Source organism: Salvia splendens, chromosome 1, assembly GCF_004379255.2.
Source record: "Salvia splendens isolate huo1 chromosome 1, SspV2, whole genome shotgun sequence".
In the NCBI taxonomy this organism is placed as follows: domain Eukaryota; kingdom Viridiplantae; phylum Streptophyta; class Magnoliopsida; order Lamiales; family Lamiaceae; genus Salvia; species Salvia splendens.
This window is the reverse complement of record NC_056032.1, coordinates 14,102,276-14,246,454: the sequence shown is the minus strand read 5'-3', so window position 1 is coordinate 14,246,454 and position 144,179 is coordinate 14,102,276. Positions and strand designations below refer to the sequence as shown.

At 37.5% G+C, this 144,179-nt stretch overlaps 6 protein-coding genes and 3 pseudogenes across 8 annotated transcripts; 3 read left to right on the top strand and 6 right to left on the bottom strand.

The window, feature by feature from the left end:
- Positions 1–13,818: 13,818 nt before the first annotated feature.
- LOC121796363 (chaperone protein dnaJ 20, chloroplastic-like) lies at positions 13,819–14,747 on the top strand. Its single transcript, XM_042195222.1, has 2 exons — positions 13,819–14,326; positions 14,534–14,747. Exons 1-2 carry the CDS (start codon positions 13,871–13,873, stop codon positions 14,633–14,635), a joined length of 558 nt encoding a protein of 185 aa, XP_042051156.1. The 5' UTR covers positions 13,819–13,870; the 3' UTR covers positions 14,636–14,747.
- Positions 14,748–23,917: 9,170 nt separating this feature from the next.
- LOC121796370 (chaperone protein dnaJ 20, chloroplastic-like) lies at positions 23,918–24,852 on the top strand. Its single transcript, XM_042195234.1, has 2 exons — positions 23,918–24,517; positions 24,601–24,852. The coding sequence occupies exons 1-2, from the start codon at positions 24,197–24,199 to the stop codon at positions 24,724–24,726; spliced, it is 447 nt and encodes a 148-aa protein (XP_042051168.1). The 5' UTR covers positions 23,918–24,196; the 3' UTR covers positions 24,727–24,852.
- Positions 24,853–36,460: 11,608 nt separating this feature from the next.
- On the bottom strand, positions 36,461–38,189 carry LOC121800995 (annotated as a pseudogene).
- A 5,153-nt stretch (positions 38,190–43,342) lies between these two features.
- Positions 43,343–45,947, top strand: LOC121743441 (GTP cyclohydrolase 1-like). The gene is made up of 2 exons (XM_042136756.1): positions 43,343–43,930; positions 44,620–45,947. The coding sequence occupies exons 1-2, from the start codon at positions 43,753–43,755 to the stop codon at positions 45,777–45,779; spliced, it is 1,338 nt and encodes a 445-aa protein (XP_041992690.1). The 5' UTR covers positions 43,343–43,752; the 3' UTR covers positions 45,780–45,947.
- Positions 45,948–47,162: 1,215 nt separating this feature from the next.
- LOC121743433 lies at positions 47,163–51,101 on the bottom strand. The gene is made up of 4 exons (XM_042136749.1): positions 50,915–51,101; positions 50,059–50,273; positions 48,595–49,384; positions 47,163–48,422 (listed from the first exon to the last, which is right to left on the bottom strand). Exons 2-4 carry the CDS (start codon positions 50,233–50,235, stop codon positions 47,644–47,646), a joined length of 1,746 nt encoding a protein of 581 aa, XP_041992683.1. The 5' UTR covers positions 50,236–50,273; positions 50,915–51,101; the 3' UTR covers positions 47,163–47,643.
- Positions 51,102–53,894: 2,793 nt separating this feature from the next.
- Positions 53,895–55,388, bottom strand: LOC121796814 (quinone-oxidoreductase QR1, chloroplastic-like). Its single transcript, XM_042195596.1, has 4 exons — positions 55,172–55,388; positions 54,937–55,087; positions 54,758–54,849; positions 53,895–54,685 (listed from the first exon to the last, which is right to left on the bottom strand). Exons 1-4 carry the CDS (start codon positions 55,235–55,237, stop codon positions 53,981–53,983), a joined length of 1,014 nt encoding a protein of 337 aa, XP_042051530.1. The 5' UTR covers positions 55,238–55,388; the 3' UTR covers positions 53,895–53,980.
- Positions 55,389–62,657: 7,269 nt separating this feature from the next.
- LOC121800924 lies at positions 62,658–65,610 on the bottom strand (annotated as a pseudogene).
- Positions 65,611–71,311: 5,701 nt separating this feature from the next.
- LOC121743424 lies at positions 71,312–75,221 on the bottom strand (annotated as a pseudogene).
- Positions 75,222–98,973: 23,752 nt separating this feature from the next.
- LOC121796341 (transcription factor bHLH62-like) lies at positions 98,974–101,340 on the bottom strand. 3 transcript variants are annotated; one of them, XM_042195209.1, is made up of 8 exons: positions 100,596–101,340; positions 100,339–100,512; positions 100,205–100,270; positions 100,057–100,077; positions 99,855–99,926; positions 99,575–99,766; positions 99,416–99,482; positions 98,974–99,319 (listed from the first exon to the last, which is right to left on the bottom strand). In XM_042195209.1, the coding sequence occupies exons 1-8, from the start codon at positions 101,100–101,102 to the stop codon at positions 99,282–99,284; spliced, it is 1,137 nt and encodes a 378-aa protein (XP_042051143.1). In that variant the 5' UTR covers positions 101,103–101,340; the 3' UTR covers positions 98,974–99,281. The 3 variants fall into 3 exon arrangements, with proteins under 3 accessions (XP_042051143.1, XP_042051127.1, XP_042051136.1); XM_042195193.1 differs by having other exon boundaries at positions 100,057–100,125; positions 100,596–101,339; XM_042195202.1 differs by having other exon boundaries at positions 99,416–99,479; positions 100,057–100,125; positions 100,596–101,337.
- Between the last annotated feature and the right edge of the window lie 42,839 nt (positions 101,341–144,179).

The following is a 144,179-nucleotide window of genomic DNA, read 5'->3' as shown; positions in this document are numbered from 1 at the left end:
GAACATTTTAGCATTAAAATTTCCAGGCAAAGGTTTCCACCTTTCAAAATGGAATTGTCTTGTCTCTAGTCGAGTGTCGTTTGACGCTTAATGAGAACAAGAATTATGAGACTAGTTCTACAGATAGATGTCTCATGTATGCTATGATGTGTATTAAGTTTGATATTAGTTGTGCTTTAGCATAGCAAGTATATATCATATTAACCATGACAAAGGACTTTGATTGAGGTAATGAATATACCATAGTACTTGAGAAAGACTAATCGCTATATTCTAGTTTACCAGTCATTCATGTAATGTCCTTAGGGTTACACTGACTAAGCCTTATGACTAATCAGTGATCGAGTAAGTCATCCTCAGTTTATGTGTTTACATTAGGAGTATACTCCTAGTAGCTTTGATCGTAAGTTTGAGTATGCCAATGAGTATTTTTACGCTAGCACAGGCTAACTCAAGAGGAACACGAGATCATAAGCTAAGCAATCACATAGAGAGATGAAATTAATTAAAGATCAAGAACGCAGCAAAGACATAGTGACACAAAAGATATTATCAGAGAAAAACCAAGCAGATTTTTCACAGAAAAATGCCATTGTGGCAACATGTTTCAAACATGATGTGAAATGAATGGTAGTTCGATATATCTAGCTCCAAGACCTGCTTTGTGTATAAGTGGGAGAGTTTATGGCAATGGGTATACTCGAAAGCATGTTTTGAGTATAAGTGGGAGATTGTTAGGGTTAGTATACTGAAAAGCATGTTTCGAGCAAATTCGCACGAATAGGAATTTTGCTTGTATACGAAAAAACTCTACAATCCACTTTTAACCCGATTCAGTATTATTCGAGCAGTTTGCACGAATAGAATCAGTATATTATTACATTGTGTTTACTTTTGCGTTTATAAGATGTTTTATAAACATTTAAATGCATAAGAAGTAAACAAAGCCTAAGTCTTTTGCTTAGTAGACTAGTTGTGGGCGTCGTCCACTTTAAGGTAACTACAGTCGGTTCTTTGCAATGCTTTGCAAAATAAAAAGTAGAATTTCACAACCTAGATAGGCTTTGGCTACCTATCGTGAAAGGTTGCAGTGTCAGTCCGATTATTTCCAAGCCTTATTGAAATAAGATGACGTTGGTGTGGTATAGCACTGAATGGATCTAACAGCAAGACGCGTCTTTATGCTATCTACTGAAAGACGGTGTCTTGATAAATATTTAGTTCTTAATCAATGTACGTTAGCATTGAGCATACGATATTGAGTATCTACTACTTTGACTTACCAAAGGTGCGGGTTTTTCGTCACCCAACGATCCAGGTATATTGGGTAGTGGTGATCATTATCTAGCGGTGCTAGGATTGCTATTATGTTGAATCGCGCACGAGGTGAGTCTCGTTTGATAATGTCCTCAAGAGGAGCTTGAACAAGGTTTTATTATTCGGAAACTGGCCAGTTGGAGTTTTATTACTCTATGAATAATAAATAAGTGTTTCTTGCTAAGTCTACTCTTGGAATTAATAAGATGTTAATTAATTAAGTCCATAGCAGACTTTAATTAATTAATGGACATTTCTATCTTAAGCGCGGGAAATAAATAATAAATAAAGTGGAAACCCGGATTACTTGTAATTTCGGATTTGGAGGGGGAGTTCAATATTACGTCTGTAGTGGCTGCTCGTAATATTCCAATATAAGCTTGTATTAAATTGTGGGTTCAATTTAATTAGGAAAAAGCTAATTGGGTGAGCCCATATCCAAAGCCTTCCATAGATCCCTGACTGGGCCCAATATGAACTATTATAAATATGAGAATAAATGAGACAGAAATAATTATTAATTTCATTATGAAATTTCGTCCACCCTCATATTTTGAGGGAGGAAAGATTTTCTTGAAGAATTCTCCTCCGTGAGTTCTTCAGCTCCTCCTCCGTGAGAAAGTTCTGTCTTCTTTATTCGAGTCCTAGTGTTTCGATAAGATCAGCCCACACTGATTTCGGAATACAGTTCGGGGCACCAGTCAGAAGATCCGTGTCTAGTATTGAAGATCATCGTGGAGAAGGCGCAAGCAATCGACGATTCTTTGGAGAATCAACGAGGTAAATTGGCTAACTTCGTAGTATGCATGTTTTAGGATTTATTTGTTCTAAAGCATGTATGTAATTCAAGTTATGAGCATGATACATGTGATAATTACCCGAATAGATTTTGTCTAAATAATCTGCTAAATAGATCCGTATTATGTGATCCGTCAGAACTCACGCTTCCGCTGCCAGCCCCTACAGAGCTAACATAGATAAGGAACCCTAGGCTAAAACTGATCAGAGGATAGTTCGGGGTGGATCTTGTGTGTTGATCGTTCTTAGAAGCCAATCCCGAGCTTATTATGCGACTGTAGAAGTGAGGGGTTGGTGAGTAGAGCCTAGGAGACGTGATCAGCTTATCCTAGGTGTAAAATTCTATGATTAGTGATCAGCTGCGTGAAAGTGTAAAATCAACACGATGCCGATAAATAATGGAAAGTAATTAGACTTTAGGATTCATGTGAACAAGCAACCCGAAACAAACTAGGAGTAGTCTTCCATCTTTATCGTGATTCCCTTGCATTTTTCCTTCTTGTTTCGTCCTTCACTCACCTCTTGATCAAAAACCCAAAATTAAACTATTTTACTGCTTTTTAGTTAGGTTTACTAGTTTTAGCAATTAATCTCCTCTCTGTGGGTTCGACACCTTTTATACTGCACTGCACGTCTATATACTTGCAGAAGTAGTATTTTTAGAGAATTATTACTTGTTTTGTGTACTTAAATTGCACCCTAAAAATCACATCATGTTTCGTAACTGATATCCACATTCAAATAGTATAAATTTACATGCGGTTACATTATTATTATTTTTTTGGCTATGGTTGAATTTGTTTAGTCATGTGCGTGATATTTTATAAAATGTCATATTAAATAATTTTTTTATAAAAATAACTAAAATAGTTGCATACAAAATCATGTAACTGCCGATTATTTATTCCCTCCTTCACATAAAAATATGAGCAATTGATAAGACACGGGAATTAAGATAAAATTGATAAAATAGGATAAAGGAGGAAAATGAGAGTTAAAACAGTGTTAATGGATAGTAGAACTCACATTATTAGTAGGGTTTAATGGTGGTATAAGTTGTAAATAAGTCGATGTATAGAGATAGTAAATTGGGATATGTTTCCAAAAATAGAATGCACATATTTTTGTGAGACAGATGAAAATAGAAAGTGCACATATTTTTATGGGACGGAGGGAATATTACTATTCAATATTGGAATTTAAAGATATTCAAATTCATATAAAAACTTATAAATTATTAAAATTAAGGTCAAAACTCGCCTTTTATAAAGTTATAGATATCCATTTATTTGCTACTGAGTTGTAAAGCTTGAGTAAAAGACCAAAAAACTTCGTAAAACTGAATCTAAGTTCATTTATATGATTGAATCTTTGAAATATACATTTTGAAGGATTCACAGATTGAAGTAATGTAAAAACAATGATGCATGTTTTAGGCCATCCACAATGGGGCGGACGACGGACGATGCGCCGTCCGCACCCGACGCTTAGTCCGCGGACGAAGCGCGAACGATAGGGCATCGTCCGGGTCATCGTCCGCCCACTGTGGGCGACGCGGACGATGGCGCGGACGATGCAACGCGTTTTAGTTTTTTTTTTGTTTTAAATTCGAAAATTTTGTTATATATATACCCCAGCTTCACTTTTCATTTGTAACTTTTCGATTAACTTTTAAACTCTAAAACTCCCAAGCCGAGCGCCTCCAGAGGTTGAGCGATGAGTTGAGTCGGAAGTTGGGGCTTTTGTAGGATAGTCATTTTTTTATTTCTAACTCGTGTAACTTTTTTTTAAATCAATGAATTTTTTACCGTTCTTTTAGTTAATCGTTGTGTTTTTTTAATAAGTTTGCATTTATATATTTGAAAACATTTAAATTAAATAACAAAACAATAGTAAAATGCTTAGGACGCCCCACTACAGGTGGAAGGGTAGGAGGATAAAATGCTGACGTGGCGGTGCATAGGGTGGGCTTTGGGCGCGCCTTAGGGCGCCCCATTGTGGATGGCCTTATATGCAAAATATGAAATAAAAACTAATAAATTATAGTACTCCTGGTTAGAGTATACTACAATTATTTTACATGTTTAAGAGTATTTTTTTTCTCAAGAAAAGAAATGCATTCTTATTATTTTAATATACAAAATATATGTGTGCACGGTTATATCATGTAAAATATATTTAGAATACTCATAAATACTTGAAGACTGTATAAAATATTCGCGTTGCTCCAGTAGCATGAAAATTGAAGAGAAAGAAGTGAGGAGAGAGGTGAGAGAGAAAAAAAAGTGAGTTGAGATAAATGAATTTGACATTTGTGCCATTTTAAGGCTAAAAAAGAAAAATGACCTCAAATGATATTTTACTTTTTCCAGAGACTTTCACTCTTTTCAGTAATACTATTAAGACTAATTTTAATCGACGGACGTAATAGAAAAATGAGATTAATTTTTGTGAATGAAGAGAGCATATAATTGTGAGATTGGATGAAATTAATAAATTACCAAAGAGGACTGGTTAAGATGGAAAAATATTGAGAATGTGAAATAAGGAAAAATATTTTAAAATGAGTACAGTAATAAAAATGACTAGTTAAATGATTTGCTTGATCAAAAATAAACAGTCATAAAAATGTTAAATCACCCGTCAGCCCAATCAAAATGATAAGCCCACACATAATAATACTCCTACATTTTTCTCTAGGCCCACACAAAATGTCTCGATTTATTTTTTCATATATTTATAGTCTCAAATCCTAAATTTCTTGGTCCGTCTGTGAAGTTGGATATTCATAGAACTTAATGTGTATTTTTAAACAATTTACTTAGAACTATTGATCATAAATTTCAATATCTCATTAAATCACATGATAAATATCAATATATGGGTTTGGGGAGATAAATAAAACCGAGTAATTACTAAAGACAATTTTTAGACAATTTCAAAAAATTAACAATATGAAAAAAGGAAAAATAAATAGTTTAGTAAGGGTTTAAGCTTCTTTTGCCTGCCATTTGTGACGGTCTAGGTTAGTTTTTTTTTAAAATAGAATCAATAATAGTTCTCAACCTCTACTTACATAGTATTAATTTAAATTCATAATCTATTAAATGTGGTGACACGCTTTATCAATCGCTCGGTACCAGAATCAGAATTGAATTGAATTGAATTGAAATTAGAAATCTATGAAAATAAATTAGAAAGAATTGAATTCTAATTCAATTTCAAATCTTTTGTTTGGTATAATTAAAGAATTGGTATTGAATTGTATTATAATTCCAAATCCTTTGCTTCGCAACTCGAAATGATATTGATAAATATCAATATATGGGTTTGGGGAGATAAGTAAAACCGAGTAATTACTAAAGACAATTTTTAGACAATTTCAAAAAATTAACAATATGAAAAAAGGAAAAATAAATAGTTTAGTAAGGGTTTAAGCTTCTTTTGCCTGCCATTTGTGACGGTCTAGGTTAGTTTTTTTAAAAAATAGAATCAATAATAGTTCTCAACCTCTACTTACATAGTATTAATTTAAATTCATAATCTATTAAATGTGGTGACACGCTTTATCAATCGCTCGGTACCAGAATCAGAATTGAATTGAATTGAATTGAAATTAGAAATCTATGAAAATAAATTAGAAAGAATTGAATTCTAATTCAATTTCAAATCTTTTGTTTGGTATAATTAAAGAATTGGTATTGAATTGTATTATAATTCCAAATCCTTTGCTTCGCAACTCGAAATGAACTTAGAATTGAATTAGAATTCAAATCAAAATTCAAAAATTTTAAAATAATTACTTCTCCCGTCCCAGTTTAAGAGTCATATTTTGTCATTTTCGTCCGTCCCAATTTAAGAGTCCCATTTAAATTTACCATATTTGAACATAAAATTTAACCTCATTGTTGATGAAATTTACACTCAAATGCCATTACTTTCAAAAAAATAAAACAAAACAAAATCCTAAACATACAAAAAGTCAAAAGGTTTCACTTTCCACTACCTAACTTCAATCATTACATACTTCAACAACCACTATCACACTTAAATTATTACACACTCCAACAATTTCTTAAAACTCATGCCCTAACTAAATTTCACTCCTAAACTGGGACGGAGGGAGTATTTTTAAAAATAATTACTCCCTCTGTCCCACAAAGTTTGTCCTAGTTTGACCCGTCGGGTTTTAAGAAATTGTTTGATTTTGTATTAAATGAAGGTGTGTAGTGGAATAATGATCACACATTGAGGAGATTGAGGGGTGTACTTAATGTCTATTTTTGGAAAGATTCCAATTGGGACAAACTTTGTGGGACGGACGAAAATGGTAAAATGGGACAAACTTTATGGGATGGATGAAGTATTTTTTTAAATAAATACTCCTTCCGTCTCATAGAAATAGGCAATTGAGGTTGACACAGATTTTAATTTGTATTTAGTAAAGTAAGATAGAATGAGAAAAAGTAGTTGAAATTATTTAGATTGTGGGGTCCATAAAATATAAAGTAAAAGAGATTGATAAAAAGATTGCCATAAATTGATATAAAATATTTCCATGGAACGGATGAAAAAGGAAATATAGTCAATTTCTATAAGGACGGAGGGAGTTTTACATTTTTGCTTTTTTTCTTATCCATTTTGCTTTTTTTCATGTTCTCTAAATTCAAAAAAACAAAAAGAAAAGGTAGGTTAAGAACACAGAACGCCAAAAACTAATTTTGAGGTTGAGGACTTTTGATCAAAGAGAAAGGGCGGGTTAAGAAGATTCAAATCCTTTGGCAATTCACATATATAATCGTAAAGAATGTTGAATGAACTATTTTCATTCAAATAAACCCTCTTCGGCTACAGAATACAGACACAACAAATTAATCCGAATTAAAACAAGAATTGAAAGATAAGCAAACGAAAACTTATAGCGGTAACACAACAGAGCGGATTGATAGTAAAAAGTTTGGATCATACATGATTATCCATCAGTTAATCGTAGAGATGAAGCGCAACAACACATTTGCAGAGAGAAGAGCTAGGGCGTGCAAAGAGAGAGAAGGGGAAGAGGGAAAACGCAAACATATTTTATTTATTATATGACCCGTTAGAGCACGTCCGTGCCAGCGAGCAGGCGACGTGGCGGCACGCGATTGGGCAACGGCATAGCCGTTGCCTTTGAAAAAAAAATTATTAAAAATTTGGTATTTAATTTTTAAAAATGATAAAAAATAAAAAAAATTATTTTCCAAATTCCAAAAATATGGTCGTTTCTTGCCCGTTTTTCTAAATTTTTTTGATTTTTTTATTTTTTCCCCCCAAAATCATCTATAAATACACACATCCATCATCCATTTATCACTTCACATCATCTCTCATTCGTAATTCTCATACAAACTATCTACACATTCATTTCTCACTCAAAACCGAGAGGTCTCCCCCACGCCGAGGTGTGCATACGACGGTGGGCCAGATGATCGAAACAAGGCACACAATGCGCGATACCCGAACCCACATTGAGCTACAAGAAGACATAATCAAACATATGTGGGCGAAATTCGGCAACGCGTAGTGGTTTTTTTAATTTTAGGATTTTAATTATGTAATTTTTAATTTTTAGGATTTTAATTATGTAATTTTAAATTTTTAGGCTTTTAATTATGTCTTTTTAAATTTATTTGTAATGTTATTTCGGTTTTTTAATGAATTTTCATATTATGGAAATGTTTTTGTTTAATTGAATTTTAAATTGAATTGTGCTCGTCCTTGCGGAAGAGCACAAATGTGGGTGTTGTGCTCTTGCCAGAGAGCAGGCAGAAAAAGTGGGGTCGGGCCCAAAACCATGCCGCTGGCAAGAGCACGGTTGTGGATGCTCTTAGCTTTTGACCTGGAAAAGATGCGCTTTTTTTAAAAAATTTGACTCGTTTTCATATGGAATTGATTTCGGATTCTTTTCTAAAACTATGGAATTGAAATTGTTGGAATTATAATTCAGTTCTAAATCAACAAATCTTTGCGGTACCGAACAACGGAATTGGAATTAGAATTGGAGGCCAATTCCAATTCCCTCCAATTCTAAAGTCCGAATTAGTTAATACTCCTTCCGTCTGTGAATAGGAGTCTCGTTTTTCCATTTAAGTCCGTCCGCGAATAAGAGTCTCGGTTCATTTTTACTATAATTGCTAATAGAGGTTTCATATTCCACTAACTCATTCCACTCGCATTTCATTTAAAATTAATATATACAAGTAAAACCATATTCCACTAATTTTTTTCCACCCACTTTTTCTTAACATTTCTTAAAACTCGTGTCACCGAGAAATAAGACTTCTACGCAGACGGATGGAGTAAGTACTATGTCTATGCTCTATTTCTCTTGGCAGTGCATATGCGTACCACTCATCGCAGCACCGTTCTTAGCAGTTAAACACACAGAGCTGTGCATGTTGTTAATCCCACCGCTTTAGTGCACCGCTGTGCATGCTGTTAATCCCACCGCATCAAAGCATCCGCAACGCATCTCTTAACCGTCTTGGTCTCGTCTCGGAGAGATGAGATTCCGAGACGAGACGGATAAGAGACGGCGTTGCAGCCTTCCGTCCCGGTCTCGTCTCGTCGAGCGTGTCCCGGAGGGACAGCTCGTTCGACAGCGCCACGTGGCGAGCGTGAAGGGGTTAGTAGCGGAAGCGTGCGTTCTAACGGATCACATAATACGGATGTATCATGCTCATAACTTGAATTTCATACATGCTTTAGCACAAAAATCCCTAAAACATGCTTGCTACGGAGTTAGCCAATTTACCTCGTTGATTCTCCAAAGAATCGTCGAGTGCTTGCGCCTTCTCCACGATGATCTTCAATACTAGACCACGGATCTTCTGACTGGTGTCCCGAACTGTATTTCGAAATCAGGGTGGGCTGATCTTATCGAAACACTAGGACTCGAATAAAGAAGACAGAACTTTTTCACGGAGGAGAAAAGAAGAAGAAAAATTCGTTCCTCTTCAAATTAGAGAGAGGGACGAAAATTCTGTAATGAAATTCATCAATCTTTCTTTCTCTTTTATTCTCCTATTTATAATAGTTCATATTGGGCCCAGTCAGGGATCTATGGAAGGCTTTGGATATGGGCTCCCCCAATTAGCTTTTTACTAATTAAATTGAACCCACAATTTAATACAAGCTTATATTGAAATATTACGAGCAGCCGCTACAGACGTAATATTGAACTCCCTCTCCAAATCTGAAATTACAAGTAATCTGAGTTTCCACTTTGTTTATTATTTATTTATTGCGCTTAAGATAGAAATGTCCATAAATTAATTAAAGTCTGCTATGGACTTAATTAATTTACATCTTATTTATTTCAAGAGTGGACTTAGCAAGAAACACTTATTTATTATTCATGGAATAATTAAATTCCAACTGGCCAGTTTCCGAATAATAAAACATTGTTCAAGCTCCTCTTGAGGACATTATCAAACGAGACTCACCTCGCGCACGATTCAACATAATAGCAATCCTAGCACCGCTAGATAATGATCACCACTACCCAATATACCTGGATCGTTGGGTGACGAAAAACCCGCACCTTTGGTAAGTCAAAGTAGTAGATACTCAATATCGTATGCTCAATGCTAACGTACATTGATTAAGAAATAAATATTTATCAAGACCTCATCTTTCAGTAGATAGCATAAAGACACGTCTTGCTGTTAGATCCATTCAGTGCTATACCACACCATCGTCATCTTATTTCAATAAGGCTTAGAAATAATCGGACTGACATTGCAACCTTTCACGATAGGTAGCCAAAGCCTATCTAGGTTGTGAAATTCTTCTTTTTCTTTTGCAAAGCATTGCATAGAACCGACTGTAGTTACCTTAAAGTGGACGACGCCCACAACCAGTCCACTAAGCAAAAGACTTAGGCTTTGTTTACTTCTTATGCATTTAAATGTTTATAAAACATCTTATAAACGCAAAAGTAAACACAATGTAATAATATACTGATTCTATTCGTGCAAACTGCTCGAATAATACTGAATCGGGTTAAAAGTGGATTGTAGAGTTTTTCCGTATACAAGCAAGATTCCTATTCGTGCGAATTTGCTCGAAACATGTCTTTCAGTATACTAAACCCTAACAGAGCGCTGGCGCTAGGCGTGACGCCCACTCGCCGGTCTATGTGTGGGCGTCGTCACGCTGACGCAATAAATCATTTTTTTTAAAAATTCGATTTTAATAAAAAAAATTTTAAAAAAATAAAAAACGGTAATATTACCGTTGAAATTTTAATTTTAATTTTTTATTCTATAAATACTCCTCTTTCATTCTCATTTATATACACAAACACACATCTATTCTTCTCAAATCATTTCTCTTTCCTCTCTAATTTTCACCTCAAAACATTATTCTTCTCCTAAATTTAATCCATTCATGGATCCGTTTGAGAAAATGCGTCGAATAATGGAAGAATCGCTAGAAGAAGATCGACGTAGGGAGGAGGAGGAGGAAGCCGCGGCGCCTCAACGTCGATCCCGGACTTACATCCATCGTAATCGGGAGGAAGCCGCCGCAAGGTTGTCTATTCGGGCAAGGACACGTGATTCTACCGCCCACACCACACCCAACTCCAGGAGGATCTAATGGAGCACATTTGGGTAAAATTTGGCAACCAGTAGACGCACATGATCGCCATTAGACAACTATTTTTTATTTTTTTATAGATTTTATTAATGTGGTTTTTTATTTTTTTAGAATTTTAAGTTGTAATTTTATTTTATTTAATGAAGTGTGTTTTTATGAATTGAATTTGTTGGAAATAAAAATAAAAAATGAAATTGGATGAATAGTTAAGGGATGAGACGGTTAAGAGATGGAGGGTTGCAGGTGTCGTCTTTTAGTTAAGAGATGAGATGAAAAGTACAGTGGATCACATGAATAATAAAGAGATGAGATAGTTAAGATACAGATAAGAGACAGCGTTACGGATGACCTCAGAATTGAACACTGCTGGTCATACTATCTATAGCAAAAATGATAAATGTCAATTCCTATACGGTTGTGATTTGAATATTGTATACCTCAATTAATGTAGAATTAATGCATAAATGTCAATTCATGTGCAGTTGTGATTTGAATACATGTAGATCTCAATTAACGTTTAATACAAAAAGACATTGAACAAACACTTAATGGGTATCAGTGTAAAAAAATCGATACACACACACAATACTACTATTTTAACTCTATGAATTTGTATTTGAGCGAACTACATTTTGTCTTCGAATTATTCTATAATACTAGTTGTGACTCTTATTCTCTAAAAATGTTGTCACATATCTCTAATTTTGATGCAAGTGTTGGAATGACTTGCATTTTTTGGAATTTCATTTGGACCAAAATTATCATTCAGTCCTTAGGGAACTTTTATTTGTCAATTTTTTTTTACTTTTTTTTATCTTTTGTTCCTTTCTTTTCTTTACTTTTCGATTTAATTTTAGGCAAAACACATCTCTGAGTCATTAGGTTCTTTTATAACTTTTTTGTTTCATTAGATCTTTAAACTAATTCATTTTATTTCAGTAGGTTCTTTTATAATTTTTTGTTTCACTAAATCCTGATACTAATGGATTATTATTTAAGATGTTCATTGATTGAATAATTTATTAATAGACTTCATAATTTAATTAATTTTCTTGTGTTAGTTAAATTTATTTACTTTTATTTTTTTTCTTATTTATTTTAAAATTAATTCAGTTGCAATATTGACTTAAGAATAATTGAAAAAAAATATAAATATATAAATTGATAACTGACAATATCAATAAATTTTAATTATCTCAATGATTTTAAAATTTAAGGAATCAAATTACATTACCAGATAGAATCTGATTAAAACTTGTGACATTTTAAATGTTTCTAATTTTCAAAGGAGGGAGTATTACTAATAATTGATAAAAAAATATATCTTAAGGGCTTAAGAGTTTTTGGTCTCAAAAAAGTGCAAAAACTTATTTTTAGCTAATATTAATCAAAGTTAAAAAATGTGATGATATTTTTAAAGAATAGTAGTCACAAATGATAGTATACAAAATTCAAGGTCTAAAAATGAAATTGAAGGCTGCATTTACAGAGTTGCAAGGTGGCATTCATATTACAAATTTATATACAAAGTTAACCTGGTTAAAAAGACAAACGGTGTTTAAATACTAAAGTTGTGTGAAGTGTGATTGATGAAGACATGAATTTTTAATAATTATTTTGAGAATGACCAATAACTAACATTATCTGATAGGTGGATAAAGTTTAAAAATCTGCTGGATGGGTAATTTCTTAGAAGCGGCCGAATGATTAGGTAAAATTAATATAATAATTATTTAACCTTATGTCATATTTAAGTTAAATCGATGTAAAACTTACAAATAATTTGTCAAAATGTAAGATAAGATCTACAAGTTTAATTCAATTAAATTTAAAATTTAGGATATAAATTTATCATTTGACTTAGTTACTTGAATTTGTTGTACTATTATTATTTGATTTGTTTTAACAGCTCAAACTACTTTCTAACCCTTTTTTACCCATAAAAAACAGGGGAACCTTCAAATCAAATTATGTGTCTTTTATTACATTATTAATTATAGGAGATTAGAAAAAAATAGTTTCCCCGATTAAAATAGGCACCAATAATAAAATATTAATCAGACAACTAAAATTGTCAATAGAAAAATCATAAAATAAAACCAACTTAATTGATGTGTGCCTACAAGAAAGCAACCAAAAAAAAGTAAAAAAAAAACTTACTCACATGATTTAATAACAAATAAAATGGGATGGATAACTATAGATAACCTAATCGATAGAATGTGAATGTCAACCAAATTACTATATTCAACTATAGCCTTTAAGATTATTTATTTTGAAGAGTAATTACAGATTGCGATGTCTCATATGAAAAAGTACCACTGTTAGTATATCACTAAGATTGAATTATCATCGCACAACGAAATTACTGTTAAGTATGAATAACAAACTAGGCTTTTATATTAACAATGCAAATTTGAATAATTCATAACATATTCTTTCTATATAGTAATCAAGTTTTATTTTCTTTAAGTTTAACAACTTATGAGATTATTAACTGACGATGAATATTAAATAACTATAAAACTATGAGACATTTTTAATGCAATATAAGTAATCCATTTAATCACAATATTCAAAATAGATACAACACTAAATTTGATGTGTCGACTCAATCAATTTTAAAAAATACCTGTATATTCACCAAACAAATGAACACTATCACATGCTTCCAGTCTTGTTTCCCAACGGTCTACACTAATTTTGATAAATAAATAAATATCAAAAATTAAATGTTAGTTTTCATTAATAAAAGTTAAACTCGATTTGCCTGCATTCAATTAGCTTGAAATCTGAATAAGACTTTATCAGAAATTCAATGGGCTGTAACGTGTGACCCATGCTATGTCTAAAATCTGGAGTAACGTGTATTGTCAGATGAGATAAATAAACATGGTCCATACTTGAATTAATAGAGATAATAATGAAAATATAACAATAGGAGGGGGGATAGAATTAGAAATTTCTAAACATCATAAATGCAGGCCCGGCCCGGCCCTGCCCGGGCTGGGCCGGGCTGCGATTACTCTTACTCCTATAAATACTTCCCAAAATCAATGAATATTAGTACTATAAAAATATCAAAACACTTGATAACAAAAAAAAAGAGAGAAAAATGAGTTCGACAATTATTATCTCAAACACCAATCCAACGGTCTGCATTCACTCAAAACCCAAACACTCCCCCGGTCCCGGAATACGATTCCCCCAAAAGATCTCCTTCAGCTCGCAGCGAATCCGAACCCGAAACCGATTCGGGGGCCCGAGGCCCTGCTCCACGGCCCAAATATCTGCGTTGTACGCTCCCGCCCAAACCAAGGAAACAATGTACGAACTGCTGGGAATTGCAGAGAACGTGAGCAACTTTTCCGACATTAAAAAAGCTTACAAACAAATGGCAAGAAAGTACCATCCCGACGTTTCCCCACCGGGAAGAGTGGAGGAGTACACGAGGAGATTTATCATGGTACACGAGGCCTACGAAACGCTGTCTAATCCGCAGACTAGAGCTCGTTACGACACAGAATTAGCCTTCGGCGGTGGTTTTTCTTCTCCTCCAAGGAAACATCAGGTACCCCTCCCTTAATTCCTACTACTACATTCTTTTATGAGTTAGAGAATAAAGAAAGAAAAGTAAAAGAAGAACAAAGTTGAGATATTGATCCGAACTTGCGTTTTTAATATACTGGCAAATTAATTCTCAGACCACATTGATTTGTTTTCAGATATTTCTTCCATGTAATCAGCAAATATACTAATGTTTTTTAAATTTTTTTAGGAAAAGGAGTGGAGAAGTGGATGGCGGTCACAATTGGACGAATTGCAGCGACGTGACTGTAGGGAGAGGTCGACGTGGGGTTCTCGAGTGTGCAAATGCTAACTATTTTCCCAAATAGATATGCGTATTGTAAAACCTAGACGTTAAAATAGATTTTCAACTTTGTGAGAATAGATGGAAAAATTAAGAGTAAAGTTTAGTATTTTTTACCTTATTTTACTATTTTGATACTACAGAGTACTACTCCTATATTTGATAGTTTTTGGCGAAATAGATACAAAAGTATTTTTGGCAAAGTATGCGATGATAGAAAAAAAACACTCTCTTTCATTCAAGTAGATGAACACATTTTATTCAAAAATTTATTTTATACTCTCTTCATATTTAATTATGTGTTTCAGTTTTTCATATTGGTTTGTACCTTATTAATTGTCTCACTTTATTTTTACTAATTTTGATAATGGACACCACATTCCACGGTCTCAATTTCAATATTATATAAAAGTAGGACCCACATAACACTAACTTTTTCGACACACTTTCCTAGTATTTCTTAAATCCCGTATCAGGTCAAAGTGGGATACATATTGAGGGACGGAGGGAGTAAAAGATGTTATACTTATTTTCATTCTAAAAAAAAGTATTCTCTCACATTAATATAAATATAATATTATTTTCTCTCTCCAATTAACACACAAAACAATATATTGTGGAAGATAGATGAGATCAATTAGAGGAGGGAATAATCAATCACCTAAATTAGGGGATTGTGAAAATATTTTATAATGAATTCTTTACTTGCTTACCAAGATAGAAACGTTCCATATACATGATTCACTCACCCTATTTAAAGGGCATCATATCAGTAATAATATTATCAACGCATTACACCAACAATCCCTTTTCTAGTCATTTAACATGGCATCAGAGCAGACGATTCTGAGAGCTCAGAATCAGAATCAGAATCATCATCGCTTGTAAACCCTTCCTCAAACCCCTTGGCCAAAACCTGAAAGAAAACCATGTCAGATAACGAAAGAGAAATCACCGGGGGCCATAACACATCCGAAGCCGATGAATTTGCACGCCTCTTTTCAAACTTTATGCGTAATAGTTTTGCGCATAATTAGCCACCAAACAACCAAATCACTGAAACCAAGCCAGAAAAAACCTCATACAAAATTGATTCTCAACCCTTGACGATAGGGTTCAAGCTCAACGAAGATAATTATCCGTTGTGGTCCATTCTTATGCACAATGCAATCAGCGGACGAGGGATGATATCTCACATCACCGGAGTCCCAATCCCACCGCAGAGAACAAATCCATTGTTTTCATAGTGGCAGGAAGCCGACCACTGCATGTTTACATGGCTAGTCCTAAACATTGAAACCAAGATGGTAAGTCGGGTTGCTCAACAACCCGCCACGAAACACATATGGGATAGCCTGGTGGTAACTTATGCGAGCGGCAGAGATACATTACAAGTGTACGATCTCCATCGTAGGGCGAGCACATTGAAGCACGGGAGCAGCACGCTAAAGGAGATATGGACAGATCTCAATGAAATCTGGATGGCCATAGATCAGAAGAGGCCAAATCAGATGAAGTATCCTGAAGACATCCAAATATACAATGAGGAAACACAACAAACAGACTCTATCAATTCCTTACTGCACTAGAAAGAGGTGTTAAAGATAGAGCCACTCCCCTCAACTGAGCAGACATACAACATAGTGAAACGGGAGGATATTTGATCAGGAATCCTGCTCACTACAGACGGAAAATCCCTAGGAGATGGGATCGGAGCAGGGCTATTCACGGCCAGAGACAGGGGGCGGCCAAATCACTCTAACGCTTCGCGCGGCGGCGGCGGCGGAAACGGAGGATGGAACCAGCGAAGCTCCAATGACCGGAGGTCGGAGGAAGATTGGTCCAAACTAGTATGCACACATTGTGGGAAGCGAAAGCACACAAAATCAGAGTGCTTTGAATTGGTGGGGTATCCGGACTGGTGGGAGTCCAAACACAAATTGGCGTCTAATCGCCCGCCGTGGAGCAAAGGTCACGCTGCCGCAGTCGTCGGAACCGATGGAGGAGCAACAACTATCGTCACCACTGAGGACAACCGCAAGGTGGCTGTATACGCTCGGGGCATCGATCAGCCAGCCGGCGCTCCTCCCAAAGCGCCCGGAGTAGCACAATTCGCCGTTGGCGCCATCTGAAATGAGGAAGGAGAACTGAAGGAAGAAGCGCGGGAGGTAAATGGGGCTAGGGTTAGTATTAAGTCCTTTTATACCTAGCCCTCCAAGTTCTGTCATATTACATTCTGAGCCCCATTTTGATAATATCAAAAAAAGCCCCACAACTTTCAAAAAAATTTAGGAAGACCCGGAAATTTTTGGAAAATTAAAAAAATTCCCCGATTGAGTGCAAAAATCGTTTTCAAGTCCTAGAAAATTTTGGAACAACATGTGTCATATCTGGGGAGTCAGAAAAAAATAATCGGTGAATTTTTTATTATGGGGCTATTGATACCATGACATACGATGAGTTAGACATACGATGAGTTAGACATCACTAAGCCCCATAAACCTCATTTGTCGCATATTCAAACTGCTAGTGGAGAATTTGCACTCTTTAAGGGGGCAAGGACTGTGAAAATTTCTCATAGTTTGGAATTATTAAACAATTTGCATGTTCCCTCACTTTCTCACAAACTATTGTCGATTAGTCATGTGACCCGGGAATTGAACTGTACGTTATTAATGCAGCCCATTTTTTGCCTATTACAGGATATCAGGACCAGAGAGATTATTGGCGTGGCACTGAAAACAACGGGGTTGCATTACGTGGATGAGATAGCTCAAAAGGGGGCTGCCATCCTGACTCGCGGGACTGCCGACAGGGAAACTTGGCTTTGGCACCGATGCTTAGGACATCCATCCCTGGGTTATTTACATATGTTATTTCCTAATATTAATCTCAAATCTAGCATGTACTGTGAGACTTGCGTTTTTGCCAAGAGCCATCGAAATATTTATCATTTGAGTAATTCTCGTATTGGAACTTTATTTGCCTTAGTACATTCTGATGTGTGGGGGTCCGCACCAGTTACTGAGGGGCAAGGTTTTAAATACTTCCTTATTTTCGTTGATGATTGTACTCATATGACTTGGGTGTATTTTATGAAACATAAATCTGAGTTTTCGATCACTTTATCCACTTTTATAGCATTGTCCAAACCTTATTTCAGAAACCAATTCGAATCCTTCGTTCTGATAATGGGGATGAATTTATTAACTCCAAAATGAAGCAATTTGTCCTAGAGAAAGGGATGATACACCTAACGACTTGTGCTCATACCCCTGAACAGAACGGAGTAGCCGAAAGAAAAAATCGAATCCTGCTAGAAATGACCCGAGCCATTCTTATTGAGTCACAAGTAGCCGGAAAAAAATTCTTTCCCGAAGCCCTAATTACTTCCGCTTATCTTCTAAACAGACTACCTACTCACATACTCAAATTTCAAACACATCTCGATGCCCTAGCCTTGCATACCAATATCCCATAACACTTATCTTTGGAACCCCGTGTCTTTGGGTGCTCTGTCTTTGTTCATATACCAAAACATGAAAGAACAAAATTATCTCCTTGTGCCATCAAATGTGTTATTGTAGGCTATGGGCTGAATCAGAAAGGGTATAGATGTTTCGATCCTAAGTCTAATCGTATGTATACCACGATGAATTGTGACTTCCTTGAGTCTGAGTATTACTACGCCCAACTTAGCGGTCAGGGGAAGAGTGAGGATGATTTTAGGGGTAATATTGGTAGTGACCCACTAAGTTGGGTGTCAATGCCAAGTGTCCCCGAAGCGATCTACCAGAGGAAGCAGTACGCAGTTTCACTGAGCAAGTCTCTAATATAGTACAGACCGAAGCTCCAAGTGACACATCTTCCAATACTTCTCCGCTTCTGATATCTGATTTAAGTCATTCTTCCCATGTGAATATCAATTCGGTCCCTAACAATGAGGATGGAGGTCAGGAAATATGTGGTGGTGAACACTCTGATGAAGCAGGGTGTGAAACGACAGTTGAGGTAGAAGGGATCGATCCCAACACTGGAAGGTATATATTACCTCCAAGGTCGAACATAGGAGTTCCGCCCAAGAAGTACACTCCGAAAAAAATCAACCGGAAAGTCTGATATTTCGTTGCAAATTTGGTGATAGGTCATCTGACCGAAATGGCTCAAGCATTTGAGGAAGCTTTGTATGATGAAGAAGAAATCCCACATACGACAGATGAGGCCATGAAACACCAACATTGGAGGGAAGCTATGAAAAAGGAGATTGATGCGCTGCTCCAAAACCAAATATGGGAAAAATGTGTGCTAGCCGAAGGGAAGAAGCCAATTGGGTACAGATGGGTCTTACTATCAAATGGAGACCCGATGGATCAATTGAGCAGTATAAAGCTCGACTCGTGGCAAAAGGATATACACAAACGTATGGGGTTGACTACTCAGAGACATTCTCCCCAGTAGCCAAGATGGATACTGTTCGAGTACTTCTATCGATTGCGGCCAAACGAGACTAGTCATTATATCAGTTCGACGTCACAAATGCATTTCTTCATAGTGAACTAAAGAAGGAAATATACATGGAGGCACCTCCTGGTTTCTCAGGCGACTTCAAGACTGGCGAAGGATGTAGGTTGAAAAAAACTCTGTACGGACTGAAGCAATCTCCGAGAGTCTCGTTCGGAAGATTTTCCGATGCAATGAAAAGTTATGGGTACAGGCAGAGTAATTCAGATCACACCTTGTTTTTGAAGAAAATTGGAGAGAAAACTACATGCCTGATAGCGTACGTCGATGGCATGATTATTACAGGAGATGATGAAGAGGAAATCAAGAGGTTGAAGGAGAATCTCTTCAAAGAATTTGAAATGAAGGACTTGGGTGATTTTAAATACTTTCTGGGAATAAAAGTTTTCGATCTCCACGAGGGATATTTCTGAGGCAAAAGAAGTATATTTTGGACATCCTAGCAGAGACAGGACTACTCGAGTATAAGCCGACTGATACACTAATCATGTTGAATCATGGGTTGCAAATATGAGATTGAGCCGAGCCGGCAGACCGTGGGCAATACCAATGTCTAGCTGGGAAGCTTATCTACCTCTCCCATACTAGACCTGATATTGCCTATGCCATAGGAATCGTAAGTCAATTCATGCATCAACCTCAGGCTGAACATGTGGAAGTTGCGCTGCGAATAGTCCGATATTTGAAGGGGATAGTTGGACATGGAATAGTGTTCAAGAAGAATGGAAATCTAGAAGTTCAAGGATACAATGATGCTGACTGAGCAGGTAATCCAGTGGACTGAAGATCCACCTCGGGTAATTTCACATTCCTTGGGGGAAATATGGTGACATGGAAAACAAGAAGCAGAAAGTGGTTGCATTGTCAAGTGCAGAAGCAGAATTAAGAGGGATTAAAAGTGGTCTCACTGAGATTCTGTGGTTGAAAAAATTGTTGACAGAGATTGATTTCCCTCTCGGAAAATATCAACTATATTGTGATAACAAGGCGACAATAAGTATCTCAGAGAATCCAGTACATCATGACAGAACAAAGCATGTGGAGGTAGATAGACACTTCATCAAGGAGAAGATTGAGACTGGCATTGTCGAGTGGCCATTTGTACGGTCTGAAGATCAGTTGGCTGATATATTGACAAAAGCTGTTAACTCAAGGAGTTTTGAAGATGTTCTCAGTAAATTGAGTATTGGCGATCCCACTACTCAATTTGAGGGGGAGTGTTGAAGATAGAGTAGATCAATTAGAGGAGGAAATAATCAATCACCTAAATTAGGGGATTATGAAAATATTCTGTAATGAATTCTTTACTTGCTTACCAAGATAGAAACATTCCATGTACATGATTTACTCACCCTATTTAAAGGGCACCATATCAGTAATAATATTATCAACGCATTACACCAACAATCCCTTTCCTAGCCATTTAACACATATCCTAAACTCTTGTGTCATTATCCAAATGTGATACTCACTTGGTCCCACCGAAAATGACCCACTTTCCTTTTCGGTTTACATCATTTAAGATAACCCATTATTAAATATAGAAACTCATTTATCTCTATCTCTCTTACTTTATTCTCTTCACCTAACACATAAAATAAAGCTGTACAAAATCCTGTGCCTTCCAAGGAAGGGGTACTATTATTAGTGAAAACTTAACTCCTTCCCTTAAGACGGAAGGAGTACTATTATTAGTGAAAAATGAAACTCATTTCATTTAAAAAAACCTTATGACAAATAAAAGAGAAATAAAAATATTAGTAAATATATTTATTAGAAATGAGTTACTTATATTCTTAAAAGATGGAGTATTATAAAGAGGGTTATCCAAGTGCAGAAGAAAATAAATTTAGTGGGGGATGTTATTTTAAACTTTTTACTCAAAAATATATTTTTTGATAGATTTAGATTATTGGTAAGGACTTTCGCATAACAATAAACATTAAATTTAGATTTTGGGTATATAATAAAGACTCAGAAAATGTTCTGTCCAATATAAATTTGCAACGGCGTTGGTAATTTTAAGCAATTTTTTGTTCCTTCCAAAAATAAAAAACAAAAATGTATACCACTAGTTATAGGCGTGGTCTTTGCCTTTTCTCCAATTTTAACTACTTTTTTTTTTATCTTATTGTGCACCTTTAATAATTTAATGGGTGACCTGTGACCGGCGCATCTGTCAATGGAAAACAAGTTGGGTGGTTGAGTGTAAAACACACTAGTTTTGGCAGCCGGGGCCCAGGGTAATAATTTTCAAACTAATCAAGTGGATGCATCATGCATGCACCATGAAGTTGGATTATGGAGTAGTAAAAAAGGGTTAATATTTTTCTATGAACAATCATTTTTTTCAATTAAATGCTAATATGGTTTCATGCTTGAAATACTTCTAATATTTATTACGCCCTCGTCCAAGTTTAAAAGTATCATTTGAGTTCGACACGAATTTTAATAAAAAAATGGAATGCAAGTCATACTTTTATATATTAATTTTATAATAAAATGTGAGTGGAAAAAAGTTCGTGGAATGAGGAGTCTATTAGGAATATCATTTATGAAATATTTCAACCTAAACTCCTAAAGTGGAATACCCAAAAATGGTAAATTGTGACTCCTAAAGTGGGCTGGAGGGAGTAATTGGTTGAATGATAGTCTATGTATTGAACCATTTGCAATACTTTTAAGAAATACTACTACTCAATATTAACTTATTTATGAAATTATTCGAGAATGAATTATTTCAAGCTTAATTTTATAATTGTGGTTAGGGCAAAATTTATAAAGTAAGACAAATCAGATGTGACGTTGTCCCGGATTTAAGTAACGGATTCTATGAAGCTCGATCTCAAGTACAACTTGTCTTCCTAGTATAATTATAGTATGATAATTCGATTCAGTATGCAAAAAAGAAAAAAAAAACTTTTAAAATTACTTGTATATCCTACACCCATTCTATGAAGCTCGACTAAAACCTTTTCAGACCTGAGGGAGATCGACTAAAACCTTTTAAAATATTTTAAAAAAACTTTTAAAATTACTAGTACTAATTAGTAATGCAGAAGTTTTAGTCGCTCAGTTTCGTATGTTGTAATTAGAGGTAAACTTACCCACTTTTTGTAATTAGAGATAAATTCACCCGCCTGTTTATGTTTATGTTTATGTTTATATTGTTCATAGAATAATAGTTTTGTGTTAATTGTTGGTAAATAGAATACGACATAAAATGCAAAGAAATTGAATTACGGATGCCTAGAATTCATATTTATCATTACAGAGCTTGTCGGCGAGTTTCTCAAATTATATCGAACGCGTTATTTTTCATTTTCAATTCCAATTCCAATTCCAATTAATTCCAATTAGTGGAGACCATATTTTTGTAAGCTGTCGCAAATAAGATTGAACAAAACGAGTTACTTCCAATCTAAATACTTAATCTGATAAGAGTGTGAATGATCTTTGTTAATAATTATCTATTCAAAGATAGTACAAAGGAAAAGTCATTTGTTATACAATAAGTGATTCAAATCTAATGATTCAATGAAGAATACACATTTAACCTACTTTTGGTGTTGGTGTTTGGCACTTGTGCTTGCTAACAGCATCCGCAGCGGCGGGCGTCGAACTAGCGTGCCGGACGTCCGCTATTAGGCATGCGATCGGCGGACGCAGACGTCGCAGCGGACACCGGAGTTTCGCGGCTTTCCAACGACGTCCGTCATGACGTCCGCCATTGCGGTGCCACGACGGACGTCCAGATTTTTAAATATATTTTTTTAAAAAACTCTATATATACGGCTCGTTGAGCTTCATTTTATTCGTACAACTTGTTTTAACGAGTTTCTCTCTCTAGGTTTCTTTTAGTATATCCAAAATGGCTAGTGGTAGTGGTAGTGGTGTGGGTGGTAGGTGTGGGCCGTTACGTCCAGGGAGATAAATTGCCGTATATTGTTTAATTTGGTGAATTTGTGAATTTTTATTATTGTGGATGTCCTTGGGGATGTCCGTAATTGTGCAGTGAGATGTCTTTATAACGTGGCAGTGCAGTGAGAGGTCCTTATGACGTGGCATGATGTGTTTTTGGGAAGTTCGTCGGGATATCCGCTGGGACATCCGCACCACTATGATGCTCTAAAAGCCCAACTTTTTTGTAGTTTCATATCGTAGGTTCGACTCTTAATAACGTAAGATTTTAAAGATTAATTCCTAATTATGTATTAGCGCACCTAAATCATTGACAATTGTTGTTTGCTAAAAACAGCGCGTGATAATTTTCCGTGATTGAACCTAGGGACGGTGCTGCCCACCGCTACCATTGATTTATTATATGTTTAATTTCAATATGTACTTTATTATATCAATTTGAAATATTTAATATTTTAAGAAAGGAAAAAAGGTAGGTGTAACAATTTATGTACTCTAATCAAGATAGCTGATTGTAGTAGTATTAGATTACAAACTTTGAATTGTACTTTAAAATTATAAAGAAAGCAGGTTTAGATTTTGGGTGTATAATAAACTTTTGTTTTGTGTAAAATTTACCAACCCTACATGTAAATCTATAAATAACTGCACTTATAAAAAATACTAACCAAAGTAATTTTATTTTTGTAGTATTATAGTATAAAATAATAAGAATAATTTTTTTTGTAACCCAGCAACAACTGTCAAGTGATTGTGCCTTGTATATAATTAGAGCTCCGGACCATTGAAATGCAGATAGAGTATAAATGAAATACAGTACAATTATTTTATGCCATAGTTTGTGTGCATGCAAAAAGGCGTAAAAGAACGATATACATTTAACTAGTAACGCTTATCTATATAATTTAATAGGAAGAGAAAATTCTGAAGAAACTTATCCATGGAAATTAGAAACTGACACGCCAACCAAACCACATTCAGCTATAGCCTTTGAGATTAGTAGAGCAATTAAGGATTGCAAATTTATTGGACTTAAAATCAAGGATTACAACTACTCGCTTGGAAAATGTTGACCGTGTAATTCATCAACGTATTGAATATTCATCAACCAGCATTCCATTTCCAGCCATGTCAAAAGTCAACCAATCTCCCAAAACACAAAAAATGTCCCGGGTGAGGATCCGAAGGCCGAGGGCCCAAACGAAGGAGACACTGTACCAACTGCTGGGAATTGCAGAGGACGTGAAGAGCTTATCCGACATTAAAAAAGCGTACAAACAGATGGCCAGAAAGTACCATCCCGACGTATCTCCACCGGAGCAACTGGACGAGTACACCAGGAGGTTTATTATGGTACATGAGGCCTACGAAACGCTCTCTCATCCCCAAACCAGAGCTCTCTACGACACACACTTGGCTTTCGGCGCTGCCTTTTCTTCTTCTCCCCAGGTAATTATTATCTCAAATATACATTTTTTCTTGCTTAATTTACTACTATAATTCAAAATGATTGTGTGTTTTGTTTGGTTTAGGGAATGGAGGAAAAAGAGGAGTGGAGGAGCAGCTGGGAGTCACAATTGGGCCAACTGCAGCAGCGACGCCGCAATTGTAGGGAGAGATCGTCGTGGGGGGCTCGAATGCGAAACTCTACTAATTAGTGGACTACAAATTAATTTCTGTAGATTGAAATAATTGTAGATGAATCTAACTATCAAGTATAGTATGAATGTATATGCAAATTGCAACGTCGCGAATTATATGAGCTGTTTTTTGTTGCTTTTTGGAAAAAAGTTCCCTCAATTAATTTCCTTTATTTATTTTCACTTCGACAGATGACTTTTGTATTCACATGGTTAGCTAAACTATAACAGAGGAGTTTTTGTTAGATTAATTGATTGACATATTGTGACATTAAATAATATTATGCATTTTTCTAAAAATAATAGTAATAGGTACTAAATGGAATTAGCTGAAAACCTGAAACTCCTTAAAGTTAAAAGTAAAATCTTAAATTCAATTAGTACTAACTAGAGGATATGACTTTGCGTACCAAAGCATTATGCAGATTATAAGATTATTTAATTTATTTCTCTCTTTTTTTTTGTAGGCAGGATAGTAATTTTTCTGAGTATACAAATTCTAATTTACATCCTAGCATATATATAGTTGTACACCTGTCAAAGACTTATGATGACTTAAATCCTATTAATAGTGTAAGAATTAGGCAAGCAAATCCACATCGCAATACTGTTTAACGTCATTTTCATCCTTATCAATTTACCAATGATTTCGCCCATATGTTTGAGCCTTTTTTGTTGTTATATGAATCGCACCGTTCAACTTATCTATCTATAGATCGTTACCCCATCCAATATTTGTGATGATTATGGATTTCCCATAGTAATATACATAAAATCCACATACATGACACTGTTAAATTTTTAATTGGACAGAATTGGTTTTATTTAAACAAATTTATTATTAATTATACTATCAATTACTCCTACTTACTAAAATTAACCTTATTATATATGAAACACATTAAATAACAAATCTTCAAGTCTGCGGATCTAATGAATTAAAACATTGTCCATATTTCTGAATCAAATCTTCAAGTATTCTGCAATGGATTGTAGGTTTGTTTGTTTTTCTATTTTATACTCCATTCGTTCCGTGGTAGTTGAATCATTTCATTTTTTGCACTCGTTTTAGAAAAATGATAATAATAAATAGTTAAAATAAAGATAAAGTAAAGTAAGTGACAAAATAAGGTAAATAAGAGTATTAACTACGTTATTCACTTTCTTACTTTACTTTTTATCTACTTTAACTATTTATTATCATTTTTCTAAAATGAGTGTAGAAAATAAAATAACTCAACTACCGCGAAACGGAGGGAGGAGTAATTTTTTTGGTAGTGTCTGAATTTTTTTCAGTACTTGGCTACTTTTTGGTGTCCAGCAAAACCTTATCGCTATGAGATTTTAATATTTTTTTTATTTTGAACATTCATTAGATATTGATATAACTATAACTAGGAGTATATGTATATTATTCGATGATTATTGTTGATCTCTGTTTAATAGCAAAAATTATATTTTTCATCTTGAATGACAACAAAGAGCACATTCTGGTGCATCGATTACTAGTTTCTTAAAGTTTTGAGTCTGTTCACCGTTGGAAAATTTGCCAAAAACGAATAGATTTGAAGAATTTGTGATAATGATAAAATCCACACATAGATTTTGTTTTAATTTAAATATTTTAATCTTCTCTTAAAATATTGTAGAATTTATTTTCTAAAAAACATTGATATTTCCGCGTGAAGACAACTACGAACTATTGATCTCTGTCCCGTCTCAAGAAAACGAAAGTCTTCTAAATATATTTTCCATATTTTTGTTACAAATCCGATGACGTGGTCAAGTATAATCAAATACTTTGCCTCTGCCCAAACTCTTGTGAAGTTCATTACTTATGTCCTTTTTACAAAACTGCAAAAATGATATTCGAATAATATATTGAAATTTGAATGAACAGTTGGATATGCACAAACTGAACCGAACAGGCAGTTAACCGCCTGTTGGTAACCCGGAACTGGAACCGGAACCGGTGCGGCAGTTCGAACCGCCGGACAGTTTGACGGTTCGGACGGTTCGGTTCACGTTCAAGAATTTAGGGTTTAGGGTTCAAGTAGGTTTTCCAGCTAGGTCCTAGGCTTTTCAGGTGTAGTGTTGCAGAAAAGTGGTCAGAAAGCGCCGGTTTTCCGTCAAAAACCGTGGACAGAACCGCCGGTTCAGCCGGTTTAAATTTTTTTTAAATTTTGATTTTTTCCAATTTTTTTCCTATAAATACCCTATTTCCAATCATTTCTACTCACCTCTCACCCCATTCTTGTGCTGACAAGGATTTTCTCAGTCACTATTTCTACTCTCATTTTCATACTTCAATTTCATGTCTTTTTCTTGTGATGAGGATATGCATCCCCCTCCTCTACCCGTACCACAAAGCAGTAAAAAGTCTAAGTTATCATCAACTATGTCTATATTTGTTAAACACTACAAGAAGGTCCAAATAGTGTCTAGTAGTGCTGATCCACTATCTCAAGAGATGACATTGAGATTAATGCATGTTGTAACTACTGCAATAAAGTCTACAAATTTAATGATGGTGGAGGATATCGTACTCTCATCCGTCATGAAGACAAGTCATCCGACCGAATATAGGCATGCCCCTATTGCCAACTAGGTAAGTCAGGTAAAAGAACTGCATGGCTTTGGTTCCCAATGCAATTGAGCATTGATGTTATGTTGACATCTCAACTTAAAATTTAAGTTGAGCTCAAGTCATTTTTCCTTTATTTCTTTTTTTCATTTGTTTCAACTTTAAAAATATGCAAATACAATTAAATAGTTTTAGTTGTATATACTCTAGTCGGTGAAGGAGACTTCTCTATGAGACTAAATCCGGGAAATTTTTTACAGTTCTACCATGATTGTTGATTGTTAGACTAAACTCAAAATTTAAGGTTGAATTGTTAAAGGTATTATCAACTTAGTTATGTAGAAATATCTCCTTAGCCGACTAAGAGTATATACTTATAAATTTATTGTTCAAATTTTCAAGTCTTTTTTGTAATTTGTATATAGCTTCGTTGTAGCCTCGTTGAAATTTACAAGTATATTTAAAATTATTGTTTAAGACTTCAAGTCCTTTGTAAATTATAATTGTTGTAACTTGTAGTCTCGTTTAAATTTTTATCAATAAAATCGCAATTTTCATCGTTATTGTTAGAATTTTATTTACGCACAATTCATGGATAAATAAAGACTACAATGCAAAAATAAAAAATAAAAAAAATTCCAACCGCCGCCGCAACCGGCGGTTTTTTGAACCGGAACCGCCTAAACCCTTGCCGGGCCGATTCAGGTTCAATGATTTTCTGAACCGTGAACGTTTGGAAGCGGAGGTTTTTGAACCGTGTGCATACGACACCCCTTGTTTTCGATTGCATGTGACACCGGTCTCATCTCAAACAGTTTCATGCGCCACTGGTCTCATAAAATACTACTATTCTCAAAAAATTTGAAGGGAAACTACCCCTTGTTTCTAATTGAATGCGCCATTGGTCTCATATCTCACGAAACTGTGTGACAGGTTTGTTGCTTTGTTTTGCTAGAGAATAAAATTAAACGCTGTTTTCTAAAAGACGATTGGAAAACAAGCCTGCCTGTCACACCACTAATTTACACCCATAGAATTGAAGAAACTTCCATATCGAAACAAATTAAAATTAAGTATCCTATAAATTTTTGAGCCCAATAAATTATAAAAGCCCCCGCAAAGACAATCCATACTACCGAAAAGAATTCGAAGAAAATGAAATGCAAAATCTTAGCATCAGGCCCGAATTCAGCCATTTACACACTCCCAAAGCCCAATCAATCGACCAAAGCCCGCATTTCCTTCTTCTCACAGGTATCGGGTTCCAGAGTGGCCATCCAGAGCTCGTTTGGACTGAACGGGGCCGAATTCAGGCCCGCATGGAGGCGTCCAGCGCAGTAACCGCAGAGTCAGCATGGTGATTCCCTAAATGCCAGTGAACCTTGTTTGTGTTCTTTGAGACTGAGGGGGGATTGCCTTATAGGCTGTGATGAGTTTCACTTTAGCCTATAGCACAGGCTGGTTTCTCAGAATGAAGTCCAAGGTGGAGTATGTTGAATAATTGGTGGACTCTCATGTTGGGCTGATTGTTTTGTAATGGCCCATGTGAAGTTGGATTGGGCTTGGCCCAAAAACTTATGCCTCTTACTCCAGATGCAGCCACGTGTACTCTCACTCGGATCAAGGTTCTTAGCTGTCGGATTGTGATGTGTGTTTGTTATGTGAGAGGTTAGTCTTTTGGCTTTCATTATTCCTAACTCTACACTCTCTCTCTCACTCTCTCGATGCTCTCAGAAACTCTCTTCTTCTCTCTTTCTGCTTCCTTCTCCGACGGTTTCTTTGTGACTTCTCACAGTTGGAAGTGTAGTAGACCTTGCAACAGTAGCAGAGAAGGCAACCACTTCGGTTGCTGAAGTATTGGTGAAACTAGGGTTTTGGTGTTTGAATGTTTCTGTGTGAGTTCGTTCTCAGAGGTGATAGATCTGGTTTTGTGGAGTCTGTTGACGCTGGAATCTGGAGTGTGAGGTTAATCACTAGTAGATTCAGTTGTGCTCCTTTGGATTTGAGCTCTTGAGAATAGGCCTGTGCTATCGGCGGGTGTCTGAGCCGAAGCATTAGTTTCTTCTGTGTTCTTTGCATATTTCGTGTGTTTACTCGTGTTAGTGTGTTAGATCCGAGAGGATCTGTTCCTTGTGATACTGATACGGTTGTTGAGTGTGCAGGTGAAAGAAGCTCAAACTAGAAGAGGATCTTGATCTTGTGTAATAGATTGAACTCTATTATGTATTCAAGTTTTTGTAAACATTGAATGTAAATCAGTCGCATGGTTAGAGTTTGACTGAGCTCTTTGATGAAGAATAAAGAGGTCTTGGTAATTTGTGAATCCGATCTACGTCTGATCCCTACAGTGGTATCAGAGCCACGGGGGGACTAGATCGGCACACCAAGTCGCATAAGGAGCTGGGCAAGTGGAATCCTCCTTTGAGAGGGGATTCACTATGGTAAATTGGCTGAAACCTGCTGGTATTTTCTTTTCTGTTGTAGTGCCAATCATAGGCTTGGGATTTTTTTGCTGGTAGTTGGTTCTTGGCAAGAACTTAGGACTTATCTGCTTTCTTGTGTTCTGTTGTTGCTTCTGCTGTAATTTGGTGGTGCTCTGTGTATCTGACCTCACTTCACTTTGCCACCAAGCACTGATACTGCCAAAGTGACCCCCTGCGCCCTCCAAGAGAGAGTGATTGCGAACTGGGATAGCCTTTGCCAGTGTGCTCGTGACAGTCAGGGAATTGAGGCTGGTTATCTGTGAGAAAGTGTGTTCTAAGTGTTTGTTGTATGTCTCTGTGCTGTAAGGTGTGTAAGGTTCTCTGTGTTTGTCTTGCTTCCTGTGCTCTTGTGAAAATCTTTGCAAAAATGACTCAACTTGTTGGCCTGATCCCTTTTAATGGAAAAAATGACTTTATGATCTGGAAACAGAAAATGAAATGTGTTTTGATTCAACAAAAGGTGTTTAAGGTTGTTGATGGCTCCTTACCTGAAGGTACTGACCAGGATAAAATTGATGAGATGAATGAGTTGGCTAGAGCCACTATTGTGTTAAATCTGTCTGATTCTGTGATTAGGAAGGTTGATCATGTAGAATCTGCTTCTGAAATGTGGAAAAGTCTTGACTCTCTGTATACTGAAACTTCTATGTCTTCTAGAATGTATCTGCTTGAAAAATTGTTCAAATTTAAGCTTGGCTTATCTAAAGACATTGATGATAATATTGATAGATTTCAGAAGCTTGTGCAAGATGAATACACAAGTATAGCTCTAATGAATGCCATACCTGATTCCTATAGTGATGTTAAAGCTGCCATTAAGTATGGCAGGGATTCTGCCCCTCTTGATTTAATTGTGAGCTCCTTAAAATCTAAAGAATTGGAATTAAGGGAAATGGCTGCAGATAAGAGTACCTTTAATAAGGCCCTAAATGTTAGAGTTAGATCTCAAACTAGAGGGGGTAAAGACTTTAATAATGGATCAGGCTCTCACTCAAAGTCTAGAAAAAAGTATAGATCCAGGTCCAATAGCAGGGATTCTAAATCTTTTAGGAAGTGTTTCAATTGTGGGGAAGTAGGACACTATAAAAAGAAGTGCACTAAGCCTAAAAGGAAGAAAAACCCCAATAATGACACTCAAATTGAAAATCTTGCTAATGTGGCTAAGTATGATGCTGATAATGAATGTGTTTTCATGGTGCATGATTTAATGTTTATTAATGCCTCTCCTGATGGCCCCTTTACCTCAAATGCTCTGTGACTCTGGGTGTACTTATCATGTTAGTCCTTACAAGGAGGTCTTCTCTGAGCTAAAATGTTACTAATACTTATGTGTCTATGGCTGATGATAAGAAATGTGAAATTCATGGTATTGGCACTGTGTGTTTAAAGTTTGACAATGGTTTTGTGCTCTGTCTGAAAAATGTGAGATATGTCCCTGATCTTTGCTACAATTTGATGTCTTGCACTGCTCTTGAAGCTGCTGGGATGGGGGGAAAATGGGGGGATGGTGGCATGAAAATTTACAGAGGATCTATGTGTCTCTTTAAGGCCAGCAAGAAATGTGGTTTATATGTCTGCAATGCAGTGCTTCTTTCATGTGAAAATGCCTATGCTAATGTGGTTAAAAGTAATAAAACAATGTTATGGCATGATAGACTAGGGCATATGAGTGAAAAAGGTTTGAACATCTTGAAGAAACATGCCATTTTATCTGAGTCTGATGTGGATAGTAGCTTACCTTTCTGTGATACATGTGTGCTGGGTAAACAGCACAGGGTCTCTTTTCCTTCTCCTGTGCATACTAATGTGAACAAGTGTGTTCTGGAATATTTGCACATGGATGTTTGGGGCCCTGCCTCAGTGTCTTCTCACTCTGGTTCTGTGTATTTTCTGTCTATTATTGATGATTTCTCTAGGAAAGTGTGATGTTTTCTCATGAAACATAAGTATGATGTCTTTGAGAAACTGAAAAACTGGAAAATCTTGATAGAAACTCAGACTAGTAAGAAGATTAAAGCTATCAGAACTGATAATGGCCTGGAATTCCGTAATAAACAGATTGATGACTTATGTGCTGCATATGGTATTAAAAGACATAGAACTGTTCCTTATACACCCCAACAAAATGGGGTGGCTGAAAGAATGAATAGGACCTTGCTTGAAAAAGTGAGATGTATGCTTAGTAAATCTAGTCTATCAAAGAAATTTTGGGGTGAAGCTTTGTTGACTGCTGCTTATTTTATCAATAGGTCTCCCTCTGTGCCTCTTAAGGGACAATGTCCTGAGTCTGTGTTTACTGGAAATACTATATCTCTTTCTCACCTAAGGGTATTTGGCTGTGCTGCTTTTGTGCATAACAAGACTGACAAACTTGAGCCTAGGTCTAGGAAAGGTGTTTTCCTTGGATATCCTGAGGGTGTTAAGGGTTATAGGGTCTGGATAAGGGATGAATCTGGGTTTAAGGTCATAATTAGCAGGGATGTGGTCTTCAATGAAGCTGAATTCCCTTGCTTAAAGTTGACTGCTGACCCAACTCCACAATATGTGGACAATGAACCTCTCAAGGAGGTGGAGTCCACAGAACCACTCACTGAAGTGGAGAATCAGGATGATACTCCAAGTGAGGTGGAGCTGCCTTTATGGAATACTTATCCAGTCTTTACACCTGATGAGACACCCAATGAGGGAAATCTCAATGATTTTGTTCCTCAAAATGTGGATATTGATGTGGATAACAATGATATGCATGCTAGTCCTTTAAGGAACAATTCTCCTGTCCAGAATATTATACAAAGTCCCTCTGGTGTGCAAAATGCTATTGATGATACTGATTTGAGCAATTATGTGTTAGCTAGAGATAGAGCTAGAAGACAGAATGTGTCAAAAGCTACTAGATTTGTTGGCTTGATTGATTGCTCTTATTAATTTGGCTTTTAATGTATATGAGTCTGATGAGGATAAACCCCAATCCTATAAGCAAGCAACTAAATCTAAGTTTTGGAATCAGTGGCATAAAGCTATGTTAGAGGAGATACACTCTCTTAAGATTAACCTTACCTGGATACTTGTTCCTTTGCCTCCTGGAGCATCTGTGGTGGATTGCAGGTGGTTATACAAACTGAAAAATGAGGTGGAGGGTCTTAGGTACAAGGCCAGACTAGTTGCAAAAGGGTTTACTCAACAAGAGGGGGTAGATTACACTGAAATCTTTGCTCCTGTTGTTAAATTCACTACAGTCAGATTAATGCTTGCCTTGTGTGCTCATTTTAATTGGGAATTAAAACGGATGAATGTCAAAACTGTTTTTTTGCATGGTGATTTAGATAAACCTATCTACATGAAACAGCCTGAAGACTTTGTTGATCCCAAATGTCTCAATCATGTGTGTTTACTAAAAAAGGCTTTGTATGGTTTGAAACAATCTCCTAGACAATGGAATATTAAGTTTAACAGTTGTATGCATAAGTTGGGTTTTGTGAGAAACACTTTTGATGCATGCTTGTATGTTAAGGACCTTAACTCTTCTGTGCATGTGTTCCTGTTGTTGTATGTTGATGACATGCTTATAATGGGACCTTGTTTGAAAACCATAAAGTCTGTCCACTCTGCTTTGAGTGAGAATTTTGAAATGAAGGATTTAGGTGATGCTCAGAAGATCTTAGGGATAAATATTTTCAGAGATAGAAAAGTTTCTACCCTTGTGTTGCATCAGGAACCTTATGTGTGCAAAATTCTTTAAAAATTTAACATGTTGGATTCAAAGCCTGTCTCTGTTCCTTTGGCTTCTCATTTTGTGTTGAGTAAAGATCAGTGTCCTCAAACCAAGTCTGATATTGATGCTATGAAAAGGGTTCCTTATGCTAATGCAATTGGTTCTGTGATGTATTTGATGGTAAGTACTAGGCCTGATATTGCCTATGCAGTTTCATGTCTTAGCAGATATATGTCAAATCCTGGATCTGTGCATTGGGAAGCTCTGAAATGGCTTCTGAGATATCTCAAACATACTGCAACATATGGATTGTGTTATTCTAAGTGTGAAAATGGTGTTTCCTTAACTGGTTTTGTGGATTCTAATTATGCAAATGACAGGGATAAGAGGAAGTCAACTACCTCCTATGTGTTTACTGTTTGCAGTTCTTGTATCAGTTGGAAGTCCCAATTGCAGCATATAGTGGCACTATCCACTACTGAGTCAGAGTACATTGCTATCACAGAAGCAATGAAAGAAGCAGTTTGGTTAAAGGGAGTTCTCTCTGAACTTAAATTTCTGAAGCTATCTCCATCTGTGTTTTCTGATTCTCAGTCTGCAATACAGTTATGCAAAAACCCTGTTTTTCATGATAGAACTAAACATATTGATGTAAGGTTCCATTACATTAGGGACATAGTAGAAAAAGGTGAAGTTTTTCTGCATAAGGTGCATACAGATAAAAACCCTGCTGATATGGGTACAAAACCTTTGCCTACTGAAAAACTTATTTTCTGCATTAAATTCTTGCATTTTGATCTAGGATAGTTGCATGTCCCGGGGATTAAAGACCTCAGTCTTGGTAAAGCTGGTATGTGAACTGAGGCAAGAAGTCCTCCTAGACTAACAGGTTTAAACCCTCTGGTGTCTGGAGGCAGCATGGTGATTCCCTAAATGCCAGTGAACCTTGTTTGTGTTCTTTGAGACTGAGGGGGGATTGCCTTATAGGCTGTGATGAGTTTCACTTTAGCCTATAGCACAGGCTGGTTTCTCAGAATGAAGTCCAAGGTGGAGTATGTTGAATAATTGGTGGACTCTCATGTTGGGCTGATTGTTTTGTAATGGCCCATGTGAAGTTGGATTGGGCTTGGCCCAAAAACTTATGCCTCTTACTCCAGATGCAGCCACGTGTACTCTCACCCGGATCAAGGTTCTTAGCCGTCGGATTGTGATGTGTGTTTGTTATGTGAGAGGTTAGTCTTTTGGCTTTCACTATTCCTAACTCTACACTCTCTCTCACTCTCTCGATGCTCTCAGAAACTCTCTTCTTCTCTCTTTCTGCTTCCTTCTCCGACGGTTTCTTTGTGACTTCTCACAGTTGGAAGTGTAGTAGACCTTGCAACAGTAGCAGAGAAGGCAACCACTTCGGTTGCTGAAGTATTGGTGAAACTAGGGTTTTGGTGTTTGAATGTTTCTGTGTGAGTTCGTTCTCAGAGGTGATAGATCTGGTTTTGTGGAGTCTGTTGACGCTGGAATCTGGAGTGTGAGGTTAATCACTAGTAGATTCAGTTGTGCTCCTTTGGATCTGAGCTCTTGAGAATAGGCCTGTGCTATCGGTGGGTGTCTGAGCCGAAGCATCGGTTTCTTCTGTGTTCTTTGCATATTTCTTGTGTTTGCTCGTGTTAGTGTGTTAGATCCGAGAGGATCTGTTCCTTGTGATACTGATACGGTTGTTGAGTGTGCAGGAAAAAGAAGCTCGAACTAGAAGAGGATCTTGATCTTGTGTAATAGATAGAACTCTATTCTGTATTCAAGTTTTTGTAAACATTGAATGTAAATCAGTCGCATGGTCAGAGTTTGACTGAGCTCTTTGATGAAGAACAAAGAGGTCTTGGTAATTTGTGAATTCGATCTATGTCTGATCCCTACAAATCTCGACGTCGGCCATGCCCAGGTACTTTTTTAAATTTAATTGCTGTTAAATTGACGATATATTTTGTGATTGTGCTTTTAATTGTGATCTCATTTGATTCTTATTTTCGGATTTCTTTTAACAGGAGATTGAAGAACACGAGGAGTGGAAAATGAGGTGGCAGTCTCAGCTTGATGAATTGAAGACCAATAATATTTCAAGAGAGAAACTGTCTTGGGGTGCAAGAATGCGTAGTCAAGTTTGATTTTTTTTTTCTTTTTTAGATGGATTGAATTATTATACTCTATTCAATTCATCCGTCATTAAATATGTTATTTCATTTTTATTCTTCTTGCCATCACATTCCTAACTCATTCTACTGACATTTTATTATAAAACTAATAATCTATCCATTTTCTAAAATAAAAAACTTTTGAAATAAAAAGAGTTTTACTGTAAAATTAATAAAATTAAAAAAAAGAAAAAAAATATGTTAAAAATGAGTCACATTAAAAAAAGTACTAATTCAGTGTTGAATGTCTTGGTTAATGCATTCTATCAACCAAAAATACTTCTCTTTTTTAATGTTTTATGGTGACTTGATAGTTCCAGTCTTAAATCATGTTTGCATTAATTTATAAATAATGAATCATATAGCTCAAAATATGTAGTACCAAATCCATGGTGAGGCATTTTCCTCTCCACAAACGGAATGCACAAAAATACAATCATAAACAAATTGGCTTAACTCCGTGACTCTCAGGCATAATGTTTAGGTTGAGTTGTAAGCCCAAATCCAAATGGGAAAAGAGGATCATAATGTGCATCTCCAACATTCATAGGCAATTGATCCACAGATTTGAACCAATTCCTTGCCAGTTTCCCACTGAATCCATAGTCACCAAACAACACATCAGCCACCCCTTGCCCTTCACTGCCCGGCAGCCACCAAAGCATCTATTTGGTTAACGTAGGGATCCATCGCAACAGGCCGTCCCGAGTCAACCACCACCACACATTTCATCGATCCACACACGTTCTTAATGGTGCTTGGACCAGGCTCTGCTATGGTTAGGTCTGTGCTATCCCCATGCATCTCCGCATAGGACAAGTGATTTTCTTACAGTTTCCCTTGCAAGCTCTCTATGTTCCTGGCTTCCAAGATGTTTTGCTAGGGAGGGATCAGCTAGGGGATCCTCAAACAGGCCCATGACGAACTTCACACTTAGTATTCTCCGGATAGCATCATCGATCCTAGTCATGGGGATCACGTTACTTTTCACAAGCGAAGTCAGATTGTTGATGAACTCAAGGAATTTATCAGGTATCATAAACTGCAAAAGATCAAGAAAAGTGTAAGCTGTGGTAGACTGTGTTTCAAATGGAGGTCTTCTTAGTTTCATTGTTTGGATGTAAAACTAACCATGTCGATTCCAGCAAGAACACCGGCTTGAACAGAATAAGTGTAGTTCTGGCGGGGTGGACTTGTGAGCATATCAATGCCCTCATAATCCGATATAACAAAGCCCTGCAATGAGCAATCAGAGTAGGTGATTAGAAATTGTTTCATCATGATTTTGGAGAAGTTGATTAAAGTTTGATATTTACCTCAAATTTTAGTATGTCCTTGAGGAAGCCAGTGATGAGATCGCGGTTAGCATGCATCTTTGTTCCATTCCAGCTCGAGAAAGAGATCATAATTGTGGCAACGCCTTTACTGATAGAATCATAGTAGGCAGGTATGTGGATACTAAACTGTTCTTTAGCGTCATCGACAGTGTTGCTTTGGTCTATTCCCCTCGTCGTTCCTCCATCTCCCACGAAATGCTTTGCACAAGCTGCAACTTTTTCCCTATGAAATGATCAAAGTTGGTCAGCTAATTTGCAAGATAAATAGTGAGAAGAAGGAAAGGAAACATACTTTCCAGCAACAAATGGAATGCCCCTTTTAGAGTCAGCTGGGAGGTCGCCTTGCAAACCGGGGATGATCTCGGTCATGCTCTGAACAATCGTGTGATCCTCGCTGTAGCTCTCGTATCCCGACAGACCTATTCTATTACAAAAGACCACACATCAAGAAACACGAAGAAACTGAATAGAAGCAGTGGAGAAGAGAGGGGGTTACAGCTATGCAGGGTGAGAAGGCATATTGAATTCCAGTGGCCCTCACTTCAAGTGCAGTAGCAGCTCCAATCCTCTTTATAAGCTGTGGATCCCTATTTATAGTTACCAATAATTAGTGATGTAATAAAGACTAAAATGATAATTATATAGATACAATCTTACACACAAATGCAAAGCCTTTTGAACTATCTATGTATATATATATGTATACCTGGTGGCACCAAGGCCAACATTGCGAGGAAAAATGGTAGCTTTATAGGCAGTGTTGTTGCCATGAACAGCATCAATTCCATAAATCATGAGGTATCCCAAGCCGCGTTGAAAGAGACGCCTTTTGAATATTATTCACCATTTCCATCCAATCCGCAGCAGAAGCGTTGGGCTTAGACACTTCCTCCACCACTCAACACACTCCCTGCACACCAAAATTCCTTTCAATGTTGCAATAAATGAGCCAAACAAAGATGGGAACTTGACAAAAAAAAAATGCACCATTATATTTATACCTATGAAATATTGCTTCATTACGTCGGGGGAGGCTACATTCCTTTCAAGTTGTATCATTTGTCCAATCTCCTCTTCAAGAGTCATTCTTTGCATCAAATCTTCGATTCTTACATTTAAAGGTTGTTTGGGGTCTTTGTATTTAAGGCATTCTGCTTCTGAAAACGTACTCATTTTGTTCATCCCCATAGCTGTTGTTGTATCCATTGAAACAAACAAGGGATCGAAACATTAGCATATAAAGTATAAACAGTACCTTAACGAAAATTGCTAGAAAAGAGCTGCACTTACAACATACAAGAATACAGTAGTTTACAGTGTGTGTGAGAGCTAAACTATCTTTCCAATGGAAGAAGCTATGCTTATATTTATAGTCTGGAAAGAAGAGCTGAAATACTACTAAAACTTTTATGGAGTATTTACAATATATTACACGTGACGACTATTACATAATTTATAATATATTACACGTGAGTAAATTTAAGTAATAGGAGCTAATTCTAGTAATAAATAAAAATAACCAAAATATCTTCAAATCTTATTAGAGTAATACAATTCAAAACGCTTACACGTAGTACATATTTCTATCCAATTCTTTTATGGATGATTTAGAATATAGGTTAAATTGCTGTAAAGTTATGAATTTTTAAAATAGTTTGATTTTTTTCGTAAATTTTAAAAGTTGTATGAAAAGTCATGAGCTTTATTGGACTGTGTAAATTTTTCATCCGACCCGATTTAATAGATTTTCGACACAAACTTATCCTACGTGGCGTGCCAGAGGCGTGACTTGGCAAATGACAAATTTATGGTTCAATTCGAATTGTGGAATTAACGCTACTTTTATGCTGAATTCGATTTGTATGTTTATGTTGATTTGTATGCGGAATTCGATTTGTCGATTCGATTTGTATGTTTTCATTTATGATACTTGTATGTTTGTGATAAGTCCGGAGTCAGAGATTGCAAAGATAGAAGAGAAACAATCAGATTTAGTGAAGTTGCCAAGTCATGCCTACGAGGCGTCACATAAGATAAGTTTGTGTCGGAAATCTATCGGGTCGGGTCGGATGAGAAATTTACACATTCCGGTAAAGTTCATGACTTTTCATGCAACATTTAAAATTCACGGAAAAAATCAAACTATTTTAAAAGTTCATGACTTTACAGGCAATTTACCATTTAATATATTAATTTACCCTTGAATATATTAAGTACATGTTACTATTAAAAATATATTGACTCCCTTCATTTCCTAAATATTGAAACTTTTGAAACGAGATTTTAATAGTTCATAAATATCCATTACAATATTACATTTGGCCATTACAGAGAAAGTTGACTCCAAGGTTAACGATGGTTCACTATGCATGCATAATAGTTCATTCCATCGCTATATGCACTGGCCGACACAATAAGCTCCTCTCAAATTTTGCTTATTTGGTTTTTGCTTGTAATTTTTTAAAAGTTTTCTAAAACATCTTCTTCAGCCCTCACGAATCTAATGGTTCTAAAGACAAAATTGTATGAGATTGAATTATAGGGAGGGGCTGAATTTGAGAAATTGTAAAAGAAGAGCAACAATGGCGGCTGTGATCGTGTGATTTGAGAAAGAAGAAGATGACGAATTATTAAATAATCAATTAATACTCTTTTATTTCTGAAAATTTGTCATTTATTTACATTTGTATTCGTTCCAAAAATTTATCACCTTTCACTTTTATTATTTTTGGTACCTTAAACCCTATGTCTTTTCACTAACTCATTTTCACCCACATTTTATTATAAAATTAATATATAAAAATATGACTCACATTTTATTAATATTTTCAACTCTTTTTTTATTACATTTTTTAAAATTCGTGTATAATTTAGCTAATAGCTATGAACTGAAAACGTATTTCTCCATTAATTGCATAATTTAATTCAATTAAACGTATATCCCCATTAGTTGCAAATTTAATCCAATAAAACTAACATAACATCAATACTTTCCCTATTCTAGGCATTCATATTCGGATATCCCCTCCCACCTTTTGGTTCTAATATAAAAGTAACTAATGGTCGGTTAAAAAGTTGTGAGCCATTTATTACTATTGATTAATTTATAATAAATGAAATTGAGCGAGACAATAAAGATGAATGCGAAAAGGATCATTCGAAAAAGAATACCGCTACTAGATATTCTATAAATACCAATTCTACTAATCAAAATTGTCATGACTATGGTGAAAAAAGTGTGTTGTTTGTGGTTATTCTCACGTGGTGATGTTGCCTCAAACGTGCTATTCAGGGCCGTCCCGACAAAATCAGAGGCCCTGTGCAAAAATCTAAAATGAGGCCTACCACTATAGAAAAAAAGACAATGCATTTTAAAGCTATATGATAATTAAAGAAATATACCATTTCGAACCTTGATTGCATAGTATTTACTTGAACAACATCATTCTTTTGGTGTTCTTTGAAATGAAATCTTCGACGATGTTCTCATATGCAATCTTCTCCAGCATCTCACTCTCGAGTGCGATTATGGCCAAATCATTCAGTCTATCTTGTGTCATTGTAGAACGCAAATATGAATACATATATATGGGCTGAAATATTTCAGAGGCCCCTGAAAATTGGGGGCCATGTGCGGTCGCACAGGCTGCACGGGCCAAGGGACGGGCCTGGTGCTATTGTTGTCATGAATCGAACTACTAAGATTTCACCTGCTATTGTTCATTTTCTTCAGGCGATATAACATGAGTATTGTAATTGTGTGACAAGAATTTTCAAACAACCGATACATTTTATTTTCTTTGATATGTTGGAGGGTGTATGTAAAAAGTAAATGGTGAGATCATTATGGTGGTCTTTGGGTGTGTAGATGGCCCTAATTGCTCGGTTGTAGTTCATCGTCGAGTTCAAGGAAGCTTGGATGGAGAAGGTAATAAGCAAATAATAACATTTTGTGATTAGTTATTTTATATATATAACGTCTTATTTGATATTTATTTTCATTTAAATTAAGATCCTAATTCTTTTTTTTGGACGATAAAAATATGGCATGTGGTAGTTCCAAATTCACACACTCTTTATTTTCTATTTTCTATTACATGTCACTGAATTTCCGATAAACTTTATTCTTTAGGTTCATCTTTTGATTAGATAGATTTGATTAATTATCATTATTTATGTAATTGAAGGAATTATATGCATTACGTGGATTGTGATGTTGGAGGTAATTGTTTAAGCATAAATTTTAAATCATTTCATGTAAGTATGAGATTTGTAGTTTATTTCGATAATTGATATTGAGCTGCCAATATTTTCTTTATTTTAATTATTAATCTAAAATTTAAAATAATACTATATCTTTTGAGATAGTGAAATTTGATGTCGAATCTCCAATTGATCGAGAATAAGGAGGAAATGAGATGGATACGTAAGCTGCAGCAGAAGTATATTCCAGAAGAAATTAACATCTGAGTGAAGAAGAAGATTTGACAATGTGTTTATGTTTAGTTAATATTTTATTTATTTATTTAATTTGTAACTATTTTTAGTCTTGGGTTTTGAGTTTTAAGTGTTGGGCTTGAATTTGGAAATAATTTTCATGCACAATTATTATAAGCAATATATCTTTTATTTCGTGAGAGAGATTGTGTGAATGTTTTGAAATTTTTAATTTGTATATCTAGGAGGTTGATGCAAATAAGTTTTCCAAACCTTATGAATGAATATATTGTTATCATATAGTAAATTTTTTTATGCCGCATACTTATATTTATTGACTCTTTAGTATTGATTATTATCTTTAATTTTTTATGTGTATGGAACTGAAGCATTTATGTTGTCTATTAATACAATATAAAATTATGATTGTTGCTTTGTGGTAGACATTAATACAATATAAAATTATGATTGTTGTTTTGTGATAGCGAATAAAATGATCATTTAAATTGTTTTACACATCTGTGATTTTTAAAGCACTTTGGTGATTTATAAAGTTGTTTAATTATATGTTTTGGGGTTGTTCATTTAAATTGTTTTACACATCTGTGATTTTTTAACCATGAGATCATATAATTGTATCTGGTTTTATGTAATTAGTTCAAAATATGATATTACTATGATGAAATTAAATCGATTTGTGCATCGCACGGGCGTGATACTAGTGTTAATAATGGTTCACTATATATGCAAAATGATCTATTATACATCCAATACAATTCACTGAATCTAAAAAAAATTTAATAATCGTGGCTTTAAAAGGATATATTTTTTTTACATAATTGACATTCAAAATTAACCAAATCTATGACTTAAAAATATGTAAAATCCTAGTTTATCAACCCCTCAAACTTAAAAATATGTAAAATCCTAGTTTATCAACCCCTCAAACTTAACTATTTGTTTATTCTTAAATAAAATAGGAGAGAAACTAAATAAGAAACACGGATATTAAGAACTAGACTACCTTGTTTCTTCATAAACATGAATAAATTAATTGAGCATAACAGAATACAAATAAAATCAAGTAAGGTTATTAGTGCACTTTCATTACTAGCTCGTTGATCACCTTGAAAATATGCACTCACAATCACAAGTGTTTTGAAGTATGTTTATCACCTACTCTCCAAAAAAAGTAAACACTCACGGTCAAAATGTATAAAGTACTCCCTCCGTCCCAAGGAAGATGACATGAGAATTTATGCAACTTTAATTTGTATGTAAAGTAGAGATAATAAAGTAAAAGAGAAGGAATAAAGTAGAGTGAAAATACGTTTCTATTTTTAGTAACGAGTCATCTTAGTTGAAACAAACAAAAAATGAAAGTGGATCATCTTCAGTGGGACGGATAAAATAATAAATAGATGCTCTCGGATCATTCATCATATAAAATTTGTCGCTCAAAATCTAATCTCTCATTATAATTCATATAAAATTTGTCGCTCAAAATCTAATCTCTCATTTATTATAATGGTAACTCTTTAATAGATGAAATTTAACTAAAAAGTGATTATAATCCTAAAGCAACAGTTTAGCACCAATTAACTTCTTGATATAAACTCTCTAGACTTCGTCTACTAATTACCCGTTTTATTTTTTTTTTATTTTTATTTTTATTTTTATTTTTATTTTTATTTTTATTTTTATTTTTATTTTTATTTTTATTTTGATTTTTGATTTTTGATTTTTGATTTTTGATTTTTGATTTTTGATTTTTGATTTTGAGCGCAAGTGTACCACTTCAACAACCCAACCCACATCCAGCGGTGGTGGTACAAAGCAACGTCACCATCAAATCTATGAAACCTTTTCATTTTCGGAGAAAAGGGTAAAACAGGACACTCTCTACGCCCACATTCCAACGCTTAACCGCAACCCTACAAATTTTTTTGTTATTTCCTTCTAAATATATACACACAACACACACAGTGCTTTCAACAATTCGCAAGCACATATCCCTGATCCCTCATCACCAATTCACCATCACCTCTTCTTCATCCCCTCTCTTTCTGTAGGTGGGTTTTTTGTTTGACCGTTTTCTTCTGTAATTCTCTCTACCTTTTCTCGGATTTGCTTCATTTAGGAGGACCCATTTCTGTTTTGGTCACTGTTCTGATCTGGGGTGCGCTAAAGTTTGAATTTTGTTGCTCAAAAGCTGCATCTTTGGGTTGAATCTGAACTGCTATTGGTTGAATCTCGAGTTTTGAGGTGGGTTTGGGTTATTTGTTGTCGTATTCGTTTTTAACTGTCAATGGGCGTTTTAGATGAATGTTACAACGTGGGAATAGAGAATGGAGTGAGTGTTGGGTCCGTGGCCATTGAGGATGCTGTGAGAGTGTTGTTGCTGGGCTTGGGTGAGGATATCAACCGCGAAGGTCTTCGTAAGACGCCTCTTCGTGTGGCCAAGGCCCTCAGAGATGGGACTCGAGGTCAATCTTCATTGCACTTTTGCATCTATTGTTTTCTACTAACAGTTTTTAACGTTTTCTTTGGATTCTGGTATTTAGACTAGTTTCCTTTTGGAATTTGTATTTTTCTCTGTAACTGTGGAAAATTGGAAGAACTGGATTTTGATGTAGAAAGATGAGCTTTGATACTATTTTACTAGTAGTTGGCACTTGGCAGCATGTGTTTTGCACAAGAGGTGTTGGTGGGAGTAGAACTCATATTTTTTGAGTAATGGAGTCACTAAGGTTAATTGTAATAGTATAGGAGATTGTAATAAGATTATTGATTCTAGGATAAAATTCAAGCTGAATTTGATTCAAGTATATTTATGTGTGGCTAATTACAGACCCCTGGTCATATCTTGGCTTGGATGTGATCCATCAAGTTAATTTTCCTTGGAAATCTAATTGAGAAACAATAATCACAATACACACTGTTTGTTTGATCTAAGGTTGCTTTTATATTGAATTTCTGCAGCCCTGATTGTCTCCAGCTGATTTTGGATCATGTTGTCTTGTTTGATGCACATCTCTTAGACTTTTGTTCAGTTGATGGAGTTGATCTTGAAAACTCATTTTGAAGATGTGACCGTTGTTATTGGATTCAAACACAATCTATCGTGTATGTATCTTGTTTTTAACACAATCCTCGCTTTCTGATTCATGTCCAGGCTATCATCAGAATGTGAAGGACATTGTCAGCGGTGCTTTATTTCCTGAGTCTGGGTTGGAAAGCTGTGTTGGTTCTGCTGGCGGAGCAGGCGGGCTTGTCATTGTACGGGATCTTGATCTCTTCTCGTATTGTGAGTCTTGCTTGCTTCCGTTCCAGGTCAAGTGCCATGTTGGTTACATCCCATCTGGCCAGCGTGTTGTGGGGTTGAGCAAGCTTTCTCGGGTTGCTGAAGTCTTTGCCAAGCGCTTACAAGATCCACAGCGACTGGCCAATGAAATCTGCGCAGCTCTGCAGCACAGTATCAGGCCAACCGGCGTTGCTGTCGTTCTCCAGTGCTCCCACATCCATTTCCCAAACTTCCAGACCGCCCTCTTCGACCCGAATCACCAAGGATGTGTGAAGTTATCAGTTATGTCAGGATCAGGAGCGTTTGACGATGAGAAGGCCAGTATCTGGACCGATTTCCTTGGCCTTCTCAGATTCAGAGGCCTAACTGCAGAGGACGCCCATTCCAGAGGCTCGCTCGACAAATCCTGGTGCCCTTCTCGAACCATCTGCAAGATGGCTGCATCAGACCCGTCTCTGCTCGCCGCAGTTTCCTCGATCCTCTATGCCCTGGGCGAGGACCCGTTGAGGGAGGATCTGGTGGACACCCCGGCTCGATTCGTCAACTGGCTTATGAACTTCAAGAACTCAAATGTAGACATGAAGCTCAATGGGTTCGTACGAGGTAGCAAGAGGGAAACGTCTCTAACACCACCCAGAGATTTCAGCCACATCTGCTCCGAGCTGAACCTGCCGTTCTGGTCACAATGCGAGCACCATCTGCTCCCATTCCACGGCGTTGTGCACATAGGCTATTACAGCTCGAGCCGTGTCATCAGCAACGTAGGGAAATCGCTTCTGCAGTCAGTGGTGCAGTTCTATGGGTTCAAACTGCAGGTGCAGGAGAGGCTAACCAGACAGGTGGCCGAGGTAGCTTCTTCGATCTTAGGCGAAGACGTGATCGTGGTCGTTGAAGCTAGTCATACTTGTATGATATCTCGAGGGATCGAGAAGCTAGGAAGCAGCACTGCCACCATTGCTGTACTTGGTCGATTCTCCACTGATCCAACAGCGAGGGCCAAATTTTTGCAGATAATTCCGAGTTCAGCTTGATGGTGTCCTTGATTTGCATTAGGAAAGAGTTTTTAGTCTATATACCATTTTTCCATTTTTCTTGAGAGCAGTTCTCCCTCTCTCTAAGCAACTCCCAGCCTGTAGCAAGAATTTGCCTCTAAATGTTTTTTGACATACCTCTAGTTAATGAAATTTTTGTTTTTCTTATCTACTCATAAATCAATTTTATTGAAATTACATACAAAAATTAAAAATTAATAAAATCTGAAAAAAGTGAGTGACTCTGTAAGTAATCAATTTTTATTCAAAGAATTTGAATAGTGCTCGGGGAGTGATAATTGCTTACTAATTTAGCCATCAAACATTAAGACCAAATCTTAACTACTTAATTAGGAGATCTAGTAGTTGAAATAATGTCAAATGAATTATATTTTAAATTAAAAAAATTATTAAATAAACTTAAAGGGTATTAATGTCAATTCTCTAATCCAAATCATCTTTAAACTTTAAATTTACGTAACTCTCTAGATTTAAATTATTTTTTCGCAAAAAATATATCAAATTAAATATAATTTTATAAGGATTCAACGAGATCTCAATTGCATATGTTCCGACGATGTTCGGGTGACGAAATTTGATAAATTATATTTCAATTTTCGTACATGTTGATAAGCAGATTTTATCAACAAATGCAAAAAAAATCTTAATATAGTGTATGCAAAATCTCAATATAATGTAAGTAAAATATCAATAAAACTGTGGTGATGTTTTCTTGTACTTGTGTTGATATTCTCATGTCATATTGTTAATATTCTCATGCCATATTGTTAATATTTGTAACACACTATGTTGATATATAAAAACACCTACGAGAATTATCATATGATAACATAATGACGATATTATCCTTTTGTTGATATTTTGTCAACTATATATTGAAAATTGTGAGCTTCAATCTCATCCACTCATTTTAAAATCTAAGGGTGTAGATTTAGTCTTAGTTTTTGATTATGGTGTTATAAGCTTCAAAATCTAAGGGTGTAGATTTAATCTTAGTTTTGGATTATTGTGTTATAAGCATTAGAAGAGGACCCGTGCTTGGGGATATTTTAACTAATCAATTTTTCAGTGCTCAAATATTTTAAGCAGTGCCCAGGACCGAGGATGTTATTAGAAGTAATATTTTGATTAGCAAATTTCTACTTCCAGTTTATTGTGATTTATTACTTATTCTTTTTTAGTTTAATTAGTAAGTAACATGCAACAGTTGTATTTTCTTTATCCATTTTAACGATTTAATTTCGGTGTGTCAGGAATATTGCTATAATTATTTTCTTATCTTCATTATTCATCAATGATTTTCTATACTAATATTTATTTTATTTCCGGTAGTGATTTGCCAAGAGTGGGGCAACGGGAAACTTTGAAAATCAAGGCTAAAACCTATTAGCACAATAATGTACAAGCGATCATCACATAGCTGTGTTCTAACCATATTGATAAATTACATGTATTATGTATTGGCCCTACTAATTACCGGCGGCCTGCGGAGGTAGCTCCAGTTTCCTCACAGTCCAGTTGGCACTGATCTTCGCTTCAACTCCACCACTGCTTCCATCGATAGCTCCTCTTAACCCGCTTCCGCCAATAATTAACAGCAAATAGAGCTCATCCCATAACCAAGATTCAAGAACATGAGAGTTTAGAAATGGCCACTTGGATATCTGTCTATGCAGATGTAGCATGTCAGAAATGGCAACACTGCTTGCCGTCTTCACCTAAAATTATCAGTTAACAGCGCAGCAGAAACCACGAACGCAACTCTACCCAAAACCCGATGCAGTGCAGATGCTCTCTTTGACAATTTGAGGTGATCAAAAGAAGCAAATCTTCTTGATCCCATCTAGTAAGGAATGACATATGGCAACGCGGTCACATCTGAAGACTTCAAATGTATGGCTTCTGACCAGACATATTTCGTCTCCGGGGATGCTAATTTGGGCCTCTTTGTTTCTGAATCTTGGCGGTCAAACAGCCATTCTTGATTATCGCTTTGTGGCCATTCTACCTCAGGAACAGTAAGTATCTGGCTCAAGTACTTCACATCAGGGTGAGGAGGCTTCGTGTTGGTGGTGGTGGTGACCTTCAGCTTTCTTGATGAATAGTGTTTCTTACCTTCTAAAGAACCACTAATCCTTGAATCATTTGTATGCATCCTCATATGGTTAGCATCTAGCGCTTGCACAGCCATTTTTCCTCCCATCTCCACGTGTGGGTGTGAGGATGGAACTTTTTGGTCAAAACTGCTATTGATCTGCTTGGCCATTGCAACATTCTTGCTAGTCTGGCATGGTTCCATCTTTCTTTGAATACGGACAATGTGAGGGGAGATAACGCCATTACTCACAACATGAGAATCAATATGAACCCTACCATTCTCTGTTTTTCTGTTATCTGCTGAGGTCTGGCAAGGTCCAATATTCCTTACGTTATCAATCACTGATTGAGGGGATGAAAGCTTGCCATTCACCTTATTCTCATCTGTAATAACAGCTCTTTTACCCACCACTCCTATATTATTAGTATTTCGACAAGGACGAATACCAGTTCCGGTTTGATCAACTTGATCAGACGCAATGGTATGCCTGGAAATATTATTGAGTCGAACTCCACTGTCTTTGGCTAAGAGAGCATAAAAAGTATTAGGTAAAAGCACAACAAACATCCTATAGAAAGAAACTCACACAAGAATATTTATGTAAAGCAATTCAGGAAAGTTATTTTCGTACCTATCAATCACTGCAAAAACACAAAGAAAGAGTCTTTCGCATGTCCAAAAGAAGAAAGAACTCACCATGTAAGAAGCCATTCAACTCCTTCAGTTTTGGAAGCTTTCCCTGGCAGTCATTGTTCTCCTTCAGAAGATCTGAGGGAATTTTGGAGTGAAAATCTAGAAGATTAACATTACTTGTATTTTGCTTGACCTCGCAATTCCTAAACCCAGTTAACTCTCTTTTATTCTCCTCTTTCCCTTTCTTGTCCTCTGCTTTCACATTCTTATTTTGATCTGCATTCATGCTAGTACCCCCTTCACCTGTGCCAATCCTGTATTCGTATCCATTTCTTTCCTTTCCCTCCTCAATCTTAATTTGATTTTCTCCATAACTATTCCTGCCATTTCCCAAACTCCTTGAATCAACTTGGAAACTTTGACAATTAGCCGTTCTGCTGCGATCTCTGAGATCTTTAATACCCAACCTGCCATCATCATTCTCTTGCACCTTATCCGACAAGTTGGTCTTTTGCCTTTCCAAAATTGTGACTTTCTGAACCGTTTGGACACCCATTGATCCGTCATTTTTAACGCGATTTCCCAATTCGACGGCAGTTCTCTCGTCCTGAATTCTATCCGTTGGTTCACTATATGGGACAGGCTTAAGATCATTTTGGCTCTCCAAGGGACCTACTTTCTTTTCTATATCTTTATTCTTATCCTTTTTGTCTCTATCTTTCTCCCGCTTTCGTTTCTTATCCCTCTTGTCTCTGTGTTTCTCTCCGCCTCTCTCCTTTTTCTTTCTTTCACTTTTTTCTTTCTTATCATTCTTCTCCCTTTTATCCTTGTGCTTCTTGTGCTTTTCTTTCTCCTGTGAGGATTTACGTGATAGCACTTTAGAGAAAACAACAAGTAACTTATAATGAAACAAGAACTGAAGTTGAAAGGCGATTTTTATATAACTATAAGCAAGGAGTCCAATGATTTCTAACTAAATCATTCTATATATTTTACTGTTTTAAGAGAAGCTGGAAAAAAAATCCTAAGATATAAGAAAAATTGATGAAATATTTCAATAAGGTCTAACACATTCCGCAAAACATCTAACCGTTATGTTTCATGGAACTTTCAACAGACCGAGACCAAATATATATATACACAGGACAGACAGATAGCGAAACATAAGGACGTAGGGAATCCCCAAACCGAGATTTTACTTATTTCCGAATTAACTTGTATCTTTTTAGTTAGCTATAGTTGGCATCTTAAATGCTTCACCATAAATAATCCCAACTATGATCCCTAATTTCCTCAAACCATAAAAGTTCATAGCTGTCTAATCTATTCCACTGAGCTGTGAATAAATAATGCAAACTAGCTTACTCTAGATTCAATGGTAACAACACTATGCCAAGACCCTCACATTGTTTCAAAAGAAACTTCAATCACCGCATCTCAACAAAGCAACACCATTCAAAAGTTGAAATCCAAATATATTGTTCAACATAGAGCTACTTGATCAGATCATCCACACAAACTACAAACCTTTATGATCGCATCCACATCATCGGGTCCACCCTTCAACTCATATCCAGGCGGCGGAAAGGGAAAACAGCGAGACATTGCAATTGACGAAAACAGCAAGTAAAGATTTCCTATTTTCTGGCCAGAACTTGCCAATGCAGGAGCCGACCAGATAGAACTATGCTGCCGAAGAACCATGTCCTTAAACTCATTTCTAGTGTCCCGGCACTCTCTCACTGCAAAACATCCAAAATTCAGCAACAGATATTGCTGGACAACGAAACAAGACTGCAGAGATACTTAAAATAACCATTATGATCAACTGATTTCAACCCCAATAACAATGCCAGTTTACATAAGATCACCTGACAAAATTTCCCAAACTTCAACCAACTATAGCATAACATAAATGCATCAGAAACCTTCCAATGACGCAAAACTCTATCAATTACGCCATAACTATCCAAAACCACAAATAACAAAAACGTTGTAGCATCAAAATGTAGACTCTTCAATTCCAACCCTAGAATTCCATCTCAATCAATAATTATTTTGCGAATTTTAGTCGTACGTGTGTTGACATTCACCTTGACATATTTGGGAACGATAATCAGGCACTAAATGCAGATCAAATCAGTCCATATAGAAAAAAAAAATACTAATCTAAAAGTTGAACAAACTGATTGAAAAAGAAGACAGGACAGCTCATGATCGGCTGTACATCTGTACAAAAAAGGTGACGATTAGCCACATTGAAAACTAGAAATATGAATCGAGAAAGCTAGTTCAGAGAGTCGGTTTAAACTTGTGTTAAAAAAAAGAGAGAGAAGATGATAGAAGAAGAGAAATCAGAGGAAGGAATTCTCTCATCCCATACCTATCGTTCTCTGCGAAATTGTTTGTGTATAAACAAATAAGCATAACAAATATGTTGTGATTTCTGCTACTAAGTGTGTTCAGTTGGTGATCCTGGGAGAATTTTCAATTTTTAATCTTTTTTTTTTCCGTTTTTCTGAGAAGGGGCAGCCTCTGAGGAAACCCCAAAGAGAGAAGAGAAAAGGATGAGGGGAGGCTTGTATTTATAGAATGATGTGAGAGAGAGAGGCGTGAGAGAGAAACGTGTTTTGAGGTGTATAAATGGAATAAACAATTTAGCCTCTCGCTTTCAATTTCAGCTGATCTAATTGATGGAGTTCTTTCTCCACTTAATTTATTAATTACAAAAATACATTCGTAATGAAACGAAGGAAGGATAAGATTACATTAATATATTTAATATTTTTATTTGAGTACAGATTACAAAATTATTTTTAATAAATTTATACAAATGCGAATAATTATAGATTTATTTTCCTTGCATACAAATATTATACGTATCTGCACTCAAATTTTATTCAAGTGCGAATTAAAACTATAGTAAATTATATTTTTGTCGGATTAGTTCTGGTATGAGAACAACGGTTGTGGTCATTACATACATCACATGTAACATTATTGTCTTATAATTAATCGGGACGAATAATAATGTAGTCTTGTAGTATTGATGATGTATATAGTTGATTTAAAAATAAATTACATGATCAAAACATTTATTGTGGCACCGTATATTACTTTAGATGCAAATATGAGTTATAACGATTCTACATCATTCCTCGGTAATGCGCAATTTTCTTTAGATCGTTTATAACATAACACGAATCCTATGAGAATGAGCTACACCCGTAATAATTAAATTATGATTTATCTTATACTTTTTTTATAATTTGAATGAAAAATCATCGGGTTTTAAATTTTTATAATTATCTTATATGATATGGGCATGTATTGACTTAGGCAGCGTTCGGTTGGGTATATTAGATTAAATTGTGTCTCACCAAATCACTAACTCGATGTTCGGTTGCCGCAATCCAAATTAATCTTAGCCTGCAAGGCCCGTGTCAAGCCCATCTCAATGGTGGCATTTTCAGTGTTTAAGGCAGACAACTTTTATCGCACCACTAACCCTCCGATTAATTAATCTCTCTCTTAGTTGTTGTCATCAATTAAAACATAAAAACTGGTTAATTTAGTAATCACCTGATTCATTCACAAGAATCAATAGTCAAAGCCCATCTTGAGCTATCCCATACTATGTCTCATGACTATTTAATCTAACCAACCGAACAAGTACTTAGTGAATCATTTACCCATTTAGTGGAAGCTAACCCTAATTCCATCCAGAAAATCGCGTATCGGTCCACATCTTGGAGTGTGATTTTATTCATCATCAAATTTATGGGTTCACGTTTGCTCGTGCTTTTGAGTTGTTGGGATAGCACGCGACACTTGGTGGTTCAACATATGAGACAAAGAGTTGAAATTACGAAGACGAGGAGCTTGACATTATGAAGATGAGAGAGGTCAAAACTATCCAACGGCAAAAATCAAGAAGAAGAAGAAGAAGAAGAAGAAATAAACTACGAGGAAGAATTCGGAAATTTGTACTTCGAAGTAGTAATTGGATTGCAAAATTTCAATGAAGGAAGAAAGGGAAATGCGTAAGTGAAGGATTGTTGCCCTAATCTGTTTACTTATATGGATTTGCGGACTAAAATGTCGTTTCTAGATAAACTATACGAAGTCGTTATTCCAGTGCCCATTTATCCCACGTAAATAAATCATGTTACTACATTATCGCAGGTTTTAACATTATAAAAACGCAGGAGTATAATATAATTGCAAAATTCTAAAACTTGGTGATTTATCATTCCAGTTTTGAAAAACATACAACAAACTAAAATTTGACTATTCTTCCTAATTTATTTGTCAATCTGCCCTCCCTTTTTCTTTCCTTCTTATCCTTATGGACATAAGAACTGTATATATGGAGTACTATATATTATTGTATCCACTATCTATGAGCGGAGAATCCGTTCCCATAGAGTATGACATGATATATACCAAGGAAATAATAACCTATATAAGTGAGAAGTAGATCTGCATTATGTGTAATCATTGATCTCGAGAAGTGTTCCATGGTCAAAATAGATAAAAACGGGAGAACTAATAGAGTTGAGACAATATTATGTCGATAATATTATTTCGGCATACACTATTATAATCCCCGTTGGTATGATTATGATTTGATGATATATCAAACTAGGAATGTTGCGGAGGATATGATAGAAACTGAATAAATGACCGTCTTTTTTGAAGTAGACCCGAACAACCATAGGCAAGAACGCCAGACAAGCGAACGGGCAACTATGTTCTCATATTCATATCGGATAGATGTTTACCCAACTTGAAGAACTAGTTCACTTTTTCTTCAATCTTTTCCTTCATGTAATTATATAAATGTAGTATATGAGTTTATCCAATCGCCGTCTGTACAAGCCAATCTGAAGCCCTTTGATGGCTCGAGATTGTATGGATCTAATCCTTTAATTATAATATTGTGAGAATTGTTGAAAACGAGAGTAGGATTTAGGAAGACAGTGCGTCAAATGCAATATCTCGATCGATTTGAAGATATATACCAAATGTGGTTCTTGGATTATATTTAAATTGCCTCTTTGACAAGTTTTAATAAATCGTTTTTCTTATTTTTGTTCCATTGCAATATCAAATGTGGATTACATTTAAATGTTAGAAGAATATATTTTACTCTTCACTATAATGTCGAGTTTTACCCAATATTTATAGGTCTTGACATTGTACTATTTCAAAGCTTTGGAGTTTTTTTGCAATTAAAACGAAACAGAGCAATCCATACCATTTTCACATGAAATCAAAACCAACTTATACCTTCTTGCCTACCGGCTGTTAGTTATGAATTGGTTGATGGAAAACTTAAGAACCGTAGCACACCACACATATATAAAATGAACAAAAAAGATAGTACTATATCCAATTGCAAATTTATAACTAAAAACATCTTATATTCAAACATGTCAACTGAAAATCATGGCTCTATGATGATCTTTCCAGTTGCATGACCACTAACACCTTTACTCCAAGCTTCTTCACCTCTACTCAAAGCATGCTTGGAGTCAATAATCGTCTTCAGCTTCCCTTCCTTCATCAATCCAACTAGAAACTTCAAGCCTTCATCATCATTAGGAGTCAACATGAAAGTGAACAACTTCTTCTTCGAGAACGTCAGTTTCTTCACCGTGGAAGCCCACCTAGTTCCCGCACTCGGAATCAAATCGATTACGATGCCGTTTTCGGCCAGGTTCGGCTCGAAAACCGACCACGCAACTGTGGGCGCGCAATGCAGCACCGCGTCGTATTTCCTCCCCGAGGGGCTCCTTAGCGAGGCAGCCCCCTCGGCCGCAGCCTTGTAGTCAATGAGCTCGTCCGCGCCGAGGGCCCTCACGAGGTCGAAGTTGCGGGACCCGCACGTGGCAGTCACGTGCGCGTTGCCTAGCTTTGCCAGCTGGACGGCATATTGCCCGACCCCGCCCGAAGCGGCGGTTACAAGGATGTTCTTCTGAGGGCCGTTGTCGGGTTGATCGAGTTTAAGGCCGGCGTATTGGGTGAGGGATATGAGGGCAGTGAGGCCGGCGACGGGGAGGCCCGCCCCCTCGGCGGCTGACACTTCCGCCGGCCTCAAAACCGTCACTTTTTCCTTAGCCACGCAATACTCGGATAAGCCGCCGGCAGTCTGTTTTGATTAAACATTATTAGTAATTAATCAAAGGGAAATGAATTTAATTGTATATTTGTGTGCACTTACATAAACACTCAAAACAGTAATGACTTTATCACCGGGCTTGAATTTTTGGACTCCAGATCCAACCTCGACTACCTCTCCGGTCACATCGTTACCTAATTAATTACCCAAAATATTGAAAATGAGTGTAACTAATTTATTTAGGTGACAATCTAAATTAATAATTAGGACTCGTAGAATACCGGGAATGGGAGGATGGGAGGCCCTGGAGAGAAGGGGGCGCAGCAGCAATCTCAAATTGTAGATCTTCCAATCAACTGGATTTATGCTAGCTGCTTCCACTTTGATCACAACTTCATCTTTTCCTGCCTTTGGAATTGGAACTTCAACATGCTGCAGATCAACATATATTTCCAATTTCACTACCACATTAAAAGCATAATTCTACTGGTTAGAGCTGAGATGAAGATATACTACCTTCAAACCGACTGCTCCATCGACGAATCCACTGTAAACAAGTGCGTGCATAAGCCTCCTACCCATGTCTCAACAAATTTAAAAGTTACTTTTTAACGAACTAGAAGCCAATATTTTAATGGAATAACTAAAAAAGATGGCTTGATTTATATTGAGATGGATTAATTTGGTTTGGTCTGGCTGAATGATGGAAATGCTCTCTTTGAAGCCTTCGTGGCAAATTCGACAGCACTAGTTGCGATGCGTAGGTTTTAGTGGCTGTAAGCGATTTCACTTTTTCAGAAAAGTCTCATGTTGCCCGGTTTGATTATTCAACAATGTGTGTGGTTCTTTCGTGATTACGTATTATTTAGTCAATAGCTTTTGTCAATTTATTTGTTTGAAGATTGATGTCTGCAACCTTAATGGCCAAACACCTCTGCTATTAGTACACCTTATTTAATGTAAGTTCCTCCATAATAGTATTCTCTCCATCCCAACTAAGTTAAGTTGAGACATAACTTTCAATAGACCGATTTCAACAGACATAACTTTAGAGAAAAGAACAAGTAACTTATAATGAAACAAGAACTGAAATTGAAAGGCGATTTTTATATAACTATAAGCAAGGAGTCCAATGATTTCTAACTAAATCATTCTATATATTTTAGTGTTTTAAGAGAAGCTGGAAAAAAAATCCCAAGATATAAGAAAAATTGATGAAATATTTCAATAAGGTCTAACACATTCCGCAAAACATCTAACCGTTATGTTTTATGGAACTTTCAACAGACCGAGACCAAATATATACACAGGACAGACAAATAGCGAAACATAAGGACGTAGGGAATCCCCAAACCGAGATTTTCCTGATTTCCGAATAAAATTGTGTCTTTTTAGTTAGCTATAGTTGGCATCTTAAATGCTTCACCATAAATAATCCCAAATATGATCCCTAATTTTCTCAAACCATAAAAGTTCAGGAAAGATAAAGAGAGAGTAAAGTAGATAGTTGAATAAAGTAAGAGTGATTGAATGTTTTTTTTGTTAAAAAATAAAATGACTAAATTTAGTTTGGACATCCCAAAGAGGAATATGACTCAACTTAGTTGGAACGGAGGGAGGGAGTATCAATTAAGTGTAGAAGATGTAAAGATTTGGAAATAAAATTTTCCGAAATGTTGTATATTTATATGACCAATAATATTATTGCATTTTACGCCATCGCAATAAATTAAGTGTTTTTGTTTAGACGAAAGTGTAGAAAATAAGTCTTATGTTATTGCGAATAATAATTTTAGTTTGTAAAGGACAAGATCCATCATCATCCCCACACACCGTCAATCCATTATAAAAAATGTGCAAGCCCAAAAGCATTTAAACCATATAAAAGGCCAATCCCCGTCCGCATTTAATATTAAGCCCGATCCAAAATAATTTTAAATCATTTGTAAATCTTACGTACTTCTTTCGTTCCATAGTAATTGAGTTATTTTGTCATTTTGATACGTTCCATAATAGTAGGATGATTTCTAAGAGTAATGTGAATCCGGGTATTCACAATCATAGAATACAACTATGTCGAGGGCCATGGGTTGATTGGAGTCCGAGAAGAGGGTGGAGACATGTCAAGGTGCCAAGCCAAATTCAGAGGTCTGATTCAAACTGGAATTTCACTGTGAAGATAAAATCCAAATGCACTCCTCAGACCACCATTGTCTTCATCGTCAAAAGAGCTTCGCGTGGGTATCTTGCATGCCTCAATCGGAGCCCGGATGAGGAAGTTATGATCATTTTAAGAAAGTCGCGCAATGTAAAAGAAACACGCAGGCGGGTGTTTTGCCAGCCCAAAGACACCCTGCCGGGTGTTTTTGCCGAGAAATCAGTTTTTGTCCAGAGACTTCACGCGGGCGGGTGAAATGAGCCGTGGAAAACACCTGGTCGGGTGTTCTGTCCAGAATGTGACTTTTTGGCCAAGAATTGTTTTATTTTGCTTCTTTTTCACTCTATTATAAATACTCTTGCTAGGGTTTATTTCATAGCAGACTTTGAATGATATTGAAAGAACAAAGACCTCATTGTGAGCACCATCTTCATTTTTGAAGATTTATCAAAATCCCTTGTGGTTGCATTCCAATCTATTGTCGGGCTTTGGTTGAATGTTAAGGTATGCTTGCTAGTTCTTGTGTTGCTAGTTGGTGGAGTCATTAGATTTTTGTTTGTGAAAGTAGCTATTGGGTTTCCTTTCTTGAGCTTTAATCTAAATCATAACACCTATCATCTTCTTCTTCTCTTCCATCTTTTTATTGTCTTATTTCTTGTTTGGGTTATTGAATATTTTTGCAAGAACAAATCCGGGAAACATATGTTTCTTGAACCCTTAAGATTCACATTATTTGGTATCAAGAGCCATTGCTTCTTGTTCTTGTAAGTTTGAACAAAAAAAAAACAAAAAAAAGTGATACTTCAAAATATATCCATGGGCTATAGCTATAAATCGGTATACATATTGTTGGGTATGTCAAATTGATTATTCCAAAGTTGTAGAACAAGATTGCATCAATTGTTGGGTCTATTGTTGTTGGGTGAAATTGTGCACACAATGTGTTTGTTGATTTGTCTCATTGGCCTAGCACCTTACTTTCACTTATCTTTTGGCTTCTAGAACTAGTAATTACTTGCCTAGTTGTATATCTTGTTTGTGAATTGTGCTACCCTTGTGGATTATCATCGTTGAAAGCAAGTGAGGACGAGTATCCTAGCCACCAAAATTTCTAAGCCTTCCGAGCGACATTGGGTGTGAGTTTTGGGGAAAGGGGTACATATTATGGGAAGTGAGCTCCTCACTAAATTCTCCATTCTCGGGTGTGTGTGTTGTTTGTGTTACTAACAAAAAAGGGACTTGTCCCTAGTCTTGTACAATTTGTTTTGTAGGTACTTGAAATGGTGAACTCTAGGCATGACTCGCCTATAAATCAAGTTGCATCACCGTCCGATGTTACTGTCGAAGAGATGTTCTCCTCAATCATGAAGGAGATGCACGAGGTGCGGGGACAATGTGAATGCTATGCAAGGAGGATTTACGGCATTTCATGAGGATATAAGCCTTCTTAGAGATAGAGTTAGACATAACCATTCCATAACACCTAGTGACCGAGAGAGACATGGTAGGAGTGACTACAAGTCAAGGTACCATGATGATGGACTTGTTAGAGGGAGTAGAAGGGAACGAGCTCCAATGTTTCATAGAGAGTCTCACTCTAGGTGGATGAAGGATCATGATCGTCATAAGGTGCATGAGTGGTTAAAGGGGAAGAAAGTCTCAAGTAAAGCAAGTACGAGCTCAAGCCCTCGACATGGTGGTGGAGACACAAGCCGAAGAAGCATCCCACCAAAGAAGGTGGGCCTATCTCATCCTAGCTATCACACGAAGGTTTCGTCATGGTTGTCATCCAATTTTCCTCTTTCAAAGAGCTTGATTCAAAGTGAGTATGACAATGTTAACTACATTGTTAAAGAGCGTGTCAAGCATATGGTGGATTTTGTTGCCGATGGTGATGAAGAGCAATGTGAGGATGAAAAAGAGTCCATGGTCATACATGAATTAGACGCACGCCCAACTTTTAATGATGGCGTGTCTAGCATAGTGGAAGCCGAAGATGAATGTGAGCCGTTGAATGCCCTTCAAATCTTGAACACCGAACTAAAGATACATAAGGTTGCTAATGGAAACAAGCACTTGAGAGAGAATCGAGAGAAAGAGAAAAAGTTAGAGAGTGAGAACATGCTTCAAAAGCCAATAGAGTGTGAGAAAAGGCGAAAATGTGAGACGCAAAAGTCAAGAGAGAGTGGTGGGGGTGAGTGTGAATCAAAGAAACCAAGAGAGAAAAACTACAAGCATGTGAGGAAAAAAGAGTGTTTGTTAGATTCTAAGATCAACCTTGGGAGGGCTCTAAATCACCCTATCCTTTTTGCCCTTGGTGAGGAGAATGACTCTTATTTCACTAACTCTTATGACTTGTCTTTTCTCTTTGATGACTTTAGGAGACAAGAATTGGGAGGATTAGAATGTGAACCCCGAGTCGTGGATGTACCGAGTAACTTCTTACCGTTAATAAGATCATGGAAACAATGTCAAGATGAATCACTCATAACCCAAGGTTCAAGTACACTATCCTTGCTTCCTTGTGGCGTTTCTTTGAAGTACTTAGATAGGTTTGATGTGTTGGACAATAATTTGCTTTGGAAAATTGATTTGAACCATGTTGAGCCTATCTTTAATAAGATTGATTTTGCAAAGCCGACTTGTGATGATAGCTTTGTCATTGGTGATTTGTGGCATCAAGAGCTTGAATCTTCGAATGCCAAGTCTATCTTTGCATCATATGTTGACCCTTTCTTGATAAATCCATACATTGATAGGCGTGTCATTTCTCTTATGGATTTTAGCTTGAATGTTGGAATGGCATCCTTACATGCTAAGATGACTAAACTTTCTTTTGTTGGAAATTTTGAGTTTCTTAAGTGTGTCAATGGAACTAGTAGACCTAAGATGAGTACATATATTGTTGATTTTATTCCTTGGTCTACTACATGCTTTTATTAGAAATTGGTAAAACCCTTCAATGGGATTGGGATATTCTATGGCCATATCGTAAAAAAATTTTCCACCCACGTGTCTCTTGTGGATAGTATTGTGATTAATGGCACGAGAATGCATTGCTCCAATATTTATGGATTTGTTCTAAAATTGTTAGAGCAATTATGTGGGACTTATTTTGATGAGACTCTTATGCTAGGTGTGGTTGCTTTTTACAAGTTTCATATGTATGGCTTTGTGCTTATTGTGCCTGGGAGTAAATGGATACATTGCTCCTATATTTTTGACCATTTTTTGAAATTGTTGGGGCATTGGTGTGGAATCTACGTTGATGAATATATTTCATTGATTGGTATCTTTTCGTGCAAGCTTCATTTTAGTTATAATGAATCTATTCTATATGTTGAACATGAGTGTAACAATTTGAGCAAGAATGATGTGTCAATGGTTGATGATGATCTTTCATTGCATAATCTTAAGAATGTTATCTCCTTTGTGCTTGATATTCTCATTGCTAAATTCGATTTTGAATGTGGTGGTGGAAGTTGGTTTGTTGATTGTGATTGTGATAACCATCTCCTTGTTAGTGAAATGTCCTTTGGGTTCCGAAGTGAAATCAACCTCTTGTATTGTACTATGATATTTGATTTGGACTCGCTCGATTTTGTAGGTGTACTTGATCGGGATTTGAGGACAAATCCTTCAAAAGAAGGAGGGGATGATGTGAATCCAGGTGTCCTAAAGAAAAATCGAAGAACCGGATTTGAGGATAAATCCTTTCACAAAGAAGTAGAGGATGATGTGAATCCGGGTATTCACAATCATAGAATACAACGATGTCGAGGGCCATGGGTTGATAGGGGTTCGAGAAGAGGGTGGAAACATGTCAAGGTGCCAAGCCAAATTCAGAGGTCTGATTCAAACTGGAATTTCACTGTGAAGATAAAATCCAAATGCACTCCTCAGACCACCATTGTCTTCATCGTCAAAAGAGCTTCGCGTGGGTATCTTGCATGCCTCAATCGGAGCCCGGATGAGGAAGTTATGATCATTTTAAGAAAGTCGCGCAATGTAGAAAGAAACACGCATGCGGGTGTTTTGCCAACCCAAAGACACCCTGCCGGGTGTTTTTGCCGAGAAATCAGTTTTTGTCCAGAGACTTCACGCGGGCGGGTGAAATGAGCCGTGGAAAACACCCGGTCGGGTGTTCTGTCCGGAATGTGACTTTTTGGCCAAGAATTGTTTTATTTTGCTTCTTTTTCACTCTATTATAAATACTCTTGCTAGGGTTTATTTCATAGCAGACTTTGAATGATATTGAAAGAACAAAGACTCCATTGTGAGCACCATCTTCATTTTTGAAGATTTATCAAAATCTCTTGTGGTTGCATTCCAATCTATTGTCGGGCTTAGGTTGAATGTTAAGGTATGCTTGCTAGTTCTTGTGTTGCTAGTTGGTGGAGCCATTAAATTTTTATTTGTGAAAGTAGCTATTGGGTTTCCTTTCTTGAGCTTTAATCTAAATCATAACACCTATCATCTTCTTATTCTCTTCCATCTTTTTATTGTCTTATTTCTTATTTGGGTTATTGAATATTTTTGCAAGAACAAATCCGGGAAACATATGTTTCTTGAACCCTTAAGATTCACACTAAAAAGTCAACACATTTCTTTTCTCCTATTTATTCTCTCTTACTTTATTCTTTCTTCATCTCTCTATTTTTTTTCATTTCCTACTTTATTCTTCATTTACTCAACTCACTTAACATGGCTTTTCTTAAATTGTGTGCCGAAAAGAAATGCCCATGTTACCGCAGAACAGCGAGAGTATTAATTTTCATTCACTGGTTTCTCATTTCAAGTCAAAGAATCAACTTTGTATAACACTTGTCAAACAATATCCTGCATTTAATTAAGCTGATAACTTGTTTCTTAAGGCATAGTTGCAACAACCAAACTGTTTGACAAAGTTTGTTACAATACAACGCGTTTTCTCCCATTTATGTTCATCAGAAAAATATTCAAACTCATAGGGTAACAATCGGTAGAAAGAAGACAATTGACTTTGTGTGCACGAACAATACTTCAAGTAACTTAATTTGTAAATAAGAAAAAAAAAACCACTAATCCAACTATTCAGATTAAAGCAACAAAAATGAAGAATTGTCACTAAAAAACATTCTCAGTAACATAAGCCACAGCCTGACTGCAGTTGTTGACAAAATCCGCGATAATCTTGCCAAGCATCTCTGTGAACGCGTCCAACACCTCCGGTACATCTTTCAACGCATCTTCAAACGATGTTTTCGACTTCTCCAACAACCCGACCACCGCTGCTGCCAGCCCAGACGAAGAGGAAAACAGCCCTTCCTTCACAAGATTGAAGGAGGAGGAGAAGACAGAGACGACTGCATTGACTATGAGGTTCATCAACATCTCCATGCACTTCGTGATCACCTCCTTGACTTGATCTAGAAGGCGCTGACTGCTCTCACCTTGGACTTTCATAACTTGGATCATCTGCACGACTACGTGGGCTGCTCCGTTGAAGATGAGGCACGTCAGCAGGCTTGAGAGCGCGGTCACGAGGGAGAAGATGAGCTTGAGGAGGAACACAGCCATTGAGGGAGTTTGTTGAAATGATTAACTGATTGTGTGTGTTGTATGGTTTGTGAGCGTTGAATATTGAGTTTAGATGATGATATGGAGTATGTATTTTAGAGGGGTAGTTGTTGTCCTCACATATTAACTATTCAAAGTCATCAAGGAAATTAATTTCCTAAGTGGAGAATCATGATTCATTGGAGCTTTTAAAAAAATTGAGGTAGTTGAATGACTACCAGAAAACTATGTTAATAATAATAATACTAGCATAGCAGATTCTAGAATTAATGAGCCAGAGAAAAGTAAGATATGAATCGATTCTTTAACGTCTAGCATAAAATATATACATCACCTCAATATATGAAAGCAAGAAAGCATCCTCTTCTACTCTAAAAACGAGCACAGAAGGCGCTGCAGTGATGGCGTAGTCAGCTTTCCTCGAGCATATATACATCGCCTCACAAAGTTCTCCGCATTCCAGAGGAAGGACCCAAAAGCAACAGCCTCAAGCAAAAATCTCTTCAAGCAGTATACATTTTACGAAGACGAAACCTTTGTACTTCAGTCTTGGCCCAGCTGTCTGTGACGTTGGATTTTGCCCTGCATCCAATGAGAGCAGTTAGATGTTCCTTCACCATCTGCAGAACCTCAGCACTATGGATGGACTCGAGTTCCCAGTCTTTCGAAGGCCATATCTCTAGCCTACGGTTATAGGTGAACTTTGAAAGCCGTGGCACTAAATTGACTCCTATTTCAGATAAATTGTAGAATATAAGCATGTACATGACATCCTCGACTGCATCTTGGCATTCATGATGTCTGAACTCCACGATTCTCCTGCAGTTCATCGTCAGATATCAGCCCAAAGGTAGGAAATTGCATAAACACTGCATAAATTAATCATCATTACCACGGTTTCTCAGGTTTGGTCTACAGTTAATTATTTGAAGAACTGATCATTTAAGCAATCCATATCTCTACTGCCAGTAAAAGCACGCCATGAACGTGCAAAACCATCTGTCTAATCCACGTTGATATACTTTATTTCCTCCAAGACCTGAAGCCCACAATCATCGAGAGGAACCCAATACAGACACAGCAATATCATCAGCGCAGATAATATTCCTTGATCAGGACAACCCCATGTCCGGTAGCAGTACTAGTACACCCTCCTCCAGCCAATGATTTTTTGAGGAACTTGATGCACTAGCACACCCTCGGCTGGCTCATGCCGTTCATTCTTAAGAAGTTTGTCCTTATCCTAAAACGTGCCATCCAGTTTGTAAAAAGAAAACAAAACCAAAATCTTTACAATGACGCAAAATAATGTAAAACAGTAGTAAGGGATAAATCATAAATTACACATCGAATTGAAATCCAATACATTTGCTTTGTAAACATCATTCAGATCTAAACCTTCTTTGTATCAAAAGCTAGTACTTACATATTCCAACAACAGTTATATAAGCTCCAATCCAATGTAATTGAGTTTCTTTTTTACTTTTTTTCTTGTAAAAGCTATATAAACAGAATTAGATAGTGTATGTCACATTGGAAGCTTGAAAGTAAATTGCATAAGCCTTGGTACAACCAAACTTTAGCTTAAAGTTTATCGTCTAAATATTATTACCTGAAACCACATATAAACATACACCTTTTGCAATTTGACCATCCAAATTCTTTCTGAATATAAGAAGGTTGTTGCTCAAGCAATCATCTTCACTCAAGTTCCACACTTCAAAGTATAGTTGCTATAGTTTACTGTATTGGCTCAATGGCACCAGAGAGACAATCTCATTCTCAATTGGAAGAATATGATGCGAAATTTACCTAGTTCAGTCACGATAATTTACAACACTTTCCTCATTTAACAACTATATTCAGCAAAAAAAAGGTACAGATGAATTATCAATCAATTACAAAATCCTATCACAACAAGATCAATAATAGCTTAACATTCAAAATCTCAAAAAAAATCATCATCAAACTGCAAAAAATAGTACTAAATCATATCTCAATAAACTATAGTAACAGACAAAAAAATGGAGCGAGCACCAACCTGTGGAGGCAAGCTTCATCGGGGCCAAGGCTGAGCTGCAGGCGCGCCGCCGCCGCCTGATCCCTCACAACCGCCAGCCGTGGAGCTTGCTCCTGGCGGCGACGTGAAAACCGCCGCGATCGTCCAAACAAACGCCGGTCAAAAGCCTCCAGGGCGGCGTCCGCGGCTCAAGCGGCGCGTTCAAGCCGCCGAACTCGCACTTGCTCTTGCCTAACGAGATCGGGAGGCAATTGGCGGAGTCGGGAATCGTGGATTAGTGTAGGGGAGGCAACAGTCCATTCAATTCAACAATCAGTTTATTAGGTTGTTGATCGGTTGGATTTTTGTGGTGATGGAGATTTGAGAATCAGTGAGAGATTAGAGTGGTTTAGCAAGTCGAATTAGTTGTAGAGCACCAATTAAGAGGATAAGGTAGTGAGTGACTGATTATCATGAATGTTCGTCAAACAGAGACAGAGAGACATGAAAAACCGGAAAAGTGTCTTGTGGCGAGTATGGTGATTGGTGTTGCGAGTAGGGACAATCCTTTTGTCGTCTAGTTATTACTCCCTCCGTCCAGCAATAGCAGTCCCGTTTTTCCATTTTGAGACGTCCGAGAATTGAAGTCCAGGTTCTACTTACCATATTTGAACAATTTAATTACCCTCCCCTTCTCACTAATTTACTCAATTGCCATTAAAAAAACACCCCCCACCCAACTTTAATTTCACTCACTCACCCTCATTCTCTCTCACTCTCGGTCTCACTCTCACTCTCACTCTCTCGCCCTCCTCTTCCTCCGTGGAAACCCTAATTCACGTCGGCTCATCTTCCTCCTCCCAATCGCCGCCTCCTCATCTTCCCCACTCTACCCTATATGGATAATGTACCCTCTGAAATCCTATCCCCCATCTATGGGTTAGATTCGGCCAAAAATCGTATTCAACTTCCACGTTGGCCTCGTCTGAATCTGACGCCGGAGTGGACCTTCGACACGTCGGAGGGGTCGATCTGACTCCTATCGCAACCCACATTTCTCCTATCCCGTATGTGGGAGGCGGGTGATTCGATGTCCACCGTAGTTCCTGAAACTCTGATGGCCGAAGTCCTTTCCTGGACCGATTCCCAGCCCTCTATGTTCCTTGAAACCCCAGATCTGGAAGCTATGTCGTGGATGGTGACTGATTCCACCATGATTCCTGACACGCCGGAGACCATGCTCGATTGTGAGCTTATTGTCCATGATACGCAGGGTTATGAAAGTCCTGACTCCACTGTGGTCCGTGAAACTCCGTGAGTGAAGAGGCGGAGGCGTCCTGTTGAGGAAGAGGAGTGGTTCAAGGAGATCCTCCTAATTCTCTTGCCCGGCATAAAAGATTTCCTCTAATATTGTGAGTTGTGTAAGAATCACCCCCTATCTAGGGTTTGGAGATTCTGGCTTGGTCTGTATTTAGGGGTTTCCATAGGGTTATTTTGTTATGTTGATTTAGCCACCCTCATTTTGGGTTAGGAGGTTTAATCTTCATATATGATGAAATTTGTGATGTTTGACCGAGTATGTTGATGGAATTTGTTGTTGGTTGCTGGAATTTGTGCATTTTAATGTATTGTGGTGACTGTGTTTTGATTAAGCCACCCCCAATTTGAGTTAGGAGGTTTAATCTACTGCTATATGATAAAATTTGTAATGTTTGGCCGATTAATCTACTGCTATATGGTGAATTGTTGATATACATGCTGGAAATTGTTGTTGGTTGCTGCTGTGCTGATGGGGTATGTTTGTGGTGCTTATTTTATGTGAAATAGCCACCCCTTGATCTGGTTTGGAGGCTTTTCACACTGCCATATGATGAAATTTTTCTGAGGTGTTTTCATGATGGTGAATTGTTGATATACTTGTTGGAATTTGTTGTTAGTTCTTGTTATGCTGATGGGGTATGTTTGTGGTGTTTATTTTATGTGAAATAGCTACCCCTTGATCTGGTTTGGAGGCTTTTGACACTGCCCTATGCTGAAATTTTTCTTAGGTGCTTTTGTGATGGTGTATTGTTCATATACATGCTGGAATTTGTTATTGGTTGTTGCTGTGCTGATGGGGTTTGTTTGTGCTGCTTATATTATGTGTAAAAGCCACCCCTTTATCTAGTTTGGAGGCTTGTGTCCATGCCCTTTGATGAAATTTTTCTGAGAGTCTTATATCATTAACCTGAATATGTGCATTACATTAGGTTTGCACTATGTCTATACACCAAAAAACAAAAACATCAGACCCTAACCCAAAAAAATAATAGGGTTGAGAAACACACCAAAAAAATCAGACTACTCTATTCCATAAACACTATGGCCTGACCAACACACCAAAAAGATCAGACCACCATATTCCATAAACATCACTTTAGCTGACCTAGAAGCCAAATGCATTTGACAGAGGGCCAATATCATACATTGACCCATCATTGTTCTCTGGCATTTGTAAGTAGTGCAGCACATCTCTCACAACATTGTCCTCCACTTCCAGTACATTGGGGAGTCCCACAGTTCTTTGTAGTCTATCCTTGTTGACGTGTGGAACTTTGTAGCCATTTCCACCTCTGCACTGTAGGATTTCAGTGAAGCAAGCCTGCAAGCTTAGGAAAACTCTATTGAGAGTTTGTGGTGACAACTCTGCAAAAGAGCTACACACATTCCCCACAAGTTCATCCATAGTCTTGCATGGTTTCTCATGCTGCAGTGACTGAATTGCTCTAAAAAAAGCGCAGGTTTAAGATGTTAGTTTCAGGGGAATTAGGTGGTTGACAAATCAGTTGGATTTTAAATCCATCTGAATTGGCAACCGCCTGAAAATCTGGATCCATGGCAGTTATGTGTAGGGTTGCATTATCTTGCTGAATGTAAATGTCTTTACTTGCCCAAACAGGCCACTTGGCCTTAATTGCAGGTATAATCTGGCATAAAGAAGAATAACATAGCTACATGATAGAATGAAAAAAGTTGCATACCTTGTTGATAAGGCAGTCCCTCATCACTGCCTTTGTGACTGAATTGATTGCTTTGGTTTCTATGGTCCCTCTAGGCTTGTTCTTTGACTTCCTCTGTGCTGGCAGTACTCCAGTGAAGGGAAATATTCCCACCCTATCATCATAAGTTGTCTGCCCCATCCATATCAAACTGTGGTCTACTGACAGCACACATAAACATTATTTTGGTGATGTATCTCTTGGATTTGCATGACCTATATGGCTCATCCTCATCCGGCAAGAGGTAGTACCCGTCTGATGCCTTGGTCATATAGAACCATTTTTCATCTATATGCACTACATTGTGTATGCTTTGATATTGAACTCTACCTTGAGTAATTTGTGGCTGAAGTTGACTAAGACCCCATCTATCTCTTGCTAGCTTATTCATATTGGTGAGGGCAGGTTTGATTGCATTTGTATGTGGCCGTAGTTTACCCTGCTTCACCCACTGACCTAATGTGCTCTTTCTCACATTCAATTTTAATGCCATTTTTCTCAGGGAAGATCTTTCAAGAGTAGATAAGTTTCTAACCTTTTCTTCATCAAGATCTAATCTATCAACATGATGGTAGCCTCTAATCTTTCCTTCCATGATTGCAGGTTCTCCCCTTTGCGTCTGCTCCTTAGCTGCCTTCCATAGCCTGTATACTGTCTTCCTACTGATGTTAAATGTGTTTGTTGCCTCCATTACAGCCCCTCTTGCGAGCACTCCATCATGGTTGTGCTTGAGTAGAAACTGCACCACATTGTTCTTGATGCTGCTGCTCAAGTGTAGGGTTTGCCTCTGCCCATTATCCATCCCTATGATGAATTTTTTCTGAAGGATTTAAATTTACATAAGTGTTGGGAGTTTTTTTGGGAGATTTTCATATTTGGAGTTAGTAGGAGATGTCTTAAATGAGTGTAGGTGATGTATTTATAGCAGATTTGGAGTTGTACTTTTTGGAGTTCAAATTTCCCTCAAACTCTTTGTAGAGGGAAATTTGAATTTTTCAATTCCCCTTTGTATTTTGAGCATATTTGAACTTAATGTGATGAATTAGTAATTGAAGGCATTCTGTTTAAGTTGAGTGTTTTTAAAAATTCAGTTTTTAATTTATGTCCATGAATATATTGGAAATAGGAAATTAAAAATGTCATTCTTATTAATGACATTGAAACATCCAGCAATGAATAAAAAAAAAATATTTGGCAGCTTCTTCTCTATGCAATTAAATGTCCAGCATGGAAGTAAAATTTTTAACACAATTGAGGTGGGTCCCAAATTCCACTATCACACACCAGTTATTACACACTCCATAACTTTCTTAAAACCTGTGCCCTTTAGAAATGGGACTGCTATTGCTGGACGGAGGGAGTACATGTCATCAACTAAGTTTCTATTGAATCGACGTATTGTGAAGTGGAGCCAAACTTTCTTTCCAAGATAAATTATGCTCTATATATTGCTCTCGGGTTGACAGATTCTCTGGGAAAATTCTTTTTTTTTTCTAGGGAACTTTAATCATTCCATAAAATGGATAGCTTTTTTTTTAAGACTAAAGTCTAAAATGGTCCTTAACATATTGCGTTTTTTTGATTTTGGTCCAAAACATTATCTTTTGAATTATTCGGTCCCTCACATTTGAAATCGGATCACATTTGGTCCATTTTGGACGGCTCCGTCAAATATTTGACGGTTTTAATTACCGGGTCACTAATCCGTCACTAATCCTTCACTAACCGGGAGAAACTGATCCGTCACGAATCCGTCACAAATCCGTCACCATTTAGGAACTTTAGTCTAAAGTTAAATATGAACATTTACTTGTAAAATTGATACCCCATACAAAAACTGAAAGAAAAAAACATTTTTTTTAAAAATTCGTAAAAGCAAGCAAAATAAGAAAATCAACGCTAAATACTGCAACCCAAATAAACTCAATGTGATCAAATTCTCAGGCGGCACCTTGTCTTTCCAATTCCTTGAGCTCCACCGGAATTGCAAATTAACTACGTCGCAGTTTGCCAGAAAATACTTTCCGTACATCACCACCGCCGCCACATCAGCTACCATCTTCCCAACCTCTGAATCTGCCTCCGCGCACGCTGCCAGATCTGCCACCGCGGCGTCGATCCACGCCTTCATGTTGCCGCGGTCGTAGCTCTCCAGTTCCGGTTCGATCCTCAGCGTCTCCAGAATATTACTGAGTTGAGCCGCCGCGTGGCTCAGCGAACTCGTGCAGCTACTGAGCGCGCGGTCGGATCGAGCCATCGGGATGATTTCGGAGATTTTGGTGAGGGAAGATTGAAAGAACACACACAAAATCATATTTGTAAAGATAAGATGGAACATTTCTAGAAATAGAAGGATTGAATTTAAATCTCAAACTATTGTTTCATTGCTTGAATGATGATCATTACAGACTTAGCTCTTTATACTAATCAATGGAACAATCTAGACTCCATTCAGTTACACAAGCAAACACTAAAGCTAACAAACTCTCGTACTACCTAATCCTTTCATCAAAGCTTCCTTAAATGTACGAGAATGGTCCCATGATGCACAAGGTCCAGCTGGCTGAGAAGGGAGTGATCTGGTGCTTACTCCATTGGCTTCAACTCGTGCACTCTCTTTTCTAAATGTGCATGAGTCCATGTCATGGCTGCCACGTCTTCCATGCACATCAGCATTGCTGCATTCTTGTTTAACTTTGTCATCAACTTCACAATCTTTAAGCTCTTGAATCTTGATACTTCTAACAAAGATTGCAGAGAGAGGAGAAAGATCTGATTAGGGTTGGCGTCGGGAGAGGGATTGATTTCGGATGATATGGAATCGACACATGCGGATTGGAATTCGAAAGGGGAGCAGAATTCAATAACCGCTGGATTCGATCTGATTGATTCGGAGTTGAGTTTTTGAACGAAGGAGGTAATTGTTCCACCGGTGATTAATGCTAGTAGCATGATTACGGAGAAGAAAGTTGTGACGGATTAGTGTCGGATTTGTGAAGGATTAGTGACGGATTTGTGACGGATCAGTTTTTCCCAGTTAGTGACGGATTAGTGACGAATTTGTGACCCGGTAATTAAAACCGTAAAAAATTTGACGGAACCGTCCAAAATAGACCAAATGTGATCCAATTTCAAATGTGAGGGACCGAATAATTCAAAAGATAATGTTTTGGACCAAAATAAAAAAATCTATTATTGAAACGCACGACCTAAGTGTGTTTTATAGTAAGACGCATGTGACGTATGCGTCGCTTAAAAAAACACGTTTTTTTTGAAAGAGCATGAGTCTCATGCGTCTTTATGAGTAACGAAATAAAACACCCCAACATAGAACAGAACAGAACGCGAGAGAGAGGCTGCGAGTTTGGGCGATTTTCCGACGATTACAGGCGATTTACGACGAATCCGACGATTGCGGTCATTTTCTTCAATATTTTGGTATTCCTCCCTTAAACACGTCTTTTCTGTGCTTTTTTTCATATTCTCGCTTAAGATAAAACCATTTCACATGGTGTACAAGCACTTCAAATTTGCATATATTTTTTTTGGTAAAAGTAAGATATCTTCTCTCTCGTACGCCATCTATTATGGGACGGATAGAGTACTTTATTCATACAATTTTTAAAATCTTGTATCTAAAAGAAATATAAGAACTATAGAGGGACTGATGGAGGAAGTAGTAATGAAATCTTTTGTTATATTGTCTTGTACCAGATCTACTTTATCAATAGCACTGATGGGTTATTGAACTCATGTTTGTTCCTCGGAATTTTCATAGATAGATAGAGAGCTACATGAAATTGTAGAAGAAGGGCAAGGCCGCAGGCGATATATCCCCTGAAATTCTGTTTTATTCACTGTCAGCTGTTAATTTGCCGTGTTCACAAATCCTGAAATATCAACGTCGAATCCAAGTGAAAATGTTTCATTATCAATTGAAAATATACAAAGAATTGTACATCATCCGTCACACTACATTAAAGAATGGGTAAATATCGAGATCTAACTTAGGAAAATAGTCCCGCATCCCGCCCAAAACTATCATAAATTACACCAACTAGTATAAATGACTCCCAACTATTCCCACTATCTACAAGTACTATTCTCATCACCCCATTTTCAACCACAGCAAAAACAGTATCCGAACAGGTTTCCCCACAGCAACAGCAAAACCTTAAATAAGGCATATAGTAACGAACCTGCACACAATTCTGGGATGAATATTTAGACATCGAAACACAATGCTTCATACTTCAGCATGTTGAACAGACACCCATCTCCGAAAGACAGGTTTATCGCTCGCCACAGCACATATCAAAATACAACACTTATCTTCGAGGTGTTAAAGAAGGTTTGGTAAAATTAGCTCTCTTGCTCTCCAATCAAATCAAGACCAACGACTAGAAAAGTGATCCCTTGAAACAAGAGGAAATAGAAGTGAATTCCTTGGGCAGACATCAAGCTTCTCACCGAGGCAGTAAGTAAGATAAGTGCAAGGGCGAGTTCCTTCCTGTATACACGATTTATTTTTTTCTTCCCATTTTTCTTTCTCATCTCTATCTTGTTCATCTCAGCTAGACTCGAGTCAGACGAGGACTTATGCAGAGTGGTGGGTTCGTTTTCATCAATAGAAAGCAGAACTGCTTCTGAAGATCTACCCAATTTCTTGGTGACTATCCACTCGTAAGAACTTCCCAACTGAAAGAGCCCTGATATCATTGCATTAAATTTGGTGACGGACATGGTGTTTTCAAATAGAAGGTATGGCACGATGAATGGAAATGATTGTGGTGATGGAAGAATGTTTAGTATTGAGACCAGTCCGGGGATGTAACAGACAACCCAAGCTGGGAGCGGAGCTTCGGGCAGGAACATCGGTCAGAGGGAGAATAATGCAGAATAGCGTGAATGAGTAAAACGGTAGGATAAGCTTCTGGAGGAGGAAAAAAAAGAAATATTAGGTTCACTTTCTTGAGGAGACACACCTGAAATATATAATTCACAGAAGCAAACAGCCACGATAAGTTTTCAGAGAACGTATTTGTTCATTTACATATAAACTAAAAGCAAATCTAGCACGAAATATCTATAATAATAATATTCATCCTGTTTTCCCAACTTGAGGGGAACAAAAGTGTCTAGAAGCCAAATGCTAACGAATTGCCCTAGAACCTCGTCTTCATGTGAGAAGTTACCCCAATATAATTTTGTAAGCCTCTTCTCCATGTATAATTTGCTGATTTAGTCTTTGAAGCATTTATCTAACAAATGAATAAAATATCCACAACAAGGGAGACTGATTGGATAGCTTTAGAGGAATGAGTTCGTAGCCAAAAAGGTTAACTACTTAAGAGTTGATAAAGTTCAATTATGCCTCCTCTTATACTATGTAAATGTTCCAAATAACTGTTTCTGCTATCTACACCTAAAAATGGGTAGAGGCATACAGAATGAGAGAACATCCAAAATAATTCACCTTTTCCTTTCTTTCCCATTAATTTAGAATGGATGTCTCAGTTTATCATATGGAAGACGAGGCTGGATAGAACTACAAACCTTGGAATGCACTATGTCCCAGAAACACAAACGGAATAATGCCACCGATATTGCTGTTTCTTGTATGCTTCATACGACTCAGGAAGTTCGCAGAGGCACTGCAGAGAAATGAGCATGCACAATTACAACAGCTTCTAGTGCTAACAATTATTGATTATTCTTGTGAAGGCAAAACAAACCTGAACATCATTCAGATAAATGAACTTCCAACCACACAAGTGGGCCCGAACAGCAATATACATGTCTTCAACAGTTGTTCTATCTAACCAGCCACCACAGTCTTCTAGAGCTTTAAATCTCCGAACACCAGCAGTGCCATTAAAACCAAAAAAGTTGATGAACCACTCATTGACCTGTTGTTCTACTTCAAAATGGAAGGCCAGATTTATGTGCTGTAATCTTGTAAGCAGATTCTCATCCTTGTTGACAAAACCCCACCTGGTTTGTACCAATGCGAGGTCGTCTTTGCCCTTCATAATACATGACTAATGAGAGCACATTTAACAGGCTTGAACTACTAAAATAATGTGCATGCTGCCTCATTATTTTGCAAACAGAAATGTAGTTCAGCGCAGATAACAAAGCACGATGGAAATCTCGAAATGTGGAGCAAACACAATGCAAAGGAGGGTAAAATGTTCCTAAAATATCACACCTTCAAAGATAGTTACCCTATGCATTATGATTTTTTTACCAGCATTACATAGCTCTTAATGAGATAACATGCAGTTACATCATGATGCTATATTGAAACACATTTAACGCTATATATATTTCTACCTCTTTCCTTGCTACACTAGTTTCTGAATTCTTTTAACATGAGGCGACAAGATTACCTTAAAGTATGGTATAGTTTTCTTCAGAAAATCTGGCCCCGGCTGAAAATCCGCATCAAAGATGGCTACAAACTCATAATTTTTCACATAATCACTAGTCATTGCAGATCTAAGGTTCCCTGCTTTGTAGCCTGTACGAATGAGACGATGTCTATAAATTATGTGCACGTCTCTTTGTTGCCATTTCTGTACTTCCGCCTTAATAAGGTTTAGAACATCTGTATCATCAGAATCATCTAATACCTGTACAAGCATTCTTGCCTTAGGCCAATCCTGTGCACATACTGCTCCAATAGATTGTTGGTATGGTATACCTAAGCAGGATGAGGGAAAAAAAGGCTGAGAAGTGCCAAATTACCCAATGTGTTTGAAAATGCAATCCATGCTCCAATTTATCCTTCAAGAAAGAAAGCAATCCAAATTTTAAATTGTGTATTCCCTCTTCCCCTTTATGTTTTCTGATTGTTTTAAGAGCTGAATGAAAACTTATTTAATTGTGCTACATCAATGGAATAATGTCTTTCTAATAAGAATGCTCAGTTATCGCACGTCAAACTAATTATTTTATTTTGAGTAGGGATATGAAACCTACATCGTCTTACCTCCCTCTCATTGCACATAGGAATCTGCACCAGAACCATCGGATAGCTCTCCAAATCCGTGCCCTCCTTCTCATCACCTTCGCTATAATCCGTCTCTGCTACAGGTCTCAATCCTCTAATCTTAATGTAAAAACAACCGAGCACCAAAACGAATCTGTCGACCGACTGTATCATAAACAGAACAATGCACGCATTCGTCAAGTTCTGAAGCAGCGGCGCCAGATAATAAGCCCTAATCTTCAACCACTTGGCATAAACATACTCCACTGAGTACTCAATTTCAAATTCCAAGCTAGGAGGACTGAAATGCCATCCTTTGAAGTACGCAACCAACTCGAACGCGAGGAGGAAGACGGTCAGCGCCAGGAAGAGCTTGATGACCTTATAAAGCTTCGATTCCGTCCGATTCGAGGCGATGCGCCGTGCGGACGAGAGTGATGCAGCCGCTTGTGACGAACGCGAACGAGTGCGCGATTTTGTGCAGCTTGAGGAGGTAAATCCACGACAGCTGCCGCGCGCTGCGCGAGCGGTCCTTCCCGGCCACCGCGGGTGAAGCGGGGCCGTGGATGTCGAAGGATTGGAATCTGGAGACTTCAGAGGCGGAGGAAGGCAGCAAGGGGTCGTCGGCGGTTTCCTTGGCGCGCTGCTTGTTCCACCATTCCTGAAACTGGTGGTTCGGTGGACGAGACATGTAGATACACAAGCGTGCGTGTACGTATAGGTCGGTGGCGGGGATCTGTTCGTGAATTGTATCAATGGCGGATCATCGCACGCACTGTGTGGTGTGTGTGGATGTGGGACTGGGAGATCCGAAGACAGGGGAGACATGAGCAGGCTTTTTTTCTTTTTTCCTTTTTACAATTTTATTTTAACTCCATTTCCTTTTCAGGTTACTTGGTGTGACGGTGGCCATTTTTATGTGAACTTGTTTTAGGCGTGCCCACCGCCGGCACAACAAATTACAGTACCCACAGCGATTCCGATTCCCATTCCCAATCCGATGACGATTTAAATTAGTTATAGTACTACCTTTTTTTCAAAATAATGATTTCTCCTCCAATTTGCAAGATGAAATTAATATTGAAACAATATGTTTATAAGGGTATCCACGGTGGTGATAGCCCAGCAATAGCCCAGTCATAGCCCAACCACAAACTCCTCCTGCCACATCATCAATACTAAAAATCCTCCTACCACATCAGAAATAGCCCAGCCATAGCCTAGCCATATCATAAATAGCCCAGCCACATCAATAGCCACATCACTAATAACACAATATACGGAATTTAATTTACGAGACATATACGGGAAACATTAATAATACTATTTTAATTTTTAAAAAAGTACAATAAATTAAAAAAGTACAATAAATTTAAAAAAGTACTAAAATTTTAAAAAAGTACATTAATAATAAAAATTACATTAAAAAAAGTACATTTTACAAAATTGCATAAATAAAAAAAACTAACTCCGAGCAGTCCTCCGCGCCCATAACTCTTCAATTAAATCCTTTTGGAGTCGAATATGAGCTTCCGTTTGGCGCATGTCGGCATGTGCTTGGAGGAGGCCGGCTTCATCGTGAGGTACCCCACTCCGTGCGTTGGGGACGGCCACGCCGTGGCTTGGACCGGCTTCATTATCGTCGTTTGCCCAATCCGTCAGTTGTACACCTTCATCTTCGACAATCATGTTGTGCATGATAATACAGGCGTACATTATATCAGCAATGCAGTCGACGTGCCACAAACGCGTTGGACCCCTAACCGCCGCCCATCGAGCCTGGAGCACACCAAATGCGCGATCCACGTCCTTGCGCGCGGACTCCTGCCGTGCCGCAAAGTAGGCCTTCTTCTCATCTCCTGGGCATCGGATCGTCTTCACAAAGACGGGCCACCTAGGGTATATCCCATCCGCCAAGTAGTAGCTCATATCATGCCGGTTGCCGTTGGCGACAAAACTGATGGCCGGACCGACGCCCTGGCACTGCTCGTTGAATAGGGGCGACGAGTTGAGGACGTTTAGGTCGTTGTTCGAACCGGCTATCCCAAAATACGCATGTCAAATCCACAGCCGGTAATCAGCTACGGCCTCGAGGATCATCGTGGGATTCTTTCCCTTGTAGCCGGTCGTGTAGAACCCCTTCCAGGCAGCGGGACAGTTCCTCCACTCCCAATGCATACAATCTATGCTGCCTAACATTCCCGGGAACCCATGCTGCTCCCCATGCATCCTCAGCAGATCCCGGCAATCTTCGCGGGTAGGCTTTCGGAGATACTGATCACCGAATACTTCAATCACGGCTTGACAGAAATACTTCAAACATTCCAGGGAAGTCGTCTCACCGATGTGGAGGTACTCGTCCCACATGTCTGCCGCGCCTCCGTAAGCCAACTGCCGGATTGCCGCAGTGCACTTTTGAATTGGTGTGTGGCCGGGTTTGCCAGCAGCATCGTGCCTGAAGCGGAAATACAGATATCGCTGCTCCAAGGCGTTAACAATACGCATAAACATGGCTCTGCTCATCCTAAAACGTCGCCTGAAAATGTTGGCGTTGAACCGCGGCTCCTCTGCGAAGTAGTCTTCGTATAGGCGCTGATGTGCAGCTACGTGATCACGATCAATCGCTTGTCGGCAATGGACAACTGGCCGAGGTCGAGGTACCGCCGGCTGCAAGGCTCTTTGCATCCATTGGTCTATCACGCGGTTGGTATATGCCTCAAACGCTTCGGTCATTCGACGTTCGTACTCCTCAGCGTCCCCCCCACTACCTCCACTACCATCTCCCGCGTTACTCATTTCTCGGTGTTGATCTTGTATAGAAATTAAGATAGAGAGAGTACTCGTTAATACAAGTGGTGCGAATGAAAATGAATTGCAAATCGCGTATATATACTGTCTCGAAAATTTTTAAAAAAAAAACAAAAAAACCGCTGGGCTATGCGCTGGGCGATCCCGACGCTGCAATGGCGCCGAGCGGATCGCCCAGCACATCGCCGACCGCCTAGCGCTAGGCGATTTTTAATTCCGAAAAACCGCTCGGCGGTTTTCGGAAGCTGCAATGGTTCGCCTAGCACCGGCGCTCGGCTAGGCGCCATTGTGGATAGCCTAAGTGTTTGGTATCATAGTTAACCTATCATATAAGTATGTGTCATCTCTCTATGGCTCATCCAAGCCCACTATTTTTTCCTCAAAATACGATATATATATCTCACAAATTTGGTCGGATAGCATTTCTGTCTCATTTTTTGTCTTCCAAACAACAATGAAAAAATCCTTATTTAATCTTATCTTGACACGAAACCCGCATTTGTGATCTTACTTTACAAATTTTCTTATATCCCATCTTTCTTGTCAAACGAGTCATAAATAGTCCAACACCGGTATATAACAATTCAAAATATAAAACTGAAATCAATACACAACAATATCACTATTATTCAACTTTTTAAAATTTAGTATTTGTATTTAACAAATTTTATACTCTCTTTCATCCCACAAGAATATGCACTCTTTCCTTTTTGGTATTTTTTATTCTTTTAAAAAATAAACTCCTATATAAAGGAGAAAATTACAAATGATGTCAAAAGGGCTCAAACTCAGCACCTCATACAATAATGTCTAAGGTTCTTGCCGCTAGAACAAAGGCTCTGGACCTCTTTCCTTTTTAGTATGTCCCACAAGAATGTATACTATCTAATTTTAGAAACTTTTTTCTTTCTAATGAGATGAGACTAATTCTTCAATAACAATACTTTAATTATTTTTTCTCTCTACATCTCTTAATTTACCAATTTTACATTAAAACTTGTGCCGAACTCAAAGTGTATATTCTTTGCGGACGGAAAGAGTATAATACTGTAAGTAAAGTTTTGGGAAAATATTTGCCTACTGGCCTACTTATATACGTATTTCGATTTATCTATAACGGGCTGCAACGAATTGGGCCGAAACATAAAACCATATATCAATCTTGAAGGCTGAGAGCATGCGCCCATTTGCCAAAAAGTTTTTAGATTTTGTTTCTTCATAACTAGTAATTTGTGAAATGCATCTTTTTCTTCGTCATTTTTTTGGTAAATCATATTTTGAATATTATAAATAAGATGTACAACACATATTTTATTTCATCTTCCAATTATGTGTGGAATACAAAATTGCAGTGCTTTCAGATTTATTCTAGGCAGTGAAAACTTGTAATGGTCTTCGAATACTAAGCCTGGGTGGCGAAACGGGTTACCCGTGGGTACCCTCACCCGGCAAGTCGGGTACCCGTATCTGATTTTAACCAGATTGGTTGTCTCAATACCCGCCCCGCGACATACCGGGATTACCCGATACCCGTGTCGGGTATCCCGTACCCGATATTGCGGGTACACGTACCTGACCCGAAATCCTAATACAAATTTTGAAAACCATAATAACCGTCAATGTTCCCTAATTTACTTTATTAATATCGATGGTAAACATTGAATAGATTGAGAATAAAAGTGAGGTAACACTCTATAGCTAGTTCCGGTGAGTTTTCAATTGTATATTCGCTGGAATATAAATTTTTTTAAAAGAACTCTTAGATTATATAAAGTATTCCCACTATTCTGCCTTAATAGAGGCATTTCATTTTCTTCACTCATTTTGGAAAAATAATAATATAAATATTTTTCTCTACACTACTATCTCTTTTACTTTATTTTTTCTTCATTCTAACTATTTATTTTTTATTTTTCAAAATGGGTGTGTATATATAGCTATTAAGTATTATTTAACTATTTACTTTTTTGTCTTCACTCTAACTATTTGAAACATCTCTATTAATATGGAACAAAGGGAGTATTAAAAGATGGAATATTACTAATATTAATAATAACGGGTATTATCGGGACTAACTGATATACCCGCTACCCGCAAAACTCTAAAACACACAACCCGATCCCACCCTATTTCCCGGGTAGCGAGTACCCAATACCCGGTGGATAGTGGGTCGAGATGGGAATTACCCATTAGCCGCTACCCATTTGCCATTTAAAATAAAGAAAAGTTTTTTGGATGTTAAAATTTGGAAAGATTAATATTGTAGTAACAATTCCGTTATAACCCAATTTTTTTAGGCCATGCACAAGTATATTGCCTGCGCCGAGTATTGTGTTTATGAATATTAATGGAACTTTGATGTTACAAGTAGTTGTAATTAGTCGTTAGAGCATCCACAACCGTGCTCTTGCCAGCGGCACGGTTGTGGGCCCGGGCGGTACTATTCATGCCTGCTCTCTGGCAAGAGCACAACACCCACAACTGTGCTCTTCCGCAAGGACGAGCACAATTAATATAAAATTCAATTACACAAAAACATTTCCATAATATTAAAATTCATTTAAAACCCACAATAAATATTAAAAATGACAAATAAAATTAAACATTGCATAATTAAAATCCTAAAAATTAAAAATTACATAATTAAAATCCTAAAAATTAAAAATTACATAATTAAAATCCTAAAAATTAAAAATGACACTACTCGTTGCCGAATTTCGCCCACATGTGGTTGATTAGGTCTTCTTGTAGTTGATTGTGGATTCGAGTATCGCGCATTGTGTGTCTTGTCTCGATCCTCTGGCCAACCGTCGTATGCTCGCCTCGGCGTAGGGGAGACCTCGCTGTTGAGCTTCCGGCTTCGTCCTCGTCGTAGAAGCTAGCCGCCCTCGGCCCTTCGTCGGCTATAATCATGTTGTGTAATATAATACACGTGAACATGATGTCGGCGATATTATTCACGTACCACAGCCGAGCCGGGGCCTTCACAATGTTGAATCGAGCTTGAAGGACCCCGAAGGCTCTTTCGACATCTTTCCGCGCTGACTCTTGACGCTGCGCAAAAAGAACCCGTCTCGGGTCGTGCGGGTTGTGGAGCGTCTTCACGAACGTCGACCACCTTGGGTAGATACCATCGGCGAGATAGTAACCCATGCGGTATATATTTCCGTTGATGGTGAAGTCGATCGCCGGTGCTACACCATTCATCACATCATTGAAGAGTGGTGACGAATATAGCACATTCAAGTCGTTGTTGGATCCAGCAACGCCGAAATATGCATGCCAAATCCATAGGCGGTAGTCGGCGACCGCCTCAAGGATAAGCGTTGGGCCGCCGCCTTTGTGACCGCTCAAGTGTTGCCCCCTCCAAGCAGTCGGACAATTCTTCCACCTCCAATGCATGCAGTCAATGCTGCCAAGCATTCCGAGAAAGCCATGGACTGATTCATGAAGACGAAGCAACCGTTGGCAATCATCAGTGGTGGGTGCTCGAAGGAATTCATCCCCAAAAGCAGAACGAACGCCCTCGCAAAAATTCTTTAAACATAGGATTCCAGTGGACTCACCGATATGCAAATACTCGTCGAACATGTCGGCCGTTTGCCCAGTAGCGAGTTGTCGGATGGCACACGTACACTTCTGCAACGCCGTGATACTTTGCCGGCCGGCTGCATCTACACCTGTTTGAAAGTATTCAACACGTGCGGACAATGTGTTGACAATTCGCATGAACAAGCGCTTTGACATGCGAAAACGGCGCCTGAAGTAATCTGCCGGAAACCGCGGCTGGTCGGCAAAGTAGTCGGCAACGAGCCTTTCGTGGGCTCCCTCCCGGTCACGATGGATGTACCGTCGATTTGATCTGGTTCGTTGAGGAGGAGCAGCAGGGGTATTCGCCGCGACATATGCTTCGTAAGCGGCACGATGTTGTTCGTAGTATTCTTGTTCTTCGCGTTCCGCTTCCGCCATAATATGGGTGAAATCCATTTGAGATTTTGAGTGGGTGATGAATGTGTTGATAGTTTGTATGAGAATTATGAATGAGAGATGAATGAGAGATGATTTGATGTGATAAATGGATGATGAATGTGTGTATTTATAGATGATTTTGGGGAAATAAAAAATAAAAAAAAAATCAAAAAAATTCAGAAAAAACGGGAAAAAAACGGCCATATTTTTGGGATTTGGAAAATATTTTTTTTTTATTTTTTAGCATTATTTATAATTAAATACCGATTTTTAAAAAAAAAATAAAAAAAAGTTTAAACACAACGGCTATGCCGTTGACGAATGGGAGCGCGCCACGTGTGCGTCCGCTGGCACGGACGTGCTCGATACATCGAGCAGCGCCGTGCCAGCGGCGCGGCTGCAGCGGCGGCGGTCCTGCGCCTTGCCAACGGCGCGGACGGCGGTGGCGTCTTTCGCCACCGCTGCGGATGCTCTTACAACCAAAACCGTAAGCCCTAGGCATACCACTAGCAATCTAGCACATACAACACACTGATACGAGCATACCTTCGGGAATATCCTCCATATCTTATTATTTATTTAGTATTGATTTACCTTATCTATTTCATAGTTTATTAATTCACCATATCTCTTGCTTAGGATATTATTATATTTGATTTACTATATTTGGGTAGGATATTATTGTATTCCCACATATTATAAATATGTGTAGGGGACCTTCATATTATTCAATCAATATATCATGATTGTCTTACTTTTATCGTCTCTTTCTTTTCCTGCAATTTATTTGTTGTGACAGAATAGAGTAATTGTGTAATCGACAAACGAAATAACGTAAGGAGACACAGAATTTACGTGGTTCGCCAATTGGCTACATCCACGGGCAAGAACGGAGAACAAATTGTATTATGACTGCAGTTACAAATTTCATATCTAAGATCACGATCTAAGAACACAGAATTATGTGCTCTACTCACATATAAATAGGCACACATGAGATCCTATTCTAATTAGGAAACATAATCCTATCCCAATTAGAAAACAAATTCAAAGCATACTAACATTATTTTTGCTCAAAGCCTTAGTTGGACGATAATTGGCTGCTCGACGGGATTCTCCCCGCGAACGAACCAATATCTTCTCGGTAATCTCTCAAAGTTATCTCCCGATACGAGTCATCTTGTATCAACTGGTGCTTTCATCCAGTCCTCAACCTCTTTGATTTACCATCTTCATGGCACAACCCTTTACCTACACTTACAACTACACGACACATGACACAACAGCGCCGCCATCCTACGATCCCCCCAGCCCACCAACCTTTTCGTTGCCTTCCTACACCGCTTTCGAACCAGCGCCATACAACATTCATATCGTGTATACCGCTAGTCAATCAGAGTATCAACCACGCACTCCCGTACCCGCAATGGATTAGTTTGCTCAACAAGGGTGGCATGTACACGCCAAGCTTGACATACTAATGGAAGCATTTTCCGGGATGGAGTCTCATCTCGCCGCCATCGATCAAGTGTGGCCAGCCTCCGTCCGCCTGATTGGCATGAGCCAGAACCACCAAACGCTCACCCAGATTGGGAGCAGCCCGCCTCAGGACCATCGCCGGGGTTCAACCTACCACCGCAGGCCCAACCTCTTTACACTCCAGGCAGCCGCAATTTACCAGGTGTATTGCCTTACGAACAACCACCCTACTACACTCTGTCGGGGCAACAAGACAGTGCGTGGAGCAACCGGCTACATCGCCCGAGCCTCCCACCGCTGCCAATTATCAAGCCGACGTCGTGCTAGGGCACACCGAACCAAGACGATCCCTTCAGACTAAGGCTGCCAATTTTTGATACGACACGATAACACGACACGGACCCGGATTAAATTAACACGACACGAACACGCACGTTCAGGATTTGGGTCCTTATAGGGTCGACCCAATAAGAACACGAAGATAATGGATTGGGTCGGGTCGGGTCGTGTTTGGGTCGGGTTTGGGTTATAAAAAAATTTATTTTTTATTAATTAAAAAATTATTAAACTTTAATTTTTAGTTATTTTTGTTGATTAAAAATATTGTACTTTAATTTAATTAATTAAAAAATATTATACTTTAATTTTAATTAATTAAAAATACTATACTTTAATTTTATTAATTAAAAAATATTAATTAATTTTTTATGAATTTTAAGAAAATATTATGCTTAGATTTTATTAAAAATTATTATTTTAATTATTTAATTTTATTATATAGATTTAATATTATTATACTTTAATTTTATTATTTGGATTAAGAAAATAATTATTTTAATTTGGTAATTTTTTATTTTTTCGTGTAATATCATGTTTAAATCGTATAATAACATCATGTTTTAGTCGTTATCATGTCGTGTCAAGCTAACTTACTATCATTAACAGAGAGTTGGATTTTTTTTGTACACGATAACACGCACTAACTCGACACGAACCCATTGGGTTGGGACACGATAAGAACCTGATGATTTCGGGTTGGGTTGGGACACGATTGAGTTGGGTCGATAATGGGTTGACACGATAACGACCAAACCCGCACGATTTGACAGCTATACTTCAGACCCCCACCGCCGCTGATGCACCGCCCTACCAGTTGGGACCCACCGGGACAACAGGGATACCCGAGGTATGAGCAACCACCCTCCTTCGGCTGGCCAACGCCACCACCAACGCATATGGGGTCCCTTGACAGTTTATTTGTCGAATTCCAACCTTTGCCGCAACCACCACAACAACATCATTATTGGGGTGAGACAGAGGAGGAAATATTTTATGGAGATGACTTTGGTTGTGCACATTTGTCAAAACTTGATGGGAGTTTTGATAGTTATGTATGTGGGATTGCCTGAGATGAGAGAACAAAAAGAAGAAGATTCTAATTCGTTGAGTTTAATTGCGCGAATCGGTTATTCATATGATACTGCGAGATATTTTGAATGCTTTTCGGAGTGCCGGATGGGGAAAAAAGAGCATTGTGATGCACCTGAAAGAGTGCCATCGACGAATTCTATATTTGAGATAGAAGCAAAGGAAACCATAGATCGCGATATTGCTACTTTCGATATAAGAAACAGATCAGACCCAATCATCGGCTTGCCTAGCGATATTAATGGAAGAGAAGAAGAGCTCAACAAGAATTTAAGTATGCCAAAGAAGCCGAACAAGAGTGGAGATTCAAAGCCTTGTTGATGAACACATTACTATGTTTAGGATAACAGAGCTGGACCTCGAGGTAGAATGGGATGTACGGAGAAGGTTGTTTGAGGATGAGCTACGATTAAAATCAAAACAATTGGGTAAGAGAAGAAGTGCTCACACTAGATTGAAGATATTTGCCTATGCCTATATGGATTTACATGTCATTGATGCCACAAGATTTGATCATCAATCATCTTCGTTTGACGATGATTCACGGTGGATTCCTCCGCGCAAGGACACCTCGTGTTTGAGCATTCTGGGGCACATGGACAAGCTTCCTGTCTTAACGTTGAATTTTGGCAACCGCAAAGGTCATCCTTTGATGATTTATGATGGAGGTGATGAAGGGAGTTTCTCAACTGTTCGGTATGTGTTTGATCCGGGAGGAGATATCTCCCCAAAGCTTCTGCTTTTACTCACTTCGTGGCTTCGTGGTTTTCACCTTGAGGACAAGATGAATTTCAACCGTGGAGGAGTTGATACGAGCATATCTTCTGAAATATCCTCCATATCTTATTATTCATTTAGTATTGATTTACCTTATCTTTTCCATAGTTTATTGATTCACCATATCTTTTGCTTAGGATACTATTATATTTGATTTACTATATTTTGGTAGGATATTATTGTATCCTCATGATACGCTCAGATTTTGCACGGTTTTAAGGCCATTATTTGGTCCGTTTTGAATGTCAAAGTTGCATTACATCTTTATTATTTACATATTTTATCTATTTTGATATTTTTGACATGTTTTGTGAGAAATGTGCATATTTGAGCTTAAAAAAGGAGTCAAAACGCGAAGATGGAAATTTGGAGTTGTCCTACATGTCCAGCGGCCCGCTGCAACATTACCGGCGACCGCTGGCACCAAACGACCGCAATTCAGTAGCGGTCCGCTCCGAGAAAGTTGTGCATGAAGAACAAGACACGCCCAACGACCGCTGGGAAGTGCGTGGCGACCGCTGCCCAAGAGTCAGAAGCCTCGGACCAACCCATAGCAACCGCTGGCCAAGGTGCAGCGGCCCGCTGGGAAAAACGGCGAACAGTTTTTGCCCTACTTTCTCTCCAATATTTACCATATTTTGCAACTCTTTTCCTTATTTGAGAGGGATGATTTTCTCCCTATAAATACCTCCCAATGCTTCATCAAAAAGGATCTTCTCTTTTTCAAATATTTCCAGAGCTTAAAAGTTAGAGTACTTCATTGTGCAAGGGGTTGAAGAAGGATTCAAGTTTACATCAAGGCTACAAGGATTCAACCTTTGGGTTTTATTTGTTTTAGTTCTTATGTTTTCATTGTCTTCCCTACAATCTATGTTTTTAGCTTATTCTATCATGTGTAACTAAATTCATAGGATTCTAGGGATGTGTTAGTAACGACTTTGGTTATACAATTCCTTTTTTTCTATTTAATATCCGTTTTGTTCTTACTTTGTTTTTTCCTTAATTTATTGGATAATGCTTCACGTTTGAGTGACACATTCTGTGATGGTTTAATATAACTTGGTACATAATCGTGAGAGGAGGTTGGCGAGTTAGATCCACTTAATAGACACTATAGTTAGCTTCCTTTAAAATGACACTGTTAATTTAGGAGGTATATATTTAGGATTGACGGGTTGTCAATCCTAAATATGTGAACGAGTCACCTAGCTTATGCTAATGCGATGCAAACATTGATTACAAACATTAAATGTGAACGCGCATCCCTGAAATTTCCTTATCTCTATACTTTTATCTCCGTGATTTATTTGCAATTAGTTGTTTATTGCTTTCAAATTGTTCTTTGTTTTCAAAAATTCCCAAATCTTTCGGTTTTCCAAATAGTAAGTGAGTTTTAGTAGAGGATAGACAGTCTGTGTCTGTTTTCCCGTGATCTATATTCGGTACTAACCTTTAGCTATACTATTCCTACTATGTATACTTGCAAGTATTTATAGTGCTAACAAAAAGTGCAACATGTTTTTGGCGCCGTTGCTGGGACTACATTCACTTTGTGATTGATATCTTCAAACAGATAATTTTATTAATTTGAATTTTAATTGTTTTCTTTTAATTTTAGTTTAATTAGTTTTTTGTTTTGTTCTTTTAGGTTGTGTATGCGAACGCGTTCCGGGAAGAACATCCTAAAGCCGCTCGATCTCGAACCTGAAAGGACCCGAAGGAAAATAAGAAGTGATCAAGGATGAATGGCAGACAAAACAGAGCTAGAGAGGCTTCAAGCCATGGTATTGTTGGAGGAGAGAGATGCAGAAAAGGCTTCTCGCGAGGCGCAGGAAAAGAAGGATAAGTAGATAGTGCCCGTGATGCACATGTTCAATCTCGGGAATATGATTACTTTTCCCGAAGGCCCTTGCATTGACGCTAACAATTTTGAGCTGCGAATGCCCCCTATACAAATGGTTGAGCAGTTCCCTTTTGCAGGCAGGGCCACAGAAGATGCCAACCGCCACCTCTCGAAGTTCCTAGAGATCGCCAACACTCTGAAATTAAATGGTGTCGACGACGACGCCATAAGGGTAAGACTCTTCCCCTTTTCTTTGATTGATTCTGCTGAAGAGTGGTTTCAGTGTGTACCCACAGAACAAGTCTCCACATGAAAGGATATAGTGGCTGCCTTCCTCGACAAGTACTACCTACCAGGCACGATCTTAAAGCTCAAAACAGTTCATGGAAGGCTACAACGAGCCCCTCTACGAGGTGTTTGCTCGTTTCAAAGGCCTCCTTCGCAAGTGCCCCAACCACGGCTTCACCGTGGATCATCAGGTAGGAATCCTTTACAATGGATTTAATAAAAAAATTTGTGCTATGTTGGATTCAGACGAGAATAGAGGGTTCTTGCGGAAGAGTGGACCGAATGCTATAGCGGTCATAGAATAGTTCACCACCAACAACAGAAGGTGGTCGAAGGAGAGGCAAAACTCGAGTAGAGTAGCAGTCATAGAGGAGGCCGAAGAGAGCTCATTTGCAAAGAAATTGGCCGAGCTTAGAGTTCGGGTTGACCAAATAGATACATCGAGAAAAGAGGATCCGGCTCCACCGACCTCCGTCATCGCGGTCACTAAACCCGACGCTCCTCCCACTCCAAAAAAAGAGGAGGGGTAAAAGAAAAAAAAAGTTGACGGGGAGAAAAGAATACAAAATCTAGAAAGAAATAAATTCATGGTTTGAGCGTATGATCGAGAAATGTGAATCAAGAGTTCGATTAAAATTATCAGGTGTGTATAAATTACATTTTAATTTTACATGTTTTATATGCTTTTTATTATATGTTTAGTTGAAGTGAATAGTTGAATTATACAATGGGAATCTGATATGGTTATATGTTATTTGATATTGATGATGGAATTATTTGATAGAGTACGAACATATATGTGATTGGTGCATGAGTGTATTTGGTATACAGTATTGAAGTACTTGAATCATTGAATTAAAAAGGAAATGTGACAGTCCTGCTCTGGGTCTGATATAAACGGTAATAGACCTACGGGTCAAAGAAAATATGCAAAGAGGGACCTTCGTGGAAAGGTCAAATACAAAGAGGGACCTTCGTGGAAAGGTCAATTCAAAGAGGGGCCTCCGTGGAAAGGTCAAAATGCAAAGAGGGACCTTCGTGGAAAAGTCAAATTCAAATAGGGGCGTTCATAGAAAGGTCGAATAAATAAAAGGGACCTATGGGTCGATATAATGGAATCCCGGGCAGATACCAGGCTTGATCCATCACAGAATAATAAACTAAACAGAGAGGCATATGCACCTGTATATGAAATTATTTTATGATATTTATTGCTCATAGTTATATGTATTGGTTGGAGGATATGTTCGATATTTGTGTGCTGTGAAATTTAAAGGTGAAATTTTATATACGCTGAGTTGTGGCTCATATAAACCGTTAATATTTTTCAAGAGTAAAATTTTATTTTAAATGTATACGTCAAAAAGGGCTGAGGGGTGACACAAGCATTCTTCTTGCAAGTGGATATGGATCACTTTCCCGTTCTCATCCCTCAATTGACCAAGGTCGACACGTGGGAGAATCAAGTTAATTGGAAGCTCAACACTCCCGCCCATCGAAGAGCCATCGAGTCCAACCCCGTTAATTGGGAGTTTATGAGGAGGAACATTCCTTCCCGCATCCGCGCCTTCGATCCCGAAGATGACTCTGCCTTCGATGCAATCGAAAATTATCACGAGGAGGCGGAACATTCACAAGCTCGTGGGAGTGGGGCGCCGCCACCACAAGAAGAAGAAGAAGAAGTAGAAACCCACCACCGCAGCACTAGAGCCAACCGTCGTCGCAGAAGGCCTAATGCCAATGAAGAGTTTAAAACCAACAGCTCCGCCCAATTAGGAGATATGTTCTCCTACATACAAAATATGTCCAACACTTGGGACAATAGATGGGCGAAGCAACAACAAAAGAACGCCTTCAACCGCCAAGGATGGCGGCACAAGGCGAGTGGCGGACGACGGAGCAAAACTTTTGGGAGCATCAACGGCTAGAGGATGTTCATCAACGTCAACAAATTGCCAAGCTCCAAAGGATGGCCGCCGAGGCTCGCGAGGAGCACCAGACCATGAGTAGTGACATCACCTATCTCATTGGCGCTTTCGACGACCTCAATGCTCGTTTTCCTCCTCCTCAAAAATAAAGAAGTCAAGCTCATGACTTTAAATGAACACTTGTATCATTATTTATTTTTGTTTTGTGACAAATTTTTTTTTGTTTTGACAATTTTTGCTTAAGTTTTTGAGTACTTTTTAGTTTAATTTCGTTTTTGTGTCAATTGAAAATTTTCGCAAGTTCTGGACTCTCCCCAGCGACCGCTGCTGAGTCCGCAGCGGCCCGCTGGGCACTCACTGGAAACGATCTGACTCGTCGTAGTGACCGCTGGAGGACTCCCAGCGACCGCTGCCCATTTGCAGTTTTCCAGCGCGATTTTTCAAATTTTTCGAATTTTGGCCCTGTCCAGCCACTACGCGAAAAATGTTCAAGGTATGTTTTCTTTTTAGTAGTTTACTCACGTCCCTACCGACTCTACAAACTTGTTTTACACTTTTTTTGTAAATAAGTTTGGGGGGATGAAGTGGTGGACCGTGAGTTTAGGTTTTTGTTTTAGGTTTTTAGTTTAAGTTTTTGTTTTAAAAATCTCAAAGGTGAATCCATGCCATGAACTTAACATGAAGAACTTAGAAACACGCATGCTTAGGGACACATTAGACCGAGTTGCCAATGATATGAAGTTCCTTTCATCTTTGATTAAGTATGGCTTGACGTCTTGATTTGATGGTTTGGTGAAAAGGTGCATAATTAGTGAATTGCTTGTTCGCCTGAATCATGCTTATACCTTGTGAGATTTGAGTCTAATTTCTTTCATGTGTGATTTATTTGCATGCGTGTATATGTTTCTAGAACTTGCTCCTAGTCCGCCTAAGTCTACATAGTGTTTAAGTTGATTTAGGAGGATGTTAGGCCATATTTTCTTAGCTACTTTTATTCCCAAATTTTCGACCCTCTCAAAATTCCATAATTTTGTCCTTTGGAGCCAATTTTTGAGCCTTTAAGCCTATTCTTTGAAAGCCATAATAAATTGGGACAATTCCTTGGGTTAGTATAGTTTTTATTATCTTTTGAAAAGGAATTGGAGAGATAAGGAAGAATTTTATAGATAAAAGTAGTGTGCTTAAATGTAGAAAAGTGCAAGTTGTGAAATAGTGAAAATTCAAAAGGTGTGCTTGATCTAGAAATTATGCTTATGAAAGAAAAAGAGAAAAACAAAGAAAGGTTGAAAAAGAAAAGAAAAGAGAAAAATATCAAAGGTTTGGAAAGTGAGTTGAAGGAGAAAAATAAAGTGTTAGAAGTGTCTTGGGTGTTTAGAAAAGTGGAGTCATTTTAACTATACTTGGGATATTTCATTTTTGAGTAACTTTTTAGCCAAATATTCCTCACCTACCAAAGAGCCTACATTACAACAAAAAATAAAGACCTTTCGGACTTTTGATTCTTAATCACATCAAGTAGATGAGGGATTAGACTTTGAGCAAACCTATGGTAAACTTTGCATGATGCATGATTTGAGTGTTTAAATACTTTACCTTATACACTTTGATAGTGAGAGAACACTTCCCATCTTTGGAAGTTTGCCACATGTGAATACATGAATTCAAGGTGTTCCACGAGTTAGTAATGAAAGTGCACTAATAAGCCTTGCTTGATTTGATTTCGTTAATTCATGCTTGATCTATCTTTTTCATACTTTAAGGCAATTACGACGTCTAGTCCTTGTGCATTCCGTTCGTCTATTCTTGTGTCTTTTGTGTTTTGTTCGAGGACAAACAAAAATGTAAGTTTGGGAGAGTTGATACCCTCGCATTTTGCATGGTTTTAATACCATTATTTGGTCCGTTTTGAATGTCAAAGTTGCATTACATTTTCATTATTTACATATTTTATCTATTTTGGTATTTTTATATGTTTTGTGAGAAATGTGCATATATGAGCCTAAAAAGATAGTCAAAACGCGAAGTTAGAAATTTGGAGTTGTTCTGCATGTCATGCGGCCCATTACAACACTGCCGGTAACCTCTGGCGCCAAACAACCGCTAAGTCAGTAGCGGTCCGCTCCAGGAAAGTTGTGCATGAAGAACAAGACACGCCCAGCGACCGCTGGGAAGTGCGTGGCGACCGCTCCCAAGAGTCAGAAGCCTCGGACCAACCCACAGCTACCGCTGGCCAAGGTGCAGCGGTCCGCTGGGAAAAAGCGGCGAACAGTTTTTGCCCTACTTTCTCTCCAAGATTTACCATATTTTGCAACTCTTTTACTTATTTGAGATGAGTGATTTTAAATACCTCACAATGCTTCATCAAAAAGGATCTTCTCTTTTTCAAATATTTCCAGAGCTTAAAAGTTAGAGTACTTCATTATGCAAGGGGTTGAAGAAGGATTCAAGTTTACATCAAGGCTACAAGGATTCAACCTTTGGGTTTTATTTGATTTAGTTCTTATGTTTTCATTGTCTTCCCTATAATCTATGTTTTTAGCTTATTCTATCATGTGTAACTAAATTCATAGGATTCTAGGGATGTGTTAGTAACGACTTTGGTTATACAATTCATTTTTTCTATTTAATATCAGTTTTGTTCTTACTTTGTTTCTTCCTTAAGTTATTGGATAATGCTTCACGTTTGAGTGACACATTCTGTGATGATTTAATATAACTTGCTACATAATCGTGAAAGGAGGTTGGCGAGTTAGATCCACTTAATAGACACTACAATTTGCTTCCTTTAAAACAACACTGTTAATTAAGAGTGAGGACTTTTCAAGGGTTTAGGAGCTTTTAAGAGTTACGTATTTAGGATTGACAACCCTAATGTTTATCATCAACGTTTGCATCGCATGAGCATAAGCTAGGTGACTCGTTCTATCAAAGTAAGAACTGTGCTAGGGTATTATTGAAGTTGGAATTTGTATAACCATAAATGTGAACGCGCATCCCTGAAATTCCCTTATCTCTACACTTTTATCTCTGTGATTTATTTGCAATTAGTTGTTTAATGATTTCATATTGTTCTTTGTTTTAAAAAATTCCCAAATCTTTCGGTTTTCCAAATAGTAAGTGAGTTTTAGTAGAGGATAGACAGTCTGTGTCTGTTTTCCCATGATCGATATCTGGTACTAACCTTTAGCTATACTATTCCTACTCTGTATACTTGCAGGTATTTATAGTGCTAATAAAAAGTGCATCACCCCATATATTATAAATATGTGTAGGAGACCTCATATTGTTCAATCAGTCAATATATCAGAATTATCTTACTTTTACCGTCTCTTTCTTTTCATGTAATTTATTTTTGCTCAAAACCCTACTCGGTAATCTCTCGAAGTGATCTCTCCGATACGATTCACCTCGTATCACACACTAATAAAATTACAATTTAGTACTATTCTTTTTTGTCTCTCATTAATTGTTAGTTTTGTAATTTTGATATGTCAATAAAAGTCCATTCTCCCTTTTTACTATAAATGGTAAGTATGTCTCAGATTCCACTAACTTATCTCACTCATGTTTTATTATACTCCCTCCGACCTCCAATATGTATCTCACTTTGACCTGATACGGGTTTTAAGAAATATAAAGGAAAATGAGTTAAAATTTTTAATGGTATGTAGGTCATACTTTTATATAGTAGTTTTATACTCTCTTCGTCCCATAATAGATGTCACACTTTCCTTTTTAGTTTGTCCCATAAAAGATGTCACATTTCCTTTTTTGGAAAAAGTTTTCTCTCACATTAATATAAATATACTATTTTTTCTCCCCACTTAACACACAAAACAACTTCTCCTAAAATCCCATGTCATTTCCTAAGTGTGCCATCTATTATGGAACGGAGTGAGCAATATAATGTGAGGGGAAATGAGTTAGTGGAATGAGAGGTTTATTACCAAAAGTAGTAAAAGTGAAGTGAGACAATTAATAATGGACGAACCAAAATAGAAATCTGGGACACATAATGAGCGACGGAGGGAGTAATAGTATAAAAGTGTGACTCATATTCCACTAACTTTTTCAACGTATTTTTCTTTACATCTCTTAAAAAAAGTGGCGAAAAAGAAAGTGGACATTTAATAAGTAACAAAGGGAGTACTATTCTTTAAATTTTCGTTGGGCTTTTATATGAAAATTTTATTATAACTATCTATATTACTTATACGGATTGTTCGGTTTGTAAGATTAAATTTCTTAATTAAATATGTTTTATGTTTGATTCATGAGATTGAATCTTATCACTTAATCCTAGATGTATAATTCTATGATAATAAGTAAGAGTCACCTCTCTAACTAAAATAATTCCACGACTTAATTAGGAGTATATGATAATGACTCATATCTATAAAGTTTAGGATGGTGAGGTGAGCAGACACCACTATAGACGAGCACATTTAATAAAATAAATACGAAATGTAGCAAAGAAAATTGTGACGTGCATTCCGCAGAACAATCTCAATGCATACATAGTTTGACTCGAGTGCATGCATTGCATACAAATATTCAGGCCAGGCCTGCAAAAAGAATTTCCACTAAGTCGGAAAGTGGGCAAACTAAAAGGATAGAAAAACGACATTACAACTGTAGATCCACTAATTAAGGAAAAATAATTGAAATCTTAAATTAATATATGACTGATGAAATGCATACTGCTGGAAGATAGCACTCAACCATAATTTGATCAAACACATAGATAGTATTATACTTACAATACAACTAGTATTATTTCGTTAAAATATCAAGACTTATCGTCTGGGCTTTCAAATACTCAAACATCTTAGAAAAATGATTGAATTAATCGGCAATATGAATAAAGATTGAAAACGACAGAATAGGGTCCAATGTGGGTCAGAAGTCAGAACAGTGGCAATTTAGATATCAGCTTTAATTATATATCTATCGACAAACATTGTACTTCAATCTTTACTAAGTGCTATGTCTGAATATAAACAGCAATCAATTTCACGATATTCATGTTACGTAGTCATGAATTTGACCACTCAATTGATAAATTGTCTCTTGGAATGGCAAAGGTACTGTCCTCACAAAACAAAATTTGCTACACTAGAATTCACACGTGTCATTTTCGTGACAAATTGGATTCTTTTGCTGTTTTTGGAAGCCTTTTTTTACCTTTATTAGCTGAAATTTTAGATCAATTAAGACAATTTAACAAACACACGTTTCTTTTGTTTTATGTTCTTTCCAGGCTTTGGAACCCTTTACATACACAAAAAAGGGAGAAAAATCATATAATCGTACGGCACGTTTCTTGGAGTGGAATTGACCATTACATATTTCTCTTGCAATTCTGCACCTCCGGAACCAACTGTGCTACCTCTGCGGGCAAAGCGTTACATAGTATTTCTCAATACAATAAAATGTTAGCGAAGTCTAAAAATGTACAGTCTCTTCTTATACTCCAAATACTGTGAGATTAGTGAAGTTTTTAAATGCTTAAACTATATTTCCGATGAAAAAAGTATGAAAAGAAACTGAATGATGTGATAAAGTGGTATGCAGTAATTATACTAAACTAGTATATAGAGGGATTAGAGAAACAACGAATCTTGTCGCCTTAAATTAGGTTAACAATGAGCATCCCCTAAGTGAGAGAAAAAAATTGCAAGTGCTTTAATTTGTAAACGTAACTATTCCTAACTGTGGGTGTGACGATGATCGTGATGAGAACGTGAAAAATGTTTTTTCTTTACTTTAATTCTCGTCAATTCTATATATATGAATGTATATAAATATTTTGTGTAAAATTTGATGAATTGAGGATGAAAATATATCGGGTGGAAACAGATCTAGCTTATAACTTTTGACTTTAAAATTTGTCTAAGAGTAAAGGCCAATTTGTATATAAATGTTTTTTCTGTACTTTAATTCTCGTCAATTCTAATAAATAATTTATGATTTTATTTAAAAAATATTTTTGATGATTAAATAATTAAAAATTGTTTAAGTTGGTCAAAATTGTGATTAAAATCGTTGACCGTTAAATATTAACGGAATTGTTAACGGAGGACCAATTGTGATCCGATTGGAAATGTCCAGGACCAAAAAATTCAAAAGATAATGTTTATGACCAAAATGATAAAATGGGCATATGTTCAGGACCAATTTTGACCTTTACTATTTGTCTAATTATAATATTCGAAATGTTATTGTACAAAGAGGTATAGAAATGATCATTAAACTAAAAACGAAATGGCCGGCCCCACACTCAAAAATAAGAAGAAAAATACGTCTAATTCGTGTTCATACTCTTATTTTTATACTTTAATACTCCCTCCGTCCCGCACTACTTGCACTTATTTTCTTTCTGGGCGTCCCAAGTTATTTGCACTCTTTTCATTTTTAGTAACAATTTATACCTACAGCCGTAATTGTTGACTTTATCTATCACTCATTCCTTAATCTCCGTGCCCAAAAGAAAGGTGCGAGTAGTGCGGGACGGAGGGAGTAGTTATCATCAATAAAGTTCGTCCAACCCTTCAATAGTTCGATCGATGAATCATTAATGAGCGAGTACAATTTTGAGTTTGATCGATGAATCATTTAGCTAGTGAGCTGGTATATTTTCTGTAGTTTAAGAAGGTAAGAAATCAAGTTGAAATATATATAGATAAAAGAATATATTGCCACTGATTGACGAAAAAAAAAAGAAAAGAAAATAGAGTTTCTTTTCTTTGGTAGTATATAGTAGTCAATAAATAAACATGGGATTAAATTACGTAGCTTCCTAATTAAAATTCATTTTTTTGTTATCTTGTGCATACTCCCATCCCCATGGAGACCTTTGGCATCAGACATTAATCACTCTATCGTTTGGTAACTCAAATATATGACATCTGATTTTTTTTCTTATAAGAATGTCGAGATTCATTTTCTGATGAGCTATGAAAATTCACATGCCTCAATTTCATATTCTGAATGGCATGCGAGTTTAATTTCAAAAATAGAAAGGCTTGCGAATTTTAAATTATATTCTAAACTCTCTCTTAATATGGACGTACTTGTTTGTATTATATTAAAACTCGTTGAATTTCAACTGCTACACTTTTAAAACATATTACACATAATACTTTTACTCCAGCTTAATACGAAGATTATTATAAATAAAATCTGCCGACATTTTGTCGTGTAGGTGGATTAAAATATGCTAATCAGACAGTGACTCCATTATTTGATAAGCCCTTTGCTGTTCCATAATCTTTATGGTAATTATAGATATAAATATGTGTACCTTTATTTTTAATGATGGCCACCCATCAATTATACTCCCTCCGGTTTTTATTATAAGTCCAAGTTTTCTACTTGTCTTATTTCATTTTTTCTACTTTTAGTACTAACTCATTATAATAATACAAGTAGGATTCGCACACCATTAACGTTTTCAACTCATTTTTCTTTACACTTTTTAAAACTCGTGTCAGGTCAAAATGGGACACATATTAAAGGACGGAGAAAGTATTTATATACTCTCTCCGTCCCATAGAAATAGACTAATTGGGGATGGTATAAGTTTTAATGAGTAATGGTAAAATAAGAGTGTTTGATAAAAAATAATTGAAATAATAGTGAATTGTGAGTCACTTAAATAATAAACAGAGGACATATTTCTATAAATAAATATGAACTATTTCTATTGAACTGGACTAGAAAAGAAAATTTAATCTATTTCTATTGGAGTACATTACATCTAATGCTACAATAAATACTTTGAATCAAGAAAAAGGTAATCAAATATTTGGAAGAAAAAAAAAGAAAGGTGGGCTTTTATAAGTGGAAGACAAGTCCATTTCAACATTTTATTTTTCATAGTAATAGTATTTTGAGAACTTAAAAGAGTACTCCGTATATATTTGTACTCGAAAATGCCCACTAACCTGAAAAGTTGGAATCTAAACTTGCTACTATAATTAGATTGAAAAATTAAATCTCATTCATTATTTTGAGGATAAATTGTGATTAATAAATTAAATAAATTATGGTGGCTGGTAATTTTTAATCTTAAATACCGTGTTTGTTATGGGGAATATACTCCTCTTCTTCTTTTCGTGCTCTGTAATTACTAATTTCTAGAGGTTGCAATTTAATGATGATTAAATAAGGTTAATGATTTAGTACGAATGGATTCATTAGCGCTATTAATTACCATTAACTGTTGCATTTAAATTCAACCAACTCAAGAACTATTCGAAGAAAAAAAATAGTCCCTTATTCTCATGATTCTACAAATTATAGTAGGACAAGGTGACTGGTAAATTATTGTAAGGTTGCTTAGACAAGAAGGGACGGTCTATGGCCAAAATCGACATCAAAGTAAAATATTGAGAAAGATAAAAAAGGCTAGTATATAATTATAAATTAACCGACTCCATTTCCTACCATGATTGTCTATTGTTTATTAGTTTCAGGAGACAGCTCTATAATCAACCAAAACTGCTTTTATTAAGCTTCATATTATAATGTATAGGGAGTACTATTATTATTGATCTTAATGTATATATACAATTAAAAGAGATCATTTTAAAATATTATTCAGAGAGTTAACTAACTGTCATCACTCATCAATAATGAAACCCTCAGCTAATATTATAACCAAAGGCTGCAAACGCAGAAATCTTTGATTATTATTAGTATTATTTTCGCTAACCACCTCTCATCAAATGATTAATCTATATTTTAAGAGCATCTTTTCATACCTTTCAATTATTAAAAAAATCTCAAAATGAACTCCCACGGTCCCACTACTTAACCTTTTCCTCCTTTTCCTAAAATCTTTTTTTTTTTGTAAATATCATTATCCAAATTTCTATTAATCCCTGATTCATTGGGTCTAGTCAGGAACTCACCAATCGCCAACCTGGGATTCTCTCTGTCTCTCTCCATTAGGTAAATACATCATGTACAATATATACCTACTTAGGTATGTTTATATTAACAAACATCCTACTTTACAAAAAAATATCTTGAAAACAATATTTAATATTTCACCCAGGGTAGCACTTATGAGAGCATGCGAAGATATTTTTTTGTTGGATTTGAGGTGGGGAAGCTTCTTCAGTTTATGGTTAACCTGTAGAAATTTTTGCAGCCTCTTCCTAGAAATGTGCCAGATTTTATTGTGATTGATTACAACTAAAAGATTAATTGGTACCATTATTATTTGTATTAAGACTTTGAAATAAAAAAAAAGTGCCCCCTCCTAGGGCTGGCAATTTTTTACACGACACAATACCAGGACACGAACCGGCACGAAATTAATGGGTTTGGGTCGGAGCTTATTGGGTTCGTGTCCTTATCGGGTCGACCCATTAAGGACACAAAAATTTCGTGTCGGGTTCGTGTTATCCGTTAAGAAATAATATTATAATATTATTAATTCTTATTATTTTTATTTTTGTTGAATTTTGTTGGATTTTGTTACTAAGAAATTATTGATGTTTTTTATGTTTAGATCAGATTTTGTAATTAGCAATTGTATGTTTTTAATAGGTTTAACCGTTATCAGGTCGTGTTATTATCGAGTCGTTATCATGTCATCTTATGTACGTGTTGTTATTGTGTCGTGTTGACCCGAAGTGGTTTGTGTCGTTAATGGGTTCGTGTCGTGTTCGTGTCTGAGGGTAGCGAGTCGTGTTCGTGTTTGGAGTTTTCTTAATGGGTCGTGTTCATGTTTGTTGTTATCGTGTCGTGTCGTTATCGTATCGACACGATAACGACCCAACACGCACAATTTGCCACCCCTACAGTCCCTCCCCTGACAGCTGGTTACAACAACATAATAAGCACCAGAAAAAAGGATTTAATTACTGTTCAATTTGACCTTAGTGTACAGTAAAAGTTATTAAAATTACAATATTGATTGATGCACAAAGCACGATAAAATTTTAACAAAAGTCAATTGATAAAACGGAGTAAACTCATTTCATGTTTGATTTTAAGACTATTGTATATACACGTGGATAGATAGCAATTGCTATTCGATTGCAAGTAGAGAGCCGTGAATTTCTCATTCTCTCAGAAACTAATTTAGTACTAGTATAATAATTAATTACATCCTATATATTACAAATTTTTGGTGCTGTGAACCTAGACTTGCACCATAAAAAAAGAGGCAAAAGGGCACTAAATAATCTGAATTAAAAAAAAACAGAATTACATAATGTTTTAAATAATACTAAGAAAAAGGAAAAAGAAAAGAAAAGATTCTTTGATTGGCTGTAAGAATTGATATAAAATCCATGTCAGTTATATACAGCAGAGCCTTCTCTTTCAGGAATCATCATGCGCTGTCAAAGCTCAACTTTCATGTTTGAGGTTTGATTTTGAACTGCAAAAAATAAAAAAGAAGAAAGAAAAATTTCCAACATTCTACTACATGGTAAATATTTTTATTACTGCCACGTTTAATTAATTACTTAATTACCAGAGTTGTGGATGAATCCCATTTGGACAATGCTGTGCAGATCATCTTCAGTGAATGCTGGAAACTGCTATTTAGATTTAGACAGAGGTTTAGATCGGAATATTAATTAGGTGGAGTAACTTTTTTTTTGTCCGAAGAAGAAGTGCTATCTTATTTTACCTGGGGTAAATTTTGGGCGAATCCATCAATCTGAATTCCTAAGGTAGCATCTAGAGGGAGAGGGTCCACGCTTGAGATGTTTGTACCATGAAGGAGTTGGTGTTGTACATTCTGATGATGATGGTAGTATGCTGGGGAAGAGGAATCCAAAGGGTACATTTGTTGTGGTAGACTCGTGCTTTGTTGATACATCTGCGAATCGAAATTGGACCCATCAAATCATTTCTCCAGCAATTGTGTGGTCGAGTAACATTTTAGAGAGAGAGAGAGAGAGACTCACGTCTTTGGAGAGAAGGTTTTCCATGTTAAAATCCATGTCTGGATTCACTGATGCCAACTTCATTGACAAAAACTATTGAGAAAGATAAAAGAAACACAAAATTAGTGAAGACAAAAATTAAAGACAGGTTGTTAATTAATCCTTCTGACAGCGGCGGCAGCTTTCGAATTTTAACCGTTGGTTTTAATCAGGATTTTGTTACCTCGACCTGTCGCTGCAATGACTGCACGTAGTTTATGATTTCGTCGAGCATCAGTGCTTTTCCAGCAACCTCAATTATATCAAAATCATTACACTTGAATCAATTTTTCAATTTTCTTCACCAAAGGTAAATCAATTTTTGTACGAACCTTATTGCAACCTGGTACGAGATCTTGGAGAAGCTTCATCCTCTCACTAATTTTCTCTCTCCTGACCTACATTACAAATCCAACTCTGTTTACAATTGAGGTAGAAAAAAAATTAAAAAGAGTTTTTTTTTTACCCTTTCAGCTAAACTATGGCTGTCAGTGGCTTGGCCCCTTCTGGCTCGGACATGAATGTAGTCTTTGGGCGGCTCCGGCGGCTTTTGATTCGTCTTATTTTCGTTACATTCTTGTTCGTTTTCGCAATTTTGCGTTTGCTTTGATCGCTTCAGGTTTTCATCTTCCTCGGCTTCCTAATAAAAAAAAAGCCATCCATCAATATATAAAAAAACTTGATGTGGAGTAATTAATTAATTAATTAAGAAATGAATTTAACCTTAGCTGAATTGGATCTGTCATCCTTGTTCTTGCCTCTGGAAGCTGACTTCCTTTTCCTGGAATTCGAGCTCGGTATCTGCTCTGAGACTGAGGATTCCTCGTTGGAGTTGGCGCCGGAGCTGGGAAGCTTCCTGTTCCGCGGCGGCGGCGATCCGTTCAATTTCAGCGACGGGCTGCTGGCGACACGCGGCAGCGCCGACATCGATTGGCCCGGGGTGGCGCTTCCCGGCGAAGAAGTCCGGCCGTTGAAGCTCCGGCTACCGAAGCAGGAGAATTTGGCAGCCCGCTCCGCGAAGCCCGGATCGGCTGCGAGCGAGGGCAGCGCCGCTGGGGAAGAGCGGTCGAGTTTCCCGATGAGGTGGCGGAGGGCGAAGGCGGCGGAGGTCAAAGATGAGTCAAAATGGTGATCCATGGAGAGAGATTGATCGGAGGTCCATGGACTTGGCATTGAGGCTTCAATTTGGAGTGGAATTCCGGCATTCATCAAGTAATGTTGTTTATCCATTGTTCAAGACTTTTACCACCCCCACAAAAATGAAAATTTTGTTGGCCCAGATCAAGTTTTTTTGGCTTTCCCTTCCAAGGCTTAGTGTTCTTCTTCTTTTTCTTCACAGACAAGCATACATGTACAAGCACACTATCTAAAGAAAAAGGAGAGAGAGTCTGAAATTGAAGAGGAAGGTTTAGGGGAAAGGGAAGGGGAATGAAAAGTGACGATCGAGATCGAGTTATGTAGCACAAATGGAAAAATAATTATTTTGACCTTTTTTCTATTTTATAATGCAAAAATATAATATTAGTGTATGTTTATTAAATGAAGAATTAAGAATATTGAGTGAGCATTGGAGGCGTTAAAAGCGGTGGAAGGGTTAACGGCGGGCCTTGAACGTCAAACCACCACTTTCTTGAAACTACCCCTTTTCAAGATGGTCTTCAACAAATTGCCTATTGTGTTTATTGAATCTGGATTTAGATAATTAAAAAAAATTGGTAATACTTTTTCTTAAAAGAATTGCTTCTAGATTGGTGGTATGGCTATCACGAATGTTGCGTTTTGATACTTTCGCAATTTGTGGCCGCTATCGTCTTTTAATTACTTCTACTTTTATTTTTTATTTCTCTGTATAGTTTGTTAGTTTTAATAGTAACACTTTGCCGATTTTATAATTCTGGGTTACTTTCTCAATAATTGGTTTTGCAGCATACTTTCTATTTTCTTTATTTGAAATTATATTATGATGAAGAAAAAATTTCAAAATTCATATAGCTTGGTTACACCTCAAATTTTCAAATACTGGTTTATAGTATTTGATAAATTAAAAATAATGTCAATGTAACGTGTGACAATAAAAGTTTTAAATGTAAGTTAAAGATTGAGGTGACAACTTTTAAGAGATAAAAGGTTGAGAACTATTTTATGATTATATAATATTGGGAAAAGTTTGAACTTTGTTGCTGAAAACGCCTTCTAGTTTTTGGGCAGGCAGAGGCAACAGTGTCAAAACAGGTTGCTGCTTAGGTCATCCACAGCGCGGTCACTATACCGTCCCTTAAAACACTATTTGAGAGTCACACTATACTTTTTTACTCCATCCATTAATTAAGGGACGGAACCTGCAACCCTCCGTCCCCTAACCTTCCCTTAAATTACTATTCATTCAATTTCATTTTTTTATTTTTTCCACCAAATTCAATTAATAAAAACACACTTCATTAAAAATAAAATAACATTACAACATAAAATTCGTAAAAAATTAAAAAAAAACATAATTAAAAATCCTAAAAAAATTAAAAATACATAATTTAATTTCTTCCACCAAAGTTTGCCCAAATGTGCTCCATGAGATCATCTTGGAGTTGGGCGTGGGTGGAAGAGTCACGTGTCCTTGCCCGAATAGACAATCGTTCTTGTATAGACGGATGCACTCCACTTCGAGGCGGACTACTGGCGGTTGAGCTTCTGGGGGCTTCGGGGTCGAACCAATTTCCCGCCTCGGGTCCTTCGTCTTGGACAATCATGTTGTGCAAGATTATGCACATATACATGATGTCGACCATGTTCTCCATGAACCACGAACGAGTCGGGGCTTTGATAATGTTGAAGCGCGCTTGGAGAACCCCGAAAGCCCGCTCCACATCCTTGCGAGCAGCCTTCTGCTTCTGCGCAAAAAGCGTCTGCTTTGCGTTCACAGGCCTAGCACACGTTTTCACGAAGGTTGGCCACTTCGGGTAGATGTCGTCGGCAAGATAGTACACCATTCTATAGCGCCGGTTGTTAGCGGTGAATTTGATGGCCGGCGTTTTACATGCCAGATCCATAGCAGGTAGTCGGCGACGGCCTTGAGTATAACGGTGGGGTGGGTGCCTTTGTGGCCACTCGTGTACGACCCCCTCCACGCCACCGGGCAATTCTTCCATTGCCAGTGCACGCAGTCGACGCTGCCAAGCATTCCGGGAAAGCCATGCACTTGTTCGTGAAGGCGAAGCAGGAACTGGCAATCTGTCGTGCTTGGATTCCGGAGAAATTCGTCGGTGAAGGCTGCCCGGACCCCTTTGCAGAATTGGAGCAAGCACATTCTCCCAGTGTTGTCTCTAATGTGGAGGTATTCGTCGAACACATCCGTCGTTTGTCTAGTCGCAAGCTGACGGATTGTTGCAGTACATTTCTGCAGCGTCGTGTGGCTGGGACAGCCGATGACGTCGAACCTTTCTTGGAAGAACTCTTCCTGGCCCGCCAATGTATTTGCGATTTGGAGAAATAGCGGTCGCCGCATGGGGAAACGGTGACATAAGTAGGTATCTCCCCACACCGGATTATCGCAGAAGTAGTCGCGGACTAACCTTGCGGCGGCTTCCTCCCGGTTACGATGGATGTAAGTCCGGGAGCGTCTTTGGGGCGGCGCGGCTTCCTTCGCTTCCCGGCGTCGATCTTCTTCAAGTGATTTTTCCATTATTTGACGCATTTGCTCATCTTGATCCATGAGATCGATTAAATTTGGGGGAAGAATAAAAGAGAGATGATTTGAGATGATAATTGGAGAGGAAATGGAGATGATTTGGGAAGAATAGATGTGTAGTTGTGTGTGAAATGAGGATGAATTAGGAGTATTTATAGAGTAAAAAAATAAAAAAAATAAAAAACGGCTATAAAAAACAGTAACATTACCGTTTTCACAATTTTTTTTATTTCGATTTTTTTTTAAAAAAAAATGAATTATTGCGTTAACGTGACGAATCCCACTCGCGGGCTGACACCGGCAAGTGAGCATCACGCATCGCCTGGGAGCTCGCCACGTCGCCTCGGCGCGTGGCGAGACGTCACGCGATTGGTCACTGCGGGACGGGTTGCGGGACATGCTGGGGACAACGCGGGTGGCCTCCGAGAGATGGAAACACAAATTATTACTGCGTCAATAAATATTTTTTACGAAAAAATATATAACGGAAATAGATGGAAAAATACTCCTGAAAAAGAGAAAAAAACAAAGATTTTGTGAAACTTATCTGCGGATAGTGAAATTCTACTTTATGGATTTTGTAGAATCTTTTACGTTTAAATAGAAATGTCATTGGGCACTTTTTAAAATGACCTAATTTTATTTATATAAGAAATTTTAGAAAAAGTAGCAAAATCTGAAAAAGTTATTATCAAGAATATCATTATTATAAGTAGAATAAAGTTACTTTGTATCGTTATATATTTATATTTACCAGACCAAATTACACTAAACTTTTGTCCACTCTCATTATATATATATATAATGGTTAAAAAAGGAAAATTACCTAAAAAGTCCAAACTTTGGGGAAAGTTTGGTTTTTCCCACAAACTATAAAAATTGCGCCTAAAGTCACGAACTTTCTCGGATCGTGCAAATTTCCCAAACTACCCGACCCCGTGGCATATTTCCGTTAAAAACTTATCCCACGTGGCATGCCGAAAAAAAAGGCAAATTACCTAAGAAGTCACAAACTCGACTCGCGGGCGAGAGCCCGACTCACCTGTTGAGCACGACGGTTTTCTCACTTTGGAGAAGAGAATGAACGATAAAATAATATTGATATTCTTGATTTCTCAAATGATTACAAATAACTCCTATTTATAATGCTAATAACTAACTTAATAAACAAGAAAACAAAGATATGGAAAGATATGCAAATCCCTAATTTAACTAACTAAATAATGCTCGTATCAACTCTCCCACAGTTGAAATCCACCTCGTCCTCAAGGTGGGAACTACGACACGATGAAGAGAGTCGAAAACATCAGCTTGGGCGGGCTATTGGCGTTGTGATGTCGTGCTGCGGAGTAGGGTTATTCGGTGGACAGGTGGGACTCGTCAACCAAATCTGGTGATGTGCGCGGAAAGTCTTCCTTCGGGCAGTGACGCAACTTTGGTTCAAGATGGTGAGAAGGCATAACTAGTTGCTGTGCACGGGTGGATTCCCGTCGGGCAGCGACTGACAAACTCATAGTTTAGGATGTTTAGATGGGTGATTAACACATGTTGTTGAATCTTTTGAGGTATAAAGTATATGTTTCACCCACTTTTCAGCTATTTTTTAGAGTTAACAAGTTTGTCGGAGTTTTGATGCAAGAACAGGTCTAAAACGGGCAAAACGGAGCGAACGGGCTGACCACAGAATGTTCGCCCGACCGGGCGAATTTCATATAAAAAACGCCCGGTCGGGCGCAAGCCGAAGAAAACAGAAAGTTCGCCCGACCGGGCGTTGTTCATCCAACAAAACGCCCGACCGGGCGTTTGAAGCCTCATCGCGATTTACCCAGATCGCCCGACCGGGCATATTCCGACTTACAGATCGCCCGACCGGGCGATTTGTCGCTGTTGCCAACTTTGCCTCTTTCTTACTCCGGATATAAAAGGGTTCTCACTCATTTCCAAACCCTAACTCCCACACCACGAATCTTAGCAAGAAAGTAAGGTTTTGAGAGGATTTGAAGTCAAGGAGCTTCCCATTTCCAAGAGATTGGAGGAAGGAGACCCCCCACCATCAATTCCACCATAGGGAGTTCTAGTATCATTTCTATTATGTGTAGCTTTGTTTTCCTTGTTTTTGCTTTTATGTTAGCTTTGACAATGAGTAGCTAAGCTTTTAGTAGGGATTTGGTGAAGTTTGAATGGATTGTATGGATTGAATCTATGGTTGAATGCGTATCTATCTCTTTTGTTGGTTTTGTTGAACCTTGGTCTTTTAATATCTAATTGCTTAGCTACCAATTAGATAAATCTTGTACCTAATTGATGTTATTGAGAAATACAAGATTAGGATAGATGTGTAATCAACAACTCCGTGCATTATATGTAATCGAGAGATGCATAAGCTAGAGAGAGGGCTTGGGTCCGTTGTGCTTTGGAGTCAATCTCGAATTGTATGGACGAGACTCCTACACTAGAGATTGACCCACGTGTTAGATGCACCCGAGAGGGGGTCTAACCGATTATCCCGACTTTCCTAACCGCATTTGAGGCCCAATAGATGAGCATGACCCATAGATGAAATCCTTGATCCATTCTAACGGATCCATTTCCCTATACTTTCCCAATTTGTGTGAAAACCTATCTTTGTTTGTTTGTTTTTCTTAGTTAATTGTCTTACTAGCTTATTTGTTCTTTGATCTTAGTTAAGAAAACCAAAAACCCCTTTTATTAGTCTAGATAGTGTTCAAAGTTACATCATAGTATTCAAACCGGCTTTTAGTCTCCGTGGATCGATAATTTAGCTTACCACGTGCTACTTAACTCGTACACTTGCGGGTGACGCTTTTGAATACTAAATTAGCACGAGTCAGCGACGTAGCTATGGTTCGATCGGTGTGGCTAGTTGCTGTGCGCGGTGGATTCCCGTCGGGCAGCGATGTAGCTATGATTCGATTGGTGTTTTGGAGGGTGAGATCTCGATGAAAGCACCAATTTGATAGGATAAATCTCTTATCGGGCTGATCGGCGTCCATAGATCGGCAATCGATGAATGCCTGTCGCGGGCGAGTTCTCGACTCACCCATTGAGCACGACGGTTTTGTCACTTTTGAGAAGAGAATGAACGATAAAATAATATTGTTATTCTTGATTTCTCAAATGATTCCAATAACTCATATTTATAATGCTAATAACTAACTTAATGAACAATAAAACAAAGATATGAAAAAGATATGCAAATCCCTAATTTAACTATCTAAATAATGCTCGTAACAGTTTTTCTTTAACAAGTCAAATCATTTTTAAAATTTGTGCCAAGTTAAAATGAATTTTTAAATTGTTGATGGAGGAAGTGTATGTGTATGAAAATATTTATACACCCTCCGCCCCGTCATAAGCAATCAACTTGAGTTAAGAGGAGAAAATAAAGTATGAGAGAGAATAAGTAGAAGAGATAAATAGATAATAAAGTAAGAGAAAATAAATTGTATTTTTTGCTGAAAAAATATCATTTACTTGAATTGGAACAATCTAAATGGAAAATTGATCATTTGAGATTAAACAAAAAGAATACTCCCTCCACCCCTCACTAAGTGAGACATTTCGTTTCGGCACGAGATTTAAGAAAATGAAATTTGTTAGTTAAGTGGAGAGAATAATGTAAGGTAGATAGTAAAAATTAGAAAGAGAATGTCAAAAAAAGAAATGACTCACTTGACTTGAGACGTTCCAAAAAAAAGTATGCAATTATGCATCAATTAACAAGGGACGTAGGAGTAATTTAGAAGGGTCAAAAAATGTTAACGTGATATGAGCAGGTCAATGATTGCACAAAATTCTAACCTGTATCCGCCTAGGGTTTGGTCGGACTCTTATGCCGAAAGGCCAATTATGAATTGAGTACTAGTATTTATGTTTTTGGTAAAAATATACTCCATATCACTATTTGTGAGGATTGAAAGAAGTAATGAAAAATACACGAACAACGTATTTACGTGGTTCGACGTAAGTCTATATCCACGGACGAAGGTGAGCTGATTATATTATTGATGCTGATCGAAACGAGATTACAAGTACAAGCTAGAAACGCAGCTAGCTAGAAAATACCGATCAAGAATAAGAATAAAGCTATGAACACAAGTGAAAACTACACAAGACTCAATCTCTCTATCTCTCAGATTCTTGCTCTCGGATTTTGAATGTGGAATATACATGCGTGTGTGTTCACCATAGCTTAAGTATGAGTGCACGAGATCTCTTCTTCTCCTCTCACTCCTAACTGTTGCGGTTATAACCGCTCCATGAGCTGGCTCGTCCAGCTCATCAACTGTATGCCACGTCAGCCAAATGCAACGATTTCATCAACCACAACGTAACTAATTCTCCACCTTGGTTGATCGAATCAGACATAGACCAACTCCCTTCATCAAACTCAAATCTTACTGTCTGCAGAGGTTCACCAATTCCAAGCAATACTTGAACTTGGACGCCGGTAATGGTTTTGTAAGCATGTTCGCTGCATTCTCCTTTGTGGTGACCTTCACCACCTTCACACCTCCTTTCTCTATCTCATCTCGAATGAAATGAAGCTTCACATCTATGTGCCTCGTTCTTTCGTGGAAGACCTGGTGTTTGGCTAAGCAAATGGCGCTGTTGCTGTCGCACAATACACTAACACAACCTTGTTTCATGCCAAACTCCCCAATCATTCTTTTTAGCCAATAGCTCTCCTTGATGGCTTCAGTCAGAGCCATATATTCAGCCTCTGTGGTTGAGAGGGCCACCACCGGCTGTAATGTTGACTTCCAGCTCACTGCCGAACCAAACATAGTAAAGACATAACAAGTCTATGATTTCCTATTATCTAAGTTGGCCGTAAAATCCGAATCACAATATCCCATTAGAGCATCTCCCTTCTCTGACTTCTTTGCTCCATAAAGAATCCCATACAGCCCAGAACCCTTCAAATATCTCAAGATCCATTTAAGAGCTAACCAATGATCTCTTCCCGGGTAGGACATGTATCTGCTGGCCACGCTAATTGCATGAGCTACATTAGGTCGCGTGCAAACTAGGCATGCACAAACCGGCCCGACCCGCCGGTTAACCGCCGGTTCGGGCCCGGAACCGGCGGTTTGAACCGGCAAGCGGGTTGAAGGGTCGGAAGGGCCGGTTCAGGTTCGGCAATATATTGAACCGTGAACCGGCGGTTCAAAACCGGCGGTTCGGCGGTTCGAACCGCCGGTTCAAAGGGTCGAACAGTGTTTCGTAGGTTAGGGGTTCGTAGGGTTCGCGTAGGGGTTTAGGATAGCCGTTGGAACAGGCGGTTTGCGGGGTAAACCGCCGGGTTGAGGGGTAAACCGGCCGTTTGTCGGGGTAAACCGGCGGTTCGGGAGCCGGTTTCTGACGGTTCCGGCAACTTTTCAGAGGCTAGGTCGTAGGGATACGTAGGTACCTCAACTTAAATTTTTAATTTAAGTTGAGCTCAAGTCCTTTTTCTTTTATTTCTTTTTTTTTCCCATTAATTCCTACTTTAAAAATATGCAAATACAATTACATAATTGTATTTGTATATACTCTAGTCGATGAAGTATATTTCTCTATACGGCTAAATGAGGGAAACTTTTGACAATTCTACTATAATTGTTGATTGTTAGACGAAACTCAACATTTAAAGTTGAATTGCTAAAGGTGTCCTTAATTTAGTTATGTAGAAAGATCTTCTTCGCCGGTTAAGAGTATATATATAATACACTTATACGTTTAAGAACTTCAACGTCGTTTCTTGTCATTTGTAATTAGTTCTTCACTAGTAGTCTCATTTGTATTTAAATTTTGTTTAAGACTTCAAGACCGCCATATGTTTTCAATTTGTAATTGTTGTAACTTGTAACGTGTAATTTGTAAACATGCAATTTCAATAAAATTGCAACTTTAGCCGTATTTTTTTCAATTTTATTTACTCACATTTCATACAAAAACAAACTTGAAAAGTGTAATGTAATTTGATTAAAATTGAAAAGTTGAAAAATGCAAAAAAAAAAAAAAAAAATTCGTCGAACCGGCCCGGAACCGGCGGTTTTGAACCGCAGCGTAAACCGCCGGTTTTTTGAACCGGAACCGGAACCACCGGGAGCTAGGCGGGCCGGTTCAGGTTCATGGATTTCTCGACCCTTGACCCGCCGGTTCGGGCCCGGAACCGGCGGTTCCCGACCCTTGTGCATGCCTAGTGCAAACCATTGTGTACATTATACTCCCCACTATGTTCGCATAAGGGATCTTGCTCATTTCCTTTTCATCTTCAGTATTTTTGGGACACTGATCATTCGAGAGTTTGATGTTCAGAGTCATTGGAGTTGAGGTTTCTTTCCCCTTCTCCACTTGAAACTTCTTGATAACTCTACCAATATAATCTTGCCGATGTAACCACAGAAACTTCCTCTCCCTATCTCTTACAATATCCATACCAAGTATGCACTTTGCATCCCCGAGATCCTTCATTTCAAAGGCCATTTTCAACTCCAACTTCACCTTCTAAACCTATTATCTCTTGGGTCCAGCTAAGAGCATATCATCAACATATAGGAGAAGATTGTTAGGATTGGTATACTGAAAAGCATATTTCGAGCATGTTGCACGGATAGAATTGCTTGTATACAATAAACTCTACAATCCACTTTTAACCCAAGGCGAGAAGAAATAATTTTATCGCGTTGGTGTTTGCTTATGCATTTATAAGATGTTTCTCAAACATTTAAATGTATAAGAAGCAAATAAGTCTAATTCTTCTGCATAGTAGACTGGTCATGAACGACGTTCACAGAAGGTGACTCAGTCGGTCCTTTGTAGAAGAGAAATAGAATTTCACAACCTAGATAGGCTTTGGCTACCTATCGTGAAAGGTTGCAGTGTCAGTCTGCATGTTTCCTTACCTTAGGAAATAAACGACACTGGTGTGGTATAGCACTGAAGGATCTAACAGTTGAGATAAGTCTTTCTTGCTATTTACTGAAAGACGAGGTCTCGGTGATTGTTATTTCTTAATCATTGTTGACATAACATTGAGCATACGATATTGATTATGCACTACTTTGATTTATCAAATGGTGCGGATTTTTCGCAATCCAAGAATCCTGGTATCTTGGGTAGTGGTGATCAATGTCTAGAGGTGCTAGTATTGTTATTGCAATGAATCGTGTGCTGGGTGAGTCCAGTTTGATAATATCCTCAAGAGGTGTTCGAAAAAGGTTTTATTATTCAGAAACCCGGCCGGTTGGAATTTATTCCAGAATAATAAATAAAGATTTTGAACTAGACAACTCTTGGAAAAAGATATTAATTAATTAAAGTCAAATAGCAGACTTAAATTAATTAATGGATATTTATATCTTAAACACGGAAAATAATAAATTAAAGAGGTAAAACCCGGATTACTCGTAATTTGGGATTGGACGGGCAGTCAATATTATTATTCTATAGTGGATGATAATAATATTCTATTGGACTTGTATTAAATTGGGGCTCAATTTAATTAGTAAAAGTCCAACAGGTTTGGCCCAAGTCCAACCTCCATGGATCCCTAATCTGGCCCATCATAACTCAATATAAAGGAGACTAAATAGAAGACAAAAAGGTGGTGATTTTACTCTTAATTTTCGTGCTCCCCAGTGGGAGTGGACGAAAAATCGGTTTTTGAGAAAACTGATATTCTGTCTTCTTTCTAGTCAAGCCTTTTTCGATTATGACAAGCTTTGCCCACCCAAAGGTCATTATCTGAGTTCGGGATACAGATTAGAAGATCCGTGGTTGAGTACGAAGAACATCACGTGGAGAAGGCGCAAGCAATCGTCGATTCTTTGGAGAATCAGATCGGTAATCCTAAACCGTAGAATATCATGAATTAGGATTTTAATTCCTTGAGCATGATTTTTGTGCGTTCTTGTATGCAATTCAATGTTTTACATTTGAATCAATTAATCCCATAATCGGTCAAATAGATCTGTAGATCTGATTTTTTTGTGAATGCATGTCTTCCGCTGTGCAAGGGGCACCAAACCCCAGCAATTGGTATCAGAGCCAATTTTTGGCTCTGATTATGTGGATTAATTTCATGTTATGTGAATTGCTTGAATGCATGTTTTCTTCGTTTGGTTTGTGTTACTGTTTCTCGTCGAAATTGAAAAACATGATGTACGAAGAATAACAGAGAAGCGACGAAGGGCTGCCGAAAATTTATATCAATTTGATCGCTGGAATCCAATTCCAATCTATTATGATTACATGGAGTTTGGATAGATTAAATTCTATCTAGATAAATCTTAGATAAATTAGGATAGTAATAATTAATTTTATTGTCTTATGGATTTATATAGATTTAATTCTATGTGGATAAATCCTAGATAGACTAAGATAAATTTTAATTACGTTTATCCATATCTTGTAGATATTGATAGATCTATATCTATCTAGAATATATCTTAGCATATTTGGATAATTAAAATCCATGTTTATCTTTATCTTGCGGATATTTATAGATTTAACTCTATTAAGAAAATATCCCTGTGATTTAGATAATTAAGTTTATCTATACCTTATAAATATTGATAGATTCATATCTATCTAGAATATATCTTAGTAGATTTAGATAATTATTAATCCAGTATTGTATTATCTTTTGGATTTAAGATAGATTTAGTTCTATCTAGTTAAATCCTGGTTGAGTTAATTAATATTAATTCTAATTTATCCTAATTTTATGGATATAAATAGATTTATTTCTATTTAGAAAATATCCTAGATAAATTTGGATAAGGATAATACAAGATAATCCTAATCTAATTGGATTTTGATAAAGTTAATTTTATCTAGAATAAATCCTAATAGATGTGATATATTCTAGTTTCTTATTCTAAATAATCTAAGATTGTTTAAATCTTAGAATGATTGGTCGTCTTATGGATTTGGAGAAATTTGATTTTATCCTGAAATATCCTGGTAAGATTTAGATAATGATAATTCAAGGTCAGTATTATCTTGAATTTTAGGATTTTATTTTATCCATGTAAAATCTAGAATAATCCTAAGAGGATTTAGATAGATTCAACTCTATCTAGATAAATCCAAAATTAATTTGAAAAACCATTATCCAAGATAAATCTTAACAAATCCGAAATTCCTATTTTGGATAAGATAAGGGATTAATTATTTAATTCCAATAATTATCCAGTGAGATTAATTATCATGAATTAAATGGATTTATCTGTTTATTTGGTGTTGATCTGGTTTAAGTGGATTATCTGCCTTTTCTGCTTATGTGATAATTATGCAAAAACCATGTTTAAAATGACTAAGCGATAATTACAACAATGCGTTGTATATGGTCTCCATAAATTGGTCTATATATGAAGCAGTTTCTAATATTATCGCGACCCACCTTAGTGGGAGCAATAATCCTACGAAATAGCAAGTTCATAAGATTGGACTTCTTAATAGTAAATTGTTTAAACTAGAAGCGAGTTTCTAATATTATCGCGACCCACCCTAGTGGGAGCCATAATCCTACGAAATTGCAAGTTCATGTGTTTAAACATATTTATAAGATAGCTATGGAATTTTGTTAGTGGCGTGCGACCTTCCCTAGAAGGAGTATCAAAACAGAAACGAAATTTCTAGATGCTAATATTTATGGTTAAAGCTTAGGCAATACTTGGCGGCCATGCCACCTTAGTGGTCTCTGGACTATCCGTCGGTATTGTGACCAGGAAATTGTTGGAATCCGAATTTGTATGACCTCCCTAGAGGCGTACTTATTTTGGTTTTCACGGTTGCGAGATACATAAATTGTTTTGTGGTTGTTTGCGATTATGTATTAAGTATAGTATGTGATAAATAGTTTTATTTCTTCTCAGCCAAATTCTTAATAATGTCTGCGAACCTTAAAGAAATCAAACTCGAAGGCCAAAATTATGTAGACTGGAAATATTAAATGGATAAGATTCTCATTGCTGAAAACTTAAAGTTTGTACTCACCAATTCATGTCCTCTATTTCCTCGACAAAATTCCACAAAGAAAGTTTGAGAATGCATTTTATGCATGTACTCGATAAGTTCTTTGAGGAAGAAGGTCAAGCTACTTTCTTTTAAGTAGTGACACAAGTCTTGGTTTATGCCGATGATAATGCAATATCCAATGAGGACGTTGTCCAGATTCTATTGGAACATCCAAAAGAGATAGAAAGTTTTGATGAATCTTCTGATTCAGTTACTCAAATAGTTTCTACACTCAGTTCATCGCCAAATGTAATAGGAAGTGATTATATGAAGGTTGTTACTGAAAAGTGTGAAACCTTAAGCATTATATTCGCTTAATTACTATTGGAGGAAGATAACATGATAGTTGATGAATTCATTAAGGCTGCATCTTTCCTATGTCTTAGTTCAATCGAACAGAAGACTAGCAATGGAAAGAGGGAAGAGCTGAATTGTCATCAATGAAAGCTATAAAGGCATGAAAAATTAGGCGAAAAGGCAAAAGAGAAGATGCATTGTGAGTCAGATTGACCTCTTCTACAGAAGGACAATGACTTAGATAACAATGCAATTTCTAAAAGAGAGATCTAGATCCAGTTGGGCAGTTGTTGCAGTGGGAGCTATTTTTTCATGCTCACTTTATTGTTTTGTTTTGATGTATAAGACTTTGTTTTATTGGTACAGTTTAGTTTGGAAATAATTCAGTTTCAGTTTCTAAACTTGTTAATGATTAAATGATGTTCGGTGTCATTTGATAATGCGTGCATTATTGAGAAATGTGGATCGAATATCTATCATAGTACCATAGAAAAACAAATTATACATCATAGTATCTAAACAATATAATTGCAAAAAGATTGAGTTTAACACCACAGTTCAACCTCTTAAACAATGAACGATAAAGTATTTATGGTACTTAAACTTAAGGCCAAGAAAGTACTTAGTAATTGTTCAAACTGATTTTGTCTAACTCAAGTGACTATCGAGATTTTAACAATTTGCTTGTTAAATAGCTTGAAGGTCAAGAAAGTCTGGTTGATGCACTAAAAGTTAGAATCCTTTGGTGGTTCAAGGGATTTAGAATACTTATAGAGATGCAACATAGAAAGACTAGCAAGTCTTAATGGTTTATACCATAGGAGACGAGCAATGAGTTAAGATCAGTAGTGGGAACTAAATCCTAGTTGACTACTCCAAGCATTCTTCTAAAGAATGGGATAGTCATATAAGAAGATATCGAAATCTTTCGAAGGCAAGTTCGATAAGTGAACAATTTTACTCAATAACACCTTATCATTGATGGGATATACGTTGGAAACAACGGGTTATACCTTAAAGAAACTACCATAACATCACTACCTTCTACAACACACGAGTTGTGGACTAGAGGTAAGTTTAGTCCAGCACATCTCAAGGTGTGGAGTTATTCCAAGACATGTTTTGGAAAAGGTATCCAAGTAATTGGAGTTGTGTACTGAGGTATGTTTTAAGGTTGTCCCAAATGATAGAAAAGGTACAAGTTCTATAATCTTCCACGCAAGATAAGTGTTTGTTTACACGAATACTAGATTCTTTCATGAAGATTATGTGAAGAACTACAAGCCTAACAAGCATGATAATTCTCAAGATAATGAGAATATATATTTTCCATCTTAACCAAGAAGTCATACCATTAGAAACTTATGCACTAAGAAAATCAACGTTTGTACATAAGATTGTAAGAGTCGTGTCGTAGTGGGAGCGTTCTTTGCGAACATAATAAGTTCATAGGTCTAGAAGAGTCTTAAGACTCAGTCTTAGATCAACTTGAACAAAATCCCTGTAACTACAAGGACGCAATGACTTATTCAGATAATCATTCTTGATAAGATGATAGATTCTGAATAACAATCTTAAATAGACAAGAATGTTTGCAAGACTTGCGATACTACCCATAGACTATTTCAGTCAGTGGGAGCTAGTGGACCTGCAAGTGTAAGCATGGATCTCAAAAGGCTAGAATAATGGCAAAGGGTTATACCCAGAGAGAATTATATTCTCGCCTGCCATTTTTACCTAAGAAGATCTGTATATTGTCTATTGCAGCCTACATAAATTAGGATGTATGTACTATGATTGTCAAGACAGTTTCCTTTAAGTAGAAGTCTTGAGGAGATCATCTGCATGGAACATCTTAATGGTTATGTAATACAAGGCAAGAAAGTTGAAAGTGCCCTATATTTGGTATTCATGGTACTCTACGATGACGACATCTATAAAAGTTGATAAACAACTAAGAGGGTTATCTAGCGTAGGAAACTGGTCGTCTACCCAGTTTAAGGATGATGGATTTAAGATAATCTAGTTACATTCTAAGCATCTATGTCATTAGATTGCTAGAAAAAGAATGTATGTTTTCTTAAAGAATCCTACATCTACACAATACTTAGACACTTTAGTATTGAAAATTCCAAGAAAAGGTTTTTCTTTTTCTAGACGGAATTATTTTGTCTCTAGTCAAGTGTTTTTTCGACATTGAATGAGATCAAGAAGAATGAGACAAGTTCCATAATCGGAAGTCTCATGTATGCTATGATGTGTATTAAGTTAGATATTAGTTTTGCCGTTGGCATAGAAGCATGATATCATTTTAACCATGGCCAAGGACATTGGATTGGGTAAAGAATATACTATAGTACTTGAAGAAGACTAAACGGTATGCTCTAGTTTACCAGATATCCATGTTATGTCCTTTAGGTTACATCGACTCGATTTTATAATTGATCGGTGATCGAGTCATCCTCTGACTATGTGTTCACTTTAGGAGTTGAATACTGACACATGAAGGAGTGTTGATCAAATCATAGACTCTATCATGAAAATTACAAGTGTGGTTTCATCGGAAACTACTAAGGTAGTTGTTCATCTCAGTAATTTCCTAATAGCTTTGACCGTGATTCCGAGTATGTGTATGAGTATTATATTTTGTTATAATACTCTAGTCATATGTCTAACTCGAGGGAAACACGATCTGATAAAGCTAAGCAATCACATAGAGATGAAGTATGAAATTAATTAAGGATTAAGTGCGCAACAAGACGTTATGGTTTCCAAAATATCATCAGAGAACAACCTGACAGAACTTTTCACAAAATGCCTATATGGTAACATGATTTACACATGAGGTGAAAAGCATGGTAGTTCGATGTATCATGGTTCGAGACCTGCTTAGAGTATAAGTGGGAGAGTTTTGGCAGTGGGTATACTCGAAAGCATGATTTTGAGTATAAGTGGGAGATTGTTAGGATTGGTATACTGAAAAGCATATTTCGAGCATGTTGCACGGATAGAATTGCTTGTATACAATAAACTCTACAATCCACTTTTAACCCAAGGCGAGAAGAAATAATTTTATCGCATTGGTGTTTGCTTATGCATTTATAAGATGTTTCTCAAATATTTAAATGTATAAGAAGCAAATAAGTCTAATTCTTCTGCATAGTAGACTGGTCGTGAACGACGTTCACAGAAGGTGACTCAGTCGGTCCTTTGTAGAAGAGAAATAGAATTTCACAACCTAGATTGGCTTTGGCTACCTATCGTGAAAGGTTGCAGTGTCAGTCTGCATGTTTCCTTACCTTAGGAAATAAACGACACTGGTGTGGTATAGCACTGAAGGATCTAAAAGTTGAGATAAGTCTTTCTTGCTATTTACTGAAAGACGAGGTCTCGGTGATTGTTATTTCTTAATCATTGTTGACATAACATTGAGCATACGATATTGATTATGCACTACTTTGATTTATCAAATGGTGCGGATTTTTCGCAATCCAAGAATCCTGGTATCTTGGGTAGTGGTGATCAATGTCTAGAGGTGCTAGTATTGTTATTGCAATGAATCGTGTGCTGGGTGAGTCCAGTTTGATAATATCCTCAAGAGGTGTTCGAAAAATGTTTTATTATTCAGAAACCCGGCTGGTTGGAATTTATTCCAGAATAATAAATAAAGATTTTGAACTAGACAACTCTTGGAAAAAGATATTAATTAATTAAAGTCAAATAGCAGACTTAAATTAATTAATGGATATTTATATCTTAAACACGGGAAATAATAAATTAAAGAGGTAAAGCCCGGATTACTCGTAATTTGGGATTGGACGGACAGTCAATATTATTATTCTATAGTGGATGATAATAATATTCTATTGGACTTGTATTAAATTGGGGCTCAATTTAATTAGTAAAAGTCCAACAGGTTTGGCCCAAGTCCAACCTCCATGGATCCCTAATCTGGCCCATCATAACTCAATATAAAGGAGACTAAATAGAAGAAAAAAAGGTGGTGATTTTACTCTTAATTTTCGTGCTCCCCAGTGGGAGTGGACGAAAAATCGGTTTTTGAGAAAACTGATATTCTGTCTTCTTTCTAGTCAAGCCTTTTTCGATTATGACAAGCTTTGCCCACCCAAAGGTCATTATCTGAGTTCGGGATACAGATTAGAAGATTCGTGGTTGAGTACGAAGAACATCACGTGGAGAAGGAGCAAGCAATCGTCGATTCTTTGGAGAATCAGATCGGTAATCCTAAACCGTAGAATATCATGAATTCGGATTTTAATTCCTTAAGCATGATTTTTGTGCGTTCTTGTATGCAATTCAATGTTTTACATGTGAATCAATTAATCCCATAATCGGTCAAATAGATCTGTAGATCTGATTTTTTTGTGAATGCATGTCTTCCGCTGTGCAAGGGGCACCAAACCCCAGCAAAGATATGTGACTGCATCAGTCCCCTTTTTCCTGACATAAACACAGTTATCAAATTTGCATCTGCTGAATCCAATTCTCTCCATATTCTGATCAAACTTTATGTACCATTGTCGGCTACTTTATTTCAATCCATATATACTCTTTTTCAGCAAACACACCTTCTGACTCTGCCTCTTATCCACAAATCCCTCGGGCTGTTGCATATAAATCCTTTCCTCTAGATCTCCATGTAGGAAAGCGGTTTTTACATCCAGCTGCTGTAACTCACATCCATTCTGATTAGCAACTGCTAGGAGAATCCGGATAGAGTTGTGCTTTACAACTGGTGAAAAAACCTCATTATAATCAACCCCTTCTTGCTGGTTAAAACCTCTTTCCACCAACCTTGCTTTAAATCTTATCTTTGTTCCCTCTGATGTTGTCTCCACCTTCTTCTTGAAAACCCATTTACATGTGATAGCTTTCTGTTCAGCTGGTGCATCAACTAGAATCCAGGTGACATTTCTGATGAGAGAGTCTATCTCATCTCTCATGGCTACCAGCCACTGCACTCTTTCCTTGCTGGGCATTGTTTCTCTGTAGTTTGCTGGCTCAGAGTACTCGATATTTTCTGCCACACACAGAGCATATAGTACATATTCAGCTTCACTGTATTTTGTAGAAGGCTTAGGGATCCTTCTAACTCTGCCTCTGACTAGCTGATATCCATCACTTGCTGTAGAACTACTGGAGGCATCACCATTTCCTTCACTCCCAGCACTAGTGACATCTGGAACATGTGATGTCTCATGCTCCCTTTGGTGACCCAAATCATCATTGTTCTCAGCTTCTGGACTTGCTTCCTCTAGCTCCACCTGGACCCTTGTATCACCATTGCTACTTTCAACACCTTCTTTCTTCTTTTGCTTTTCAAGAAAAGACATTTTATCTTCCTCAAATATGACATCTCTACTTAGTATTACCTTCTGCTTCCCAGGTTCGAGACACCATAATCTGAAGCCCTTCACCCCTTTTTGGTATCCCAACATAGCACACCTCAGAGCCCTTGGCTCCAGCTTGCTCTGCCTAACATGAGCATAAGCCATACACCCAAATGGTCTCAATCATGAGTAATCACTCTTTCCTCCATACCACTTTGAATCTGGTGTTTCATACTCTATAGCAGCAGATGGACTTTTATTTATCAATCTTGCTGCTGTGGCAACAACTTCACTCCAGAAAGACTTTGGCATTCCAGAACTGAATAGCATACACCTGACTCTCTCTAATGTGGTCCTATTCATTCTTTCTGCAACCCTATTTTGTTGGGGATTGCTGGAAACCGTTTTGTGTCTTCTTATTCCCTTGCTTCTGCAGTAATCTTCAAATTCATGGCTGGGAAACTCCAGCCCATTGTCTGTCCTAAGATACTTCAATGAATTCCATTTTTTCTGTCTCTACTTCAGTATGCCACATTTTGAAGTTCTTGAAGGCATCAGACTTCTCTCTAAGGACATATACCCACAACTTCCTTGAGAAATCATCTATAATAGATAAGAAATACCTGCCACCTCCCATTGTTGTTGGATTTGCTGGCCCCTAAAGATCAGCATGGGCATAGTCTAATGGAGCTTTAGAACAGTGTTGCCCCTTTGGATATGGCAATTTCCTGCTCTTGCTCAGCACACACTCTTCACACAACTGCAGTTTTTCTTGATCGTTGCTGAGACTAATAAATCATCTCTTCATGAGTTCCCTGATACCTCATTCACTTAGATGACCAAGCCTTGAGTGCCACTGCTTCATATCTGCAACCTGAACCGAATTCAGAGATTCACTGATCACTTGAGCCTCCAAATAGTATAGATTGTTTCTTCTTGCTGCTGTAATAATGGCTCTACCATTCTTTGTAATCCTCATCATTCCCCCACTGGAACTAGTAGAGTATCCTTTTGCTTCCAACATTCACAGGAAGATTATATTCCTCTTGATCTCTGGGATATACCTGACTTCTGTTAGAACACTTATACTGCCATCAGCAAGCCTCAATCTGATTTTGCCCATGCCTCGAATCTTGCATGTTTGGTTGTTTCCAAGTAACACAGATCCATCCATTTCTGCCAGCTCCTCAAACCACTCTTTCACTGGGCATAGATGAAAAGTACAACCAGAATCTATTATCCATGAGCTCCTATCATCTGTATCCATGATATTCATGATGTGAGAGATCTCAATCCCTTCTACACAGTCAGAGCTGTGTTGATCCTTCTCTTCCTCAGCCTGCTTTTTCTTCTATGAAAAGCATTTTTTCTTGATATGGTCGGGCTTTTTGCAATAATGGCATGATCTAGTTTCTTTCTCCTTCGAATCAGCAACTACCTTTGCATGATTATCTTGGAATTTCTGCACTCCAACCTTCTTCTTTAAGAACTTCTTCCCTTTGAATGATTTCACATTCAAACTTTCGGCTTGTTGATCATGAGGTCCGGCCTTTTGATTCAACCTCTGCAACTCCTTGCACTTCAAAGCCGATTAGACTTCTTCCAAAGAAATAGTGGCCTCTCTTCCATAGAGCATGGCATCCTTCAATTGATCAAAGATTCTTGGCAGTGCATTCAACAAGATAATGGCCTTATCTTCATCGTCCATCTTCACATCTATATTTTCAAGATCGTCGATGGCCTTGTTGAACTCTTCGATCTGCTCTCCAATCCCTCTTTCTTCCACGATTCGATATGAATACAGCCTCTGCTTCATGTATAACCTATTGGCCAAAGATTTGGTCATGTAGAGCGATTCAAGCTTCGCCCAGACACCGGCCGCGGTGGTTTCTTTGGCCACTTCTCGAAGGACTTTATCGCCAAGATTCAAGATGATTGCGCTATGAGCCCGCTCCATCAAATCTGCCTTCTTGGCAGCTTCCTTGAGATCGGTATCTGCATCTCTTTCTTCCTTGGGATCGGCCTCCGCATCCTTCTTATCGAAGTCTGCTTTCAATGCCTCCACCAACCCTTGTTGGACCAACATCGCTCTCATCGTCAATCTCCACAAACCAAAGTCGTTCTTTCCCGAAAATTTTTCTGCCTCATACCGGGAAATCGCCATTGCTATCAAAGAAAACCTCACCACGGATTCACTTCCCTTCCCACAGACGGCGCCACGTTGTGAGGATTGAAAGAAGTAATGAAAAACACACAAACAACGGATTTATGTGGTTCAACGTAAGTCTACATCCATGGACGAAGGTGAGCCGATTATGTTATTGATGCCGATCGAAACGGGATTACAAGTACAAGCTAGAAACACATCTAGCTAGAAAACACCGATCAAGAATAAGAATAAAGCTATGAACACAAGTGAAAACTACACAAGACTCAATCTCTCTATCTCTCAGATTTTGAATGTGGAATATACATGGGTGTGTGTTCACCACAGCTTAAGTATGAGTGCATGAGATCTCTTCTTCTCCTCTCACTCCTAACCGTTGCGGTTATAACCGCTCCATGAGCTGGCTCGTCCAGCTCATCAACTGCATGCCACGTCAGCCAAATGCAACGGTTTCATCAACCACAACGTAACACTATTTAATAGGAGTAGAACAACATGAACAGTTGACAGTGAAAAACCAACCAAACGGTTGAGGTCAGCTATTACATATTTATGAAAAATCTATATCACTATTACATATTTACGCCAAGCTCCGCTATTAATTAGCTCTAGTGCTCTACTATTCAATGGTAACTATATATTCTCTTAAATAGTACTCCATCTAATTTAGTACTAGCATCTGTTTTATTATTTTCTCGTACTACATAGTCAGGTCGTAGTTAGATCAGGTTAGATGAAATGTTAATCTTGATCGGCGGTGCACTGTAAATAGTTTTTTTTTTCGAGTATGATCGTATCAATAGTTAATCTCAACAACTAATTCATCTTAAACACTAAAATTAACAACATATATTATTTTCTTTTGTATATTTGACTTATAATCATCCTAAATAAAAAAAAATAAACATTTCCAATGCATCGAAACACCAATAGACTACTTTCTTCATCTCTAAAAAGTACGAACTTTCAATTTTTGAAAACTCGTTTCTCTTTAGAGCATTCACTATAGGAGCCCTTCCCACCAACTTCCCACAGCCTTCCGAGAAGGCGGTCGGGAAGTCTCCCATTGCAACGGCCGAGCCCTCCCGAGGAGAGAAAGCGCTGATAGCACGGCAGTGGCTGAGCCGGGACGGCGGTGGGACGACGCCTAATGTGCGCTGACTGTCGAGCCCTTCCGATTTTTAATTTTTAATTTTTTTTTTCTACTCTATATATACAACTCATTGCATTTTATTTTTTAAATATTTGATAAACAACAATAATTAAATGAATTAAATTGGAGGGCTATTGGGGGGTTGTGGGAGGGCTTAGTGATGTGGCGCGAGGTATTTTTGGGAGGACTGTGGGAGGGCTCACACCACTGTGAATGCTCTTAATGAGATGTGACTTATTCTCCACCAATAATACTTTAATTACTTTTTTTTTATTTCTCTCTTTTTTTACTAATTATGCATTAAAACTCGTGTCGAACCAAATGTTCATACTTTTCTGGGACTGATGGAGTATATCATATGATCCATCCTAATTAAAATGACCAGGTTTGTTGGATCCATTAATTCTGACAGTATCCACATCCATGCTCTTGCCAAGAGGACGGATGTTGGCCCAAACCCACCTTTATTCATTTTTAATTCACTTCTCTTCCGCAAGAGCACAACACCCACATCCATGCTCTTCCGCAAAAGCATGCTCAAGGGTCCCACCATTGTATTATTCAATTTTAATACTTCAATTACTAAAAATATTTCCACAATATTAAAATGCATTAAAAATACCCGAAATACTATTACAAATTACTAAAAAATTAAAAATTACATAAATAAAATACTTAAAATTTAAAATTACATAGTTAAATTCATAATAAATAAAAAAATTGAAGTATGAATGAGAGATAATTTGATGTGAAAAATGGATGATGAATGTGAGTATTTATAGATGATTTTGGGATAAAAAAAATTCAAAAATTTTTTTTTTTTAAAAAACAGTAAAAACCGCTATATTTTTTTGGAATCCGAAAATATTTGTTGTTCTTTTTTTCCGGATTATTTTTAATTTTTTATGAAATTTTTTAAAAAATTAAATTTAACGGAATAAAAACGAGCTCGATCAAGAGATGCCACGTAGGGGTGCTCTTCGGCATGGCGGTGCTCTTGCTATCGAGTACGTCCATGCTGTTGGCAAGAGCACAGCGGCGAGCATGGTACTCGCCGCGCTGACGACACGGCGGCTGCTCTTCTCCAAGAGCACCGCGGCGGATCCTCTAAGCACACATTGATTCTATAGCTAAAAGCCTAAAATAATGCTAATCATGGAGTAATTTAAAAACCATTCAACATTAATAACCAAAATGAAACACTGTACAAGATGGAGACTCTTGTACAGTATGTTGTATATTCATTATAATAACATGTTGATCAAGATTATGAACAAGTTACAAGTACCAATAGTAAAGCTGTAAGAGTTAATCTGGAATGTTGTATTCATGCATTTAATAACAATTGAAGTGATGGCCTACCAAATATATGTGATTAAGTAATTTATCACCATATATTATATTTGGAAATATGATTTTGTTTATGGTTTAATAATATTCCTATTTGTCACGGATTCTTTACCCCTAATCATATATACAATCACGACAAATTATGCGATGGGAAATTAAAGATTTATGTCAGAGAAAATGATTGATTCTATGCGGTCTTTTGATTTCTTTAAAAATCGTTATATCTCGTGCAGATTGTTATCAAAGAAAGATGCAAAATCAGGACAACATATACTACCTCCGTTAGCGATAAAAAAAAAGGATAAATCTCTACTCCTCCGTTCCCTCATAATTGATCAGTCATTTTTTTATTTTGGAAAGTTTTCTTATAGTTGAGTCATTTCATATATAGTACTTTGATACGATGATTATTATTATTATTATTATTATTTAGTTAGTTAGTTAATTATGGATTTGCATATCTTTTCCATATCTTTTGTCTTGCTCATTAAGTTAGTATCCACTATTATAAATAGTGGACATTGTTATTCATATTATTCATTCAAGAAATAAAATACTTCTTTTACATAATTTAACGTTTTTTTCTCTCGTGCACAAAGCATGAACCCTAGAATTCGACGCAGGATTGATCGATGGGCAAAGCTCCCGCGATGTTCGACGCGATTTTCTATCGTTGAGGAACTTTATCCTTAACAATTGGTGCTTTCATTCTCGAACTCATGGCCGAAGTCAATCTTCATTCATGGTGGGAGATATCGCAAGCATCTGAAGGCTTGCAATTGAATTCAACAGCAGCAACATGGGAGAATATTTACGCTAGGCTCGCCTGGCTCGAGACCCGATTGGTTGAGCATCAGCGCAGGGTGGCAGCAACGCTCCATCCATTGCAACCCGAACCTGATCCACCCGACCAACCCCGGCTGCACACCGCCGCACAACCACCTCACGCGCCCTACCAGCCACCGTTGCAGCCCGTATATCAACCCCCGCACCATCCGATCAGAGCGTTAGATCAACAGCCATCATATCCATATTCACAGGATGGACGACTCCACCCGCAACACCATCCCTACCAAGCCCGTCAGCCCACTTCTTGGGACCCGCCATGGCTGCGCCAGGAAACTGCATATCAACAACCATCGTCCTACGAGCCAGATTTGTACTCGCCACCACCACCCTCTCGTTGGGACCCGCCAAGGTTGCGCACGCAGCAGGGATACTCACCATATGATCATCCTTATCAACCGCCTCAGTGGCCACAGCCACCCCCGCAACACTCACCGTCCTGCTGGTGTCCACCGACAGCCACGCCGCTGCCCACTGCTGTTGTCCCGATCTCAACCCCTGCCAATGGGTTTGTTGAAATCCAACATTTGCCGCGTCCGCCGGAGCATGCCCAATTTCAGATTTTCGCTGAACCTATCTCCGATTCCAGTGACGTAGAGATGCCGATCTTGGAAGAGGTTCGGACAGAAGAATTGCCTCCGATTGCGGTGATAGGCGAGGAGGATGGCTCCATTGAGGAAGGATTTGATTATTCCACCGAGAAGATTCTTGATTCTTCTGCTGGTTTTTGTGGAGTTGAAAAGGCTGAGAAGGAGATGAAACCCAGTCAGGATCACAAGCGCGAGGAGGAACAAGTTCAAGGGCAGTTTGAGTGCTCGATGCAACTGATAGCTTTTCCAATCAAAGTTCTTCAAGCTAAGGTTGATTTTGGTAATTCCATGAGGTGCAACGCATCAATGGAATTATTGAGTGATTCATCACATGTTAAGAATGTTGCAAATATGAATCATCGATTAACATCACTCGATGTCGATGCCTGGTTGATTCCTCCGCAAAATGACACTCTATGCTTGAGCATTCATGGACGCATTCACAAGATTTTAGAACTGAATTATCATGTCCATAAGGGGGTCATCCCTTTGTGATTTTTGATGATGCAGGGAGAAGCCCAACTATTCGGTGTATGTTTGACCCAGAAGGATTCCTCGACGCTCATCGTTGCTTCATGGTTCCCACCTCGAGGACAAGGTGGATTTAAACCGTAGGGGAGTTGATACGATTATTATTATTATTATTATTATTATTTAGTTAGTTAGTTAATTATGGATTTGCATATCTTTTTCATATCTTTTGTCTTGCTCATTAAGTTAGTATCCACTATTATAAATAGTGGACATTGTTATTCATATTATTCATTCAAGAAATAAAATACTTCTTTTACGCAATTTAACATTTTTTCCTCTCGTGCACAAAGCACGAACCCTAGAATTCGACGCCGGATTGATCGACAGGCAAAGCTCCCGCGACGTTCAAGACGATTTCCTATCGTTGAGGAACTTTATCCTTAACAAGTAAATTGTTAAGGAAGAAGTTCCTTAACTCGTAGATTTTGCATCGAACGTCGCGGGAGCTTTTGCCCGTCGATCAATGCGGCGTCAAAATTAGGGTTTTGTGCGTTTTGCACGTTTGAAAGGAAAGAGAGTAAGAGAAAATAAAATAGAATGATAATTGATATTTCTTGAACGATCAAAATGACTAACAATGTCAACTATTTATAATCGTGGATACTAACTTAATGAGCAAGACAAAAGATATGAAAAAGATATGCAAATCCATAATTAACTAACTAAATAATAATAATAATCGTATCAACTCCCCCACGGTTGAAATCCACCTTGTCCTCAAGGTGGGAACCATGAAGCAACGATGAGTGTCGAGGAATCCTCCTGGGTCAAACATACACCGAATAGTTGAGCGTCTCCCTGCATCAATGTGTCCATGAATGCTCAAGCATAGAGTGTCATTTTGCGGAGGAATCAACCGGGCATCGGTGTCGAGCGATGTTGATCGATGATTCATACTTGCGACAACCCTGACATGAGATGAATCACTCAATAATTTCAGCGATGCGTTGTCCATAATGAAACTACCCAAACTAATCTGGACTTGGGGAATCTTGAATCGAGAAGCATTCAATTGTCGCGCGCACTGAATCTCGATGCAGCCGTGAACCGGTTTCTCTTTACGTGCGGAATCCGGACTGGACTTCTCTATCTTCTCAACCTTTTCAACTCCACCAAAACGAGAAGAAGAATGTAGAATCTTCTCCGAAGAATCATCAAATCCTTCCTCGACTCGATCACAGTCAAGAATCACAATCTCTTTCTTATTGCACTCCAAAACATTCCCAACTGAAGTCTTGGACAGAGCATAAGCCAACGAGCGATATTCTACTTGCCAAGGAAGAAGTTCTGGCTCCGGAGGAGGCTCGAGGGCGGTATTGGGAAGCAGCGCAAAGGGTGGTGGTGTTGTAGACTGCTGCGGCGGAGCCAATGAGTCGTAGGAGACTAAACCCGACGGCCCCGGCGAAGCCTTGCTATTTCCTGATGGAGGAAGGTGCTGAACGAGGTCCCCAAACCCGAAAATTTGGGAGCCGTAGGGCTGCGCAGGTTCAGGCAGCTCGGAAGGAAGCATGTTTTCGATTCGTCGGTCAGCTGCAACAAGGCGAGACTCCATCCTGTAGCACGCTTCCAACAATTGTCGAAGTTGTGCGAGAGTCGGATGTGTCGTGGTGGTGGCTGGACAAGGTGGTTGTGGCGCGGGTTGATTCCATCCTGAGTTATGGTTAGGGGGCAGCGGATGATCGTATGCCGAGACCTCGTGGAAGGGGCGTTGTCCCGTTGTCTCCCAGTAGGCAGGTGGATCCCAGCTAGTGGGTTGTCTGAGCGCGGTGTGGTGTGGCTGCTGAGGCGGTTGATAAGGCTGAGAGTATCCTTGCTGCGTGCACAACCTTGGCAGGTCCCAACAAGAGGGCGGTGGTGGCGAGTACAAATCTGTCTCGTAGGACGATGGTTGCTGACACGCAGTTTCCTGGCGCAGCCATGGCGGGTCCCAGGAAGTGGGTTGACGGGCTTGGTAGGGATGGTGTTGTGGGTGGAGTCTCCCATCCTGTGGATATGGATATGATGGTTATTGATCTAACGCTCTGATCGGATGGAGCAGGGGTTGAGGTACGGGCTGCCATGGGTGGTAATCCGCCTGCCGGAGATGATATCCGGTGTAGCCGTACGACATGTAGACAGCGATTCGGAGGAAGAGCTCACGATGAAAGCACCAATTGTTAAGGATGAAGTTCCTTAACTCGTAGATTTTGCGTCGAACGTCGCGGGAGCTTTTGCCCGTCGATCAATCCGTCGTAAAAATTAGGGTTTTGTGCGTTTTGCACGTTTGAAAGGAAAGAGAGTAAGACAAAATAAAATATAAGGACAATTGATATTTCTTGAATGATCAAAATGACTAACAATGTCCACTATTTATAATAGTGGATACTAACTTAATGAGCAAGACAAAAGATATGAAAAAGATATGCAAATCCGTAATTAACTAACTAAATAATAATAATAATAATCATATCATACTTCCTCCGTCCCAACTAAGTTGCGTCGTATTATTTTTTTAGTTGTCCCAACTAAGTTGAGTCATTTTCCTTTTTGACTAAAAACAAAACATTCAATTACTCTTACTTTATCCCATTATATACTTTACTCTCTCTTTATCTTTCTTACTTTATTCATCTCTCCTACTTTTCAACACAATTTCTTAATCTCTATGCCCAAAAGTTATCACTCAACTTAGTTGGGACGGAGGGAGTAGTAATTTTTTTTTCTTTCTTACTATACTCTCTTTTACTTTATTCTTTCTACTTTATTCACTTCCTACTTTATTCTCCCTACTTTTTTCTCGCTCTTATTTTTTTTCTATTTATTTAACACACTCTATATCTTTTTAAAACTCCGTGCCGAAAAGTTTCGCCTTAACTACGAGGGAACGGAGGGAGTATTTATTTAAATAACAATTTTTGATTGACTTCTGATCAATCTCGTAATTTATGAAGGTAGCTAATTAAAATTATAATTGTTGTATATTTTTTAATTGTCTCACATAATTAAAATTTTAATGAAATTTATCATTTAAATTATATTTTTGGTTAACTTCTAGATAAATTTACCATTATTTTATATTATAATTGTCGATTTTATATGATTATTGATTACTTGTTGAAGATATAATGACGCAAAGTATAAAAGTCACAACAAATTTTATCAAAGTTTTAATTATATGGACAATTGTGAAATGTATAAAATTTGTGATTTAATTAGTTAATTTTATAAATTATGAGATTAACTAGAAGTTAACTAAAAGTTATGATTTACATGGAAATTTTCCTTTAAAAGAAAATAGGGTTTATTAAAATAGAGAGAAAATATAGTCAAAGAATCATTTAATAAATAGGAATCAGTAAAAATAATATATTTATAATTAAAAAATCTCAAACCACCAAATAATGAGGAAATAGAATGTAAAATAACAACAATCAATTATAACAAGATGAAGAAGAAAAAAAGAAAAAAAACAACATCAATGAACCACAAAGTTGGCACGTAAAAGAGAAGACAACAAAAAATCTAAGGCAGAGAGAAACAAATCAAAAGCAAACCAGTAAAAGTCATGCAGCTAGCTGTTGGAGTCATGACGGATTAAGGCCATCCACAACGCGGTTGCTATACCGTTCCTTAACCGTTCCTTAAACTACTATTTGCGGGCACCATTATACCTTTTAACTCCATTTCTTAACTAAGGAACGGAACCTGCAACCCCCCGTTTCTTATCCGTTTCTTAACCTTCCTTAAATTACTATTCATTCAATTTCATTTTTTAATTTTATTTCCAACCAAATTCAATTAAAAAAACACACTTCATTAAATAAAATAAACTTACAACATAAAATTCGTAAAAAAATCTTAATGTAATAATTTCCTAAAAAATAAAAGTACACAATTTAATAATTTCATCCGCCAAAGTTTGTCCAAATATGCTGAATTAGATCATCTTGGAGTTGGGTGTGAGCGCTAGAGTCGCGTGTCCTTGCACGAATAGATAACCGTTCTTGTATAGACGGATGCGCTCCACTTCGAGGCGGACTACTTGCGGTTGAGCTTCCGGGGGATTCGGGGTCGAACCAATTTCCCGCATCGGGTCCTTTGTCTTTGACAATCATGTTGTGCAAGATTATGCACGTATACATGATGTCGACCATGTTCTCCATGAACCACGTACGAGCCGGGGCTTTGATAATGTTGAACCGCGCTTGGAGTACCCCGAACGCCCTCTCCACATCCTTCCGAGCAGCCTCCTGCTTCAGCGCAAAAAGCACCTGGTTTGGGTTCGCATGCCTGCCGCACGTCTTCACGAAGGTAGGCCACTTCGGGTAGATGTCGTCGGCGAGATAGTACCCCATTTTATAAAGCCGGTTGTTGGCGACGAAGTTGATGGCCGACGCTTTACCTTCCAAAACTTCGGTAAAGAGGTCGGATTGGTGAAGCACGTTTACGTCGTTGTTCGACCCGGGGACCCCGAAGTACGCGTGCCAGATCCAAAGCCGGTAGTCAGCAACGGCCTCTAGTATAACGGTTGGGTGGGTGCCTTTGTGGCCACTCGTGTAGGACCCCTTCCATTCCACCGGGCAATTCTTCCATTGCCAGTGCATGCAATCGACGCTGCCGAGCATTCCGGGGAATCCGTGCACTGTTTCGTGAAGGTCGAGCAGGAATTGACAATCGGTCGTGCTTGGCCTCCGGAGAAATTCATCGGTGAAGGCTGCCCGGATGCCTTTGCAGAATTTGAGCAAGCACATTCGCCCAGTGATGTCTCCGATGTGGAGGTATTCGTCGAACATGTCGGCTGTTTGTCCAGTCGCAAGCTGACGGATTGCTGCAGTACATTTCTGCAACGTCGTGTGGCTGGGACGGCCGACCGCATCGAACCCTTCCTGGAAGAACTCTTCCCGGGTTGCCAAAGTATTCGCGATGTGGAGAAATACCGGTTTCCCCATGCGGAAACGGCGACGGAAGTACGTATCTCCCCAAACTGGATTATCGCAGATGTAGTCGCGTACTAACCTTGCGGCGGCTTCCTCCCGGTTACGATGGATGTACGTACTAGAGCGTCGTTGGGGCGGCACGGCTTCCTCCGCCTCCCGTCGTCGATCTTCTTCAAGTGATTGTTCCATTATTTGACGCATTTGTTCAAAATGATCCATTAGTTTGATTAAATTGGGGAGAAGAAAAACATAGTTGATTTGAGATGAAAATTGGGGTGGAAATAGAGAGGATTTGAGAGGAATAGATGTGTGTTTGTTAGTGAAATGAGTATGAATTAGGAGTATTTATAGAGTAAAGAAATAAAAAAAATTGCAAAACGGCTATAAACGGTAATATTACCTTTTACAATTTTTTTTTTAATTTAAATTTTTAAAAAAAAATTATTTATTGCTTCATTGTGACGACGCCCACTCGCGGGCCAGCGAGTGGGCGTCACGCATGGCCTGGGAGCTCGCCACGTCGCCTAGGCGCGTGGCGAGATGTCTCGTGCCGCGTTGCGTAACGATGGGTCGCGGGACGGGTTGGGAACGGGCTGGTGACGGAACGGCGGCTGCAACGCGTTTCTCCGCGGTTTCATTCCTCCGGAACGGAACGCGAGCCGGTGGAGAAACGCGTTGTGGATGCTCTAAAGAATTTTGACTGCGTCATTCATGTGACAGAACATTTAATTTGTGAAATTATATGATACTCATATGATCGATCTACGTTCGGAGTAGATGATCGTGGTATATTAATTCATTTTCTCCTAAATCGATTCCCGATGAGTGAGAAATACTCTCTTCGTCTATGAATAGGTGTCTCGTTTTCATTTTAGTTCGTCCGCAAATAAGAGTTCAAGTTCATTTTCATTATAAATGGTACTAGGGCCATATTCCACTTATTTTTCATTTAAAACTAATATGTACAAGTGAGACTCATATTCCACTAACTTATTTTCACCCACTTTTTTTAACATTTTCAAAACTCGTGCCAAAAGAAATTGGACTCTTAATAGTCGACATAAGAAGTAATAGAATAAAGTTGTTCACAAAAATGGAGCTATAAATAAGATATGAGAAAAATCAAGGCATTAATTAATTATTACTATTAATTGTCCCGCGTTGTTGATGAGAAGAATTTGGTTCAATGAAAACTAAACTATAAAAGAGTTCATGTGAAATACTCCTTTTAATTTATTTCCTGGACAACAATATAGTGTTGAATATTTGCCTTATTAGTCTTACGAAGTATTAGAGTGTCCACTATGGGACCGCCGCGCCTATAGCCCCGGCAGGGGTGGTCTCGGGGCTGTCTATAGTGGAGGTGACGTCCGCCCCCGGGGCGGACGAGGAAAATGGGGGCGGTAGGCGGCGGACGGGCATGCGGCGAGTTTGGGGCGAGGACGCGCCTACTCCGGGGCTGACGCGGCGAATAGGCGGGGCTGCTATAGTGGAGCGGTGCCCGGTACGGCGGTAGTCAGAATTTTTTTTTAATTCAATTTAATTCACCTATAAATACACCACATTCCATTCATTATTTTCACACCATTCCAACTCTTCATCACTAAAAATTTCTCTCACTAGAATTTATGGTCAGAAATGTACAATTTGTGGAAAGACACGTGAAATGCTATAATTCAATAGGTGCAACACCAGGCCGCCCAGGAGGATGCGGCGCGCTTGGCGGAGGAGGCGGAGGCTGCGATCCCTCATGTGATTACTCATCGGCGGACCATCCAACGAGACCACGTCGGTGCGCACCAGCGTCTAATGGCTGATTACTTTGTGGATAACCCTCGTTATCCACCTGAGATATTCCGCCGGAGATTCAGAATGTCGCAACGGCTGTTCCACCATATAGCGAAGAATTTGGCGGAGCGTTACCGGTGCTTCACCCTCCGGCGTGATGCCGCGGGCCGGATCGGGCTGTCTACGCAACAGAAGTGCACCGCTGCAATCCGGCAGCTTGCCTACGCCGGACCAGCCGATATGTTCGATGAATACCTACAGATGGGTAAGACGACTGGCCTCACGGTGCTTAGGCAGTTTTGTAAGGGGATCCGAGAAATTTTTGGTGGGGAGTTTCTACGGAAGCCCACCCCTGATGAGTGTCAGAGCCTGCTGGATATGCACGGTTCGATCCACGGGTTCCCAGGAATGTTAGAAAGCATCGATTGCATGCATTGGGAGTGGATGAACTACCATGTGGCATGGAAAGGCCAGTTCACAACTGGATTCAAAAGCAAACATCCATCGATGATGCTGGAAGTCGTTGCTGACTACCGTTTGCGGATCTGGCATGCGTATTTCGGTGTGGCAGGTTCGAACAACGACATCAATGTTCTTCAGTCATCGCCGCTCTTCAACGATGAGTGCCGGGGGGAGGGTCTAGAAATCAGCTTCTTAGCCAACGGCATGCAGTACAGTAGGGGATACTATTTGGCAGATGGATATATCCACGGTGGCCCGTATTCGTCAAGACTGTCCGCCAACCGGTTGGACCGAAGAAACAATATTTTGCGCGCAAACAAGAGGGTGCTAGGAAGGATGTTGAGCGGGCTTTTGGTGTCCTCCAATCGCGGTGAGCCATTATACGGTGCTCGGCACGAGTTTGGCACGAACATGATCTCGCGAATATTATGTTAGCATGTATCATATTGCATAATATGATAATAGAAGATGAAGGATTTGCGGCAGAGCGCTGGGAACCGGAAGAGAGCGCAAGTACAAGTCACGGTGTTGCCTTCGCGCCGATCCAGAAGGGCGTACCACGGAGCAATGAATATTTGATCCAACGTTTCGCTAATAAGCGCAGGACCACATCACATACCACACTCCAGGCCGATTTGATTGAAGAAGTGTGGGCACGTAGGGGAGGTGGCGGCGCAGTGTGAACACCTTTGTGATTTGCACTAGATAAAATTTTTGTTGTATAATTTTTCATGTACTTTAATACGACGAAAATTTAGTGTTTAATTTTAATTTCTTCACGTATAGTCATTTTCTTCTAATTACGTATAGTCCGATAAATTTATTCATAATTGCTTGAAACATTAAAATAAAAATTGATTATAAAGTTTTGGGGCTATTGGTGTCCACTATAGTGACGGAAACAAAAATTTGAAGCTGTAAATAAAAAAATTAGGGCTATAGACAAAAACTGGGACGGGGCTATTTGGGTGTCCGCTATATCCGCCTTATAGCGGACACCCTTAGGAGCCTAAATAGTGAGCAGGAAGACATAATCCATATTTTTGTCAGTGTGTCAACTTGAAAAGGACTAATATACATATATACTACTCCTACAACAAAACAAATCGTCAATGTTCCTTTTTGCGGCTTTGCCAACCTATTTCACATAATACAAATTAATTAAATTGGGGTTTATGATACTCAGGGGTTTATTGATGAAATTGGTGAATTTACAATATGATCGGCTCTTATCGAAAAATTTGTCGATCCAATTAGACATAAGTGGAATATTAATTTTCTAGCGAGATATTTAGTTCTTATTTGAGAATAGGGACTAGTAGCACTATTCTAAGTGGCTTTTCAGTTTGTTGGACAAAATAATAATGAGATGTAGCCTAAAATTGGATTGTGAGATTAATTTTTGTTAAAGAAGTAGCTATGGGCTATGACTAATATTATCACATGCTTATTCATCTACGATTAAGTTATGAAATTTAATCTCATGAATTAAATACAATATATATTTAATTCCAAATTAAATACAATATATATTTAATTCCAAATTAAAGATAATATATATTTAATTCTAAAATACTACTATAATTTTACAAATTGAACAGCCTTTTAGTAATAATATTAAAAAAATTCAAAACGTACCTTCAAATCCGATCTTGAATTTTCTATTGTAAATCAACATTTATATCAGTTTTCTGTCTTATCATCTAAATATTCATCAAGATATTTTCAGAATGCTTTACTTTGGAAACATTCATTGAATCCTCATTACATATCAGTTATATTTCATCCATCAATATTTAATGCTACGGTAGTATTTTGCTTATTAATCTCTAGGAACACCGCCAATTACTATATATTTTTATTTATAAATATTTATTAGAATCCATTTAATCCGAAGGGCAAAGAGAGAGAAAAATGCCATTGTATTTAAACAAAATAAACTAGTTCTACCTCGGTCCTTGAATAATAAAAATCTATAAAACAGCATAAGTTTTAATACATAATAAGTATAGTAAAAAAAGAGAAAAAAATGGGTAAAGTAAGAAAGATGAAGAGAAAAAATGAAAAAAAAAACAAGTGTTAGTGAATTTTGAGATCCACATCTAAAAATAAAAGTTTTTTTTTTATTTTTAAAAGAAAATCTAGAATGAAAATAATTTTTATTTTAAGGGAAAGATGTAGTAGTGTCAATTTTTGCTTCCTGATTATCATTTTCAGGCTCAAACTTAATAAGAAGTTAAGCATATGTTATCTTCTCATGTGTTTCATAGAAATAATACTTTTAAATTTGAACGGGTGGGCATATTTAAAAATAAGTAACATATAAGGGCATATTTAAAAATAAGTAACATATAAGTAGCAGGCCATTGTTTTTTAAATTGAAATAGCAGTCAATATCATCAGTTCTTCTGATATGCTAAAATTTCAATTAATTGCATGTTTACATTTGAATATGTGGTGTGTGTGAGAAGGTAAAACTAAATAAACATGATATACTATATTAGAAAAATAGCTACTACTATATCACAAGATTCACAACACTATATATACTTGGAAAATCAGATTTAATTTAAATAAACAATCCAAAATTGGACGCAAAAGCTATCCCTTCCCTTCTCTTATTTTTTTTGCTAAAAACAAGCAGCTGGAATCATAAAAATTCATGGCGTCTTGAGATTCATTTAAATTAAGTGGAACAGTTTTATGTTTTTATGCATGATCATGATGATGGGAAGAAAGTATATATACTACAATTGACTCCATCTGCTACACTTCTTTGTTGTTCTTGCTATTGAAGAGTGACCATTTTTCTTTATATCAAAATTTTCAACACGTTTAATTTCTTTTAATTTAGTTTATTTTCTATTTTACTCTCTATTTCATTATCTATGTTATTATTCTTTAATTTATTTTCTCACACTTAACTTACTATATTCCCATTCTTGAATATTTCATGTCCAAAGAAAATGTCTGACACGGGAGTGAAAACTAGATAGTTTTAGTTAGGTAATCATAGACACTATATGATCAAAAAATGAAGTGTTTAAAGTCAAAACCAAAAAGTGTTTAAAGTTTAATGCTGAGCTGGTGAGTATATTTTAATGTCAAGGAGAAACGCATAATTGTGGCATTAAGTAATTACGAGTATTATTACTAGACTAATTTTTTTTTCTTATTATATTTGTGAATTATTGAATTAATTTATTCAATGGTCGGTGCTAGTTGCTCCCCTTGTTCCTTGTTTTGTGAAATCTTGGGGCGGTGCAAGATAAATACAGTGGGAGTAATAAAAACAGGTCTTTAATTAAAAACAATTCGTATAAATTAATTTAACACGTAGTTATGAATTAAATAGATTTGACATTATTTTATCATATAGTACTTCCTAATATACTCTCTCCGTCCGCCATTAGGAGTCTCATTTCTTGGCGGTACGGGTTTTAAGAAATGTTAAGAAAAGTGAGTGGAAAAAAAGTTAATGGAATATGAGCTCCACTTATATATATATATATATTAATTTTAAATGAAATGTGAGTGGAATGAGTTAGTGGAAGGTGAGACTCTATTATCATTTATGGTAAAAGTAAATTGGGACTCCTATTCACGGACGGCCTAAAATGAAAAAACGGGACTCCTATAAATTTTTTATCATCCATAAGAAAACACTAAAATTAAAAGAAGTAAAATATACATGGACACACGAATGTCTTACCCAAGCTACTTTTATTTCTTCGTCTAAAATGAATCTATGGACTTTTTTTTAAAAGGATTCGACTATGATTTTAATACCACAAATTAAAGAGTATCGCACAATCTAGGTCTATATTTAGACTAATATTAAATGAGAGTTTTTGAACTATTTACGAATACCATTTTAAAGGGAAACATGACTATTTGTTAAAAATTAAAAGACACAAATTGTAAGACATCAATAGTAAAATATCGAGAAGTTGACTTCTCAGATAAATTTTAAACATCTATAATCTAGTTTATTCATAATTTAATTCGAATTTATTAATTGTTTATTTTATGCTATTGATAAAATATTTTAAAAAAATGTTAATTAGTACTCCATTCGTCCCCACAAGAGTACACTTTTAGTTGAACATGAGTTTTAATGCGCAATTGATAAATTGAAAGAGAGAAAGAAAAAAGTAATTAAATTATTGTTAATGGAGAATAGGTCCTATCTCAATTGAAAGAAAAAAGTGCATACTCTTATGAGACATACTAAAAAGGAAAAAGTAAGTACTGTAATGGGACGGATAGAGCATGATTTGTTGATATGGATTTGTTTGAAGTTATATTTATATTTAAAGTTAAAACATAATAAAAACAATATTTATAAAATAATAAATAACATTATATGATATATTACAAAGATTAATAAAATTAATATGCAGAAAAACTATTAATAAAATTAATATGCAGAAAAACTATCTTATAATTTGATAGTCATTTATTAAAAAGTTAGTATGCATAAAAACAAAATTTAGAATAAATACTTATAATTTATACTTCATAGGTATATTTTGTCATTTTATTGGTGTAAATCAGATTTATTGTGATATACTTAAAAAACTTTTATGCGCCTTTATGGATATAAGCATTTGTACAATAAGATTAGTACTCATATTTGTAACAATATTGATAATATTTTTTTTATTCTATATAATATCACTACGGTTGTCTATAAATTTTTTTCTAATTTTTGTGTATATTATTGTGATGAAATTTAATAATTTTGAATTTTTTTTATGTATGTACCGAAAATTAATGTGGATTACTAGATAATAGCTAGTTAATTATAACAAGGCTTATTTGCCTACAAATACATGAACTTTTAATATTTTCTAATTTTTTTCATAAATTTTTACTTTTGAATGTAACTACATAGAATTTTGAATTTTTGTTATGTACTAAAAGCGGTGAACTCAAAGATGAAAGAGGCTAAGGTAGTAAATTTTGTGTATTATTATATTTCATTTTAATTGGTTAATTGACAAGGTAAAATTCATATTACGAGGAATAAAATTGCAATGCGCATCGCACAGACATGAAAACTAGTGGATAATAAAATGGTGGTTCCTGACGTACAAAATTACTCCTATTAACTATTAAATGATTAAGTGGGTGTTCGGTTGGCAAGATTAAATCTCATGATTAAATATGTATCATATTTGGTTCATAAGATTGAACTCCACAACTTAATCCTAGATGAATAGTCTAATGATAATTAGTCATAGCCTCCCTCCTCCAACTAACATAATCCCACAACTTAATCCTAGATGAATAGTCTCATGATATTAGTAATGGCAACCGAACGCCACATAAATGTACGACTTCGTCTGAACTAAAAAACTTTTGGGCCACTTTCATTATAAAATTGGGCTTACCATTAAGTATTTAACATTAAAAAATGGATCATTTAAACAGCGAACGAATCAATAGGATAGCCAAAATTACCATTTTCCTCTTTAAATACTCATTTTGCTCCAATCTCATTTGTTCATATTGATCATTATAAAATCTAATATGTTTCTCATTTTCGTGAATCTCAAAATTTTAATAAGTAGCTTTCTAATATGTCAAATTCTGCATCACAAAATTCTAATTTGTTCTTTTAAAAATATGAAATCATTCGCTTTTTCAAATTTTTTATGTTTTTCAATCATCCAAATTTCTCCTGACCAAGTTTTAGTGATCATTGGTGTTTTGTGTATTTTTATTTTATTTATAAATGTTTTGTGTTGTGGTAGTTTCAATTTTATATAATCAATGGTTTACCCGTATTATTTTTTCATTTGGCACAATTAAAATATAGTACTCCGTATTTCTTTCTATATATTATTATTATTTAAAACACTTTATGCATTTAAATATATAATAAAAAAATTGTGTACTAACTAAAAAAGGCAACAATATCCACCAAAAAAATGTTGAATTTATGCTAAACATTTCCATACGAAAAAGCTCAATAAAATAGCAATCAAGCAAGAGGTGGAAACGGTTGGACATCTTCAAAAGAAGGTGGCGGCAAAATAACAACATTTCCGACGACGCTCGGAGAGGCATCGGGTTGGTTTCTAGAACCATTGTCTCGTCTAGGACGCCTTGGTCGTGGTTGCGGGAGCATAATCTTTTTGGCTTTAAAAGAAGATGAAGATGAAGATGAAGATGAAGATGACGATGACGAACGAATCATCTTCTTCTGCTTGTCACCAGAAGAGATCTGAATAACACAAGTATGCACAATAAATAAATTAAGGCATATATATATATATATATATAGAGTTGAGTTGATAAAAATTGGAAGAATAGGATATAATGTAAAGACTAACAAATTAAAATTAGTTTCTTCTTCACTCTTCTTTGCAATGATATGCATAGAATAGAAGTGTGTGTCAAGTTCGACCCTTCGCTCTTCAGTGTTCATTGATTCCAGAACCTTCCTCTTCTCCCTAAGAAGTTTCTCATACTGCTTCAGTGTCATTTTCTATAATTTAACAAAAATTGATTAGTCTTAATTAATTAGTCACCATAGCAAAATAATTGCGAATGATACCTTTGCCTCCAATTCCTTTTTCCTTGCTTCCACTTCAGGTGAATCTGATATCTCTATCTCCTTAGGACAACTTTCATCCCTAAAAATATTTTTAATAAAATTAAAAAAGCTGAAACAACATACTACATATTTCATGAAAAGAGTAACAAGTAATTAATTACTTTGGTCCCTCTTTTGAATCAGAAGCGTTGCCATTCTCAGGTGAATTTTGATCAATCTCAGTCTCATTACCATATTCTTAATCAGATTGTTTGCATTACTGTTGTTTTGATAGCCGTTAGACCTCCCTCCAACCGTCTGCCACCTGTCTTCATCTTCTTCTACTCGTCTCCATTGGTAGTTGGAGCTTCTTTTCAGACCATTATTCGGTTTCCTGCCTTGCACGTATATGTTGTTTTGTCTTTGATTATTTACAATGGCTCCATTTATCTTCTTGTTTTGGCTATTGCTCTATCACTTGACTTTTCTGATTAGCATTAACATCAAATTCAAGATTCAAATTATCAAAACATTATAGAAAGTAAAATAATCTAAAAAACAGATCATAACCAAATATACCATGATTGAGAGAAGACGGCAAGTGGTTGCTGTCTGAAAACTTGTGGTGAAGTGCATGAATGAAGAAGAATGAAGCAAGAATGCAGAGAACATTTTCTTAAAACTGAGAATTCATTTTTCATTCATTGCGCAACTTTCAGCAAGACCCTGCTACATATACTCCATATTGGAATGATCTACAATCTCTCCTTAATCTCCATAGTACAAGACTAATCATACTTTAACAACATTAATCAAAACTAACTCTGCCGCACTTCCTCCTTCTTTAATCCACGCATCGCCACGTCTCTCCAAGTACAAATGTGGTCCTCCGTCTTAGCTGTCTTGCTTGGCTTGTCCTCGGCTTCAGCTCGTGTGAGGTTAACCATTGGCTCTTCTCGCACAGCACGTGCTTTATTCTTCTTTGTCTCATTCGCATCTCTAGATTGTGGCTTGAGACCATGATTCACAGCTTGATCAACTTGGTGATTACGACCGTGATCCACAGCTTGATCAACTTGACTATTACGACCGTGATCCACAGCTTGATCAACTTGGCCGTCAATTCTAACATGATCATCTCTTCCAACACACCCCCTCAACCCGAGCGAGGCTAAGGACACTACACCCAACATTTCTTTTAGCTTCACGAAGGGTTGATGACTCAATGGCTTAGTGAAAATGTCTGCTACCTGATCAGCAGTAGGAACATGTCTCAACTCAATTTCCTTACCCAGTACTTTGTCTCTAACAAAATGTATGTTCAGCTCAATATGTTTGGTCCTTGCATGAAGCACTGGGTTCAATGCTAAAGCTATAGCACTCATGTTATGTACCCAAATCACTGGACTTCCCTTCCTCTTTATCTTCAATTCACCAAGCATTGAAGACAGTCAGCTCACCTCTGCAGCAACTTGAGCTAGACTTTTGTATTCAGCCTTTGTGCTAGATCTAGCAACCACAGTTTGCTTCTTCACACACCATGACACAAGATTTCTTCCATGATAAGCACAAACACCCGTAGTAAACCTCCTATCATCCAAATCTGATGCCCAGTCTGAGTCTGAAAAAGCAGAAATGTAACCAGTTGATTTCCTAATCTGAATTCCATGATCTAAAGTTCTTGAGAGATATCTCAAGAAACTTTTAACTGCCCTCCAATGTGTGTCCAATGGTTCTGCCATATACTGACTCACTTTGTTCACAGCAAAGTTGATGTCTGGCCTAGTGATTGCAGCATATTGCAAGGCTCCAACTATGCTCCTGTAAAATTTTGGATCAGATATAGGTTCCCCAGAATGCTTGCTCAACTCTGAACTTGAGATCATTAGCGTTGGATACCCTTTTGCATCTGTCATGTTAGCTTTCTTTAAGAGATTTTTGATGTAGTTAGATTTAGTTAGATTGACAGAGGTGAAGCCCTCCATTGATGGTCTTCACTACTTCAACTCCTAGAAACAAACTCACCTCCCCAAGATCTTTTAAAGAAAAGCATGAATTCAATTGAGAGATGACCTTCTGTATAGAAGCTTGAGAGGTGCCAGTAATGAGCATATCATCAACATAGATGAGAAGATAGATAATGTCTCCACCCTTCTGTCTAATGAACATTGAAGCATTAGCCTTTGATTGAGTGAAACCCAAATGAATGAGAACAGAATGCACTGTGAAGAACCAAGCTCTAGAAGCTTGCTTTAAACCATAGATGGCCTTGTTGAGTTTACATACCAAATGAGGTCCACTTTGTTCAAAACCCATAGGTTGCTTCATATATATATCTTCTTTGAGTTCACCATTCAAGAAAGCATTATGACTAACCAACCAAGTGAGACTGCTAGGCTGAGAATTATTCTGATAGTAGTAGGTTTCACAACAGGACTGACAGTTTCATTAAAATCAAATCCAGGTTGTTGAGAGAAACCCTGAGCAACCAATCTAGCCTTATATCTTGCAATAGCACCAGACATATGTAATTTAAGCTTAAAAATCCAAGTACAACCTATAAGATTCTTGCCTGGAGGAAGTGTTGTTAATATCCATGTTTTATTGTGAAGAAATGCATTAAACTCACTCAACATAACAGCTTTCTAGTCAGGAATTAGAAGAGCTTCTAGAGCAGATTTAGGCAAATGAGGAGTTTACACAGAAAGAGTGTAGATCTTAGGCTTGAAGATACCAGACTTTGTTCTGGTAGTCATGGAATTAGTGACTTGAGTGGTGGATGGAGCTAAGACAGGAGCAGGATCAGTTTGAGAAGATCCAGGGGAATCTTGAGAATGAGTATGTGGATGTTGCTGAACTTGAGTGGGAGAGCTGGCAGCAGAATCTGTGGAAGGCATTGAGGAAGGAGATGGAGGTGAAGCGGGTGGTGATGGATTATCTGGAACAGGAGAAGAAAATATGGGAAGAGAAAGAGAGTGATAGCATGGTGTGACTGATGGAGAAGATGGAACAGAAGAAGAAGCCTGGAAGGGAAAGGTAGATTCATCAAAAATGACATCCCTAGAGATAATTATTTTCCCATTAGGCAGGAGCACTTTATAGCCCTTATGGGACAAATTGTACCCTAAAAAGGCCCCTCTAACTGATCTAAACTGAAGCTTGTGTTTGTTATATGGCCTAGTGTAGGGAAAACATAGACAACCAAATATTCTCAATGCTGAATAGTCATGTTTGTTAAGAAAGAGTTTTTCATGTGAAGAGAAATTATTGATGACCCTAGATGGCATGAGATTAATCAAGTAAACAGCAGTGACAAGTGCATCATCCCAAAATCTTTGAGGAAGAAAAAACTGAGCTGACAAAGCTAGGCCAGTTTCAACAATGTGTCTGTGTTTTCTTTCTGCTAATCCATTTTGTTGTGGAGTGTATGGGCAGGAGACACGATGGATGATCCTAGACTCTTTAAGAAAAGGTACTTAACCTTGAAATTCACATCCCCAGTCAGATTGAAGTATTTTAATTCTTGATCCCAGCAGGTTTTCACTCATGGCTTTGAATTGTTTAATGACAGTGAACAAGTCATTTTTGTGTTTAAGAAGATAAAGCCAGGTGAATCTAGAGTAATGATCTATGAAAGACACATAATATGAATAGCCATTCCTAGATTTCACTGGTGATGGCCCCCAAAGATCACTATGGACAAATTCAAGGGGTGAATTATGCTGAGAATTTATGAGATTTAGATACACAGCAAGGATAGCAAAGTGAAGGAGTTTTCATTGCTTGAAAGGAGATATTACAACTGTTAAGAGCACTTTTCACTACATCGAAAGTCGGATGCCCTACTCTACTGTGCCACACAGACAAATCTGGACAGGAAAAGAATCTAGAACTGGACTGTGAAGTGCCCATGGTCTGGGAATGAGCAACTGGATTCTCTGGTCTGGAAGAAGAAATGGGGACTGAGCCGCGCTTGATTGGGGTATGATCTACTGGGAAGTGGTATAGGCCTCTCTCAAGAGTCCATTTTTGCACAATTTCCTTGGTGCTCAGGTAATTGACAAAACAGAAACTCGGGTGAAATTCAAAAAACTCATAATTATCTTGAGCAAACTTAGACACACTGAGAAGATTCTTGGTTATGTTAGGGACATGTAAGAGATTTTTTAGGTGAAGTTGTCTGGTAAAATTAGTTGAGTGAGATTTAGAAGCACTTTCTCCAACGTTATGAATATTAACAGCGGTACCATTTCCAAGCAAGAGATTTTTACCTCTTGTGTACTCAGTGCTTATGTTGAGATTGCTCAAGTCATTGGAGACATGATGTGTTGCCCCTGAGTCAGGATACCAGCTTGAAGAAGGATTGGAAGCATAGCTGAACTCTGATGGTGTTCCAACTGAGAAAGAAGCTGATGAAGATCTAGGCACTGACTGGACCAGATTAGCTGATGGATTGAAGAATCCTTGATTCTGCTGCTGTGAAGAATTGCCTCTAAACTGGACTTGTGGAGGTATGAAGTTATGCTCAAATCTGTGCCAGCACTTTACAGCAGTGTGGCCTAGTTTGTCACACAATTGGCAGATGATTTTGTTGTTAC

Coding starts and splice junctions, on each gene's coding strand:
- LOC121743433 (XM_042136749.1), bottom strand. CDS start 50,235: ATGGTTCTTCGGCAGCATAGTTCTATCTGGTCGGCTCCTGCATTGGCA. Junction 49,385..50,058: donor ATGTGGATGCGATCATAAAG/GTTTGTAGTTTG, acceptor AAATCCTCACAG/GAGAAAGAAAAGCACAAGAA. Junction 48,423..48,594: donor GTTGAATGGCTTCTTACATG/GTGAGTTCTTTC, acceptor ATGCTCTCTTAG/CCAAAGACAGTGGAGTTCGA.
- LOC121743441 (XM_042136756.1), top strand. CDS start 43,753: ATGGGCGTTTTAGATGAATGTTACAACGTGGGAATAGAGAATGGAGTG. Junction 43,931..44,619: donor CCTCAGAGATGGGACTCGAG/GTCAATCTTCAT, acceptor ATTCATGTCCAG/GCTATCATCAGAATGTGAAG.
- LOC121796814 (XM_042195596.1), bottom strand. CDS start 55,237: ATGGGTAGGAGGCTTATGCACGCACTTGTTTACAGTGGATTCGTCGAT. Junction 54,850..54,936: donor CTCCCATCCTCCCATTCCCG/GTATTCTACGAG, acceptor GTAATTAATTAG/GTAACGATGTGACCGGAGAG. Junction 54,686..54,757: donor TTACTGTTTTGAGTGTTTAT/GTAAGTGCACAC, acceptor TAATCAAAACAG/ACTGCCGGCGGCTTATCCGA.
- LOC121796341 (XM_042195193.1), bottom strand. CDS start 101,102: ATGGATAAACAACATTACTTGATGAATGCCGGAATTCCACTCCAAATT. Junction 100,126..100,204: donor TCGTACCAGGTTGCAATAAG/GTTCGTACAAAA, acceptor GATATAATTGAG/GTTGCTGGAAAAGCACTGAT. Junction 99,927..100,056: donor CATTGCAGCGACAGGTCGAG/GTAACAAAATCC, acceptor CTTTCTCAATAG/TTTTTGTCAATGAAGTTGGC.
- LOC121796370 (XM_042195234.1), top strand. CDS start 24,197: ATGTCAAAAGTCAACCAATCTCCCAAAACACAAAAAATGTCCCGGGTG. Junction 24,518..24,600: donor CCTTTTCTTCTTCTCCCCAG/GTAATTATTATC, acceptor TGTTTGGTTTAG/GGAATGGAGGAAAAAGAGGA.
- LOC121796363 (XM_042195222.1), top strand. CDS start 13,871: ATGAGTTCGACAATTATTATCTCAAACACCAATCCAACGGTCTGCATT. Junction 14,327..14,533: donor CTCCTCCAAGGAAACATCAG/GTACCCCTCCCT, acceptor AAATTTTTTTAG/GAAAAGGAGTGGAGAAGTGG.